This window comes from Pyrus communis, chromosome 14, assembly GCF_041283825.1.
Source record: "Pyrus communis isolate YQ-2024b chromosome 14, ASM4128382v1, whole genome shotgun sequence".
NCBI classification, from domain to species: Eukaryota; Viridiplantae; Streptophyta; class Magnoliopsida; order Rosales; family Rosaceae; genus Pyrus; species Pyrus communis.
In genome coordinates this window covers 18,011,711-18,155,889 of record NC_142578.1, presented here as the reverse complement: position 1 = coordinate 18,155,889, position 144,179 = coordinate 18,011,711, and the positions used below count along the sequence as shown (strand labels likewise).

At 36.7% G+C, this 144,179-nt stretch overlaps 6 protein-coding genes across 8 annotated transcripts; 2 read left to right on the top strand and 4 right to left on the bottom strand.

The window, feature by feature from the left end:
* Window positions 1-29,964: 29,964 nt before the first annotated feature.
* On the bottom strand, window positions 29,965-63,716 carry GLU2 (glutamate synthase 2). The gene is made up of 33 exons (XM_068452264.2): window positions 63,072-63,716; window positions 58,761-59,073; window positions 56,617-57,059; window positions 56,385-56,516; window positions 55,266-55,364; window positions 54,747-54,817; window positions 53,417-53,513; window positions 52,241-52,333; window positions 51,056-51,201; window positions 49,999-50,158; window positions 49,552-49,662; window positions 49,229-49,444; window positions 48,736-48,893; window positions 48,139-48,268; window positions 47,643-47,701; window positions 47,367-47,472; window positions 46,589-46,685; window positions 46,106-46,221; window positions 45,789-45,986; window positions 45,552-45,662; window positions 45,099-45,338; window positions 44,908-45,006; window positions 38,283-38,378; window positions 37,989-38,186; window positions 37,613-37,687; window positions 37,380-37,508; window positions 37,186-37,284; window positions 31,998-32,140; window positions 31,795-31,888; window positions 31,139-31,377; window positions 30,967-31,045; window positions 30,743-30,826; window positions 29,965-30,564 (listed from the first exon to the last, which is right to left on the bottom strand). The coding sequence occupies exons 1-33, from the start codon at window positions 63,363-63,365 to the stop codon at window positions 30,403-30,405; spliced, it is 4,887 nt and encodes a 1,628-aa protein (XP_068308365.2). The 5' UTR covers window positions 63,366-63,716; the 3' UTR covers window positions 29,965-30,402.
* LOC137738026 (uncharacterized) lies at window positions 39,558-41,545 on the top strand. The gene is made up of 2 exons (XM_068477628.2): window positions 39,558-40,909; window positions 41,230-41,545. Exons 1-2 carry the CDS (start codon window positions 39,931-39,933, stop codon window positions 41,262-41,264), a joined length of 1,014 nt encoding a protein of 337 aa, XP_068333729.1. The 5' UTR covers window positions 39,558-39,930; the 3' UTR covers window positions 41,265-41,545.
* Window positions 63,717-76,852: 13,136 nt separating the features above from the next.
* LOC137713996 (phosphatidylinositol 4-phosphate 5-kinase 5) lies at window positions 76,853-81,255 on the bottom strand. Its single transcript, XM_068453356.2, has 8 exons — window positions 79,452-81,255; window positions 79,097-79,264; window positions 78,804-78,969; window positions 78,590-78,709; window positions 78,309-78,502; window positions 77,889-78,019; window positions 77,716-77,788; window positions 76,853-77,486 (listed from the first exon to the last, which is right to left on the bottom strand). The coding sequence occupies exons 1-8, from the start codon at window positions 80,651-80,653 to the stop codon at window positions 77,195-77,197; spliced, it is 2,346 nt and encodes a 781-aa protein (XP_068309457.2). The 5' UTR covers window positions 80,654-81,255; the 3' UTR covers window positions 76,853-77,194.
* Window positions 81,256-81,986: 731 nt separating this feature from the next.
* On the bottom strand, window positions 81,987-86,538 carry LOC137713451 (coiled-coil protein). Of its 3 annotated transcripts, none has more exons than XM_068452746.2 (6): window positions 86,392-86,538; window positions 85,061-85,153; window positions 84,699-84,947; window positions 84,222-84,383; window positions 82,464-82,553; window positions 81,987-82,326 (listed from the first exon to the last, which is right to left on the bottom strand). In XM_068452746.2, the coding sequence occupies exons 2-6, from the start codon at window positions 85,146-85,148 to the stop codon at window positions 82,130-82,132; spliced, it is 786 nt and encodes a 261-aa protein (XP_068308847.2). In that variant the 5' UTR covers window positions 85,149-85,153; window positions 86,392-86,538; the 3' UTR covers window positions 81,987-82,129. The 3 variants fall into 3 exon arrangements, with proteins under 3 accessions (XP_068308847.2, XP_088540809.1, XP_088540808.1); XM_088684683.1 differs by having other exon boundaries at window positions 85,968-86,396; XM_088684682.1 differs by lacking the exon at window positions 86,392-86,538 and having other exon boundaries at window positions 85,061-85,287.
* A 30,308-nt stretch (window positions 86,539-116,846) lies between these two features.
* Window positions 116,847-118,894, bottom strand: LOC137712041 (uncharacterized). Its single transcript, XM_068451189.2, has 4 exons — window positions 118,793-118,894; window positions 118,464-118,596; window positions 117,858-117,930; window positions 116,847-117,207 (listed from the first exon to the last, which is right to left on the bottom strand). Exons 1-4 carry the CDS (start codon window positions 118,821-118,823, stop codon window positions 116,959-116,961), a joined length of 486 nt encoding a protein of 161 aa, XP_068307290.2. The 5' UTR covers window positions 118,824-118,894; the 3' UTR covers window positions 116,847-116,958.
* A 5,412-nt stretch (window positions 118,895-124,306) lies between these two features.
* LOC137713508 (Transmembrane amino acid transporter family protein) lies at window positions 124,307-129,374 on the top strand. The gene is made up of 12 exons (XM_088684811.1): window positions 124,307-124,560; window positions 125,353-125,633; window positions 126,027-126,241; window positions 126,567-126,590; window positions 126,677-126,857; window positions 126,967-127,186; window positions 127,268-127,403; window positions 127,493-127,516; window positions 127,641-127,782; window positions 128,114-128,157; window positions 128,927-128,989; window positions 129,102-129,374. The coding sequence occupies exons 1-12, from the start codon at window positions 124,379-124,381 to the stop codon at window positions 129,192-129,194; spliced, it is 1,605 nt and encodes a 534-aa protein (XP_088540937.1). The 5' UTR covers window positions 124,307-124,378; the 3' UTR covers window positions 129,195-129,374.
* The last annotated feature ends 14,805 nt before the right edge of the window (window positions 129,375-144,179 follow it).

Below are 144,179 nucleotides of genomic sequence, written 5' to 3'. Positions count from 1 at the left end.
GTAAAATTAAACAATTCACATGAACTAAACATAGCATCCAAACATTTTAAAAAAGGTAGCTCCATTAATGGTTGTTCTCAATCTTCTAGAAATATAAAATAGCCATAACAACGTTTTACATTGTGTCATCACAACTCAAATGTAAGCATTGCTCAATCACTGCCAAAAGAGAAAAACTATGTTTTATAAACATCGTACAAAAGGAAGCAGCTAACAACGAAGTCTCAAGAAATGTAGTTTAAGAAGCAAAATACCACTAAATGCAAGAAAGAAAGCAAACATAAAACAAACCACCTTCTCACTTTCGATTATAATCGAGCGTTCACGCAATCTAACAAAAGTATCTGGTAAAATCCCCAGAAATCAAATATGCAAGCTCATGTTCCTTAACAACCTTGAACAATATTTTTGAAGATCGATGGCAGAGTCCCTGAAATGGCCGACTTGGCTTTTGCATGGCAAAGTCCTTAAGAGCATCTCCAAAGGAGATGCCAAATTGTCCACATAAGTTATAACAGTAAAAAAAGACAACCACTATTATTTCCAACCGAAATGCCAAATCCTATGTGGCATGACATGGAATGGCTAACTTGGCTTTTGTGTGGAGATGACGTATCTGGTATTACTTGCTTCTAGAGCACAAAAGGTCTCTACATTTTCCTACAATATTTTTGTCATCACACTTAATGAGGTTTTCAAGTGTCTCGAGATATTAAAAGTGATACAGGGGTAAAATTGGAAATCACATTAAAAGAATTAAAAAAGATAATTTAAAATATAAAAGGAGTGCAAATTAAAATTTGAGGAGGGTTAATAACAGCTCTCAAATATAATCTTAAACCTACTTTTGGTTAACAACTTTGAATCCTATATTAAGTTGATCCAATGTATCTCGATGCATGCCACCTAATATGTACTACCAAGTTGGTAAGATTTATTAATTGATTTATATTGGCTTGGCATGGGCATGGTTTTCAAATGCTCAAAATTAACAATTGGGATTAAATAAGAAATAAAGCAAGAATTCGAATGCTAGTTTAGGCTATTGTTTTGATAACACACACACACATATATATATATAGAGAGAGAGAGAGCCTTTAAGGAAAGGGATTTTTATTTTTTTTATTTATAAAAATAGGGATTAGTTGTGGGGTCCATACCACATCAAACTTTAATGATTTGAACCGTCTATTTTTCAAGTTGTACCTCATAGATCATCCTTGCAAATTATTAGCCAAATCAGAAATATTTAAAACATCTAATTGGGTTCAAAGAAATGAACAAATACTTTGTTATATAAAAAACAATGAAATTCGATCTTAATAATTAAATAGGCAAATGGTTTCGGATTGAATTGAATTTTTGCAAGGATGATCTATGAATTGAGACTTACAAAATAGACTATTCAGATTGTTGAAATTTGATGTGAAATGAACCCCACACTTAATCTCTATTTTTTTCAAAAAATGAGGATCTCTTTGTATAAAGGGTCTGTGTATGTGTGTGTGCGCGCGCGTGTGTGTGTGAGGAACAAACAACATCAACCAACATGCGCGTTGCACTATTATTAATATAACTATATATATAGAAAACAATTAGTGTCTAATTAGCAGCCTTTGCCTATTGGTCCAATAGATTATAGGCGCCCCCACCAAATTAAGGCTGGTTTTCTGCCAAAGCATTTGAGAGTGTATTGTATATATACATATACGTACACATATACATATACACACTAACACATACACATATACGCAGCGGCGAAGCCACAACAGGGCAAGAAAGGGCGGCCACCCCTCCAGTTGTTGGAAATTCACATGCAGAGCAAGGAATCCGCCCCTTCGGTCATCGAAAAGCCACATAAAGAGCCATGGTGCCAGTGGGCTGCCTGTTGTAGAGGAGGGCAACTCCTACGTGAGGAAGAAGAACAGAAAAGTAAAGTTGTTTTAAAAATATCTTGAACTGGACGACGTAGTTTCAGCATTCCTTTTAAATGAAACGTTGCGTTTTGTTACCTTTTTTTCTATCCTTCTTTTGTTGCTTTTCTCTGTTTTTTCTTTCCCTTTTTTTTCCTTCTATCTTTTTCTCGTTTGACTTGGTTCCTTTGTTTTTGATTAAATGGTTTGGCTTGGTCTCTCTTTCTTTTGGTTTGATCTTTTGATTGGTCCCTAATTATACTTTAAAAACATAAGTGCTTTAATGAAATCTTTTAGATAAACCATGCCCACAAAAGACCGCATAAAATAAGATTTTCAATACTAAAATTACCTTAATGTTGTTAATACAATATGGAGGAGGTTATTTCAAACTCAAATTTGCATGTTTTTTTTCCTAGCCATCACTACTTTCAATGAATTTCCGATGTGACTTTGAGGACTTGTTTCATGTTTCAAATAATATGAAAACTAATGGAAAGGGTTTGAAAAATTTTGAGTTTTAACCAAAAGAACAAAAATGTGTTGTAAGTGAATAGTACCAAGAGTGACTTTTTAGAGTAAAAATGTCTTTAACATTAAAGGTGAATAGTACTAGGAGTGTTTCCTTAAGACTCCTTAATTTAAATCCATCTAGGCTCCTGCCTAGATCTCGCCTACGCACCTAGCTACTAGGTTATAGTCCACTGTTTGACTAGCGCTTAACATTTTTTAGGATAGCCAATTTAAGCTTCTTACATTAGCTTTGATATTTTTGCTATGAATATTGACTCATGAATATTGACTCAAAACTTTGCACTCTCCAATATAAAAGCAACCTTCGATTGAACCTTGCACTCTTTTGAATTTCGCCCCTGCCCTCGGCAAATCCTGGCTTCACCACTGCATATACATATACATATATCATACCTGTTTGAGAAAATAAGGATTATGTAACCTATTAGTCAAAACAGCTGTAGTTTGTCTTTCTATAGGAATATAAAGTACCTCAAGATTTCCCTTCTACACTATTTCCCTCACCAAATGATAATCTGTATCTAGGTGCTTTATTTTGGAATGAAAGATAGGACTAGAACTCAATGATATGGCAGACTTGTTGTCACAATGTATCACTAGTGGCTGAGGCAATACACAACTTCAAATCTTTGAGTATTTGTCTTACCCAAGCTATGTTTGCAGCTGTGTGAGCACGTGCTTTATATTCAACCTCTGTAGAGCTCATAGAGACAAATGATTGTTTCTTTGACTGCCATGAAATTGGATTGATTCCAAGATAAACAATGTACCCTGTAATAGATCTCCTTGTATTGAGATCTGTAGCCCAATCAAAATCTGAAAAAGTTGTGAGAATTGACTGTGATGTTGTAGAATACACATTACCACTCTGCATTATTCCTTACAAATATCTTAAAATCCTTTTGACGGCACCAAAATGTATCTCAGTTGGAGAGTTCATATATTGACACACTGCATTGACTGCAAATGCAAGGTTAGGTTTTAAAAGTCAAGTACTGCAAAGAACCTACAATGCATCTATAAGTGCTTGGACCTGGAAGTGGAGTGTCTTCTAAGACCAGTAATTGATCATGAGGTTTACAAGGAGTGGCAAGTGATTTACAAGAATCCATTCCGGATTTATGAATGAGATCCTTTATGTACTTTGCTTGATAAACAAACCCCATTTGGTTTGTATTGAATCTGTAAACCAAGGAAATATGTGAGTTTACCCAAATCCTTCAAATCAAAGACTGTAAAAAGCTCCTAAACCACATTTTGAACTTCAACTGAGCTTGATCCAGTCAAAATAATATCATCCACATATAATAAAAGGATGAATATGTTTGTGTTATCTGTTTTCTTGAACAAACTTGTATCTAAGACCGATGCAGTGAATCCCGCTGCTAGCAAGTAACTTGTGAACTTTGAATTCCATGCCATGGGTGCCTGTTTTAATAGTGACTTTAACAACTTAAAGATATGATTAGGGTGACTTGGATCCACAAAGCCTTGTGCTTACTTCATATAAACCCTCATCCTCCAAATCTCCATGCATAAATATGTTTTTAAGATCTAGTTGTTTCAAATCCCAATGATTCATAGCAGCTAATGCAATAATGATCCTCACTGTTGTATGTTTGACAACTAAACTGAAAGTATTAGAATAATCAATCCCATGTTCGTGTGAGAAACCTTGAGCTACAAACCTTGCTTTATACCTTAAAATACTATTATCAGGCGGGTTTTTTTTTTTCCACTTTGTACACCCACTGGCTACAAACTATGGATCTATTTTCAGGAGCAGGTACTAATGTCCAATTACCTTGAGCTCGAAGAGAATCATACTCTTCGTGCATTGAACTTAATTTGCCAGTGAGATATGGATGCAGCTTTTCTAAAGCATGATGGTTGAATTCGTGATCTGAGAAAGAAAAGAAAAACCCCTAACAGAAGGATCTTCATCTGTAATTTGTAAGGATTGAAATTCAGGACAAATAGCCACTAATGCTGCATAATTCTTCCTTTCTACAATACCAGTTCTCAATCTTGTTTGTATTGAGTGTTCAGGCATTGTAGATGAACCAAGTAAAGACTCAGAAGAGGAATTAGTTAATGGAGGATAGAAAATAGTACCTCAAGTTGTGAATTGTGATTGACATGCAACAAAGGAGAAATACCAGCTGATGTACCAGAGTGATGGTGATGGGGAATGCTATACTGAGATAAACTTTGATTTTCAGTGATGTGTGCCATTGAAACTTCAGAGCTTGATACTTGTGAGTCACTTTCTGGAACTGATGTATTGTCATAACCATTTTGAATCTATAAATTCTAAAATGCACATGTATTTTCACTAAAAGATGGCATCTGTATCACAATTGGGATTAAATGACACTGTGAACTGCATTTCTGTCGCTAATCTGATTTTGTATGGATAGACTCCTCATCATGAATAAACATGTCTTGATATGATTATCTTCTCATTGCTGAGATTATAACAAGCTACTCATTTATATCCCATTATATATCCAAGAAACACACACTAAGTTGATCTTGATTGCAGTTTATTTTCATTGTATGATCTTCAAAATGGGTAAACTGCAATACCAAATACTCTTAAGTGCTGGTTTTAGGTTTTTTTTTACCAAAAAGTAACTGATAAGGTGACTTCATACTTAATGTTTTGCATGGCATCCTATTTATGAGAAAAGCAGCATGTGTGCAAGTATGATAACATAATTGAGTTGGTAATTTTGCTACAAAATCAACAAACATCTTACTGAAGAACTCTCCTCCTCCATTAGACTGTAAACACTTGACTGTAGTATTGAATTGATTAAGAACAAAGGCATTGAACTTGGCAAATATTTGGAAAGCTTGTGATTTATTATTCATAGGAAAGATCCGCCTAAACCTAGAATAATAATCCACAAAGCTAATGTAGTATATGTACCCTTGTACAGACAACTTTGGATGGACGCCATACATTAGTATGTATTTTCTCAAATAGAATAGTAGCTCTAAATTGTTTTATAGGGAAAGGTTGCCTAGTCATTTTACCACTAATACAAGAAGAATATATAGACTGAGAACTATCTGTACTAATTGGAACATTTGACCCCCTTAACATTGCAGCAGGCACTTCCTCAGAAGATGTCAAATTGAAGCTTGAATCTTTTTCCCCAGAAATGTTGCACACCTTTCCAATCTTGCAGCAAATGACTTGGCAAACACATTCACTGGTATTGTAAACAGATCCCCACCATCACTCCTTCCTTGGTATGGTACTTTCCTTGTTGCCTTGTCCCATATAAAGAACACAATATCATTACAAATAAACCAGCAACCATTATTCTTACACAACTTTTTAACAGATAAGAGATTGACAGTAATCTTAGGTACATAAAGCACATTCCTCAATAATTAATGCATTATGAGGTGCCCAATTTGACTTAGAATAGCCATTACCAAAGTTTGAGTTCCCATTACTAGAGAAAGAACCACCATTTCCATAACTGTTGCCAGAAGAAAAAAAAAATATATATATATATATATATATATAATTAAAAAAAAAAGAAAAAAAAAGAAAAAAAAAAAAACCATTCTAAGGACTCTTCCCATTACCAGAGTAGTTGTTGTTGCCTCCATTTCTGTTATTGAACCCTAAAGAATAATTCTTGAAATTGTTGGTCCCATTGCCAAAACTTCTTGAAATTGTTGTTCCCATTTCTGTTATTGAACCTTGAAGATCTGTTGCCATTTCCCATAAAACTACCACCTTGAAAATTATTCCCAAATTGATCTCCAATGTATCATCCTGGCATTCCCTGTGGATTTCACCATGCTCATATCCCTGATATCTCTGTGAGTTAGACTCTTCACTTGTTAAAGACTACATCTTGGACTCAATTTCTACAACAAGAAGTTGAGCCCAGAAATCCTTTAGAGGCAAAGTTGTACCTCTTACCAAAATCATTGTTCTTATCATCTCAAACTAGCAGGTACACCAGATAGCACTGCAATCATCAAATCATTATTCGAAATCTTTTCACCTGCAGAAACTAACTGATCCCTGATATTCTTCAATCTCAGCAAGAATTTATCCATAGATTCTCCTTTTTTTGCAGTATGAAGCTCAGTTTTCAGTTGATTCACTCAAACTACTGAAATTGATGCAAATCTTTCTTGTAGGCGTGTCCATGCCTCATGAGATGTCTTGCATTTGATGACATGCTCCATGGCATCAGCAGAGAGAGTGGCAATAAGCAAACTGACAATGCCATATCCTTCTTCACCCATTCTTTGTAAGCTGCAGAGATTTCCTTTGTTACACCAATTTCTGTATGAATTATAAACTTGGGTGGACATGTAGATTCCCCAAGAAAGAAATCAAACAGATCATATCCCCTCAATACTGACTGAAATTAGTAACTCCACTTTACAAAATTGTCATCCTGTAGCTTTACAGTTAACATTCCCAATAACCCTTCAATCAGCAATTGTGTCAATATCACACAAGAAATCAATCTTAACACCAAGAAATATGAAGAAATATACCAAGAGAAGTTCCAAGAAAAACTTCAAAACACTTATGGCAATCGGCCTTACTGAAGTGAACAAATCTTAACATTACTGAATAAACTTTCAAAAAATCTGTATACACTTCTTGCTCTTGGCCTTACTGAAGTGATTAGACAAAGGGAATGGCTTTCCACCATTCTATCCCTTGACAAACTCAATCAAAAACATCATTGACCTTGAATCTTTCACAACTTTCAGCAAATATGGCTATCGACCTTTAACAATTATAATAATGAAGCAAAATTTTCACTAAAACATTCCATCGAACACTTAGAAAATTGAAATTTCGAGACTGCAAACCTGACAACTTTGCTTTTCTTGAACCCAAAATTGAGCCGAACAATCTTGATCAAAGATTTTCACCACCCTTCAGAGTACAATCAGAGGAAGTAGGCCACCAAGGATCGATCCTGGCAATGATACCATATTAACAAAGTATCAAGAATGGAGAAAGTATACTATGAACACCATGAAACTTTAGAGAGAGAGAGAGAGAGAGAGAGAGAGAGAGAGAGAGAGAGAGAGGAAATAACAAGAGAAAATTTGTATTGTATTGATATTGAATGAATTGAGTTTACAGTTATGAGATTACAACTTTATATAGCTACAAATGTTAGCTTGCAGCCTAAGCTACTGAGATAACGGCCTTAAAAACTCTAGCAACGGTACCGACTGTCTAACTAACTTTTGCTGAGCTGGAACTGATGAGCTAGACATTTGCACACTTCATAGATATAGTCAACAAAAACGATGTGTTAAGGATCATTCCCTTATATCTATATATATATATATATATATATATAGAGAGAGAGAGAGAGAGAGAGAGAGAGAGAGAGAGAGAGAGAGAGAGAAGGCAAAAATGGTGAAGCTCTTGTAATACCCACGTAGTGGGATTATGGGTGGTTACGTTTATTATTTTCAAAACATATTTTAATAAGAAATAATAAAATCTAAAATAAGTAAAATTAAAAATAAAATAAAAAAGTAAAACAATAAAAAAACGCCAATTGCCATACGCATGCGTGTGGCAAGAGACTAGTAGTATATATAAAAGAAGAAAACCAAATTGGTGAAACTTTCGTAATACTAAAAAGTACTTCTCCTTTTATATAAATGTAGGAGAAGAAAAAATAAAATTAAGAGGTAAAATAGTAAATTCAACTATTTTAATGAAATAACAAAAGAGCTAGTTGCCGCATGTATAAGTGTGTTATAAGAGGTTAGTACATATTTATATATTTTTTAAGAGAATGATACTTATTAATAGTCTTTAACATTACATTAAAAATGTACAAAACACAAATTTCAATGCAACTATAAATCAGTATTCCTAATGTGCTAAACTATAGCGGATAAAATTCGCAAACAATTACAAACTCAAAACACAAATTCTAGAATAATCTCAATTCGAGTCTGTATAGCCAAAAATGACAAAAATCCTAAACTAAACCTTAAACCATAACCCTAAATCCTAACTACTGTCGCAAGTCGAAGTCTAACTACCTCCATAGGATCCACAACATCTACTAAACATGTAGAACAAGGGCAGAGAATTTGGGGAATAATTAATCTCCAATAATTCAACTGCACATAATAGCGGATAAGAGTTGCATATTAGCGAATAAGAATCGTCATCACAAGATTAACTGAAAGCACTTGGACATAATGCAATGAATTGCTCCAATTAGGCATAGAAATAAAGTTAAGAGTAAAGGAAAAAACTTTCAGAGGAACTGTTTTAGGTTGAATGATTGGCATGAGAGAGATAAGAAGAAAAAAAAAAAAGTGATTGGGCATTACGAAATCCTCCTCCTCCCCTCTTGCGGCTATGCTTTTTCTCTAGTTTTGTTTAATCCTCATACTTGTTATGCTAAGCATCTTTAAAAAGTACAATTATTTTGTTGATGAAAAATAATGCTAAACTATTGGTGGGACGTCTTAGGCCTTTTTTGACTGAGCTAATCAGCCCCCATCAGGTCAGTTTTACTCATGGTCGTCATGTTACGGATAACATAGTCATGACTCAAGAAGTTTTTCACACTTATAGGAAAACTAAAGGAAGGAAATGTTATATGGCTTGTAAGATTGATCTTGCTAAAACTTATGATAAACTCATATAGGGTGTTATTCGTCAAACTTTACAAGAGGTAGGTGTTAAAGACACTTTTCTTGAGCTTATCATGAATTATGTGACTCATATGGATTTTCAAGTAGTATTAAATTGAGAATTATGCAGAACTTTTTTCCGCAGCGAGGAGTTCGTCAAGGAGACCCTCTTTCCCCATATTTATTTGTTCTATATGTATTGAGAAATTGTCTCATATAATTCAAGAAGCGGTTAATTGTAAATCTCGGAAACCTGTGAAAATCCCACACCAAGGGCCACCCATTACACATCTAATGTTTGCTGATGATATTATCCTATTTTTTAGGCTTCTCGAACACAGGCTCACGTTATTATTCCAAATTGTCTTGATAAATTTTGTCAAGCATCTGGTTAGCAAATCAGTTTTGAGAAGTCAAAGATTATTTTGCTGTCCCCTTAACACTTCTAATGTTTTGCCTAAGGAGGTAATTTCTTTGTGTCCTCCACTTACTAATGACCTTGAAAAATATCTTGGAGTTCCACTTATTCATTCTAGAGTAACTAAAAACACTTATAGGGTACGTTTGTTGCATCGGATTATCTCAGACTAGAGTAGTTTCAAGGGCTAAGTTGGACTGGCTTAGAATAGACTGAGCTAGACTGACTTAGAATAAACTAAACTGGACTGACCTAGTGAAGCGTTTAATGCAATATCAGACTAAGAAGTAGAATAAAGAGCAAAAGGGGGAAGAAAAAAAAAAAAAAAAAAAAACCCCTCATGTATAACGAAATATTCATGTTATTTGCTTCAACTTTAATTTCAACCAACATCAAAATTTTCAACATCCATTCCCAAATCCAACACCAAAGTAGCAAAATCCAATCAAATTTCAACCAAAATTAACTAGTATATGCACTAAATGCTAAAATTTAAAATATGCAGTTAAAAAAATCATAAAAAAATATAAAAATTAAAAAATAAAACCAATCAAATTATTGAAACTTTGCAATAAAATTTCTAAATCCAAATAATCGACTCACAAATACACACTACTTCAAAGCCCATATCGAAATCGAGCTCAAGCAACTAGTAGCTGCAATAACGCTAAAATTCAAATGCCCAGTTCAAAATTCATGACAATCAATCAAAAGATTGAATTCATAACAATGTATTAAAAGGCGGGGGTGTGGCAAGGTGTCCATTGGATAACCTAGCCTAGGCGCGAGGTGTGAGGCGTGAGGCGAAGTCTCACGGAACCTAAAATTTTAATATATATATATATATATATATAAAAGTAAATTTATAATAATATAATACTTTGTAAAAATAAATATAACTATAACTAAATCAAAGATAATATCATCTTCTTTATTACTAGGTCTAGTAGTTGTACTTGGAAACTATGTCATATAGTCTCAAAATGTTATAATTATTTATTTTATTGTAAGCAATTATAGAGAACTTCAAGGAAAATAAGAATGATCACAATTATAGGAAAATTTTAAGCAAAATAAAGATTGAATGTTGCAATTATAAGTAATTTAAAAGGAAATAAAGGTTATGTGGAGTAGTATAGGGTATTTAAAATGGTATCAAGCAATAATTATGGGAATTTAAAGGAAAATAAAGGGTTGAGTGGAGTATTTATAGGGTATTTAAAATGAAATAAATGACGAAAATAAAGGGTTGAGTGGAGTATTTATAGGGCATTTAAAATGAAATAAAGGCTGAGTGAAGCAATTATTATGGAAATTTATGAGATTTGGAGAGAGAAAGTCTCTCTTTCTTCTTCATTGAAACTAGAATGGCAGGAATGCATCGTCAAATATTCAATATGATTCCACAAGATCTAGTTTCGTTCAAGTAACAGATTCTAGCCAATTGAAAGGATCCTCTGATCAATCCATAGATCATTTCGATTTCCTAGTAGCATGGGACACATGGAATCCTGTGTGAATCAGCAAGGACCACCTTACACGGCTAAATACTCCTGGGTGACCGATAGTGAAGTGGTACCGTCAGGGAAGGGTGAAAAGAACCCCCATCGGGGAGTGAAATAGAGCTTTTTTGGAGAGAGATACTATTCAACCAATCGAGTTATAGGTGTCTAACATATTTATACCTAACGATTTTCCACAAAATGGTGACGAAAGGGATAATTTGTACAAAACTTTACATTTTCCAATTCGATCTAATCCATTCGTTCGTAGAGCTATTTACTATCTTTTAATGACAAAAATATGAATTACTTTTATAATGGCAATTGGAATGATATTAACTAACTCTGAATACTAGATATGACCTCAAAATAACAGGGATCAAGGTCGGCCAGTGAGACGATGAGGGATAAGCTTCATCATCGAGAGGGAAACAGCCCGATTCGCCTACACATCTTACTTTTATTGCTATATCATGAGTTACTCCACGTATTGCTTGACGTAAAACAGATAGTGGATTTGTTTCTGTCTTTTGTTGAATCTTATCAATAGGTCTTCAAATCGTTCATTTGAAAAAATTGAAACCCTTCTTATTGGATGATTATGATACTTCCCAAAAATCAAAATTCTTGATCAATGGAGGAACAATATCACCATTTTTGTTCAATAAAATACCAAAGTGGATCAGAAAACCTGGATTTTGAAGAAGAAAAAAAACGCCTAGATGAACGCCCTGAGAAGCGCCTCTGCCGCCCAGACGCCCTCCAACAAAGCCTTCCGCCCACTCCTTCAAAACAGAGGCGAGAACACTGACGCCCAGCCTTAGAGGCCGCCTAGGCACACCCTGAGGCGAGCCTTTTAAAACACTGATTCATAATCATACAGATGACAATATTTCTTTTGGTCATGAATTTCTTTCTCATTGGTCATGAATTCACAATCTTACTACAACTAAATCAAATTCGAGTGCATAAATTGAAACTTGTATGCTAAAAAGGGAGGAGCTATCAACAGGACAAGTTGCTTCAGGTTGGCCAACTCTGTGAAAGAACAAAAGATGATGAGGGAGCGAAGGAGAAGAAGATGATAAAAGAGCAGCTGATGATCGAGTTGACCATCTCTGCAAATCGACTTAGCCATTTCTATATATCCAAAAACCTAATTAAAAAGAAACAAATGACATAGTCTGAGATGATGAGGACGCCATAGGAGTGGTTTTTGATAAATTTGGTCAGCAATCCAAGTCAAGGATTCTGCCAACTCAGCAATTTGTCTCCTCTCCATTTGAAATCCAAGCTCCTGCCATTCCAAACTATTCCAACCCTTTGAATGTTAGTCGAAGCTTATCACAATCTCAGAAACACTAGCTTATCTTTATCTATTGTAATATGTTTTATGTTTCGTATTTTGAATATTTGTATAGATAACAAATTTGTACAAACTCTTGTATTGAAACTCTATATAAATGAAGTGAAAGCCTCACTCATATTTATTGAGTGGAGCTTATGCAATCTGATTCACAAACCCTTATTTTGGATTCTTTCATGGCATCCAAGAGCTGAAGTCATACTACAACCCTAATTTTTTCCCCTATTTCCCTCCCTCACTCAAATGGCCTCCCAATCTCCCATTCCCCTCCCCATCCTTCCCAATGCCTTTAACTTCCTGACGATCAAATTAGATCATACGAACCATCCCCTCTGGCAAGCCCAGATGTTACCCATGCTTAGAAGTAGGAATCATGTTTCCATTATGGATAGAACAAGCAAGTGCCATACCTTCGTTTTTAAAGGATGTCGATGGCAATCAAATGATGTCAACCTTCAATTTGATACATGGATACAACAAGACATAATAGTGATGTCGTGGATCAACTCTTTCATTCATCCCACAGTGCTCGCAATCTTAATTGGGAAGACTAGTTCCCATTCTACCTGGATTACACTTCATGACAGATATGCCTCCCAATCCATGGGATGTCTCCTTCAACTCCATAGTGAGTTAATGAATACTCACATAGATGATTCTACTATTTCAGAATTTTTGGATAAAATAAATTGTTTGGCTGATACTTTATCCCTCTCTAGTGCTCCTTTAGCCGATTCGAAATTAGTTGCTATTATTCTTAACAATGTTGGCCCAGCCTACGAAAATGCAGTTGCCTCTGCTTAGGCACTTGATGAAGCAATCAGCCATGGTGATGAGGAATAGAGTCATAAAGGGACTTAAACTTATTAAAGGGATATGGCTTATCACTCTACTGATAATAAGACGGTTTGAGTGAAATCCTTAATAACAGTACACGTGCTTATATATAGAAGAGGTCCCTACTTCCACACTAATTTGATTCTCGAATAAGCTAAAACCCTATTCATTTAGGAGAGAGTGTTATTGTGTGTTGGAAGTAGAAGGCCGCTTCTAATTGTTCTTCCAATTGCACCACCTTCAAGTGAATTGTTCTTCCACTGTGCTTATTGTCTTCCAGTAATATCCTGCAAGGTTAGTTGCATATAACAAATAAAATATAAACAAATATGATGATTTATGTTTTATCTTCCCACAACATGACATTAAACAGATGCGAAATTGTTGAAGGTGAAGCCCATAACATATTATTTCCTCAACTATTAAAGGTATCTGTTTCATTTTGTAGGCGTTTATAAAGTTTTTTTTTTTTTTTTACTCTCTTAATCAGTGCAAGTAATAATTTGTTTATATATTTTATCTCTTTTAATCAATGAGAATAATAATTTATCTATATAATTTTGTCTCTGTTAATCAGTGGGAGTAAGAGATTACCTTTTGTATTAAAAATTTGAAGTGTCAGTGGATGATATTTTAAGAGTAAATTTTGTTTAAGTTTTGTTCATAAGTTTTAATAAGAGGTCCTGATTTTGTAAATAGCATGTCGTATTTTACTTGTTCTCTTATCATATTCTAAATTGACAAAAAAGTTGGATTTTGTTACCAATGTTGTTGAGTTCATTTGTGAACTACTTTTGTTTTGAAGAATTAGTATAATTGAACACTATTCTTGATACCATGACTTTGTTAGTAGCATAGTGCCTTAAGTTGAATGTGCATGTAATCTTGGTGTACAAAGAATAGACCAATTTATTATGTGTTATTTGGTTCTGCATTCGACTCAAGGTGAAAAGTTACTAAGAAAGGTTGGTTGCAAACTGATGGACTCAATGATCACCATGAGCTCTTATTTATTGGGATATTATCATTAACATTCAAGTGGGAGAACGTAAAGTTTATGAATGCCAATGAATCATAGATTGGGTTACTTGGATTGCAAGTAACTCGTTAATCAAGTTACTGGTGATATAAGTAATTCAATAGTCCTAATAAAGTAATAATCGTGGAGTCATAACTCCTTACAACTAAGCTAAAGAAATCATTTATTGGCTTCAATACAAAGATATAGAATCATGGTATGACTCAATCACTGAAGTGATAGGGTTGATTTTCATAACCAATAATAGGTTGGCTATGAATAAACCCTGATTGTATATGTACTAGGTTAAGTCCCTACTTCCATACGTTCATTCCTCATACATTAAACCATGTTCATATAGTATAGGGATTTTATTGGAGTACTGGAATTAGAAGACAACCTGTGAACTCAAGCCATCATGTTTCCCATCGATGCAAATTAGTATCATTCATCTTATTTTTGTAATTATCATGATGCATGTTAACTTGTGATCATTGAACCATGTTGTATTAATCCATCTTACAACTGAAAGAATCCAAAATAGGGGTTTGTGAATCAGATTGCATAAGCTCAACTCACTGAATATGAGTGAGGCTTTGACTTCATTTATATAGAGTTTCAATACAAGAGTTTGTTACAGATTTGTTATATTCAAAATACGAAACATATAAAAGATTACAATAGATAAAGATAAGCTAGTGTTTCTGAGATTGTGATAAGCTTTGACCAATATTCAAAGGGTTGCAATAGTTTGGAATGACGGGAGCTTGGATTTCAAATGGACAGGAGACGAATTGCTAAGTTGGCAGAATCCTTGACTTGGATTACTGACTAGATTTATCACTCCCCCACAAGCTCAACGGGTGCTGACGAACAGGGAGCTTGGAGAGAAGAAATGAAACCCAAGATAGTGACAACTCTTTGGTTAATAGGTCTGTTGGTTGATCAACAATGGCAACATACCCAACTTTGATCACTTTTCGAACAAAATTTTTCCTGATATAATGATAATCAACCTCAATATGACGCATTCATGCCTAATAAACAGGGATCAGATGCAACAACCAATGCACTTATATTATCACACCATAAACATGGAGGAGCAACTGGTAAGTGAATATCACGAAATAGATGTCTAAACCATGATAATGATGCTGAGGTATATGCCTTTTGACGATATTCTGCCTCTATACTGGACTGAGAGACACCACGTTATTTCTTAGAACCCCAGAAGATGAGATTCTCACATAGAAAAATGCAATAACCACCAGTGAAACATTGATCATCTGGATCACCAACATAATCAACGCCTGCAAAAGCTGTCAAAGCCAAGGAACCAGGCTTGTAGATGAGGCTGTGATCATGAAATCCTTTTAAATAGGGAAGAATTTGCTTGACTGCTATCAAAGGAATTGTAATGGGACAGTGCATGTACTCACATACCTGATTAACTGCAAATGCGATGTCTGGATGTGTGAAAAGAAGATATTGAAGAGCACCCACCACACTTCAAAAATTTGTGCCATCCAATAGAGGTTCACCTTCATATAAACTGAGTTTGCATCCAGGAACTGCAGGTATGGTCAATGGCTTTGTATCAGCTGTGTTGGTTTTCTTAAGGAGATCAAGGATGTATTTTGATTGAGACAAATACATTGCCGAAGAGTACACTTGATTTCCTTCCCAGGAAATAATTTAAAGGTCCCAAATCCTTTATGGAGAACATTTTTCCAAGTTGAGCAATAAGAGATGATATTCGTAAGCCATTGTTTCCTGTGATGAGAATGTCATCAACATAAATTAATAAATATACAACAGTTTTACCATTCAAGAAAGTAAAAAGAGAAGAGTCAGCAATAGAAGCAACGAATCCCAGGTCTTCAAGATGATGGGAAAAACACTAGAACCAGGCATGTGGTGCTTGTTTTAACCCATATTGAGTAATTGACATACATGAGAAAGAAACTGAGGATCAACAAACCTACAAGCTGATGCATGTACACTTCCTTAGCAAATGTGCCATGAAAAAAGACGTTTTGTACATCCAGTTGTCAGATTGGCCATTGGAAATGGAGAGCAATGGATAAAATCAGGCGAATAGTTGCATGAGTCACTACCGAACTAAATGTCTCGCTATAATCAAGACCTTTTTGCTAATGAAAACCATTTGCAACAAGACGTACTTTAAATCTCTCAATGGAGCTATCATAATTTCTTTTAATTTTGTGGACCCATTTGTTTGGCAGTACATTCATTGAAGAATGAGAAGGAACTAAACTCCATGTTTCAATTCATTGTAATGCATTGAATTCATCTGCCATTGCTGCCCTCCATTCTATGAATTTATTTGCTTGAGAAAAGCATGTAGGCTCAACAATATCAGTAGACAAATTAGTATGATAAGCATACTTAGGATTTGGTTTCCTAATACCATCCATTGCTCGTGTTATCATACGATGGTCATGAGTGGTTACACTGGAAAATGAAGAATCTAGGGCTAATGAGGGATGATGTGCCGTAGGATTTCAGTTAGGTTGAGATGTAGGTTGTTGGTTATGATTTGGCGTGAGGTTGGTGGAACATAGGATTATAAAGGGTGGTGATGTGGGTGGTGATAATGGTTGGGAGGATAAGGTAAGTAAGGTTTAGGAAGTTTGTGTATGAGTAGGATACTGCGGCTAAGGTGTTGGGCGATAAACTAGCAATGGGTCCAGAATAGGAGAAGACTCCGAAAGAGTCACATGTGGAATGGAAGTGGATTCTTTAAATGGCATACATTTCTTATCAAATATTACATGATGTGAAAGAAAAGTGCAACATGTAGACATATCTAAACAGCGATACCCTTGTTGATTTAAAGAATAACCTATGAAAACATATTTTTTGGATCAAAATTAAAGTTTGCTTGTGTAATAAGGTCGAAGATATGGGAAACATGCACAGCCAAAAACCTTTAAAATTTAATCTTTATGAGGTTTTGAAAACAGTTTTTGAAAAGGACTCTCATCACCTAAAACTTTGGTGGGTAGTTTGTTAATCAAATAGTTGGTTGTTTGAAAGGCCTCATCCCATAAGGACGTTAGTATAGAGGCGTGAGCAAGGAGAGTTAATCCTGTTTCTACTACATGACGATGTTTTCTTTCAGAAATTCCATTTTACTCAGGGTGATGAGGACATGTAAGCCTATGATTAATTCCATGATGAGCAAAGAACTATTTAAAATTGTTGTTAACAAATTTACCTCTTCCATCGAATTGAAATGATTTTATGGTTGTGCTAAAGATATTTCCAACAAGTTTTTTTTTTTTAAGCCACAAATGTAGCAAACACATCAGACTTCAATTTTAAAGGAAATAACCATGAATATCTTGAATAATGATCTATAAAAATAGCATAATATTTAAATCCATTCATTGAATATGTTGGTGAAGTCCATACACCCAAGTCAATAAGTTCTAATGGAAAAGAAGAAACAAAAGTTGACAAATTGAAAGGTAACTTATGACTTTTGCCCATGGGACATGAATGGCAAAAATCATTAGTCACATTACCACTAATTGGTAATTTATTTCTAGTAATTAAAAACTTTAAAACATGAGACAATAGGAGACCTAGCCTAGAGTGCCAAATGTTGTTTGTCACTCTTATTCCAACAAAAGCATGAACGCCAGTATTATTTGATAAGATGCTCCAAAAAGGGTAGAATCCATTCCTACTCCACCCTTGGAAAAGGTTCTTCCCCGTTTAAAGGTCTTAGACACGATATGAATTAGGGTAAAGAGTAAGTGAACAATCATTGTCATTGGTGAATTGATGTATTGAAAGATATTGGTAGAGGCATTAAGGCAAAGTGAAGTGTTTGGAAGTGAGAATTTATGGTGTGGTGATGAATGCAAGAATTACCAATATATGTAATGTCCAAACCTGTTTTAGTCACAACTCCGTTAACATGATCAACACCGATGTATGGACAAGAATTAGTGACTTGAGCAGGATCATTAGTGATGTGTGCATTTCCACCTGAATCAAATAGCGAATTTTGCAATGGAGGGGTTGCAATAGAGGAAGATGGTGTAGTAGCCGCAAAAGCTTGGAGTCTAGGAGTTGGGACACGTCCCTCATAAGTCATATTCAAGCGATTAAAGCAATCAATCGTTGAATGTCCAGGATGAGAATAAATTTGACAGTGTATGCGTCCAGAGGAATTACCGTGAGATGGATGGGCATCAAGAACTCCATCATTAACAGCACAAAAGTGAGCTCCAGGATGATGATTTGGATTTGCAGGTATGTACTGGTTGCACATAGGTTGCTAAGGACCACAACCTCCACGATAAGGACTGCCACGACCACGAAAACTACTCATGCCACCACGACGACCGCATGTTGCAGCAAAGGATATGGGTCTAGTTTTAGCAACAAAGGCACAGTGCATCTTCAGCCTTCATTCAGCACCTAAAAGAAGGGCTTCAAGAGTATTCATAAGATGAGGATTTCAATTAGACAGCTGCAATATAATTAAACTCCACGACTCTTATCCTATCAAGATTCCCAGACTCCTTGTGTCTTATACAACTCGTATAACAAGTTATGTGTAACTCAAAAAAATCCAGTTGTTAACTCATTGTCATTCAACCAAAGTTTTACATTCTCCCACTTAAATGTCAATGAAATATCTTGATAAAACAAGACTCATGATAATCATTGAGCTTACAAAAGCTTGCAACTACCCTTCTTAGGAACCTGTCATTTCAAGCAAAATACATAACCATATAAAAACAAAGTGCCCTATGTTTTACACTTCGCACTCTATGGTTACATACATATTAAACTTGAAACATTATGTTGCCATTAGAGTCATAAAGTCAGGAACCAACTAAACATAACGTTAGTTCCTCAAAACAAACTAAAAAAATGCTTTCAGTACCAAAATTGTTTAAAGAAACATAAATTAGTCATATGATCAAATCATCAGAATCAATCAATTATGAATTGTAATGCAATTGACAGCAATAACACAAGAAAAATAGTTCAAGCAATTAACTGAGTGCTTACTCCCACTCATTAACTAAATCAAAAGACTCTTTTACATCTATGTTAAAGACATGCTTCTTGAAAACTCCTACAGATAAAAGCCTTTGTCATTGGGTCAGCAACCATATCACTTGTGGTTATGTACTCTACATCGATAGTGCCCTTCTTCACTTCATCCCTCACCTTTAAGTAATTTATGTCCATCAATCTACTTGCATAAAACCTTTTATTATTCTTTGAAAAGAAAATTGCAACTTTGTTGTTACAATACAACTTGAGAGACCTTTCAATGTCATCAATGACGTAAATCCTTTCATCATGTTCCTAAGCCAAATAGCCTGTTGAGTTGCAGCATAACACCCTATAAACTCAGCCTCCATGGTCGAGGATGCTATACACTTTTGCTTCAAACTTTTCCACGATATTGCACCATTTGCCCACCCCTAACTGCACCGTTTGCTAACAAAAAAATGTATCCATTTGTTGATTTTCTGTCATCTACACATCCTGCTAAATAGTATGAGAATGTAACAAACTCAAGCTTATCCACGCAATTGTAGGTTAACATGAAGTCTAGTTCTTTTGAGATACCTTTACCCAATACACTCACCGCAAAAGTTAGGTCCGGCTTATGCATACTTAGGCATACATCAAACTTCCTACAAGAGATGCGTAGGGTTTTTCTTTAATTCCTCCTCTTTCTAGTTCATTTTAGGACATTGCTTATGACTCATCTTATCTCCCGTTCCAATGGGCAATTCCCCACTTGAGCATTTTTCCATATTAAACCTTTTGGTGATCCTGTCGATATACTACCTTTGTGAAAGACCAAGGGATTTCTTGGCACAATCCGTGATGATCTCTATCCCCAAAACAAAACAAGCCTCCCCCAAAATCCTTCATGTCAAAGCTTTAAGTCAATATACTCTTAGTTGATTGTAGTAGGGACATGTCGAAGCTAGCCAATAAAATGTCATCCGCATACAATATTAAGAATATGATCTTGTTGTCACTGACCTTGATAGAGGTGGTGAGTATAAACAAATATGATGATTTACGTTTTATCTTCCCAAACAAATTAAATATAAACAAATAAAATACGATGATTTAGGTTTTATCTTCCCGCTACAAATATGATGAATAATGTTGTATCTTGGACACTCAAGTGGGAGAATGTAAGTTTTGAGTATCAAAAAATATGTGCTCGCTGTTTCTTGACATACAAGTAACTTGGTAAATCCGAGTTAATAGTTGAGGAAATCATGGAACCTTATTTGGTTAGGTTTAGGATTCCTTATTTAGTGCAATTAATCATGAAAACCTTAATTAGTGGACAAAGAATTCGTTACCATTTATGACTATTTTGACCCTAATTGATATGAAATATCCTATGTAATTAGCTAATAGGCTGGATTATAGGGATATTTATCAGTATATTAGGAGGTCCCTGCACTCACAGTAATCATCCTTATTTTGTGCTAAACCCTATTTGCTAGCAAAAGGACTTATGCGTGAGTGGAGAAGACCTTCCTTTAAACCCTAGCATCTTGTCTTCTTGTTCTACAGATAAGTTTATTTCCTTTTCATGTCGATTTGGTTTATCAAATCTATGATCCTAGTGCCTTGTTGTTATTCTTATGATTTCAAAAATATATTATATGTGGAATCAGAGTCGTACAACAAGCTTAGGGTTCAAATTAAAGGTAATATGTTTGATTATAATTTCATAGATGATCAAACATGTACGCTGCTTGTATCGTGACGTATGTTGCCTTATTGTACTTGGGGTTTTGACCTAATGAGTCTTCGTGTTGTGACTACATACGACATACATATACGCTTTTGCATTGGGTTCCTTCTTGGTTAATTTTATTATTCCTTTCAACCCTATTATGAGTAAAGAGACATAATATAGTTTGCATCCATTTGGTATGATTGTTATTAACTATAATATCAATACTGGTCTTGGTAGAGAAGATGCAAATACAATATACTGTTACAAAATTAGTCTCTTATCAAGATTTATGAGTAAAAGTTTACAATTAAACCATCACCTACTAATACTTAAATTTAGTAATACAAAAGACAATTTCAAACTCTCACCAATTAAAAGAGTAAAATATCATAAATGTGCATACCTCTTAAACGCTCCCACTAATCAAGCATTAGTCAAAGGATTTATATTTACGAAATTTAAGGATTCAACATCAACTACTAAGTTTTCTAACTTCAACTCTATGCCAGATATTGCAAGAAAGTGAGTGACTGAAAGCTATACAAAATCGTATGGTCAGTTTTATTCTTCTAACATTTGACAGAAGCATAAACTTTAACTGAATGTTTTTCTTATTGCAACAACATAAATTTCCAAAGTCATCTTTGGACAGAATCTGATTATATTAGGTTTTCACAGCTAAAACATAAAATATAAGGGCAAACGTATATAGCTTCAACACTTTTGAGCAGATGAAGTATATACAATCTTGTCAATTCCATATTTAACCATACATTGATTTATAGTTGGACTAAATAAGAAAACACTTTTTGAACAGATTAATTATCCATCAATAACATATAAATCACAAGCTCAATTTCTTGAACAACAAACAAGAATTAATGAGAAAAACACTTTTGAGCAGAATATACTCATTAACCCTTCTTGAATATGAATGCAATCGTATTGTATTAATCAGTTCAATATTGATAAATAACAATAGTGATTCAAACTAAATTTCCTACAAAGTTAGTTGCAATTAAAATATAAACAAATATGATAATTTATGTTTTATCTACTCAAAACATGATCATTAAACGGAGGCAAAATTGATGAGTGATAAGCTCATAATATATTATTTCTCCCACTTGGGCAATCACTCCTCAAAATTGCAAGGTTCGGAAATAAAAGTTCCTTAAAAAAAAACGTAATCAATGATCCAGATCTTTATTTTATTTTAGTATTCGAGAAGACATATATATATATAGACACACACACACATGCATATATTAAAAAATTAAGTCACTTTGTAGTATGTAGATGTGGCGTTCAACATGCATTAGTCAAAATATAATATGCACCAAGAAATTGTGCAATTGTGCCAGTTTCAAAAAAATACGTATATATAAATATATGCGTGTTTGAACATAATTTCCTGAAATTTAGAATAGCACCCAATCAGAGAACACAAACTTAAAATTCATGTGTTTCATTCTAAAATAAAATCAATTAAAACAAACACTTAGTTTAGATGTCTCAATAGCATCAATTATTCAACAATATTTTTAATCCAATTTAGAACTCAAAGAAAATTAAGGCAAAAAATTGGCACTTTTACCTATTTTGTTCTTGATTTGAAAAATACACCATGGATGTGTAATCGAGTTGTAGAGAATAGAACCAATTGCAAATTGCATGATTGTTACACCTTTGGGCAAAAATAAATCATGCAAGAAAAATACTTGCAAAGCCTAGCCAAAACATAAAATGCACAAAATACATATAGTTTCAACAACTTTGGTCAAATTATATTGTGTTAGAAATACCTTATGATATGCTATATATACTAATTTATAGTTGTGAGTGATTTCTTGAAATTCCCTTTGGAACAAAAGAACTTACCATGTAAATTAGAATTTTGATTTTTCAAAACAATCATTTAATAATAGTATTAAATAATTTGTTTTGTTGGATATTCAATATCACATCCCGGCTCGAGCCCCCACCACATCCCGAACTCGACTCCACCGTAGCACGATATTGTCCGCTTTGGGCCCTGACCACGCCCTCACGATTTTGTTTCTAGAAACTCATACGAGAACGTCCCAGTGGATCACCCATCCTAGGATTGCTCTGGCGTGAACTTGCTTAACTTCGGAGTTCCGATGGAAGCCGAAGACAGTGAGCTCCCAAAAGGCCTCGTGCTAGGTAGAGATGGGAATATACATATAAGGCTTACATGATCCACTCCCCTGGGCGATGTGGGATGTTACAATCCACCCCGCTTAGGGGCCCGATGTCACACTTCCAGCCAGGGATTGGCTCTGATACTAAATTGTCACATCCCGGCCCAGGCCCCCACCACATCCCAGGCTCAACTCCACCGTAGCACAATATTGTCCGCTTTGGGCCCCGACCACGCCCTCACGGTTTTGTTTCTAGGAACTCACACAAGAATTTCCTAGTGGGTCACCCATCCTAGGATTGCTCTCGCGCGAACTCGCTTAACTTCAGAGTTCCGATGGAAACCGAAGCCAGTGAGCTCCCAAAAGGCCTCGTGCTAGGTAGAGATGGGAATATACATATAAGGCTTACAAAATCCACTCCCCTGGGTGATGTGGGATGTTACATTCAATGATTTTCAAAAAATTAAATTAGACACAAAAGTATGTCTTTATTGATATTGATCGATAGAGTTCTCGAAAGAGGAAACATGCTTATTCAATTATTCTATAGGGACCAAAATGATTAATTAGTAAACTAATGACACTTTCTATTTTTGTATCAAAAGACAATGATCATCATAATCAAAATTGATGGCCAAACAAAACATTGGTTTGAGCAAAATAAACAAATAAATCATCAATCAATGTTACTCAATAAAGGTCATTAAAATAGACAATTTGCATAGAGAATAAGGGCATATTCGAGCAAATAAATATGTTAAAGGTATTAGTACATTTAGATGTGCACAAATAAGTGAAAACTATGTTTCAGAACACAACCAATTGTTTGAAGTCCCAAAAATTTAACATGGAATTTTCGTTTAGTTTGTCGGGTTTGTCTTCTCGCTGCTGCTCATTTTCCATAAATCCATTGACATTATGTTGCAAACAAGGATTGCATCATGACTTTAAGCTTATTGCATTTTGACTATATATATATTGGCTTAAGCTGGCATGATTGAATAAATCTGGTTGAAGGAACCTTTTTGAATAGGGCTTTTGTGTTTTACGTTCAACTTATACCATATACGTTTGCGTTGAACTTATACTGCAGATACTTAAAAGAATTAAAATATTTTTGAATCCCAAATCTTTCAATTCTGATAGACTAGTTATTTTGAAAAATTTGACATTCATGTAAGCGTCATTTACAAGTAAGTCTTTTGCATTATCTTGTTTGCTTTAAGTAAATGTTTGATATGACCGATTACCTATTATAAATTATGAATACTTATGACACGTTAAGATTTAAGTCGACTATGATACTAATACTATGTTGATTATTCATATGACGTCTTGCTTGTGGTTTAGTGGATTCAACCTAGATTTAATGTGTTTTGCTCCACTTAAGTTCTCTCTGTTAACATATATTTTTGAGTGAGAAATCAATAAAAGTATTTACAAGTCAGAAATATGATATGTTGACAGGCAAGAAGTTCACATGAAAAGGAAAACCATTCATGTCACTAACAAGGACCTAATAGACAGCCTATTTTTTATGGAGACTTCCCTAACTCCAAACCTTATGAAATTCTGTTTTGTTATATTTTAGAATAGATTGTATATACTGCAATTTTTTTCACGTTTTTTCGACATCAAATAAATTTATGGTAAAATATTAAAGGTGATACCACGCTGCTGGAATTCTGAATACTTCTGCAATAGTATAGTCTGTTTGTGATATTATTTTGATATACATATGCAAGTCCTAAATTTGTGAAATTTTAGTATGATATACAATGAGATGTCTATTTCAAATTTGAAAATCTTCACGAGTATTGGCTGCAAAATGAATTATTGGTGAATTTTTAAATCTCGGGACTGTACAGAATTTCTGCAGTTTCTGCAGCACATCACTTTTTGAATTCATTTTTGGGTCACTTGTAAAATTTTAAAAGTCATGAAATTTTTTGAAATAGTAGCCATATGTGTATAGTTCGTACCTAAAAAATTTCATGACGATCTAAAGAGAATTGATTTTTGAGTGAATTTGCAAACTAAAGTGGTACTGCTGATATTTTTTTAATTTTTTTGGGAATTTCGAAGACTAGTTATGTTCTGAAATACTGTTTTCAGTGATTTGTGCACATCTAATGTATCAATTATTTGGCATGCTTATTTGCTCCTATTTTTTCTTATTTTATGCAAATTCTCAATACTAATTTTTATTAAGCAACACTGATTAAGTTTTGGTTGAAAAGATGTATTGGTTTTTTTTGCTCAAAATTTTGTTTCGTCATCCATTATGATTATGATGAACATTGCCTTTTGAGACAAAAATTGGAAAGTGTAATCAGTTTACTAATTGATCATTTTGGACTCTATCGAATAACTGAATAATCATGTTTTCTCTTTCGAGAACTCTAATGTTCAATATTAATAACGACATACTCTTGTGTCTGATTTAATCTTTTGAGAATGATTGAATATCCAACAAAATGGATTATTTAATACTATTCTAAATGATTGTTTTGAAAAATCAAAATTCTAATTTATATAGTGAATACTTTCGTCCCAAATGGAATTTCAGGAAATCACTCAGCAACTATAAATTAGTATTATGGCAAATCATAAAGTACTTCTAACATGTTTTTATCTGGCCAAAGTTATTGAAACTATATGTGTTTTTGTGTATTTTATGTTTTGGCTAGCTATGCAAGTATTTCTTTGCAAGTTTTGTTAATTTATTTTGATCAAGCTCTTGGCTCTTACTGACATTTCCTGGTGCCGAACACTGCTGGAATCTCTAGACATCCGGATGTTTTGCTTTATTTTGGATAAATTAGAATTAGATGCCTCATTTCAGATTTTTCTAAATTAAACATCTGTTACTTTTCAACTTTTGATTAAAGTGCTTTTACTTTTAATTAAACTTTATATTCCAGGTATATTCTTAATTTAAGTATTTTATAAATTCTTTTAAATCCATTTCTATGTAAAAAAAAATGCACTCAATAATATTCATTAATTTATTGCTATTTTTATGGAATCTCATCCCTTCCTCAATTTAAGGATTCAATTATATCTACTAGGGTTCAAGATTAACTGGATGAAATATAGTTTTTCCAATTTTCAACTCAACATTTATATAGATTATAAAAAAAACAAGAGTCATTTATAATTAAAATTGAGATATAGACTAGACTGCCTAATTTCATCCAACTGAAAATAAATTTAAATTTTTTAACAACTACTTATGGTAGAAACATGAACTAAGAGTTTTCACATTTTCATTTTTATTTAAAATGAGTCCTTATTCCAATAATTAATTATTAAGAGTTGACAAAATATCTTTTAGTGCAATGTTTTAATGTGAAAAGTTATCTTCTTTTTTTTTGGGTTACACAACTTAAGCATAACGTACCATAAGTTTTGTACGTACCAAAATAAGGATAATACAACGTACTAATAACTTGGTACGTACTAAATAAAGAATTGCATAATGTACCAAAAGCACTATTTTATAACGTACCAAAATACTAATACGTACCCAGATTAAATTTATATAACGTACCAAATGATTGGTACGTTATATTTAATATATTTGTTTGGTACGTTATATTTAATATATGTGCATGTTATATTTCATAATTGTATGTTAATAGGATGTTTATGTGTTTTTAGAATTTAAAACAACAAATTATTTGAATAAGAAAAATTCATTTTGAACGAATTATGATAAGATATGATTGGATGTTTGTGGTGATTTTAGAATATTTGTGATATTATTTTCTGAACTAGTTGGTTAATTAAATACAATAAAAATCATAATTTTTAATTAAAAAATAGTAAAAGAATGTTTGATCAAAAGTTTAAAAGTTATAGATGTTTGATTAAAAAAATTCAAATTTGAGGCATCTATATCAAAATGCCCCCTTTATTTTCTTTGTTTGACCTTTAACCCCGTTGTTTACCAAAAAAAGTCACAAAAATGGTCCATACTAGAGATTCTAAACATTATGCCAGGCCGAATCGAGCCACCCCTTAGGATAGGAATAGCCCAGCCCACATGCATCATTTGATGAAAGCACTCCAGTCGCCTCCTCAAAGTGGCTTGTTAACCATGTTTTCCCTCCCTCAAAACAATGCTCTTCATCAAGTGCCCTTCCTTGTGTTAGAGCAACACAGCAATGAGTAGTTCACTCCGGGACCCTGCCTCCTCGAGAGCAAGATGCCGGTCGAGATGAAGCTGGGAGCCAACATATACTTTCTTGGGGCTTGCCTTGAAAATACATATAAATAAAAGACAGGCGCCAAAAAGGAACCAGCCCAGCCTCTTTAAGAAAACTTTGCTTGGTAGGTACTACCTATTCACTCGGACAATGCTCTGAACACAAAAGTGTGCAGTTCCACCCCTCTCTCCCATGCTGAGTCACAGGCAGCGCCTCGAAAAGCAAAAGCACGGACGAGCCACATGCTGGGAAACTTGCACGTGTGGTTCTGGCCGGAGACCCCGGTATACTTTACTAATATGTGTAGGTCCCCGTAATTCAAGTGAAATTGTCATGGCGCAAAAGTAGATATGGTCCGATATTCCCCTGTTCCCTGTATTGGTTATGCTATTCATTTCTCGTCTAGCAGAAACTAATCGAGCTCCGTTTGATCTCCCAGAAGCGGAAGTTGAATCAATTGCATGCTATAATGTAGAATATGCACGGGACGCGATCCTTAATAGTCCACTGTTGGTGGAAGCCAATGTCCCGGGGTCCCGGGGACTCATTCTGACTGAAACAAGGGGTGGGTCTTTACCAACTTCAAATTTTTTTAGGGAAGCCAAAAAACGCGAGCGCCCTTACGCGAGCCTTATTGAAAAGGCCCCTAACTATAAAACAAAGCAAAGGATTGAGCTGCGCGAAAGTCGTTGCGTGTTAGCGCATCTCTTGCTCGTTAACGCTTTACTAATAACATAGAAAAGGCTTTTCTTGCTTGTTTAGTAAAGTCACGCTTTTTTTTTTTTTTTTATAAGAGTAGGTGCTTTCTGGGGCAGGGTACTCTTCATTCTTCATTTGAAACTAATGAATGTCGGGTCGGGGGTTTCTACCTTGTTATCAAACAGGGAGTTGGGTAAAGCAAACTCTCTCCTTGGACGAGCACGGGGCTTAGTCAAGTAGAACCGGGTTGCGTTGCTTGATGCTCCGATCGAAAACAAATCAGTGGGGCCATGCCGGTACGACTGAATATACGTTAGAAAGGCCAATCCCTTCCCTACGACACCAAAAAAAATTGGGCCAAACTTCTGCCCACCCGCTTCCATAAAACAATATTGTGGCAACATAGACCTAAGTGGTCATATTGGATCCTTGGGAACCATCACAAGTACGGCCGGCCTAATTTAAACTAGAATGCCGTGTCATCCAGCAAAGCCTAAAAGAAGGTGACTCGCGCAAACAGCTGACTCCTTTTCAATAGAAAGGAATAGCCAAACCAACCCAGCTGGCTGGTCAATCTCAGAAATCTTATTGGCCGGCAAACCGGAGACGGATGACCACAATCCTGACCTTACCAGCACTGCAGGTATACTAATCAACGAACCCCCGAAACCTACTTTCTTTTCTAACAAAATCAACCAAGCCTAACCGATCACAACATGTTGATATTGATTGAGTTTGGGGGACTTTCACTAACTGAATCCATCCATAAACCTAGACCTCGACAACCTTCGTAACCAAAGCGTCATGACAACATCCAAAGGTGACCATTGGATGGGGGCAAAGAAGAGCGCGTAAGAATGCCAACCACTACATAAGCCATTAGTGGCTGAGAGAAAGCGAGCAGCAACTTGTATAGGTTGTGCGGAGCTTGAAGAAGCGAACCCCTTTCAGAGAAAGCCATTGCTAGTTAGCCTCGCTAGCTAGCGTTTTTCAGCTCGCTGTTATGTTAGTTGTAGCGCGCCTCCTTCTTTCATTTTGGAAAGATTTTTCAGTATTTTTTTATGATGACTTGGTCAAGAGAGTACGATACATTGGTGTAAAAGATTTAGAGGGATATGTGATCTTGATTTGGCAGCAGTTCAAAAACATTATCCATCTAAGGTTGAAAACATTATCCATCTGATTTTGCTTATTAAATCTCAAGCGATTAATCTATTGTTGTTATTCACTAAATCACTAGTCCTTATTACTCAGTTTGGATAGATTGTCGACTGAGTTTCTTGTGCGTGATTCAATTGTAGGTTTTTGTAGTTACATGCGATTACCCATGTTCTTTTCTTTTCTTTTCTTTTGTTTTTTTTCTTTTGGTCAAACGATAGATTTTTGTTCAATTAAATGTTAAATTAGCTACCGACGGGTTTCGAACTAATGTCGTCATGCAAATGCTCAACTCATTTTTCATTACTATAGTAAATAGCCACTTGCTTACCCTTGTTAATGTTAATGTTGGTAACGGTGAAACCAATTATTAGGGTTTTCAACCAGCAATAGACGCTCCTCGATTAGAACCTTGCACCCCCAACTCCGACGACTTCTCGGCTCCCCTTCTTCCAAACCCTAACCCTAGCAATGGTTAAGAGCATTTCACTTTAAATCATTACATCTCAGAGTTATAAATTTCCCTTCCCAATATCGTTTGTATTTACTTCACCCGTCCTCCACCTCTTAACGGGTAAAAACTTGAAAACCAAAAACCAGAGTCTAGACTTTGGAAACAATTTCATCGTTTAAGTGAACATGACCAAGAAAGACATGGATTCATAATTGTAAACCACTTCCGAATAAATGCAACAGGAACGGGACTGAAGGTAAATTCATTTCATTGATTACTAGAAAGCAAGGAACGGGACTGAAGTAATGCACTGTCATCGACTACAAACTCTGAACTAGATAGCAATATCAACAGCAGAAGCAGCTTTATTATCAACAGCAGAAGCAGCTTTATTATCAACACCAGAAGCAGCTTTATCAAGACTAGAACTATACGAACAAGCTGGAATTAACAATTTCTCCCATAATCACTCGCTATACAACTGCCCTAGCGGAAAGAATGTCATCATCAGGTTCTTAAAGACTCCAGGAAATGACGTTTTTCTATTTGTAGCCCTTTGCCCGCAGTGGTGCCAAGGCCCTCCAAAATCCCACTAATTAGCAGAGTTTCCTGTATAACAATCTATACAAGGTAGGTTGGAAACTTTTCGGTTTTTTATATTGGCTTCATACCAGTGTGCCAGTATTGCTCTACGCGGACTGCAAAGTCACCGCACCTGCAGCTGTTTGCTCATAATCTGCACATGCCTCTGGAGTGTCTTCTTCACTAGGTGGAACCAGCTGCCAAAAGAGTGGTAAATATTTGTCCCACTCCTTCAGGATAGCTGCGCCCTTGCCGCTTCCAGTTTTTTCCTTGAACCAAAACATCAATGAAATTAGGAAAACGTCTGTTGAGTGTTGGAATTGGGACATGAACGTTACATAGAATTACGGATACAGATGGAATAGCGGAAAAGTAGGAATTTCAATAGTCCAAACGATAACAAAGCCTGCATCTTTAGATGCATTAGTTTTTATTCATCGCACTTACAACATGGGCTTTGATAAGGCTTTTCAGCTGCATCTGCCCCACAGGAGCATTCACTCTTTGGATTTTGACTATCTCCCTATTTACCTGTTCACAGTTTTACAATAACTTGATGAAGCTAAAGTATGTAAATACATGTAAAGATGGTAAAAGTCTGAACAGTAGGAACAAGTAAGAAGGTAGAGGACAGCCGACCAAACTGAAAAGAAAAGGGCATCATTACAAACCTTGGGGATGAAAGTATCGTCCTCATCAAGGATGTATGCCAAACCTCCAGTCATTCCAGCAGCAACATTTCTACCGACCCTGCACAATTCAAATAGAAGTAGCTTGACGTTAGCTCTGTATAGTGCCTATCTTTATGTAACAATAAAAAGCTATGTAAGAGATACTACTCACTTTCCAAGTACCACCACACAACCGCCAGTCATATATTCAAGACAGTGGTCTCCAGTTCCTTCAACCACTGCTTGCGCAAGTGAGTTTCTGACAGCAAATCGTTCCCCAGCTTTCCCTCTAATGAAGATTTGACCGCCAGTGGCTCCATACAAGCAGGTATTCCCTACAATTGTTGCGTCCTCCGGGCAAAACCCAGTATTCTCAACTGGAGTCACAACCAATTCTCCGCCGGAAATACTCTTGAAGAAATAATTACCAATATCGGATTCTCATGAGTAAAACTAATTGAAGTATTCAGTAATTGCTCAAATTTAGACCAGAGAAAATAGTTTGCCAGTAGTAGGAATGAAATTATCCAAGTTCAATAGAACTAAATTTTATGATTTACTTAGTTCTATACATAATAAAACCCAAAAGAAAAAACGTGGTTCCTAGGACAAAATGCAGGTTTTGAACAAGATTTGCTTTCAGTGACAACTTTTCTTTAGTTTCACGGGCCAAGTCTATATAATGATAACCAACCGCTAAGCTAACAAATTATATTTAACATGGAAAATCCTCTACTTGACTGATTAATAGCAATGAAAAATATTCAACTAACCAACATAAATGAAGTTTACTTAAAACTTTGAGATCTTGCATTGAGAGAAATTTACCTTCCCGACATAATCATTTGCCTCTCCAACAAGTCGAATGTTCATCCCAGGAGTCAAGAAGCACCCAAATGACTGCCCAGCACTCCCTTGAAAACTGAATACAATGAAGTACACTAGTTAGCTTTGATCTAAAAACAGATGGGCCGTGCAGACCCCCGAGTCCAGACAGTATCTATATAAGTTATGACAATGGCACATCTTACGTTATGTTTAGCTGCCCAGCAAAACCAGTGTCACCATATTTTTTGGCAACCACACCTGCTATACGTCCACAAACTGCGCGGTCAACATTGTATATCTTTATGGTCTTGTGGACCACCTTTTCATTCTCAATTGCATCTGATATCTGTACACACACAAATCGTATTTCCTCAAATTTTGTGACGGGAAAAATTTTCACGTAAAATGGCAGAAGAAAGAAATCCTTTTCATATTCTGAGAGTACAGCCTTTAACACAACAAATGGTGCCGGATAGGCTGCCCTGGAGAAAGTTCTAATGATTTTTCATTGGAAGTTAGTAGAGTCATTTATCAGTGTGTTACCTCAGCTGCGGGAGTTTTAAAGGACCCACTTCAAGAATAACTTGTTTCTCTTGATTGAAAGCACAAATTAATTCTATAAGCACTCTAATTCATTTTTCTTGAATTTCAGATTACGCATGTGGTGGATTACTAGATAATACCATCTGCGTAATTACTAATTAACTACAAGAAAGGATGGCATAGAAACATTGAAAGAACTAATGCATATTTGAATAAGTTCAAACAAATGATCGGTTGCGAACTAACATAAAAGCACAAAATATCTGCTCTTGTTCCCTCATTGTGATGTACTAAAATCTAATGTTTAACAACTCATCTTTTAGTATCACTTTAATACCAAATTCCATCCTACAAAAACTGTAGGGCCTGCAGAAACAATTTCCCTACAGCATAAATTACATGTTTGAATAAGTCCATTGTGGTCTTCTTTTACAATCCTGCTTTTCATGGAATAATCAATTCTAGCTTCTAAAGCAAGTCATTTTGCCTGTAACCTATAGTGAATACACGCAGCTCCTACTAAAATATCATTAACAATGTCATCCAAAACAAACATACAATGAACTACTGAAACTGGAAAAGCTCTGGTTTTTTTTTTTTTTTTTTTTTGGTAAACTGGAAAAACTGGTTTGTTCTTAGAAATTCTACTAAAAAGGAAGTACGCAGTCAGCATCAACATATGTCATCAGATATATCTGGTGACAAAATATTGGCTGATAGCATATTGGCAGACACTTCGGAACATATTTCAACCTTGCCACCGAAATGTCGACAAGAAACAGTTTCATGGGAAAACTGAAGGTTTGTCTCTCAATTTCCTTGAAATGTCTGATATTACCACCAAAATTTTCGGTGGAACATCTTGGTTCCTGCTCAGCTGCTGCAGAAAATATGCAACAGTTTCCAACATACAAAATCATGATGCAGCATATGAAACATTTTTCACCATACAAACTTGTTATCTATAAAAAGCAAGCACCAAAGAAAAGGCTTTGGCATTAGATGGAGAAAATGGGTGCAGGGATGTCTAAATTCTGCAAATTTCTCCGTTTTGATCAATGGGAGGCCTAGGGGAAAATTTCATGCTTCAAGAGGTTTGAGACAAGGCGACCCACTGTCACCTTTTCTTTTTACCTTAGTAGTGGACGTCTTGAGCAGATTAATGGAGAAGGCTCAAGAAAATCAACTGATCAAAGGTTTAGGCATTGGGCAAGAAAGGGTGGAGATCTCTCATCTTCAATTTGCTGATGATACTATTTTTTTCTTGCCAGATGATGAGGAAGTTTGGAACAATTTATTAGAGGTGCTCAATTTATTTTGTACTGTTTCAGGGTTGAAAATCAACAAAGCAAAGTGTTCTTTGGCTGGAATAAACTCAGACTGTGAGAAATTAAAAAGGTTGGCAGATTCTTGGGGTTGTGAGGTGGGTAGTTGGCCAATAAAGTATTTGGGTCTCCCTCTTGGGGGTAGGCCAAGAGCACTTACGTTTTGGGATCCAGTGGTAGAAAAAATGGAAAAAAGACTTCAAAATTGGAAGAAGGCCTTCTTATCCAGAGGAGGCAGATTAACTTTGATTCAATCTGTTTTGGGAAGCTTGCCAATCTACTACATGTCCTTGTTCAAAATTCCTTGCGGGGTGATTGGACGCCTAGAAAAACTAATGAAAGGATTTCTTTGGGAGGGGGTGGAGGAAGGAAAGAAAAATCACCTGGTGAAATGGGAGATAGTTATTAAAAGTAAGGAGGAAGGGGGTTTAGGAGTAGGGAATTTGAGGAATCAGAATGAAGCGTTATTGGCTAAGTGGTTGTGGAGATTTCCAAAGGAATCAAATTCTCTCTGGCACAAGGTGATAAGAAGCAAGTATGGGCTGCAGGATAATGGGTGGAATGCAAATCCTCCATTGCGGGGCTCAAGTCGAAGCCCCTGGAAAGATATTTCGTGTGGTCTCCAATCATTTCTACAATGTTGCAAGTTTAAGGTGGGCAATGGGGAGAGAGTGAGGTGTTGGGAGGATGGTTGGTTGGAAGGGGGACCATTGAAAGAACAATTTCCTAGATTATTCTTGCTTTCGAGAAAGCACAACCAGAACATCGCAAGTTTTGTGGATCTTTCTATCAATTCTTTGAGCTGGAATTTTGATTTCAGGAGAAATTTGAACGAGGTGGAGATAGAAGAGGCGGCTAGATTATTACAGAAAGTGGAAAATGTTCGCTTGTATCAATCAAGAGTGGATGATAGAAGGTGGAAACTGGAATTATCAGGATTGTTCACATGCAAATCCTATCGCTCTTTCTTGAGCAACAATGGGATTGTGCAGCATTTTCCACCCTCTTCTCAGATTTGGAAATCAAAAGTTCCTCCGAAAGTCAAAGTCCTTGTGTGGCTAGTGGCTTTTGGGAGGCTCAACACTTGTGATCAAATTCAAAGGAGAAGTCCCTTTATTTGCATTTCTCCCCATTGGTGCAGTTTGTGTAAAGCAAAGGAGGAAAGTGTTGACCACATTTTTCTTCATTGTTCTTACACGATTCAACTGTGGTGGAAATTGTTTCAGGAGGTTAGAGTAAGTTGGGTCATCCCAAAGGGTTGTTTCGAGCTTCTAAGCACTAATTTTGAGGCTCTAGGAAGTGGGAGGAAAGCTAAAGCTTTGTGGGGTTGTCTGGTGTCGGCAGTTTTTTGGAACATTTGGTTGGAGCGTAACAAAAGAATTTTTGAGGATTATTCTGGTGTGGGGGTAGCAGATCTGTGGGGAAGAATAAGATATTGGGCAGCTTTCTGGGCTTCAGTTTCAAATGATTTTAAGAATTACTCTCTTTCTCACATATTGTGGGATATGTTAGCAGTCGTAAAATGATTTTGGTTGAGGTTGTCCTACTTGTAATCTGATACTCTGGAGAGATTTTCTTGTTCTGTTCTTGGTGGATTTCTTATCCACTTCTGTGTATTACTCTTTGTTTTTAATAAACTGTTATAGTTTCTTCTCAAAAAAAAATAAAAAGCACCAACCGGTGCAATTGTTTTAAAGAACACAAGTGAATAGGCAGCTTTTTACAGCTACAAGAATTTTGAACATTTAGTGCAAAATATACCCAATTTTTAATGGGTTAATTACACTAAGATCCCGAGGTTTATCGAGTTTTCACAAAACCCCCACGTTTGAGACATTACACTAACACCCCCTCAGGTTTTAAATTCGTTTCATATAACCCCATGAGTCAAAATTTTGTTTATAAATTTACCAATTTGCCCTTATTGACTACTTGAAACTAATAAAGAAAAACTTTATAATTATATATAAAAAAAAAAGATACAAAACATTAAACATTTATAATTTACAAGAAGATGACCATGTGGACAAAAAAAAATCAAGAAAAAAAAAAATTAAATATTACTTTGCAAACAACGAACCAGGAAATGATGGAATGATGATTTGAACAGGGTGTGAAAGAACAAAGAAAAAGGTATAAGCAGACGCTTGGTAAAAAAAAAAAGATGGCATATAGTTTCAAAAGGAATTGATTCCTCAGAGGGGGTAGGAGAAATATTTTATTCAAAAAAATAAAAAAAATAAAAAAACTGTTCATCTTCTTCTTCCCCTCCCACCCGAGCAACCACCCCCATCTTCTCCTTCTTCCTCCATCACCACCACCAATTCAAACTTTGAACAAACCAAAAATCAATCTCTGTAACAAAATAATAATTTGGTACCAAAATCAGGTTGGTGTGGAAATGGCGGTGGCGGTGGCAGTGGAAGATGGTGGGGATTTTGGGGACTTGGGGACTTGTGTTTTGGTGGTGGTGGTGCTGGGAATGCAATTTTCAGGAAGCGGGCTGGGGTTCTGCCATGGCTTCCAGATTTCATCTCCACCACTACTGGCCCCTTATGTTGCTGGATCAGGTATACATTTGCGGATTGTGGGGGTGAAAGGTAGCTAGGTGGCTGTGATGGGTGGGTGATGGAGGTGGTTCCAATGGGAAGAAGATGAGAATGTTAGCTAGGGTAGGAGAAAAGTGGTTGCCAAAAGTTTAAATGGATGGTGATGATGGAGAAAGGAGGAGGAGATGGAATGGAGGTGGGATGTGGGAGGGGAAGAAGAAATGAACAGCTTCTTTTTTATTAAATAAAATATATTTTTCAAAGTAATAATTAAATTTTTTTTCCCTTAATTTCTTTTTCCCTATATTTTACTTTGATATCAGTTTTTTGCATGTTTATAAATATTTTCTTATTCAATAAAATTTTTAGGTTTTTTTAATTATAAGGGTAAATTAGTAAATATATGGAGATTTTTTACTCAAGGGGTTATATGAAAGAGAATTAAAACCTAAAGGGGTGTTAGTGTAATGTCTCAAACGTGAGGGGTTTTGTGAAAACTCGATAAACCTCAGGGGGTGTTAAGTGTAATTAACACCAAAGAAGTGAACATGTTATTCAAGTGAAATGAGGGCTCTTCAAATTCTAAAATTGGTCGTTATAAAGGATGGATTATATGCAAGTAAAATGTATACCTACAAAAAGAAGACATTAACACCAGCCTCAACATTATATTTAACAGTATAACCATAACTAAAAGCAGTGGACTGGACATAAATGAAATACCAGATGCCCTGTGATCATAACTATGTCCAAATAGACCTTCCCTTTTCCTTCACTTACTTTTAACATGGAACATCTAGTACTTCAAACATTCAGATAATACCTATGTTAAATTCCCACCCACCTATCTGAATGCCCATAAAGCCGTTGGTTTAGAGAAACTAAGGAGAGTTATCAGAAAGTAAATACCATGTTCATTTAGCTAAACAAGCAAGCATCAGTCCAACTGTCACCTCAAAAAAAAAAAGTGTTACCTCTTGATCTGCTAGTAAAACATCATCCAGAACAGGTCCATTAGTGTGAACATCTTGGTTCCTGATTGTGGTACTGCTCCATTTTGGTAACCCGACATTCTGGAATAAAAAAGAAAATACCATAAGAAAAAAAAGAAATTATGCCAAGAATATGACATGCGGACAGGAAAAAAATATATTATTCAACCACATACTGAGAGAAGATAACTGAGATCAAGATGCTGAGTTTTCACTAGCGATATATCTCGTGGCCTCAGTAAATTTGTCTGCCCAATTATATCGTCTAACTTCTCATATCCCAACTGTGCTAACATACCTCTTACCTGAGAAAACAATAATTAAGAAAAAGAATAAAACTACAGACAAGAAACTTAAGCACTAAACCTGTTAATACATGAATTATAAAATTTAAAAGAGGCAAATTTACCTCCTCAGCAACATAGAGAAAAAAATTGACAAGATCACCAGGGACTCCAGGAAATCGAGCACGCAGTTCTTCTCTCTGTAAATCAATTGAAAAAAAAGGAATGAAACAATGCAACCTCATTTTCCATATAATGAAAATGACAAAACAATAGCAAAATGGAAAATGCTAAACATACTTCCCAGACAGTTTTTGAATTTTAGTTTTTCATAACATGGCTACCGAGGTTGCTTGCCATGTTTATCGCTCATACCCACCCCATGCTTGTATCACGTGTAGCACAAACCAAATGGCAAACAACATGGTGTGCCAAGCCATGGAGTAAAACAAGTGTACCATTACTGGTAACAAATTAGAAGAAAATCAGTCACTGTGATACCTGACTGGCTACACCAACTGGACAATTATTTGTATGGCAAATGCGGGCCATAACACACCCTGTAGCAATCATTGCAACAGAACCAAATCCATATTCATCAGCACCCATTGCTGCAGCCATTAAGACATCGACTCCACTTTTAAAGCCACCATCAACTCTTAAAATAACTCGTTCTCTAAGTCCATTTGAAATAAGTGTCTGTCAAAATTTTACAAAAAAAAGAAAAGCAATTAAAGCATATTCAAAGGACATCCAATAAAAGAAGTCACCCTTTTGGATCTTTCATTGAATCACCTGGTGTGTTTCTGTAAGTCCCAGTTCCCAGGGACCACCAGCATGCTTGATGGAACTTATAGGACTGGCTCCAGTTCCACCATCATGACCTGATATCTGCACAGTAAAAAAGGAGGTTTGTCTCAGAAAAAGAGAGATCAGAAGAATAGAAAATTCAATTATATAACAATGCTTTAAAAGGCGAAGGCAAAGCCACGGCGTTTCATGGATAGCCTTGAGGCATAAGGCGATAGCCTCAACGGTACCTAAAATTATTATAATACTTGATATATATAATATGATACTTTGTAAAACAATCAAGCAAGCATGCCAAACAATCAAATATTTGACTATTATTATTATTTCTCCAGTTCACATCATAAAGTCATAATAAACTAACAGAACTAAGTTAAAAACATAAAATTAGCATGAATTTTATAAAAATCCTGCCCAAAACGACATCGTTTTGGGTTTGGGCTGTGTTTAAAAAAAATAGATAAACAAATAAAACTCCCAGGTCGCCAACATGCCTGAGGTGATAGCCTAGGCGCTTGAGGCAATCGCCGAGGCGTTTAGGCTAGTCTGTAGCTCACTCCAACTGGGCAGAGGCGTTTTCTTCATAGCCCCGCCCCATAAACCGGCTAGGCGAGTCTTAAAACTAGTTTTTTAAAACACTGTTACATAATCAAATAGTTACTTGCACCATGTGCATATTCAACCTTCCTTACACAAGGACTGACTCTAGGATCAAACTGTAATTGCAACTGTTGCTTGTCACTCAAAGCTCAAACTTGTTACACTAGTGGTATAAATACAACCATTTCATAAACACCTACTCCTGCATCGATTACATGAAAACTTAGGAAAGAAAGTGATCAATAATGGCTTAAAGTATTATCTACGAAGAAGAAAACAGAATATAGAATAGGAAAGAGCCCTCTTCACATTAATCCTTTCCCCGAACCCATACGTGTTTCTGTAGGTCTTACTGTAACAGGTTTGTCTGGAAACATGCGTACCCATATTTTTCCACTACGGTGTGTATGGGTAAAAATATAAAATCTTGTTAACTGAAGCAGCCAGCCATTGTGGACTTAAGCAGCCATAGCAGCCAGCCATTGTAGACTTAAGAATTAGGAAATTAGACATGAGTTCCATTGTAATTAATAAAGTAGTTGTAAACAGTAAAGTTAGGTATAGGCAGTAGTGTTTTTATGACTTCTTGTACTGGTTTCATACCTGATCATCATTGCTTGTATTCCTATATAAATCCTCCAATTGGGAGATGAATACATCAAGAAATTAACTCTATTTTGGCATGGTATCAGAGCCATTCTGATCCAAAAGGAGTTTCTATTCTGATTAACCTACTGGCACTACTGCCATCTACCCCATAAGACCTGCAGAATAGCAGGCCTTCTACTTTCATACGAATCCGATCTCTCTTTGGCCATATCTGCCAACATCACTACCCATATTGAGCTTGTTAACCATATATATTCCGCTGCATCTCTACCTAAATACTACCCCATACCCTATAAACCATACCCGTTGGAATCACCCAACAAACCCGTGCCATTGCCTCTTCCTCCTTGCATTTTGTTCCTGCATCTCTCTCAGTGAGACTGACTCTCTATTGTTTCAATAAAGAGAATTCGTTGCAGTAGTAATGGGTGACTCCAAGACCACTGTTTCAGCCGCTGTTACACAAAATGATATGTCTCTGCATATCACCCCAGACAAGTTGGATGGGTCCAACTATTCCTCGTGGTCCCAAAGTGTCCGCATCTACATCACTGGCAGAGGCAAATGGTCTTATGTCAGTGGAAAAAAGAAGGCACCAGCAGAAGCCGATGCATCGTATGCTATATGGGAGGAAGAGAATGCCATGGTTCAATCTTGGCTTCTCAACTCCATGACTAGAGATTTGCGGGCCATTTTTCTCCGACTCTCTACTGCAAAAGATGTTTGGGATGCTGTTACCCAAACTTACTCAATTGAAAAAGATGCATCAAAATTATATGAACTTCGCCGTCAAGCACTGGCGACTCGCCAGAATGGTGAGCCTTTATCTGCATATTATGGTAAACTCCAGCAAACATGGCAAGAAATAGATTTCTTACGTCCTGGAAAATTGAAATGTGCTGATGATGTTGCTGCTCGAGAGACAGAAATTTCAGAAGAAAGATTGTATGATTTTCTGGCTGGCCTTGATCCTCATTTAGATCATGTTCGCAGTCAAGTTTTGACTCAAACACCTTTGCCATCTGTTCGTGCTGCTTATGCTCTTGTGAATGCTGAAGCAAGTAGGCAAACCATTATGTTGGTTGGCCCACAAGTGGAAGGATCAGCCATGGTAGCTGCTCCGTCTCGATTTCCCCGTGGAGTCTCGAATTCTCGATCAGGTGGATCTAAAGTTACTGATACAAGGAAGTGTACTTATTGTGACAAGGATAAGCATACTAGAGACACTTGTTTTAAGTTGCATGGATATCCTGATTGGTGGGTTCAAAAGAAGGAAAATCAAAAGAAAAGCATTGTTGGATCACAAGCACACCTGTCTACACCAACGCCTTCCGTGCCTCGAGTAGATCAATCTGCTCACTCAGTTTCTCCTACTACTGCTTCCACTTCCTTAGTCGACGCAGGTAACTTTGGTTTTGCCTTGAACACCACATTTGGTGCTCCAAATAAACCTTGGATCATTGATTCGGGGGCTTCTGACCATATGACCAATAACTCTTCATGGTTTGCTTCTCACACTACTCCACCTTTAAATACCGTTAAAGTTGCTAATGGTATTTCCACTCCAGTGCTTGGAGCAGGCTCCATCTCATTAACACCATGCCTATCTCTCTCATCTGTTTTACATGTTCCTAATCTTTCTCACAATTTGCTTTCTATTGGTAAACTCACAAATCAACTAAACTGTCTTGCCATCTTTTCTCCTACTCATTGTTGGTTTCAGGATATTCGAACGAAAGCGTTGATTGGTCATGGTAGAGAGAGGGGAGGTCTATACTACTTGGACTTACCACCAGATTGTGAGAAGACAAGTTACAGTTGTCAAGTGGAAGCTAAACAATTTGAAGCTTCTGAAAAAATTTGGTTATGGCACAAAAGATTGGGACATCCTTCCTTTCAGTACCTGCAATATCTATTCCCTTCTTTATTTTCTAAAGTCAAGGTTTCTAATTTCCATTGTGAAACTTGCATCTTTTCTAAAAATCATCGTGTCTCATTTCCTTTAAGCTCCAATAAAAGTGATGTTCCTTTCTCTCTTATTCATTCTGATGTTTGGGGACCATTTCATATTCCTACTCATACTGGTGCTAAATACTTTGTCTCTTTCATTGATGACTGCACTCGAGTTTCTTGGGTATACTTACTAAAAAATAAGAGTGAGGTTATGTCTGTTTTTCCAATATTTCATCAAATGATTCAAACCCAATTTAATGCTAAAATTCAAGTTGTTCGATCTGACAATGGGAAAGAGTATTTGAATTATGGACTTGGAACATTTTTTCAACAAGAAGGTATCATTCATCAAACATCTTGTCCACATACTCCTCAACAGAACGGTATAGCAGAACGTAAAAATCGTCACCTCTTGGATGTGGCTAGATCTTTATGTTTTGCTATGCATGTTCCTAAACGTTTTTGGGGTGATGCCATTCACACAGCTGTTTTTCTTATCAATCGCATGCCATCACGTGTTCTCCAATTTCAAACACCTATCCAAACCCTTTCCCAGTATCATTCTCTTCCTTCACTCCTTCATATTCCTCCAAAAGTGTTTGGTTGTGTCTGCTATGTTCATGTCCACATGCAAAATCGTGATAAGTTGGATCCTCGAGCCATCAAATGTATGTTTATTGGCTATTCTGCTACTCAGAAAGGGTATCGATGTTACTATCCTCCCAATGGGAAATTTTTTGTCTCTATGGATGTTACCTTTCAGGAACAAGAGGCTTATTTTTCAGACGGAGATTCGGTCACTTCTCTTCAGGGGGAGATGGGGAGTAAGGAGGAAGAGCAGTGGCCACTTGACATTGGTGGTATGCATTTTTCGGATGAACACTTGTCTGATGCCGGTGATGGTCCAAATTTGCCTAATGATGAGGCAAAGAGTGGAAAAATATTGAAGGTATATGAGAGGACAAGAAAAAGGGGAGATAAAGGAAAAGAAAAAGAAAAAGTGGCTGATGAGATAGACCACCCACATATAGATCCCCTCATTGACCAACTCTCTGACCAATCAGCTGCTACTCATACGAATTATCCTGAGGTAACCACTCATTCTCCTTCTCTTCAGCCTACTATATTTGATGAGTCCAATCATGAGATTTCATTAAGTGCTGATCCAAATGAACCACATCATGAGTCTGGTTCTCGTTATCCTATTCGAGAAAATCGAGGGATACCCCCTGTTCGTTATGGTTATTCTTCCACAAAGGGTATTCAATATCCTATATCTAATTTTGTTTCATCTCATCGCTTGTCAGACTCTTATATAGCTTTTGCAAACCAATTGTCATCAGTCTCAATTCCTAATAAGTTACAGGATGCTCTTAAAAATCCAAAATGGAAAAAAGCTATGATTGAAGAGATGGAAGCTCTTCGAAAAAACTCCACTTGGGAACTGGTTAAACTTCCTGAAGGCAAGAAATCTGTTGGGTGTAGATGGGTGTTCACAGTAAAGCATAAAGCTGATGGTTCAGTGGAGAGGTACAAGGCCAGATTGGTAGCCAAAGGTTATACTCAAACCTATGGCATTGATTATCAAGAGACATTTGCGCCAGTAGCAAAGATCAACACTATTAGGGTTCTTATGTCATTGGCAGCAAATCTGGGGTGGCCTCTACGACAGTTTGATGTGAAAAACGCATTTCTACATGGAGACTTGGATGAAGAGGTATACATGGATCTTCCTCCTGGATTCACTACCACTTGTGATATTGGCAAAGTATGCAGGTTGAGAAAGTCCTTGTATGGATTGAAGCAATCACCAAGGGCATGGTTTGGCAGGTTCACTCAATCCATGAGAAGTTATGGGTTCAAGCAAACTCAGGCTGACCATACCCTATTTCTTAAGCATGATAAAGGTAAACTTACAGCCTTAATTGTTTATGTGGATGATATGGTGGTTACAGGTAATGACGTCGAGGGAATTCAAAAACTTCAAATGTATCTAGCCAAGGAATTTGAAATGAAGGACTTGGGTACTTTGAAATATTTCTTGGGTATTGAAGTTGCAAGATCAAAGCATGGCATTTTTCTTTCTCAAAAGAAATATGTTATAGACTTATTAACTGAGACTGGGATGTTAGCTTGTAAACCTGCAGACACACCAATTGAGCAAAATCATAGATTAGGAGACTATCCTGATCAAGTTTCGGCTAACAAGGAAAGATACCAAAGATTAGTTGGGAGGTTGATTTATTTGTCTCATACACGACCTGACATAGCCTATGCTGTAAGTGTGGTGAGTCAATTTATGCATAGGCCAAGTGAAGCCCACATGGATGCTGTACAACGCATTCTCAGGTATTTGAAGTCTGCTCCTGGAAAAGGCTTGATGTTTTCCAATCATGGACATCAAGAAGTTGAAGGATACACTGATGCAGATTGGGCTGGGTCAGTAACTGATCGCAGATCGACTTCTGGATACTTTACATTTGTTGGAGGAAATCTAGTTACTTGGCGCAGTAAGAAGCAACATGTAGTGGCTAGATCCAGTGCTGAAGCTGAATTTAGAGGTATGGCACACGGCGTGCAAGAATTGTTATGGCTCAATATGTTGTTGAGAGAATTGGGTTTCAATTCTACAAAGCCATCAAATCTTTATTGTGATAACAAAGCCGCCATTAGCATTGCTCATAATCCAGTTCAACATGATCGTACTAAACATGTTGAAGTGGATAGGCACTTTATTAAGGAAAGGTTGGTTGATGGTAGCATTAACTTGCCTTATGTGAAGAGTGATGACCAGCTAGCAGATATGTTAACAAAGGCAGTGTCAAGTAGGATTTTCCATCTTGCACTCAGCAAGTTGGGCATTCGAGATATTTATGCACCAACTTGAGGGGGAGTGTTAACTGAAGCAGCCAGCCATTGTGGACTTAAGCAGCCATAGCAGCCAGCCATTGTAGACTTAAGAATTAGGAAATTAGACATGAGTTCCATTGTAATTAATAAAGTAGTTGTAAACAGTAAAGTTAGGTATAGGCAGTAGTGTTTTTATGACTTCTTGTACTGGTTTCATACCTGATCATCATTGCTTGTATTCCTATATAAATCCTCCAATTGGGAGATGAATACATCAAGAAATTAACTCTATTTTGGCAAATCTTCTATGGCTTGACAAGGCCAGTAAAAATACGGGGAATTACAATCTACCCTCCTTAAAAGAAATTCCGCCATCGAAATTTACTAAACCTTCTGTTCAACTTATCTAATTGGATCCAGTCTCCCAAGGGTGTCTAGTCCCTGGAACAGTGTCCCAATGTTTCCGAGTTATTTGTACTTAAATTTATAACATCGACAGCTACATAAAAAGCACAGAGAAGCTAGCCATCAAAATTATCATCCTGCTCAGTACACAAACATACTCATTCAGTGCCAATTCCGGATTTACGATAAGTACCTGAATGACATCAGCATTACCCTTTGCAACACCAGAAGCTACAGTGCCAATTCCAGCTTCTGCCACAAGCTTTACTGACACCTTAGCATTAGGGTTCACCTATTCATTTAATGGATATTGGTATCTTGTATCAGCAATCTTGTGATATCTCAGTAAGAAATTAAGCACACCTAATTTGCATCAAGTATAACCTGATGAAGATCATAGATCAATTGGGCAAGATCCTCTATGGAATAAATGTCATGGTGTGGAGGTGGAGATATAAGTGGAACCCCTGGTTTAGAATTTCTCAACCTCGCAATATATGCACTGACTTTTTTACCAGGCAATTGGCCACCTTCACCGGGCTTCGCACCTTGTGCAATTTTAATTTCCAGCTGATCAGCGTTGACCAAGAAGGTTGGAGTGACACCAAAACGTCCTGAAGCAACCTGAATATATCAAAGCTTTCTGTGATTTATTGCTTATTGGAAATGCATAATCAACTACCATTTCAATAAACATTTAATAGAGGACACTGAAATATATTCCTATATATTTAAACAAGGTAGTAGAAGCCGTTTGCAGCTAGTGCCATAATGGATGTTTAAAATTATGCATTAGGGAGTCCATATTAAAGGAAATAAAATGTTCAATGTAATGACCTGCTTGATAGCACTTGTAGCAGTATCTCCATTTTGAAGACCTTTAAGATGTGGAAGGGTGGGAGAGTATCCATCAACGACATCTGTAAGTGGTTTCCAACGAATAGGATCCTGATAGATGGTCACACAATTTAGATTTTAAAATTAGAATCGTCACTGAAACAATGAACCAATGACTAAAATAATACATTAAACGAAAACTGTCCATGGAAAGTGTAACAAAGGTGGACGGTTTACCTCACCACCTTCTCCAGAATTGGACTTTCCACCTATTCTATTCATTGCAACGGCAATAGCCTCGTGAGTTTCTCTTGAAATAGCTCCAAGTGACATCCCACCAGTGCAGAACCGTTGAACAATGGATACAGCAGGTTCAACTTTTCCAACAGGAATTGGAGTACGATCACTTTTGAACTCAACAAGATCACGAAGAACCTAAAGGTTGAATTAACAAGGTAAAAGTCAATATCAAATGAATTTTCTATTTTCAGTTCAAACCTCTACAATGAATAAGTGAAAATGCACAAAAACAAATAAATGACTTGGGCACTCACATTTACAGGTCGGTTAGCTAAATGCTGTTGATAAACTGAAAAAGCACTTTCATTTTTTTGGCGGACAGCTTTGTGGAGCAATTTTGACATCTCTGGGTTGTTTCCATGATACTCCCCTTATAATAAAGAAATAAACATTGATAAGCTTAAGAACACAATTATTGCATCAAGCTATTACAGCAAGTGTTAAAGTGCTTTTAAAATATAGGAACACATACTTATACCATTGGCTAAGTTTGAAATAAGTTGCCTTTACACCTTTTTCTTAAAGATGAAAATTTATGTTTAAAAAAATTGAGTAAACTACACAATGTTTCAAACTCAGCCAACATTTTACACAATTAAAGCCAGAATATAGATTCTCCACTTCCACCTGGAGTTCTTGTTACCCAAATTTTTCACTTCTTTTATTAATAGTCTAGACACTAGTGAAGTAAGGTCACCAGTCACTGTCAAAACGTCTCCTTTGATAATAACAGTTACCTCCTGGCCTGAATTGTATAAATCCAAAATTTTCAAGTCTTTTAGCTGTATCCTCAGAGAAAGCCTTCACCCAGAAGGACAAAGTCTCCCTTGCAAGCTGTTCAAGAAAACAAAAATAATCATAAATAAATAAGTGGATATGTAGTTCAGAAGAGCATAATACTTTAAACACAGTATAGTTTCAACAGTCCCCTAGCAGCCTAAGATTGGTTGCCCACTCAGATTCAACTATCGTGTTCTTTATCTCTTCCATGTGGAGCAGGTTTAGGGTTTAGGATTCAATTATTGTGTGATCTTTATCTTCCCATTAAACTATATAGTAGGAAGCTATATTCCTACCACTGTCTGTAAAATCCTTTGGAAGGCAAGAAAGTGTATCTTAATAAGTAAAACTTATATACGTAACCCCTAACTTCTGATAGCACTTTTAAAGGGTCTCCTTGTTCTCAAGTTGAAGGAAAAATGATTTGTCTTAGAAATATAGCTGTAAATGCAACCTGTGTACATAAAGATAGTAACTGAGGTTTAAGATTATATTTATGCAACATTATTGTTCTTTCTACTTTTCTTGTTGCATTAATTCTCAATTACCAGAAGTATAAACATGCGGACAAGTCAGTACAGTGTGATCTGAAAAAACAAATATATATATATATATATATATATATACCATAAAAAGTGAAATAAATTATATATAGAATATAGATATAAATATTCATATGCATGATGGTAGCAATGTCCAATCTGCAACCATTTTCAAGTTTTCCATGACTCTTACCTCATCAAAAGTTAATCCACCAATACAAGATATACTTCCACAAAATGCAAGATCAACAACCTCCTTCCCCAATCCATAGATCTCAAATATCTGTGCACCACAATAACTATATCCGAGAAAAAGGTAAAATAGATTTGTCAATTAACGAGATAAAACGAGGAATGAGATAAGTTAACTAAAGATAAAATACTTAGAGAGTGAAATTTAAATCAGAATTCATACCATAGAAAGAAAGATACAAACATAGAAAAAAAAATAATAACAATAAACCAGTACCTTGAAAGCAACGAAATGCCCATTTTGGAAAGAATTTTAAGAAGACCAGCTTTAACAGCCTGAAACAGTAAGAAACAATCCGTTTCTCAGAATAGCATCCTCAACGTGTGCAATGGAAAAGAGGTATACCTTGTCCATCATTATAAATGTATTGATAAACGCAAATTCCAGGAACAAAAATCAATCATGCCTCATTTAACTAATTACATTTTCAACCGGGTGCTCCAGAAATACAACACTTAAGTGCTCTAGATCAGTTGTTGGATAATGCTTAGCATGTATAAAAGTCACCCCAAGAAAAAACATGTAAGAGAAAAATAAGCTACTTCCAAGACTTAACCAAGTATGGGTTGCAAAATTTATTACCTAATTATCCATTAAAAGGGAATCAAATTGCCAAAAGTAAACAAATCAAACTATACAAAGAATGCTTTCACTAGAATAAAAAAGATACCCACAAACTATACTTCTTATAAAGCTACTGTATTGTACTGACCTTGCAGAAATTCTTTTGAGCCTGTTCAATTGTTACAGTAGGCATCTTCCCATTACGCATTAAATTTACAGTTTTAGCACTCAGACGCCATTGCCGACACGTCTCTAATGCCAAGTATGGACAAATAGCACTGGAAAGACCATTCAAAATTGTTAAGAACTTTGAAATAGATAAAAGGTTAAGAAGCAAGACTATACATTTAGTCAAATTCATCCAATGAACACAACAAATGAATATGGAGATCCTTAAACTGCAGACACTACCTCCTCATGTAATGTTCATAATATAGAAGAGTCGTTAACATGGTTGATCAAAACATTCCCATATTTGTAAATGATCTGCTTTAATTTTAAGGTCAAACTTCTCTTAAAAGGAAATATGTAATGTAAAGATGATTACTATGGTAAACTACCAGGGTGGTGAACCAAAGGTGAAGCAAATGTTTCTGTATTAGAGACATAACTAAAGTACATACACCTATAACTATATTTAAAATTACTATTATATATATTTTTATTGACAAAAGGCAGGAAAAAAGAAAGATGCAAAAGGACCAGATAATTCTTTCAGAAAGAATTCTCATGAAGGAGAAATGACCTTGCACCATATCCAATCAGGCAGGCAAACTGGTGAGTGCTAAAACACTGAGCAGTGTCTACTATGATAGAAGCTGACATTCGCAAGCCATTTTGAATAAGATGCTGATGAACAGCACCAACAGCAAGAAGGATGGGAATTGCAGGTCTAGTTGCCTCCTGAAGAAAAAGTAGAAAAGGCATGAGTGAATTGTTAACAATCTATCATCAACAGAGAACAAGTCCAATCTGATTACAAAAAGGAAAAAAAGTCGTAAATCTTTTAACGTTGATTACCATGTTTTAGACGATAGATTAATTCATACTACTTGGTTACATTCAAGGCAAAACTTCCCAAATTATAGTAAGGTCAGTTTAAGAAAAAAGCTTCAAGTGAAATCATGACTCAACTTATTCCCATTGTATAGGGCAACGTCACATCAAGCTCAAAACTGGTGGAACAAAGAAAAACAAATTTTGCACGAATGCAGAAATAAGCTAAATTGATTCCTTACCAGCTCATCAGCCCGATCAGAAAGCACAAGCAGTTGGCAACCATTTTGAACAGCTTCATCAGCAGCTTCACAAAGCCTATATAGAGTCTTTTCCAAGGAACCATCAACCCCTTTATGGATATCAAAAAATGTAGGTAAAACTTGGGGTTTCAACTTCGCATCCTTTAGCAACAAATCAAGTTCTCCTTCATTCAGCACAGGACTAGACAAGATAACCTGATCCAGAACATAAAACAAATTTTAATTCACAAAAAATCTCCATTTCAACAACATTATAGTTGCCATAACATATAACTGAGGCAAAGTGATACATGCTAACAAACCTGCGATGCATTTTCAGGTCCAACCTCCAAAATATTTTGTCGCTTTCCGATGTTGATTTCAAGAGACATAACTAAACCTTCTCGAAGAGGATCAATGGCTGGATTTGTAACCTGCAAGGAAGGAAATGAAAAAAGAAAGAAATATGAAATTAACATTAGGAAAAAAATAAAAAATAAAAAAAAACTATTCTTGCAAAATAAAAAAATAACTATAACATCAAATACATAATTATTCATTATCCTCGATAAATTTACAGAAAGAACATACAGACCATAACATCATGAATCATTTGTATGACGTGGTTGAGAAATGATCCCTTTACATCTTTTCAGGACTTTTACAGTTTGAACTAATGAAGTTCCTCAAGCAATAGATGACAATATGACTAAAGGACTATCTTCAGTTCGACTAGGGTAAACCATTGCTTGAAACTGTAAGTGACAGACCTGTGCAAACCGTTGCTTGAAATAGTCATAAAGCATATGAGGCCTCTGAGATAATATTGCCAATGGAATATCGTCACCCATACAAAATGTTGGCTCCTTCCCTTGTGAAGCCATAGTCTCAATAACCATTTGTACATCCTCACTGGAGTAGCCAAATGCCCTGCAACAGAAGTGTCGAATGTTTAAGTCCCATTCATGAAAGTAATTATGTACTAATGATATTCAAAGTAAAACCTTGCCCACCGAAAATACTGGAGACGTCAATGAAATAGACCCAATAAAATCAAAAGTAATCAGTGAACAAATGGACACCAATAAGATGCTTCACAAAGAATCATTTAATCCATTCCGCTGCCATAAACTCAGTACCATCACTCGGTTCCTATTCTCTACTGCTCATAAAAACTAAACCTAAACATTTGCTCTGAGGTTTTAGCACAAATATTCAATTCAACAGAATAATCAAAATTCGATGTCTACATTTGTGCACCCTTCAGTATTAGTACTTTTTAAAAGGAAATACCTACAGCTAAGTAATTGCTCTACATCTTACAATGCAAAAAGATGACAAAACAGCTCCAAACCTTGACAAAAGGTCTACTTCTTGGAAAGAAGAAAGAAACCTACTTCTTGGAAAGAAGAAAGAAACCAAAGGAACAATATATTTACTGCTACATTCATTTGTTCTTGACTATTTCACAAGCAGAACACACCACCTCCACCCCCCCCCCCCCTCTCTTCCCACCCTGGTACCATGCAAGCATATGCTTGTAAAATAATAGAAATGTCCGCAGCGGAAGAGATAATATCTAACAGTATTGGAGAATGAGAATACATTGGTATGCTACAACCACAGTACATGATATCCCATAGAACAAGAATAAAACTATAAATTATATATACTACATATCAGTTACAGTTATCAGAAAAAAAGCGTGCACATGATAGAAATTAAGTATGAACATCAATCATGTACACTATGGCAGCATAAAATCATGGCAACAATACCAATGAGATTTCTACCATATCTGAATAGCCGGTGAAACAGAAGACTCACTGTTGCCGTCTTAGTATTGTATCATTTTCTGCAACTGTGGCTGAAAGGAAGTTCACAGCCTTCAACGATCGCATGTTTTCCTGTAGCCACTTTCCATATGGATTTGACAAAGCTACACGCTTTTTAACTTCTGTGTTCTCATAAACCTGCAATTTGAAGTGCTTAAGATTTAACATAAGCTCTAAAACAACTTAAGCATAGATAATGAGTGCCACAGCTGAAAAATAAAAGAAGATTAGAATTTGATAAATGTGAAACAGGAGTCATGCACTCCTAAGGTCCTCATTTTGAGGACCTATGAGAATCAAATGGATATTAGCCACAGGATTATAATAGTTTATATCCAAAGGCTTAAATTATTTGACACCTTAATGAAGCAAAATAAGAAAATGAGTTTTCTAATGGTTCATGGATTTTAAGTTGGTATTGCTTTATTAAGTGTCAAATACTTTAAGCCATTAGATCTAAACTAATATAATCTTGTGGCTAATACGCATTTGGTCCTCACAAGTCCTCTAAATGAGAACCATAGGAGAGCAGGACTCTGCGAAACAGATGCATCATACACTTTTGTGTTCTCATGACAAAAAATACGAAATGCTTAGGCCAAACACGAAAATAAAGAAACACATTGTACACAAGCCAGTCCTAATTTCATTTTCTTACTATTTGAAAGAAAGAATTGGAGTAGTTAAACCGATAAGTTGCAACTGCACATTTAACTGGGATCCCATAATGCATAATGGAAGCCATGACGCATAAGCTTTTTGGGAATAGAAATATAATAATAACAATTCCTAAAATTGTATAATAAAGACATAACTGACTAGGGCATTACTCGTCCTGTGCATCATTTATTCTGTAGAATAGCATTCTTTGAAGAATTTGCATACTTTTTAGACAATAATGATTATATCTAGGTCAATTCCTTTATTTGCTGTAGTTCAATTGGGATATGAAAACAAAAATTCATCACAGTTACTTCCAAAATCCATCTAATTACAGCACCAAGGAAAGACAAAACCAAATGTTGTACAAACTTGACCTATCACTAAATCCACATTACTACCATTTTAGAACTAAATGTTCATCACAGTTAAATACAAAACAGAAATCCTGTAGGAAAAACAAAGCAACAGAATCGAAAAGGAAAAAAAAGAACTTAGTGCTGCACAAAGTACAAACCTGCCCACTTATTAAATCAGCAGCTATCATCATTCCAGGACCTAGACGACCTTTCATTGTAATTTTAGAATCATCCACAGGTACAACACCAACCTGAACAAGATAATAACAGCTTCAGATGTTTATCACATCACATCAAACATATTGTTCATGCAGCCTTGGAACAAAAAGTATGTATTATTGTGCAACTATGGAGAATGAAGGACACAACTAGGTCTCTAGTCAAATGTTTTTTAAGTGAAGTAAATAATTTAATAATGCACCACTAAATAGTTCCCACCAACAACAGTTATTACACTGAAAAAAGGACAGTTAAGCACCAAGCAAATAAAAGAAAAACATTAGCCAAAAAGAACACTCTATTAAAAGAGATACCGGCTTCCCAATCCATGTTTACACTGAAGAAAGAACAGCCTTTGAATCCAGAAGTGAATGATGCCCAAAGAAATCCACCGCCTCCATATCTTTTTACTCTTAAAAAATGAAACTATTTCTTGAAGACCAAGCCACCAAAAATTTCCTTCCCCCAACACTAAAATTCAACCCATGTCCAGAAGCACAAAACCTTTCAAAAAAATGAAGAATGACAAGGGCATGCTACCACCCAACTCATATAGCCGCCTAAAATAATCTTAAACCACTGGACAATAAAGGAAAATGTGATTCATACTCTTAGCTGCTCCATTGCACATAGGGACAACCATTAAGGAGAAACAAAAACTGAAGGCTCTAACAAACATTCACTCCCCCATGAGCAAACACCAAACTCTTAGGTACTGAAACTGGACTCATTTTTCATCTACTCCCTAAGCGTTACTGCTCTAAACAGAATTAATAGCATCCTTTTTTTCCCGGTTAATTGGTTAGTATTTCTACACACTACTAATACTTCCTGGAGACTTTGAATTCAAACATTAACTACTATAAGTGAGTGACTCTTAGACTATCATTAGCAACTAGACAAAATTAACTTAGGCTATCTTTGTACTGTTCTTTTTAATGAGTAGTTATGTTTTGATTCCAAATAAAGGAATAAAGGTTTATCAATTATCCCAATCATTCTCAAAACCCAATTTAATCTCAATCCCCAGCATAAAGCCAGTGGCACGAGCCAAAGTTGTCCAAGCACACTGTCAAAAATCAAGAATTTCAAGCAACAAAGGAAACAGCGCGCACCTCAGATGCAACATATACAACATTATCAGATGTCCTCCAATACCTAGCCGGGCGAAGACCATTCCGGTCAAGACAGGCCCCAACTGTTTTTCCATCACTGTACCACATGAGTTAGAATAGCAACAATCAGAAAGAAAAACTGTTCATTAAAAGAAATAAAATTGCAATGCAAATGTGATTCAACATTAACAGTAAGATATTCTTCAGTCTTTCACAGTTCTTTTAACAAAGTGCATAGTGAAACGTTTATAAACACAAAGCAATATGGTCAGCAAATATCATTGATCCAGAGACTTGCATTTGTCACATAACTATACTACTGTACAAAGAAAGTTTTTCATCAAATCAGATTCTACAAAGCAATAGGAAAACAAAGAAAAGACCTACTTTCACCCCTCATTTATGGTAGTTTACTACCCAAGGATGAAAGTATTGGTGTCCATGGAAAACTGATCCAGATTCGCATAAATATTAATAATCCAGATTTATGTAATTATCAATGAAAACGTCTGTAAAAGTAATGAAAACAGCGAAAGTTTTCATATAAGCATGGAAAACATGAACAATAGTTTGAGATATACCAGACCAATCAACAATGAAAGAGTTAAACATGTAAAAATCATATAACAGTATCATCAATTATGTCATTATAAGCATATGAGATCTTGCTGCTGCCCATGTCATAATTCAGGAATTAGCTGCAGAGTTAACTGCTTCCTTCGAACAAAGCTGTTAAAGGAATTTGAACATAAAAAATGAATAAATAAAAAGTACCACTGGAATTTCAGTAAACCCTAGGAAAATGAGGTAGAAAGCCTCAATCTCTCCACCGAGACAGAAATTTCAACAAAATGGTGGAAGGATGTCAACTCTAGTTTCAAAGTTTGGTGATCTCAAAAAATAAAAAATAAATAACCCATAAATTGTCCCATATTTTCATTCTGGTAAGAATAGAATATACTTCTCAAACAAAAACTAAGACTAAAGAACCATGTGATCTCCTAGCCAATTTCTGATACCCTAAATCTCTCATCATTCACATCAATATGAAATTGATCATTGGCCACTAGTTGCAATCTAGAGGTATGTAATAAGAATTCTTGTACGATGAAGGAAAAGAAACACCACACTAGCTAACATGGATAGTGTTAAATTATTCTTATGCCACACAATGAAATAGCTTTTAATTAAACAATACAAAATGAGACAATGCTCCAATTTATCCATGCATTCTTTAACGTCAAATTTTCATATGCTTTTAGTTATGTAGAGCCTAACAAGGCATCTACCTGTTCTTTAATATGGTGTACACTGACTTTGGAAACTTTACCTGAATAACAGTAAAGCAGGTCCATCCCAAGCCTCCATCTGACCCTTGTAATAGTCATAAAAATCAATCACCTAAAAACAAAAACAAATTAAGTATAAATATAGCATAACCAGAAGGCAGGATAACTTCAGGATCCTACCGGTTTGGTTTGGGATGCAATTTGTTTAGCTGTTTTATTTTAGAAAGAAACTAAATTATTGCAATAAACAATAAAACAACAAAGGAAAAGTAGTCAAGCAGACCACTGAAGGAAAACGGAAAAGCAGAAGAGAAACAAACCCCTCCTAAAAACCGAAAAATGGATAGTTATAACGGATTAGAGTACCTAAACCTCATGTGGAATCTAAGGTTTAGTTCCACTATGGTTTCACTGAAAAGGTCAAACAAATGAACATGAAGATGATCAAATGTAACATAAAAATTAGCCACGAACCATAAGTAAGAAAAGAAAGAAAAACAGCAACGCAACATGCATTTTTATTCCCTTTAAACCAAATGGCGAACACCAACTTAGATTACCTCAGGATATTTTATCGACAAAGTTGGGTGATTTTTGTATCCCTCTGGGACAAGAATCATTAGAGCCTCCTCAGCACTGCGGCCACTTCTTAATAAGAACTAAGCACACGCATGAAAGAAAGAATGAAAGGCAATAAGTCAACTAGATAGAAAAAATAATTATTTAGAAATAAAATAAATGCATACAAGTCTAATTGGTCAAAAGATGATGTATGTTTCAAACAACACAAACACAAAAGAAGATGAGCAATTGAGCCTGAATCAGCTGAGGAACCAAGCTATAGAATATAATAATGAGGAGCAGACAGATTACCATAAATTTATATGGATAGTTCAAAAGTGAAATCAGGTTTTTATTTTACAAAAATAATACCATAAATAAATAGAACCAACACACATCCACAAACTGTTTTACTTGCTAGTAAATTTCAGAAGACATTTTTCGTACTATAGATTCCTTGATTATCTGGCAACCTGTAAGGTCAAGATTTTTAATAGCCTAAATACAAGAAATCCATTGAGACAGTAAAGTTTACGGTATTATTAAAAAACAATCAATAGTCCATTATTAAAAACCAAAAGAAAGGGAAGGATCAGTCTGAGTTGGAAGCTTATGTCGTGTACTCAATGAACTAAACATGATCATCAAAACTCACCAGCAAAAGCAAAAAGGATTCAGGCACGGCAACCCTTTAATAATGTAGGAACAACTAGAAACTAATTACATGTTTAGGTGTTAGATAAAAAAATGAAGAAAATATAATTGGGCTATGGGATTCTGCACCCAGACATCATACTCATAACACAAAAAAGATTCTCTGAACTCAACACATTACCTAGGTTTTATCCTTAAAAGAAGTGGGGCCAATCAATAAGCCACCAAAAAGCTATAATTCAACCATGATTGGTTCTACTTCATTTCTTAAGACATGCTCGGCAATATAATAGAAATATTGAACCCACTTATAGAAAGAGAACAAATAAAAAGGAAAAAATGGCCCATGTTACAAAATCCATTCCGAGATAGGTTAGTTTTATTTCTCATTGATTTATTTCCAGTAAGTCATCAAAAGAGAAAGCTGTAATTAGAAATAAGAGCTAGATATGTCAATTCCATACTTCAGCTGCACTGTCAAGATTGGCAGAGTCAGATGCCTTCGGATTGCCAAATGGGCGAATTTCATTTTCACGACCATTCCATACAGGTGATTTCAATGAGGCTTCACGAGATTGCATCCAGTTCAAGTTTCCCTGAACATAAACGAGGTGTCAACTTAAAAGAAAAGTATACTTATATAACCAATTTAGAAATTATTATCTAGAAATCTTATGATGTTAAAGAAATGAAAACCTGTATGGTATTAATCTCTCCATTGTGACCAAGTAACCTCATTGGTTGTGCAAGGGGCCACCTGGGAGTGGTATTTGTGCTATACCTCCGATGATAGATGGCAAAAGGGGATTTATACAGGTCACTTTGGAGGTCAGAATAAAATAAACCAAGAACTTCTGACCGGAGCATTCCCTTGTAAACTATTGTTTGATTGGACAAAGAACAGAAATAAAGCTCATTTCCCCAACTTTCTGAGCTTGCTGCTCTCTCGATCAACTTTCGGCATATGTACAGTTCCCTTTCAATGTCCTCAACATTTTCCTCTTTAACAACTTTAACAAATACCTGTTGTATGCTTGGCATTGTTTCTTTCGCATAGTAACCAACTAAAGAAGCATTCACGGGAACAGGTCTCCATCCAAGCACTTCAAGACCCTCTTGTCTAAAAATATTCACAACAACTACGAAGAAAATAGAATGTACAGTCAAACAACAGATAATCTGAACAAACTGAATTTATCTCAGAAATTATGGCAAAACGTAAATAACAGAAACTGATAGATAAATAGACAGATTATAAAAGATACAGGTAGGAAAGCTAGGCCTCGATAAAGATAAGTAGGTATGCTTCAAATTAAGTTAGTAGCACCATTGTAAGTAATAAGAACTCACTCATATAAACTTGTATTTCTTTCTTCTTTTTTGAGAAGAAACAATAAAAATTTATCAAAACAACAGAAGGAATTACAAGTGGATAAGAAATCCACCAACTAGCTTAAGACATTTCAAGTAGGACTACTTTAGAAAGCTGAACCAAACTCATTTTATGGTTGAGAACGCATCCATCACTATATAAGAAAGAGAATAATCCCTGAACTCATTCGAAGCTGAAGCCCAGTGAGCTGCCCAGTATCTTACTCTAGTAGTCAACAAAGCATATTTATAAGCATCGGTACGAATATATTTTAAGAAACGATGAGGACCTATTTCTTATCTCCATTGCTAAAGTTTTCCTACATTTTATTCCTAAATCTATATTGGTCAGTTGCTCAAAGAAATTACAATGGAAAAACAAAAAAAAAATAAAAAAAAAAGAAGAAGAGTTTCATATCTAATCAAATCAATTTTTTTGAAAATTCAGGCATGTGGAAATAAAACCTCAAAGGGCCTATGGAAATCATGAGTCGTATGACAGAACCTAGAGAATGCATCTGTACTCTATAAGCCTGAAACATTTCATCAAGCAAACTTTTGATAGACATGTGACCCAACAATTGCACCTTATAGAACCTAGAGAATACATCTGTACTTTATAAGCCTGAAAAGTTTCATCAACTATCAACCATGTTTTTGATAGACGTAGTATTTGTTAAACGATCAGTACAGTGTCTTCTTTTCTTTCTCCTCTTCTAGAAGATCAGTACATCATCTTCTTTTCCTACTCCTCTTGCTCGAAGATCAGTACAAAAGTTTGTTTCAGTTCTTCTGCAACATTTAAAGCAATGTAGAAGGATCCCAGATCACCCATCATGCTTATTCAATGTGAGGGTAGAAACCAGATACAAAATCCTGACCACATGCTGGATTAGCTAGCTTTGAAGCTAATAGACTATCCAAACTCGCTAAACCAGTGTATGGTTTGCAAAAGGCTGACAATAATAATGTGGACGACTGGTAATTGAATTTAAGAGGATGGTGTAGTAGTACCCACCAAATGTACAAATCTTTACCTGGATCACACAAACCTAAATACTTAATATATGATTCAAAGCAGGGTTAATCCCCATAGTGGAGCACTTTGTGTAAAACGGAGTAAGAACATGATGTTAATGTCTTCTAGCATTGCAATTTCACAAGGCAACATTAAGCCCAGTTGTTAGTTATGTTCAGAGTGGTGTGGGTTTGTCCTTGCCAGTAGAAAGATTCATGAATTTAAACCAACAAAAAGGCAGACTCATTGCATCGTACCTAAATCATAGATAATACCTAAATCATCGTGATACCAAAAGAAAAATTATCTTGATTGGGGCGGGAGCTTGACTTGCTTAAAAATAACTCATGCAGAACCTAACCACAATTCAAGAATGATACACATTCTTGTATCAGTGAAAACAAAAAGAAATTATTGCAACCCACTTAATTCAAGGATTACAAGAAATCACCTTTTTTGGCTTCTTTCATAAGGTTGTCATCTCGTGGTAGGAAAACCATTCCAACACCGGTGTGCAACTTGTCAAAGGAAGCAATTCCTTGCTTGTTAGCCCAATTGTCAAATAGATCCCAGGGGATTGAACTCATCAATCCCGAACCATCACCAGAGTCATTATCTGCTCCACAGCCCCCACGATGTTCCATGCAGCCAAGGGCTGTTAGAGCATCTTCAACAATGCCATGGGATGCTTTGTTTTCTAAATTGGCAATAAATCCAACTCCACAAGCTCCTCTTTCTGATATTATATCTTGCAAGTCTGCAACCTGTTGAACATGGAAGTTAGATTTCCTAGAAATAAGGGCTTCCAATAACTTACTCAGAATGCATAATAAAGAACTATCACACCTAAAAAAACATATGTGAAAACGAACAGAAGCTCCAAGTTTCTGACAACTTTCATGAAAGACAATAAACTGTCATGAGATCAGTCTCTCTTTCTTACTCAGTCCTCATGACAATAGAAAAGGACATTATCCTGCACCACCAATGACATAATTGAGGCCACAGGGGTCATGCCTCCCCCCTTCCTCCCAACCCAAGATTTCACAGCACCCTTGACACCATAACTATGGGATAATTGTATTTCACACAAATGCTACTCTTACAAAACTTACAGTACATAAATGAGGATGCATATAACCTTGTGACAACTTAATTTCTGGCATTATATATTAAAAGTGTGAGGTGTGGGCGATGTGTCCAAGGGATAGCCTGGCCTAGCGTGAGGCGAAGCCTCACAGGACCTAAATTTTTTAATATATACACTGAGCGTACACATATTATATTAAAAAAATGATTATTAATCAATAATCACCCTGAGCGCACACATATGTTATAAATATATATACACACATATATATACATATATTATATTTTATATATACTAGCATATGAGCACACACAAAGTGTGTGAGAAAATTTTTTATTTTTGTTTTTGAAATAGAACAAGAGAGGAAAGAGTGATAGAGAATGTGGGAGTGGGAAGTTTTTTTTTTTTTTCTCTTTTTTAATTAGAGATATGTTAGGATTACATGTAGGTGAGGCTTTGAAAAAAAAACAGTAAAATTTGCTTGTGTGATTACATTTCTGCCCCATATTTCTTATTCATATTTTGTTTTGATTAGAGGGTTAAACTGGTAATTTCATAGGGTTTTGGTTGACAATGAGTGTTTTATTAATTAGTAGATATATATATAAATAGAGGATGAAAAGCACAATGAGCACACAGCACACACATCATTATATAAAAAATAAAAATCAGAAGAAAAAAAAAAGGCAAAGAGACGATAGTGCAAGGAAGAGGTATGAGGCAATTAAAACCCTACCCAAAATTTGGGTTTGGGAGTTCAAAAAAAAAAAAAAAAAAAAAAAAAACCCCTGAGGCGCACCTTCCACCCACTCCCTCAAAACAGAGGCGGCAACCCTCATGGCCAGCCTCACAGGGCACCTAGGCGCGCCTTGAGGCGAGCCTTTTAAAACATTGTAATATCCTGTGAACTTCATATATGGATTACTTTCGGAATAAATATTTCGTACAACAATTGTACAGCTTCAATTAAACAAATATTTTCCCATGCATTTGAATGTACACAGAAACTAAATAACCACCCACTTGTGTATTAAAAACCCTACTATTGGAGTATCAAATATCAATGCTCACTTTTGTATCTTTCAACCAAAAAGCACACAGGTAACCACATTTATGTTTCATAGAAGTACAAAAAATATTATCACGAATTAATCAAATAAAAACACCAAAACTAGCAATGAAGGTATCACCTGAATAAAATCCAAAACTCTTTTACAATCCTTATCAACTATATTAAGTAAAGAAGCTACCCGTAATGTAAAAGGCAACCTAAAAACATAAATGAAAAGAATTTCTAGCCACCCCAAAGAATTAGTAAGAACAAAAGTCTCGCTTTATTATCAAAAAGTTAGTAGATCCTCCCTTTCAAAGAATCCTCTGCCGCCTAACCTCCCAAGTGATGTAACAATGGACCAAGCGTGCTCCCCAAATCTGACATCCGAAAGAACACTCAAAAACCAAAATTCAAATATGGCATCACCCAAGTCATGTCGAAGAAAGAGGATGATGCATGCACAGTTCCAAGTCCCCAAGGCACTATATAAGCAAATGATTAACTGATTCGCCCTCTTTCTTACTAATCAGTAATCATTTGAGTTTCCCAATAAACACCACTTTCTGAGATGTATTCATGTGTCATATTTTAGCCATATGATCATGATATAACCTATAAAAGAGCCCAATAGTTCTCTTTACATCAAATTTGCATCCTTCCCACTTTTATTTTATTTTTATTTTTATGAAAAAGAGAAGACGAAATTTAATTGCACAATTAATAAAAGTATATGAACAGACAAGATGTCCAAACTCCACAGAGGAAAATAAAACCTCGAAACTCAACAACTCTACATCTTTTTGAAACGCCCTGAAATTAACTAACAGCAGCTTTCCAGCTAAGCCAGATAGAAAAAGAAAAATCACTAAATTGACCACATAATCTCCACATCTATATTCTAACCTTTCTTGGTAGCCAAGACGAGTAACCTAATTGGTGTGAGTCAGAAAGAGACCTCTTGTAAGAAGAAGCTCCGATTTCAAGTGCCACTTCCTCGAATGTAGTTGATAAGCAAGCAAAAAAAATTTAATGATCACATTTCTTATGTCACATACAACACTATAAGGAAGTCAACAAAATCTATTCATCCAAAACTCCTTTAAAAGTTGGTCTCCTATCCAAAACAATCCCCATAACTTCCAAATTGGAATAAACAAGTGTATTATTAAGACACACATATAAAATACTTTTCAAATTGGCATCACCACACCGCACAGCTTGCCCAAAAAGTAGAAGCCTTCCAATACCTATAATGAATTGAAAAACATTCCAGAATACACAAACATTCATTTTATTGTTCTATCCTTTTCGTATACCATTCCATAACTTTCTACCATGTCACTCTATGAGATTTCTCTTACACCATGCACCATAATCATCTCCACACTTGTTATCCACCACTTTTTGTAAAGGCTATCATGTTGTGTGACATATCTCTATAAAACAAAAGAAGCCTTACTAGAATTATTGCTGATTGAAGATCCTTGTTTGATATTCCAATGGATTAGACTCAATGCTGAAACTTTAAGGACAATGAGGTTTATCCTTTATTTTGGATTAAATATTATCTCATGCTAACTTCTGATGTTATGGCACAAAGGCAGAAACACAATCTCGATGACTAAATTGTTATAATTTTTTTTATCAATGAAGATCTGTTCAACAATGAGAGCAAAAATACCACTAGACTAAGAGCTAGTTGGTGATTGAACTGTTATTAATTGATCAATAGCTAACAGACATGATGATGAAACTAACAGCTATTATAGTGAGACATATGCACTTGTTATTTGTTTATAGCATATAAATCAATAGTTATCTCTCACTTTAAGTTTCAATAACTGTGTTTACGGTTTACCCATGTTGGGGCATTCGTGATGATTAAAGTGATGGCAATTCTAATAATCAGCACTTGGAGACACAGAGAGAGTGGCGTATTTTATATGACATGGGGCTCTGTGTGGTGCAGCTGAAGACTGAAGTGCTATATTCATAATCTTCTCGGCATGCATGCAGTAGAGGCAGATATATTTGCAGAATATACAGAATGACTACACTCGTAAATGTAAATCGTGGCCAGACTGAAACTTTCGTCTCTTCGAGTAGTATGTTTGATGTACTTGACGAAAATAAGCTCTAATAATCAAAACTACTGCCTTTACTCATGAGCAAAACCATTTGATAATCATATTCAACTAGAAGACACGAGTTAAATAACCCGGTGCTTGGGTAACATCGAGAGCATTTTCTTTCTCACTAAAACACTAGCTTAATTATCCGCAAAATCAAAGACTTGTGACCTGTAAGTTTGTAACTGAAATCACACATTCCGCTTTTCGGGAAAGTCAGAAAAAACATGGACGCTTGAAAGCAATGAAAAATGGATACTATACTTCCATGAATGAAGCCAAACAAACACTACCTAGAAGGACCTTGAAGAACAACCTGATTGATAGATATTATATCAGATACAACAAGGTCACGAATACCAAACAGCATACTACTGACAACTAAAACAGACACACAAAACCCGTTTACAATATTCCCCGCAACCAAACAAACACTTCCTCCTCATCCTCCTCTCAATAAAAGTGAGTGTGAAAGCAAAGCAAGCATACCTTAGGTTTTAAATCAGGAGTCATCGGAGTTGATTGATCCGAGGCAGCGGCGTCGCTGCTGCGTCCGACGTCAAGAACGGCGTTGACCGAGTGGCAGTTCCTGGAGACGAAATGAGGGAAGGTGCGATGGTCGGAGGCGGCTCCGAATTTCCTGCGAGTCCGCTTCGATTTACCGCACAAGCCGGCGAAATCGACGACGAAGAGTCCGTTCCGGGGCGGCTGGGTGGCGGGGGAGCGGCCATTGCTGGAGCAGTGAAGAAGCTGAGCAATCGGCGTCACCGACTGCAGAGCCATTGTTGGAAGCAGGCGCAGAGAGAGAAAGCGATGAGAGAAAGAGAGGAGTGTGAGGGTGAGTTTTAGAGAGAGACGGCGTGATGAGAGAGAAGGAGGAGTTTGTGGAGAGTGAGAAGTGTGGTGGTGAAGTGGATGAGGAGGGGATGGGATAAATGGGCGGGGCTCGAAGCGAAACCAACCACCCGCGTCTCACTTCACCTCACCTAGCTCGCCCTCTCTGGTTTGATTGACTAGTTCCGTCGTTTTCCTTCTTTCGATGGGATCTGCTGTGTGCCGCTCCATGACTTGTACGGTGTTCCCTCGGCTCATTTGAGTTTGACTTTCCAGTGTTCCCAAATCCCACTTTTGGTTGGGGGACAACTGGGAGGGGCGCCTCTGACTTCTAAAGGACGTATTTTCCGCTAATTTTTATAAAATAGTAGGGATTTACGATTTAGTAGTATTTTTTTTATGAGTAAATGAAAAGTTGTAGGTTCAATTCTCACTTCAAATAAGATTTTGAACCACATTATTACTAATTCATTGTAAGACTTCGTCCACCTTTCCACTTTCTTAGTTCAGATAATATTGTTTGATATGAATATTTTAGGTTACGAGATTGAAACAAATTATCAAGAGGCATGACTAGGATAAGAAGTTGTAATGAACTTCCATTTCTACCAATTATCCTATTCATCATTATTTCATACTCACTGATATCCCTCTTTATTTCGGATTTGGATCCTCGCCGGATCCCTTCCCTGGGGATCCTACAGATCAAATCGTGTGGCCACAGTTTTTTCCTTTTTTATATTTTTCATGCAAAACGAGTCTATTTTACTTTTAAAAATATATAAAGCATTTAATTGTGGCCGCACGATTTTTTATCAACAGTCCACGTGTGTTGATCCCTAGGATCCCTAGGGAGGGGATCCGGCGAGGATCCAAATCCCTTTATTTCATCCTTGACCAATAGTAGGAGGGTTTGATGATGACTCGGTATCATGAAGGCTCCATCTTTTCCGATTGTAAAATTTATTCTCACTTTATTAAGGACTTCTCCCTTTAGTTGTACACATTGGGGATCTGCATCCTGAGCTTCTCAAACTCTATCAACAAGGACGGTCTAACCTGAAAATGAGCTAGTAAAGCTCCTTGATGGTCTACATCGAGGATTGCATATGTGCTTTTCAACTTTGTCAATAGTGGAATGTAAATTGTCCAACTACCCATATGATTTTTTACTAAGAGCGTCGCCCATTACATTAGCTCTGCCAAGATGATACTCGATGGTGCAGCTGTAATCACTGATTTGCCTCACATTAGCATAACATATTGGTTTACCTACAAAGACTGGTCTGCATCACACTAGCAGAACATAACGGTTTGTCTCATATGGCATGCAGCCTCCCCTTCTAGCTGCCTACGAGGGATCTCTCCTATAAATAGCAAAGTCCAACAGGGGAATTCGTAACCACCACTTACTACTCAGAATTCACTCTATTCTAGTTTCTCTCAAATTATTCTTTGACTTAGGCATCAGAGACTCTTCGGTGGATGCCCTCCCCATTTTTCTTGGTTGTTCGTCAATTAGGCTAACAGAGTTTCTTGTTTTGTAGGTGAAGTTTTGTCATTTCAACCTTGTACAAAATTTGTACCCACAAATCCAAACCGCTCGAGCCTTAGTTCTTTTATGATATGAGAAATTATTTGACGCTTGCACAGCCATCCAATTTCTGCATGAGTGTTATGGGAGCGCACAACTATTTTTACTAATATAAAGATTTCATGAATATAAAATCTGGTGGCTGGCATATATAGTATTATTTATCACTCATCCGAACTTTGTAGCTTACCAAGTCTTGTCAGCAATGCAGTACACCATCCAAGGTGTAAGGTTTTTGTAGAATTAAGGCTGAGACTTCGAGTTTTTTAGCGATATTGGGGCAGTGTGCTAAGAGTTTAGGGTTCATACCCTTCAGGTTATTCTAGTTTAATTTGATGCCTAGTTCGCTTGTGAACTAGAATTTCTTATTAATTGTTATTTTGCTAATTATTCAATATAATTTATGTATGAGTTCCTTGTACATTGTGTTTGGTATCAAAGCGTGACAAGAATAAATAACAAGAATTTTAGGAAAAGCTGAAGCCGTTGCCGAAGTGTGAAACGACACCATCCATGTCGTTAGTTGAGAGCTCATGGTGTTATGGTTCTAGCTTCGTCGTCCATGAGTTTTGGGATCAAATTCGTCGGTCATCAACGACATTCAATATAGTTATCATCATAGCATATCTGGATTAACATATTGATATTACCATACATGCAAGTTCCACGACATCACGGTGCTACCGTAAAGGTGGCAAATGAATACATTGAATTGTTAATGGATACCCCATTAAGACCTATTTGATTTGATTTCACCTTATACCATCATCATTACTACCAATCTCACATCTATATTACGTGATATTAAATGAAACAAGTTTTAACGAGTACCCGTTAATAACTCAATGAGTTTATTTGCCATCTCTTGTGCTCCGCTACTGCACTTGTCACAAAAAAAATTTCTCTCATTCCCCAACATAATATTAGTGTAATAGAAGAATAATAATTGTGTGGTGTGAGGATCTGTATTTTAAAATTATATATTTACTTACTATAATTATTAAAAAGATTTATTGTTTTCATGTATATCTATATATAAAACCAAGAGAAAGGTGAATAGTGATTTGGGTGTCACAAAGCTTCAACAAAAATATTTGGACAAAATGTTCCCAAGACAAAAAAAACTTCAAAGGCATCCCTAAATAATGCATCCAATAAGGCATGGGCATTTTCGTCATTTTAATAGTATTTTTTTAATAATTATTATTTTTTTAATTAGTACCTCACAATATGCCAGCAATAATGTGATTCAATTTCTTTATTTTAAACATGTTCAAAACATCTTAAGAGGCATATAATGTTGGTTATAAAAAAGGTCATTCGCACGCGGATAATAATGTGATTAAATTAGTTGTCAAATGATTTTTTTTTAACAAATGATATTATCTACACTAAGGGGGAGGGGTGAGCTTCACAATGGGCTAGCAATAATGTGATTCAATCAGTTGTTTATTAAATATTATTTTCTCTATTTTAAATACATTCAACAAAAAGATTTGGACAAAAATGTCCCCAAGACAAAAAACTTCAAATGCATCCCAAAATAATGCATCAAATAAGGTAGGTGCATTTTTGTCATTTTAACCGTATTTTTTTAATAATAATAATTATTATTTAATTAGTACCTCACAATATGCTAGCAATAATGTGATTCAATTTCTTTATTTTTAAACATGTTTAAAATATCTTAAGAGCGCGTGTAATGCCGATTATAAAAAAGGTCTTTCACACGCAGATAATAATGTGATTAAATTAGTTGTCAAATGATTTTTTTTAACAAACGATATTATATATGCTAAAGGGGAGGGGGTGTGCTTAACCTGCAATGGGTTAGCAATAATGTGATTCAATCAGCTGTTTATTAAATATTATTTTCTCTATTTTAAACATGTTCAAAACATTTTAAAATGCGTGTAATGCCAATTATAAAAAAAAAATCTTTTGCATGCATCCACACTAAGGGGGATGGACTTAGTCTCACAATAGGTTAGCAATAATGTGATTTAATCAGTTGTTTATTAAATACTATTTTCTCTATTTTTAAACACGTTCAAAACATCTTAAGAGGTGTAAGATCCCATATCTCCCAGGCGTGAGAATCTTGTAAGCTTTATATGTATATTTTCATTTCTACCTAGCACGAGGCCTTTTGGGAGCTCACTGGTTTTGGGTTTCGTAGGAACTCTGAAGTTAAGCGAGTTCGTGCGAGAGCAATCCCAGGATGGGTGATCCACTGGGAAGTTCTCGTGTAAGTTCCCAGAAACAAAACCGTGATGGCATGGTCGAGGCCCAAAACGTACAATATCGTACTACAGTGGAGTCGAGCCCAGGATGTGGTGGGGGTCTGGGCCCGAATGTAACAAGAGGCGTGTAATACCGGTTATAAAAAAGGTCTTTTGCACACGAATAATAATGTGATTAAATTAGTTGTCAAATGATTATTTTTTAACAAACGATATTATCTACACTAAGGGGGAATGGGTGGGCTTAACCTCATAATAGACTAACAATAATGTCACATCCCGCCCCGGGCCCCCATCACATCCCGAGCTCTACTCCACCATAGCACAATATTGTCCGCTTTGGGCCCCAACCACGCCATCACGGTTTTGTTTCTGGGAACTCACACGAGAACTTTCCAGTGTGTCACCCATCCTCGAATTGCTCTCGCGCGAACTCGCTTAACTTCGAAGTTCCTCTGAAACCCGAAGCTAGTGAGCTCCCAAAAGGCCTCGTGCTAGGTAGAGATGGAAATATACATATAAGGCTTACAAGATTCACTCCCTTAGGTGATGTGAGATGTTATAAATAATGTGATTCAATCAATTGTTTATTAAATATTATTTTCTCTATTCTTAATGTAAATTCTATAGAAGTTGATTTTATTATGTGAATTCAGCTGTTTTAATTGGTTTATGAGGGGTTTCTTTTAGCATGATCTAAGATTATTCATTTACTTCAAATATTTGACTTTCCTTTTGTCAATTTATACATATAAATACATTTAAAACGTGTAAGTCGCACGTAGCACACCGTAATTAAAAAAATGTCTTCTACACGTACGTGAGCACGCGTATGAAAACTAATTTATTATAATTGCGACGACCTTGTATATTATATATATTTCTTACTTTTCATGTATGTATGGGCCTATTAAATGACCAAGAGAATACTTGTACTAACAGATTGCCCAGAACTTTTAGTTATGGTTATTGGTATCAAAGTTCAAAAATTAAGATTTAATATTATGAATTTGTAAGGCATTTCGAGCTAGACGAGCTAAAATTGTGCTAGATGAGGGAGATAATAGTATTATTTTTTTTTTTTTTGGCATACTTGTAAGGCATTTCGAGCTATTTCAATAAGAGATATTTGTTATTTTTTTTCAATATTTTTTTTGCACCCAGGGCGGGATTACTATTTCACTAACCCTGAGTCCGTGGCATGACATATGGTATAATGAAATAATTGTCGATGATTTCATGGTACCAAACTTGCGAACGGAGCTCAAACGCCTAAAGATGCCAAGTAAGCAAAACACCAATTAAGGACAAAAAAGTTTTTCTTTTTCTCTCCAATTTCAGCTATATGAAGTGTTTATTTACAGGACAAGAATTGTCTGCCCTCCTACTTCCGGTGTCCTCCTGTTTGTGTGGTCACAGTTAAGCCACATTAACATTTTATATTACTATTCATTTTTGTCTTATTATCTCTATAAAAAAAATATATAAAATGTTGACGTGGCTTAACCGTGACCACATAAAACAGGAGGGCACGGGAAGACACCAGAAATGGGAAGGGAGACAATCCTTGTCCTTATTTATAACTTGGTACATAATGATGGAGGTCTCACTTGCAACATTCCTGAGAAAATTGGGTAAAATTGGATATTACTCCTCACCAAAAGAGACTATATGTAAATATTAGGGAATAAATCTCGGCCCCTAAAACATTGAACTTTTTTATAAAACCAAACCTTAGTAAACATAGAGAAAAGGTCCAAACAAGCTTTATACACAGCAAAATTAAGGAAAAGCAAACACTTCAAAGAAATTTGAAACTATGACTCAAAACGTTGTAGTGTGTCGATTCATCTATAAAATACAAAGAGATTTTCTAATAAGTACAATTCAGTAAGTGACCACAAAACAATCATGATAAAAACGCCAATTACATGCCACTTGTAAAATTAATTTCCTTTTACATGCTATTTATGAAAGCATTTCATCTGAGGACAATACACAATCCATCATGCAATCAATAAAAAATAAGGAAAAATAATGAAAATGACTTGAAAACTTTGAGTTTTAATGATAAGGACAAAATAAAGGATAAAGTGAATAGTACCAGGATTGATTTTTTAGTGTAAAAATATGGTTTTTCATTAAAGTGAACAGTACCGTGAGTTTTTCGTTAAAACTTCCTAAAAAATAGTTATCACCTTGTTATGCATTCTTTCATTCCACTTTCCTTCTTCATATTAGGGGAAAATGTGTACATTATTTTAACCTCTTTTACGTACATGTGGCAAATTAACTCATTAGATTGTTAATAGGTATCCGTTAAAACTCATTTAATTTGATATCATCATAATATAGAGATGAAATTGGTAATGGTAATGATGTTGTAAGGTGAAATCAAAGTAAACGGGTTTTAATAGGTACCTATTAACAACCTAATGGATTGATTTGCCACCTCTACGTAAATATCCATTTATACTTCATTCAACACAACCATAATCCAGTTACATGCACAACGATATATACAGTATAAATATGGAAAGAACCATTTAACAAGAAGTTAGGCAAGGAACATTAAAGTGAAAGAGTGCGATCCAACAGGAAAAGTTTTTTCATGATGCTAGCATTTCTATCTCTTCTCTTATCCGACATTACGACAATTCCCTGTCAAATTTTACTTAGTATCCGATAAAAAATTGTTTTTCTTGTTGTTTTTAAAAGCGCCACTAGTGGATAGTTTCGTAGTAGTGATTATTTTATCTTAAACGGTCGCTACAAAGAAAAACAATAACTACCTCTTTCTCTTTCTTCGAAAAAGGTCCCTCACTCCTTCCTCGACCCTCGGATGGGTGGTGGTTCTAGCTTTCCTTCATGCTCACTTTTCTCACGTTTTCTAGGGTATTTTAGATGGGGGAGAATCTGAAACAAGTTTGGCCTAAAAACCCCCTTTAAAACCTTCCATCTGCTGTTCGAAACTCCCAAAAATGTCCCCCTTCCCCAAATCTCTGATTTGGCTGTTAGCCCACGATCTTATTTTTCCACTCACGTTTTAAACATAAAAGCACTCTTTTTTCACCTACCAATATTTTAAAAATGTCCTTGCATTAATTCAACTATTTTTCAGAAATTAAAATAAATTAAGCTAGTACTACGGTCTAATAGTATTCCTTTTCACTTGTAAGTGAAAGGTCATAGGTTCGATTCTCGCCAAAGGCGAATTTGAACCATATTATTACTAGCCTATTGTGAGACTAAACCTACTCCCTCCCCCTTAGTGTAGATAATATCATTTGTTAAAAAAAATAAATAAATAAATTAAAGGGTAATACTAAGGAGACTAAATTTTTAAGCCAAATTTTGCAAACTAAATTATGTGGATGTTGATGATTGCATTATTACTTAAGTGTTGATTAACGTACTTATTTCTTATTGGTAACACATCATTTGATTTGCAAATTTGGTTTAAAAATTTTTCTTTGAAATTATCCTAAATTAAAAGTTGATTATTTTTATTAGTGAACCCATACAACCAAGAAATTTTTAATTGTGACAGGAACATGAATGATACATCACCTGTTTTTATATAAGTGGTATGAAATTTTACTTTTTAAGTTATTAACTTTTTAACACACATATCTCATAATTTACATAATAACACGTGATGTACCACTTCGTATTCCGATCACACTGAAAAATCTCTCCATCCAAAGTCACCAACACACAACAACCCTTTTCCCAAAAACCTTAGGCCTAAGACCACCTCCTAGATCCCAGCCGCTCCAACCTCCACCCCACCTAGAAATCCCAGTCGCAGAACCACATCCCAAAACCACCAGATCTGGATATAGACGCACACATTCACGAGGAAAATAGAGACTGGGAAAGAGATAACACAATGAATTTTGATGCCGTCCATCTAGCCGTGAGGGAGGCGTGTAGGTTGAGTTCTCAGTGTGGGGTGGGGTTTTTGTTATTAGTTTTATCTTTTTATTTGTGACATTTTTATTTTCCTAAATAAATGTCTCACAAAAATGATTGGTTAATATATAGGTTTTAGGGGTCACTAGAATAGAACCCGTGATGCGGTGGGTTTTAAAACTTTGTTTAACATGTGTAAATATAATTAAATCTAATTATATCCATATCAAAAAAATATTTATTTACATCCTCATATTGAATAAGGAAAAAAGGTAAGTATATGCAGGATATATCACATATTAAAATCTATCTACATCAATACGGAAGTCTATTTGCATCCTTATGTGTAATAATGAACAAAAGATAGGTATTTGAAGAATACATTACATAGAAACAGTTGTGGATTAAGTTGTTCATACAAATACAATCACATAAAAATATATTTATATTCGATGTCCAAATTGTTCACACTACCATTTAGTAGTTCACTCTTCTTTCTTCTTTGTTTTTCTGGAGATGAGGATGCACATTTTTCCTCAGGTAATCTGTTCAAGATAAATACATTGGTTAGGTTTCTGATCATGGGAGCCTTTAATTGGCTTGTAAAAATGCACATTTTTCATATGAGAAGAACAACCAGTTTAGAGTTTCGAAAGATAAATAAAAATTTCAATTCTCACCAAAAATAAAGAGCCAAAGAAATACAGTGGGGTTTGAAGTAAATCATGTTGTTCAATATTTGAGCTTCCAATTTAGTATGCTTACATCTTCAATCTCCAACAAAAAAAAAAAAAAAAAAAAAAAAAACTAAACTAAAAAAGGGAAAAAATCATTTAGCATGTCGCATCCCGGTCCGGGACGGATCACTTCCTGGGCCCGCACCACCACCGTAACACGATATTGTCCGTTTTGGGCTTACCATTCCCTCACGGTTTTGTTTTTGGGAACTCACGAGCAACTTCCCAGTGGGTCACCCATCATGGGATTGCTCTAGCCCCCTTCTCGCTTAACTTCAGAGTTCCGATAGAACCCGAAGCCAGTGAGCTCCCAAAAGGTCTCGTGCTAGGTAAGGATGAGAATATACATTTCAGGATCACTCCCCTGGGCAATGTGGGATGTCACAATCCACCCCCTTAGGGGCCTGACATCCTCGTCGGCACACCACGGCCAGGGTTAGACTCTGATACCAAATGTCATATCCTGGCCTGGGGTGGATCACTTCCCGGGTCCGCTTCACCACCGTAGCACGATATTGTCCGCTTTGGGCTTACCATTCCCTCACGGTTTTGTTTTTAGGAACTCAAGAGCAACTTCCCAGTGGGTCACCCATCATGGGATTGCTCTAGCCCAAACCTATGCTCTGATACCAATTGTCGCATCCCGGCCCGAGACGGATCACTTCCCGGGCCCTCTCCACCACCGTAGCACGATATTGTCTGCTTTGGGCTTACTATTCCTTCACGGTTTTTTTTTTGGGAACTCACGAGCAACTTCCCAGTGGGTCACCTATCATGGGATTGCTCACTGGCTTCGGGTTCTATCGGAACTCCGAAGTTAAGCGAGAAGGGGGCTAGAACAATCCCATGATGGGTGACCCACTGGGAAGTTGCTCGTGAGTTCCTAAAAACAAAACCGTGAGGGAATGGTAAGCCCAAAGCGGACAATATCGTGCTACGGTGGTGGAACGAGCCCGGGAAGTGATCCGCCCCGGATCGGGATGCGACATAGTATACTTCTCCCAACATGTTTAAAATGCACGAAACCAACCAAATTGCTTCATTGCTCACCTATATCCTCAGTGCTATAGATTCGAATAAAAACCAGTAAATAAAAATGGTTAAGTAAAACCCTCATTTCTGATTACATGTTGAAAATTCTTTAACCCCTAAACCTACACCCACTATATTATTTTTGTAGTGCATACACTACAAAAACGAAAAAGAAAATGTTGCAATGGAGAAATTAGAAAATCATACCCTTATCAAAAATTGCACGGAAGGCATGTGAGGAAGCAAGCAGGCAAGTTCTGTGAGCATAGAACCATCTACCTGCAATTGATCAGTAAACAATCAAAAGGTTAAAGAGGTTCTTTATGTTAACAATACAATCACACATGCTAATTGAATGCTCTGTAATTAAGAAAAAAAAAAAGGAACTCACGCTGTGCTTCTTGAAAACTGGCGAGAGAGAACTGGAACTGGGTTGGAAGAACGTACTGGAAGCAAATGGAACAGCCCAGCTTTTTCAGTCTCGTCATGTCATAATTTTAACAATTTGGTCAAGTATAAAACCATCTGCCAGTTATAGTTTTTGTAAATTATGTAGAAGCCAAAAATCTAATAAATAGTCTAACAATAATGGAAAACCTCACGAAAGATTAAGAATCTTTTTACCTTTGTCTGTAGACAATCTTTTTTACTCCTATGCAAGGCGGTTAGGATTCAGGAGTGTATCTGCCCCTCTGAGATGCAAAATATAAGAAGATGATGTAAAAAATGTCAAAAAAATAGAAGATCACATTTTTTTTTTTTTTTTGGTATCAAATGGAAGAAAAATTAAATCACCTATATAAAAATATTCAAACTCAGTAATGTACAGAAAACTTTCAAATTGCAAAACAGTAAAATTCAATACAAAACCAAAATAAAAAAGAGGTATATTAAGTAGGCAAAAGTATTTAAATTATAGGATTTGAGAAATTTTAAGCTATATGGGAAATTCAATAATATTATTGTATCCAATTAATACTATTCAAGTTTTTATTGTGACAGCCCGTCTCGAATTATTTGTACAGTAGGTGCGAAAAGACTAAAATGCCCTTGGATGTTAATTGGTGTTGTGGGGTGTTGTTTTGTTGTTTTTGGTGGTTGACTCTACAGGACACACACACACACACCCATACCACACTCCCGTGACCTTTCTTTCTCTCTTCTCTCTCAGACTTCTTCCATTTTCTTTACAAGGTGTACGGACCATTTCCAAGACAACTATCTACACACGGATCGAAGGTTTGAAGGTGGGTTTTGGACTCTTAGCAAGCTCAGGAACTCATCCATACCAATTGTTGGACGTGAAACCCTCAAAAACCCGAGAACCAGGGAATCTCGATTCTGTGCACTATTCATGCACACGTGATCGTGGGGGTTTTAGAAGCTTCTAAGGTCATAGGAAGCTTTAGATCACTCTCACGAAGCTCGGGGAAGAAAGTTGAAGCATTTTGGACGTCGGGAAGCCCAGCATCTGTGAGTTGCAGGTTTGGCCGGAATATCGTGGGTTTTTCCGACGAGATTCTGTTGGTTTTAGGGCTTCAAAGCAGTAAGGTTTCGTTCTACTCTTCGTATGCTTCATTTTGGTACCAATTTCATGGAATTTGGTTGAGAAATGAAGAAGATATGAAGTTTTGAAAATTTTCCAGTTTCTGGCGAGAATTCGAGTTGCAGACGGCGGTGGACGGCTGCGGCCGGCGAGACTCACCGGAACAGACGACGAATATTCCGTCAACTCTGATGGAATATTCCTAACGGTAGTTAACGGCGTCAGGTTAGTTTTAACGGAATATGCTTGCTTTTGGACAGAATATTCCCTAACGCCATTAGGGATTCCGTCTGTGTGCCAGGCACGTGCCTGCATGTGGCCAGCGCGTGAGTGGTCGAAAAATTATTTTAAAAATATGAGGATGTTCGTAAGGTTGAGTAGATCACGTTGATGTATTCACACACCCCATTTGAGCATTGTATGAGAAGTTATTACCTAGTTTTGGTTATGTGCTTTAAATTGACGTTTTTATAGTTGTTTCGCATATAGGTGAGACCTATCCCGAGGACGAGTGCAGTCACTCGAGGCGGGGGGGGGGGGGGTTACGACCCTTCCACATACCAATGAGTGGGCTTTTGGGTTTTCCATATATACCTATATACTTGTGGTTTTTCCCAGAAGATGATATGAAATGTTTATATGTTTTAAATGCCATGCATAGCATTTGCCTATTTATTTATGCATTAGCAGTTGCATATATGTATGTTTGGTGCTATGGACGCACAGGTAAGTGCTTGGTAAGTTATAGTTTATAGTTGTGACGCAAGGAACCTAAGTAGGCTAGCCCTTTTCTATGATGTTTTGATGATCAGATAAAGCATGGCTACTGATGGGTTTTTATGAGAAGCCTAAGTGGGCTACAAATATGATACGATAAGCCTAGATGGACTTTTATTAGGTTTGAAAAGTCTTGGAACAAATCTCACGGTTCAGTTTGAAGGATATGCCCTGGTTTCTGATGCGGATCAACTTTAGGAATTAGAGTTGCAATTAAACTCTACAACATTATATGACCGTGCAAAGCAAATATCAACCCTATAAATACAAGGCGCTGTGCAACGTAAAAGGGACCTCCAATTCAACACACAATTGCCCTGCGCAAACCTCTCAAACACCTTGAGATTTTTTTTTATTTTCTTTTTTCCGCCGACACATCTTTAGTTTGGATAAACAACACTATGAAAGCAACCGGCGAACTCCTTCAGTTTGGATAAGCAGCACTGTTGCTGTAGAATCAACCGACCGCAAAGCACCTTCAGTTTGGATAAACAGCACTGCGTCGAGGCCGACTGGTTATCTATCCAAGTCTCGGTTGAGAAGGATTTTCGAACTTATTGGCAGAGGTCATCTCATTAGCCTTCTCGGTGAAGTGAGATGTTACCAGGTTACTTCATTCGGCACCCTGAGAGCCGAATTTGATATTGAAATTCGCAGAACTAGCAGCCTTGTCTTCAGGCTCTAGAACACGAAGGCCAAGACGTGTTCCTTCCTCGGCCGCAGTCGCAAGGTTAAGAAGTTAGCAACGCAACATCAACAAATTTTACTCCTCGGCCGACGAGTTGGCACGCCCCGCATACAATTGAAGGACGTAGTTAGCTTATTAGTTACTCTGCTTGCGCGCCACGTAGGTTTTGTAATTTTTAGGGTCAACAGGTTACGAAGCAAAGTTTCAGATGGAACAATTATTACTTTATTTATAACAATAACTAAAATTTACTTTATGTAGAACAAAAATTAAAAACTAATTTAATCGGACAAAAAATAAGGGTTCCAATCTCATTCCTCACAAGCCATGTTGGTGTGAATGTGAAATCTTCAAAGCATAACTCACGAATTAGTGTCCAAGCAAAAATAAATAGAAAAGACTCTACGTAGGATTTTAACCTCCACCTTGTCAATTTGTTTTAACGTTTAAAATAATTTATGAATATTAACTTAAAAAGAAAATTTTTAAATGACACAAAAATTAAAAATCTAAAATTTGACTTTCCCACCCCGAAACTTATTATAACACATTCATATCGTATGAAGTATTAGTTAGAACAACAGTCATCTTATTATACCCCCAATCTAAAATGTGTTTGATACAATAGTTAGAACAACAATCATATTATTGTGTTTGATACAAATATGATTGTTTTTTTGGAAGGTCCTGACTCCAACTGTTTTGTATTCCGAAACTTTGGATTTTTGTAATCTAAATTACTTTGAAGCTTTCGAAACCAATACAATGTGGCTACTTGGATAACAAGATGAACCCTATCAAGAAGTTAAAAAAAGAGGGAGAACGAAAAGAAAATAAAGGGTGAAAAAAAAAAGAGAATGGTGAGAAATTGAACAAAAAAACTAATTTAATCAGACAAAAAGAATGGTTTAGAAATAACAAACATTATCGATAAACCAAAAATTCACTTTTCCAGTATCCAATTGGATACAAATGCAAATGCTACAAGTCCCTCCCATAAACCTCTCTATCTCTCAATATCAGAGATAGAGACGAAGAAATAGATTAAAAATCATCAGAAAAATCTGGATTCTGATACAGTTTTACGAGGGTGAATCAATGGACTATATACTGCACACCAATATCTATAATTTAGTGAAATATGTACGTACTCTCGTCGTGTTTACGAAATAAAACTTTGTTGTCGAAATTTGAACAGTTTTCTTGCTAGTCAAGAAATGAAGAGAGAATTCCTTAATTTCAAGTTTCAAGTGGTTTCTTCCGCAAAAACTTTGTAAATGAAATCACGAAAGCGCCTCGAATATTGCCTCGGATCAACAGCGGATATAGAAGTTGCGTCGTACTGGATGGACTTGTATGCATGCTCAAGCTTCTTGCTTATGTCGTAGTCTTGAAGAATGTCTATGATTCCAAAGAACATTATAACATCATAATACTCCCCAGTTGGATCTACCACAAGTTGAAATTCACAATCAGTTTTTCTCTCCGTCTTTTCAACTCTTGCTGGCATGTTCAAACCCAATTTAATACTAGCCCACCTGCATCTCAAAACCAAATCGCCATAAAAAGCTTCATACTAGTTTTGCATTTCTCGCAGCTTAAATTGATTTTAAGTTTTCATAATCTCCGTTGTTCTTTTTTCCGTAGATACTGAGGTTGATATATATATATATATATATATGTATGTATGTAAGTATGTATGTATGTATGTATGTTCACTTGTTTCAAGCACCAATCATGAGTGGTTTAAGTAGAGAGAGATTTGACCTGGATGGATCTAAAAGAAGTTGATCCATGTCTGCTCGAGAAAGACGGGGAGCTCCCTCGCTCTCTTGGTCACCTGAGGGAAAGAAAACATAGCAGCCTCTTGTATGATGGGCAAATTGTTAATGAAAAATGAAGAAAATATAGGACTTCATATAAAAAAAAGTAATACCAACCAGTAGGAGTGTGTGCTCCAGAAGGAATAAGATCCCCAGCAGCTGATATATTTCTGAAATGCAGTCCAACCAACAGGCTATAATCCATTATCCTCTCCTGTTCAAGAAACTCACAATCCCTATCAATTTGCCTGCAAAAACACAAACACGTTCATTTAAGTACGTATATTTAATAGTTGTTGTCGTGATAAACATTTTAGCGTCGCATGGCCACCACCACCAACAACATTATCGATAATGTCACCAACTTAACCACCTATTACTAGGTGTGAGTTTTGTTGCAAAAGGCCTTACTGATATCATAGTGAACCTCCCACCACATATATTATTTTGTTATATTTCCGATGTGGGACTGTATTCTTCAACATGTTGTTCCAGTATGTTAGCAAAACAATGGAGCCAAAGAAGAAAACAGTTCACCTGCAAAAATCTTGAAACCATGTCTTCTGAAGTCGAAATATAAAGTTAAGATCAAGATCTTTAAGAATAGTCATTTCATCAATCTCTGTCTCAGGCTTATCTGTTGTTCGACCGAGGGAAGATCCCTTCAAGTCGAAACGTCTGTGAATTGTATATTCAGAACAGAAAAGGTTCCCCATGATGATGAACCGCACCTGGATCATAAGAAAATTGTGAATGGTATACTCAAAACTAAAAGTATAAACTAGTTGTATATAGATCTACCAATACTTGGAAAGTACCTTCTTTTGAATAGGTTGGCCCATTAGCTTTACACAATGTAGACCATAAAATTTAGTGACCAGAGTGTTTTCGTATGCTCGAACATGGTTGTAGTAGGCTGAAAGCATCCTTATAAGCACCTAATTCGCCGTTAAACGGAAATTAACCAAGTACTCAGTTAAGACTAGTGTTGATTTGAGAGAAAAATATGAGGGGAGTTCAAATAGAACTTACTTTAACTTCTGCCTTCTTCATTGTTTTAATCATGTAGCGGTCGTCATTGGTCAAGTAAAAGAAGCTGCCACTTTTACCAGGAGAGGAGAGTTCCCGAAGCGCATCATTCCCGCAAATGGATAACATGTAGTCTGCTTGATCGACCTTGAACAACTTTCTAAGGGTCCTGAACAGGAAAAAACATTTGTACATGATAAACGGTTACATCTAGCGAAATTAAGTTACATTTTCCCCGCTTTGTGGAAACCAGCAACAGCAAGATATATGTATATTTGTTATGTACAAGGTCAGACCTGAAGACTAATGGACAGTAATCCTTCCATTTAAATTCACAGGACTGGTGTGGCGGAGTGTATTTGGAGCCTTCTGGAGGAAATCTAGTCCAATATTTTTCCCTGGGGTCGAAAGCCGAAGGCTTCAGATCAAGGGATCCAGATGGACCTGGTCTGCCAACAGAATGCCTGTACATGAAATCATTCCACATACATCAAATGACTCACATTAGACTACAGGAATCAAATCCACGACATCTTTACAAGCGAAAGATCTACAATGCGTATGATATATTAGTAGTTGAATCAAAATGATAAGATAGAAACAAGAAGGTGCAATAAAATCGTTTGAAGTTAATTAATAAAGCATTAAAACCTGATTCCTAGCTGCAAATTGAGCATGAGTTCATAGTTTTTGTGGCCCCTGCTGATTGTTTCCCCCTGCCTCCTTGCAGTCTTAGGTACCTTCATTGGGAGTCCCCTTTGATTCCCATCTTCAACATGCAGACCCATCATATCTTCATCCAGTTCTCCCCCGACAGTAGAAGCCCTATGATCACCGGCATTACATGGTGATTCACCGCCTTGGGCGCTACCATCCCACATTTGCATCCTATCAAATGGTTTATCCAGCCCAACGCTTACCCTTCCATCCACCGACATTCTTCTCGGCTTGACACTCTCACCCTTTGCTGATCTCCACACTGCAAGCTTCTTCTGGGATGGCAAAACCGAAACCTTATCCCCTGGACAAATTATACAATTCTTCAAATCAACATTGTACACATCTTCAGGATTCCATTCAAGATTGGCGTCCGATGATGACTGGGATGGATAATAAGTCCCGTTCTGCTCGCTCAGATCCTTACTCCAATTCCCTACGTAAAGACTCCCATCAGGCCATCGGAAAGTTCCATTCCCTTTAGGTACACAATCTTCCCAATTTCCATCATACCTATTCCCATTACTCCAAACAAATGCCCCTTTCCCACAAATCACTCCATTTTTCCATTCCCCTGTGTAATGGTTCCCATCCTTCCATTGATACCTGCCTTGACCTTCCTGCAACCCGCGTCGCCATTCCCCCTCGTACCAATCCCCATTCGAATAATTCTTAGTACCATGTCCATGTTTTAAATTCATAACCCATTGTCCCTTAAAAGTATCGCCATTAGACCCTGTGTATGTACCATTCCCATCCATGTATCCGCTTTTAAACTCGCCCTCATATGTAGCCCCAGAAGGCCAGCTGAACCTACCTTTCCCCATGGTTTTTCCTTTAAACCACTCTCCAACATACATACAGCCATCGGTCCACAAGTACTTTCCTTGGCCATGAGGGAAATTTTCGCACCAATGACCGGTGTAGTAGTCTCCATTGGGAAGAATCCTATCTGCATTATATATCATATCTTCGGGGCCACAATCACTTTCATCGCTACTATGGTCATGATCATCATCGTCTGCATGATCCACTGAAATCCCGAAAATGCTGTTAGCACGCTTCCTTGCAGCCTGCGTCTTGCGCACCGTGGCTTCCCATGCCTTATACACACTACTACCACTTTCTTTGCTCATTTCTGCACTAACTCTTTGCAATTTCACGTCTCCATGAATATATTCACTCTTTCACAGTAAAATTTTGCAAACTAAACAAGAACGACGATCAAATAATTCTTTTATGCAGAAATCATGAAGGAATGAATCAAAATACCAATGCAGCATCATGTAATGATGATAAAACAAAAATTATGAATCTTCCATTTGAAGAAAAACAAAATTATTTCGGTTATGGTATTCTTTGTTTTTACGAGGAAAGCGAAAAGAGCGATTGAAACAAAGAAGTGCCTTTTGTTTCTGAACCAGATGAAGAAATGTGTGTCTGTTGTCGAAATTCTGACAAGTGGATGAACTTGTTTCACTGAAATCAACATCAAAACCGGGCGGGGTTGTCGCAGGAGAATTAAGTAATTAAGACAACATGGCTGCTAAATGCATGGTTATGTGTATTTATGTTTGTTAATTTGTGAAAAAAAATTGGTAATGCCGTTTTTGTATTAATAATAATAATATTATTTTTCATCAGATAATAGTGTTTCCACAAAAAATAAAATAAAATAATGTTGTTTTATCAATTTTGTCTAAGACGTAATGCAAATTACGCACTTATTTCATTTCATATATGAATTATGAAGAGAAGAAAGAGATAAACTTGATTTGGTTGTGGTTGGTGGTTGCATGGGAGTTTCATGCAACGATGGGTGAGGAGTGCAACTGTTTTCCTACGTTTGTTCTTTGTGGTTGTGAGAAAGTGTCGTTCATCTCCTACAACCTCTAACAACCATAAAACATTTAGAGAGAGGGAGAGAGAGAGAGAGTGTGTGTGTGTGTGAGATGCTTACTTTCTAGTATTCTTGGAGTTTTCATTAACAAAATGTCGGGAATATTAAGGGGATTAACCCTCAGTGTAGCCTGAGCGAGGGAGAGTAATGTATTTGATGTACATTATATCACCAATTTGAACAGATTTATTATGGTTGGAATAAGTAGTCTACTTTATACGAGCGATATTCTACATTAAACTAATTTAAACTGCAGTGAAGGAGAGTTGAACTCGAGCTCATAGGAGGGAGAATCAAAACTAATCCCTCAGGTGCGGACTATGTAAGTTTCTTGTTCGTTGTTCGGATTGTAGCAGGTATAGTTCAAGTGGTAAAAGTGTGATTCGTCCTCCCACAACCAGGGTTGGGAGTTTACAATTTGCTGCAACAAATGTACGAAAAGTTCCTTTATTTTGGCTACAAGATATGTCCTACAAAAAAAACAGTTGTAGTACAGACACACACACAAAGATCGAATAAGATGCAATTTCTTCGAGTTAAGTCAACCACGCATTCCGAAACCATATATATGCAAGCCAAGCCACTCAAGTTTTTCTAGCATTGAAATTGATTACGTGTGCTTACAAGACCAAATGCAGAGACCCTTTAAGCTACAGAGGTCATATACAGATCAAAAAGGAACGGAGCAAGTATTTGTCATGTAAGAAAAATATTAATCTTCATCTGTACCCCATGCTTCATCTTTCAACTTTTGCCTCATGACTATGCGGCTCTTTCGATCATCTTCCTGTTTCTTTAAATCCTTTGACCCAAAGGCCGTGGAAGGTAGTTTCAGCCCCATTCCATGAGCAATGAGCCTCTGAGCAGTTCTAGCTGATGTCTGTGGCCTTTGCCGAGGAGGTTCCAGATCTAGTAACGAATAGTATTAATACAATGTATGAGGCAAACAATATTTGTAGATAAGGGGACAAAAATATAGTGGTCTCCTTTGTGTTGTAAGAGAATATTATTGTGTAACGGTAAAAAGTTCATGTTGCTTTTTTTACCTTTCGGTGAAATTGAGCTCAAAAGGAAATCATTCTCTTCAAGCACTCGCACTGTCATAGAACATCGAACGCAGCTAAGAGCTTCGAGTGCTGCATAAAAATTAAAATCATGAAATGATTAAAGTAACTGCAAAGCAGAAACTTAAACGCAGACAATGAATCACAATTGTGTGCTTAATAGGCGTAAAATGTAATGCTTCGTGGAGGTCCAATTGCTAAACAAGAAAGGGAGCTCCCAGTCTACACAACCTAGTAAAAGGATTGAAACATCTATTCCTCCATAATCTTCTTCCATTTAAGCCATCATCACATTTTGAAATCAACAAAAGAATGACAGAGACATTGGAGCAAAAGAACATACATTAAGCCATCACCATAGCTAACTGTTTCAATAATGTTTCACCATCTAAGCATATTTGTCATTGAAAATGAAAAAATTAAACAGCTTGAAAAAATGAAACAGCTCTATATACAATTTTCTTTTAAATCATTTTAAGATTACAAGGCAGAATAACATTTTAATCCAAGACACGGGATGTTGTCAAAATGTGAGATTGATTTGCAACTCAACTACCACCAAGTTAGAACACAAAAAGAAGGGATGATAGAAGTCTGGTCATTGGTAGTACAAAAACTTCTTGAAAATTAAAGAGAGATAAAATTTCGTTCAAAGAGAATCTTCAGTAATATAGTTAGATAGTATTTTACAAGTCTTATACAGCTTAACGCCCAGACTACACAAATAAGCATGAATTAGTGCATAAACTGCCCTCGAACTTGAATGAAAATAAAGGCACTAGACATTACAAATACTCTTTTCCTCTATATCCCTTTTGTTCTCTCTCTACATCCCTTTTGTTCCATCTACTTTCTATATTTCAGGATTGAACAGGAGTTTATCCACTCGTTTCGTTTCTGGAAAAATTGCAATCTCTTCTTTCTCATATTGCTAAAAACCAATTTTATTTTTACTGATTCTTATAACAGGGTATTTTCTATGACCAGCATACACCAGCCATGAACATCTTCAAATACTTGAGACCACACCTTAACTTGCATAACTTTATTGTGACTGATAAGTATTGTTGGTTTACCATTGCTTCCAAAACATATGCAGATAGAATGTTGGCCAACAATTGTTAGGCTCTCTTTAGCCTCTACAACTAGAAGGCCCATATAGAATTCAACTTGCATTGAGTGTTTGTATCTATGTCCTATTTTTTTTTTTTTTTTTCGATTATAATAAATTGTTAATGATTGTACCAGTTTTGTAACTGCACTTACTGCTCTATATCCTACTGTAGCTCAAATTTCAACATTATGAAGCATCTTGATCAATGTCTGAAGGATGCTACGTTTGTTTCCTTTGTACTTTTACCATGCATGAGGAGTCCCATGACTGCAGGTAGTACCGACTAATTATCATAGTCAACCCTCATTCTGCCCAAAAATGGAATCAAATCACACACAGAGCCATGTCTGAACGTTAAACACTCATTCCTAAATCTAGGGGTTTTTGAGTTCTTAATTGGAACAAAAGTGAAATTATCCATCATCGGTTTTGTACATTAAGTACAATGTACAACTGTTTTTGGTCAGCCATTTATATCATCATCATACAACATGAGCAGCATAAATAATGAACAACACTAGCAGACCCGATAAATCCACGTCTAAGTTTGTAATGCAAGAATCTCTAAAATTTAATCATAAACTCCAAATTTATGAAGTTGAAAAACTCAGTAATTGTGTAATTACCAATTGATGGTGTTTGGAAAACTGCAAGAGCAACTGTATCATTGACCCAGCGAATAACAACTCCAGGATCTCTAATATTCACAAAAAGCTTCTCCAACTCTATTGTCGTAGTGCTTGGTGGAAAGTCAGCCAGAACAAGAATATGTTGTGTTCCATATTTTGCTGAATTCACAAGAACAAACACTCAGCTCCTGCATGCCATCTGAGATAAAATTTAAACCTACAGGCTAGAACCCCTAGATGCTATTTGACAATGATTACAAACAAAAAGTAGCCAGAATTTTATAGGATTTATTAAATAATTTACTTGTGAAGTTCTTTCATGTTCAACCAACGTGCAGACTTTCATATGGCATCAACATTTTCTTTTCTGGGTCAGAATCATTAACAGGTTGGAAGCCAAGGAACATCACTATATAAAAGAGAACATAGCATATTGGTTCCATCCAAATGAAATATGGAAAACAAATAACTTACATTTTATTAATTTTGGATCCCCCTCCAAATTATGGGACACATTTTCATCGTCTGGTGTGTCTTTATCAACAATTAACTTATCAGATACTTGATCACTGTAAAGTTCATGTTTCTTATATGAAAATGTTCCTCTTCCACGTCGCTTAGGGGTCTGAACTTTGGTATCTTCCAAAGATAGTTTTGATACTTCAGGCAAAGATTGTGACGAGAGCAATTCATCAGGTGTGCGATCCGCAATAGATTCCCAATCTGCAGTCACAAAATTAACAAGGATTTCATAATTATCCTATAACAACTTGCAAATAGGAGGAACCAATATCCACCACATCAACAATCAACACTAGCTACTGATTGAAACTTGCCTTCTTCTACTGACGTGTCTGAATGCAGCGGCAGCTTCGTCTCGACATCTTTTGTTAGACCAGTTGCTTTACTTGAGGAATCACTCATGTTTCCTGCCATTACAAAGTATACATACGTTTTTAAATAATTAAAGCATCACATAAAAACAACTTTTCCCATATCCATTTATTGCTAATAGTACGACACAAATGCAGATAGCGTTATTAGTCAAAATGGTCGATGATAAATTTCTCAACATATAACATCATATGTGTTTTGAAATATTTGTGGACTTTTGTCAGTATGACTCCGCTATCCTGATTAAAAACTATTGAAATCACTCCAACATCGAAACAAGTACAACACTATGAAATCCACAAGTGCGTATATGTAGCTGCTTCCAAGAAGTATCCGAAAATGCATAATGAGTTAGCCACACCAAAAATTGATTTTTCTGAAATTAAGGAGACGGAGAAAAATAATTAACTGTCGACATCTTCCAACGTTTGCCAAGATTAGAACTGTTTGTTTATGAAATAATAGAAAAAGTATATATCAACAATGCCCTGACAAGCTGCCCCAAGGGCCCAACCCTTAAAGATTCAAAACAACTTGTAGCTTATGCTATAGAATCCATTAAGTGGCAACAGGAGGAAAACAAAAACAGTTGTTTTCGTTGCAATATAAGTTATATAACCAATATCACTATGTACTATTCCTGCAATGCAGCCACCTCGACTAAACATTAGAAACTAGATCCAACAGATGCATCGACCCAGACATAAAAGTGCATAAACCAGCATACCTTATAACGATCAACTAAACACAAAAAAATCAATGACCCGTGTAATCAAATGTTACGATGAACCTTTTTGAATCCGATAACAAGGAAAACACGCGGTGCTAGTAATTGGGTATTTTACTTACTATCCAAAAAAACAAATACTAATCAAACCAAACGCAACCTGCGCCTTCAACCAAGGCCGGAGAGACACAGACAAACCCACACCCAATTTACCAGAGCCTAAAAACACTTAAAAGCCCTTAGATTCCAAGAAGCTTCCGTCGAAATTACGAAAAAAATTTGAATATGCTTAAATCAAAGCCACAGAAAAACGAGAACGTGAAGAAAAAACACAACAAAGTAGCGAGAGCTTTGAGCAGAAAAGGTCTCCTGAGAATCTAAGCTTTGGCTTGAAACAAGACCCAAATAAACCCTCGATTCCTAGAAACTTCAGTCGAAATTATGGAGAAATAGAACAGACAATGCAATTGGATGAAGATGTAAAGCAGTAAGCGTAAATGTTGAGGACAGTGAAGCAGCAGAGCAAATTGAAGGCAGAAAATTTACCCTTTTAATGGATGGATGGAAGGAGGAAGGAGGAAGGAGGAAGCAAGTGTAGTGGAACAAACGAAAGAGGGGATCTTGCGGGCAATGGGGGATCGGATGGATGGCTGCACACTTTCTTTTTTGATTTTGTGGTCTCTTCGGTCGTTCTGATTATCTGCTTACGTCAATTACATTTTACCCCTAGATCTGTCATAGATTTTAGGGTATATTATCAATTTCCCCCCTGAACTTGTGACCATTAGCCAATTTCCCCCCTCAACTTTAATTTTGGCCAATTTCCCCCCTGAACTCTCATGATTAGTCAATTTCCCCCCTCAACTTTAATTTAGCCAATTTCCCCCCTCAACTCTTATAATTAGTCAATTTGCACCCTACTGTTAAATTTGTAATTTGATCATAATTAACCAAGTGTGTGTAAGAAACTAAATAAGATGTATGTTAATCATGTTCCTATATCTTTATCCTATTACAAATAGATTAAAATTTAGAATTTTACAATTTATCATAGATAGTATTATTAGTCATAATAAATCAGTATGGAGTAATTTTATTTGATTTTTTACTATACAAAATTGATAACAAAAAGGATTGATGTGTAAATTTTTGTATGTGAATACAATTTTCTTTATAAAAGTGAAAGCTAAGTTCAAGTAAATTGCGGAGAATCGAGCTTTAGTAAAAAAATGGCTAGTCTATTCATAATTTTCGACTCCTTATTAAGAATAACCCATTTTATTGAAATAGGTTTGATCCATGAGTTTAGGATTATTATTTCTTTTTGTTATTATTTCTTCTTCTACATGCTTTAAACCCGATTCATAACTTTTTCTTATAATCAACCCATGTCACATACTAACTGTATTATGTTTTTGTACATTTTACCCTATATTATGCAGGTGAGTTTATGTTAATTTTAGTACTTTGTTGGAAGCTATTAGAAAGATTGAAAATTAAGAAAAGAATAGATGGAAAATTAAAAAAAAAAAAAATTAACAGTAGGGTGCAAATTGACTAATTTTGAGAGTTGAGGGGGGAAATTGGCCAAATTAAAGTTCAGGGGGGGAATTGACTAATTATGAGAGTTGAGGGGGGAAATTGGCCAAAATTAAAGTTCAGGGGGGAAATTGGCCAATGGTCACAAGTTCAGGGGGGAAATTGATAATATACCCTAGATTTTAATTTGTTACAAAATTTTTAAAGTATTTTAATTTCATATATTTATTTATCATTTTATTTCAATTTCATATATCTGTTAGAAAATCTATTAAGTAAACCGTTCAGTAATGATGTGACACATATAGAATCCACATTTTTGCTTACATGGCTCACAAATTTATGCCACGTGGTAAAAAATAAATTTTTATGCATTTAAAATATAATAATATTTATCCTATTAAAAAAAATTAAAAAAAAAACTCAGAAACTCAAAATCCCTGACCCACCTCCCTTTCCTCCACTCTTTTCACCTCCCATCCCATCCAAAAACCCACCCCATCCCATCCCACCCCACCCCCACCTCTTCCCCCGCAACCCCCCCACCCTACCTCTACCTCCCACCCCACCCCACCCCACCCCACCTCTCCCACAACACCATAAAACAATCGCAAACAATCAAAACCCAATAAAATGCAAATCTGACAAAAAAAAAGGCAATCAAAAGATTCAAAAACCTCTTGAGAAAGAGGGCCGGAGGAAGCGAGCTCTTCAAGAACGAGATCTTCGATGGCGATGTGAGGAAAAAAGAGGATATTCGAGAGCCGGCTGGCGTATGTACCTTTTCCGACTACTGGCGAACCCAGGAAGACCCACTGCACCCTGCGGTCCTGGGGATCCTTGACGGCAAGATTGGGCGTGGACCTTAAGCTTGGGATCCTTGGTGGTAGATCGCAATTGCTGGGCGGAGGGAGAAGTTGAGCGAGCGTAGGGGGAAGTCGCTAGAAATAGGTGGGTGGGGTGGGGTGGGGTGGGGTGGGGTGATTGCGGTGAAGGTGGGGGTGGGGTGGGGTTTTGGATGGGAGGGTGGTGTGAAAATTAACTTGACACACAAATTAAACCCTAATGTTGACAATTGTAGTATATATGTAAGGAGTGATTGTTCTAGACCTGGGATTGACTAGGGATGCTAATCAACACAAATAAGACTTAAAAACACTAAATTAGACTCTATAGACTCAAAACTGACTCAAAACACTCAAAACATCAACAAACAATAAAAAAAACTCAATTCTAGACCTAACAAGTGATTTTTACGAAAATAAGACTTAACTTGACTCAAGAGACTAAAAGAAAACAGATTTTGACTCAAATAACAAGACTCAATGGAAGGGGGATTGTTTTTGACGAATTTAAAACTTAAAACAGAAACTTTGCATAAAACACTTCATAAAAACGAATTTGGTGAATTGAAAAGGGTGAAAGGCTAGTTATAGGGTCTTTCTCCACACATGACATATGCATACAAACCAATTTCCAGTTATTATTCCTTTAGACTATGAATGACAATGCCCTAAATTAACCGTGAAAAGCACAAATTAACTTTCAGATTTTCCTCAACTCATTGAATTAGATGGAATACGCATCGTAACCAAATTATCCTTATCAAGTTCCCTAACTATGAAAAACATGATAGAAAAACATATCAAAGGTCATTAAGTTCTTTGAAAACCATAAGCATTGACGAGGCATTCGTAACTATGAAAAGCATGATACTCATGCCAATAATTTACTTAACACAATCATGACTAGTGACTTCCACTACTTGTGAATATAAGTTCATAATGATTAGGTAAAACTCCCTTATACTCTAGCATCAAATTCATGCATGCAAATTAAGTGTCGATCTTCAATCAACATACATAAATAAGTTTTGATAACTCAGATAAGCAAATCACATTCAAAACTCAAGAAACAATAACTGGATGTAATCAATTGATATAAAACATAATCATGGCTTCGAATTCACCTCCAACTAAAAATAAATTAGTTCATCATGTTCATTATAATTGAAAACCAAATTAAAATAAATATCAAACTAAAACTAATGATAGAAAGAACCCAGAAACACTCCACACTCGAAAGTAGGCTTGCGGCACCCTTTGGATGGCAGATTGCATGACACTCTCATTCTCCTTCCTTGCTACAGCACTAGAGAGATTTAGGTGTACGTGGTGTGAATTATGGTGTGAGATGGCTGAATGAATGAATAAATGAATGAATGAGTGAATGGATAGGTGCGGCATAAACTTAAATATATATGTATGATGCATGGCAAACCCTCAGAATTAGGTCTAGGGTTTGGTAGAAATCAAGTGGGAAAAGGACTAGGGTGCACCAAAATCTAAAGGGAAAAGGATTGCTCAATCCCTTAAGGAAAATGATTACAGGTTCTAGAGCTTCTAGAAGAGGGAGAGGTGCCACCTTTCTAGGACCATATACCTAGGTGTTCTAATGTGAAATTAAGTCCTTTCTGCAGCTGGAATTAAGGTGGAACAAGATTAAGATAGGATAAGGTTTGGATAAGATAAGGTTGTTTGGATAATGTTCCATGTTTCTTGCTCTTTCCTTATCTTCTTTGTCTTGAACTTGTTTCTCTAGATTTGTAGCATGTTCCTAGCCTCTTTTGACCCAGCCCACAATTGCACTAAAATGCACCAAAATGCACTTTCTTGCCTCTTTTACCATTTAAACCTACAAACACACGAAAATAGCTTAAATCACTATAATAAATAGAAACTAACTATGTAAATGCAAGAAAACAAGCTAACTAAGTCGCATAAATATGCTCCTATCAATTTCCTCACACTTAGCTTTTGCTAGTCCCTGAGCAAAACAAAGAAAACAAAACATAACCTAGACCTTCCAACAATTGCCTTAGGGATTTCCAATGCAACATGACATATTAAAAATCACTACTCCCACATATTTTAGCTATCCCTACCCTCGGGTATATACTTAATCGCAGTCACCACTCACTAGCTCTCATTTAATCAATTAAAACACATTTTGAATGTAGTAACATGCCTTAGAGAATCTCTCAATTCCTCACCGGATATACTCTCTATTTTCACATAGATTTTCTGACTACATTCCCTACACTAGGTATATGTGAGAAGATTGATGTAAACATGTAGAATAACACTCACATATGTTATAACAAATAAGGCACTTTCTGGAATTATTAACATGTATATGATCTCATGAATGGAATGCCACTACTTAGATGCGAGAACTAGGGATACCATATGCTCGTACCAATTTTAAACTCCACATATTGAAACACATAACAATCAAGATCAAAGTCAAAGGGTTGTAATAGGGCTAAGGTATTGGCTAACAAAGAAAGGTTAGGATAAACAAAAGTTCTTAAAGCAATAGTAAGCAAAGTAATGAAATAAGCACTTAGAATTCACTTTTGAATGCAGAAATCAACTCTAAACACCCATGGGAGATTCACACATCAAATAGGGCCAAATTCAAACTTTTGGACCCTTTCTTCAACAACCAATACTTGTGAGTTCATTCTCACTTATTTTCAACTCCTTTTTCTTTCTTTTCTTCAACTTTTTCTTCTTCTTCTTCTTCTTTTCTTTCTTTATCACCTTTTTTTTTTCCGTGCTCAATTATTTCTTTGGCACACTAAACGTACAACCTCCTAGATTTCCAACAAAAATCCTTCCCCCACACTTGTTTTTCTGCAAATGGTAGATCAAAAGGAATTCCCTCTAAGTCATGCTCCACTATCCTTTAAGAACAAGGGTATGGATAGTCTTATTCTAGGCTAGGTAAGGATAATGTGATTAATAAAGAAAATAGGCTAACTAAGGCTCAAGGGGGTTAAACCTACAATACATATGCAAAGGGTAATGTTTTTGGCTCTGGTTTAACTAAACAACTTCATCTTATTGTATGTTATGCACTCAATTTTGTGCTTTGAATGAAACTGGCATGAGTTATAATATTTGGAACTATAGTGATGAAACGCATTCTAAGTAGGACCCAAGCAAAGAAATAATGAGATCATGCAACGACTTTAGAAAACAAAAACATCACAGATTAATAATCTCTCCGAACAAAGTATAGGCTTAAGTTTCTCAGGGTTGTAGCGTTAGTTTGAGTTCTTTCCTTCAAACATGTTACAAAAACTGATTTTTTTTCTTTTTGTGATTACATGTGAATTCGTAAATGACAACTACAACTAAGCATAAACCAAAGAGCATATCAAACTTCCATCCATGTTTGTAACTTTCTTTAACAGTCATGCAATTAAAAACCAAATCCTCATTATTGTGTTGGAAGGTACCCTAAAACACAAACAAACATAAAAACAAAAACGACTCTTTTTGGGCTTTTCAAACACTTTTTTTCGATCTTTTTTTCAAATTTTCGGATTTTCTGTTTAAGACACATTAAAATACCTCAAAACACACTAAAAACACTTAAAAAGAGAGAGTAACAACTTTAGAAGGGATAGGTGATAAAATTTGATGAGATTTAAAAAGAGAGAGTAACAACTTTAGAAGTGATAGGTGATAAAATCTAACGAAATTCAATGCAAAATCATTTGTTTACCCCCCTCCACACTTGAACCAAACATTGTCCTCAATGTTTCAAACAAAGTCTCATAAACAAACAATTATGGCAAAGTAAAAGCAATAAATAGAAGGGTTTAGGAACGCAAATCTGGTTGTGGAGCCGGAGATTCCTACGTCTTCTTCATTTGAATACATGGGTTGCCTCCCAAGAAGCGTTTGCTTTAAGTCTTCCAGCCGAACGATACCTCCTTTTAAGCTTCATTGGAGCCTATGACCTAGATGGGTATATCTTCCACGACATGCTCCTCAAAGTGCTCATAGTATGGCTTCAAACGATGTCCATTCACTTTGAAATCGTTTCCGATCTTTAAACTTTGAATTTGGACTACACCATAAGGAAGACATTAGTAACAACAAACGGGCTCATCCATTTAAAACGTAACTTACCTGGAAACAATCGAAGGTGGGAATTGAAGAGTAACACTTTCTGCCCTATGACAAACGTCTTGGTACGAATCATCTTGTCATGGAATGCCTTCGACTTTTCTTTGTACATAAGAGCGTTCTCATAAGCCTCATTCCTTATCTCCTCAAGCTCATTCAATTGAAGTTTCCTATGAATTCCAACAGCATCTATGTCCATATTGAATGATTTGACTGCCCAATGTGCTTTGTGCTCAAATTCAACAGGTAGATGACATGGTTTCCTATAGATGAGCCGAAATGAGGACATTTCAATTGGTGTTTTGTAGGCTGTACGACACGCCCACAATGAATCATTCAAACGTAAGCTCCAATCTTTTCGGTTTAGCCCAACGGTCTTCTCCAAAATCTATTTGATCTCCCGATTAGAAACTTCGACTTGCCTACTTGTTTAAGGATGATAAGGTGTTACCACCTTATGTGTGACATTATACTTCTTGACCAGCGCCATAATGGTTCGATTGCGAAAATGGGAACCCCCATCGCTTATAAGAACCCTTGGCATTCTAAATCTTGCAAATATGTTAGCTTTCACAAAATCTGCAACCACTTTGGAATCATTAATACGGGTGGCTTTTGCTTCCACCCATTTCGAAACATAATTAACCGCAAGTAAAATATAAACAAAACCATGAGATGAAGGGAAATGACCCATAAAATCAATACCCCAAACATCAAAAATTTCGACAACAAAGATGGGGGCCTGTGGCATTTGATCATTTGAACCAATGTTTCCGGTTCTTTGACAACGATCACATGTTATGCAAAAAGTTCTAGCATCCTTAAAGATAGTAGGCTAATAAAAACCGCATTCAAGTACTTTACATGCAGTCCTTTGAGTGACCTCCACATACATAAGTGTGACAAAAAGTTAAAATCGAATGAAATTCAGAATCATGCACACACCTTTGAATGATTTGATCAGCACAATATTTCCACAAATAAGTATCATCCTACACATAAAAACGAGCTTCTTTCTTAAGTTTATCACGTTGGTGCTTATTTAGAGTGCTTGGAAATTGTTTAGTGACCAAATAGTTAACTAAATCGGCATACCATAGCACATTTACCTCGATGGACAGCAACTGTTCATCTGGGAATGTCTCTGGGATAGGCACGACATCCTCTTCATGCACCATATGGCTCAAGTTGTCAGCCACCACGTTTTCACTTCCTTTCTTGTCCCTGATTTCATTATCGAACTCTTGGAGAAGAAGCATCCAACAAATAAGCCTTGGTTTGGCCTTCTTCTTCGTAAGTAAGTACTTCAACGCTGCATGATCAGAGTAGATTATAACTTTAGTACCGAGTAAATAAGAACGAAACTTATCTAAAGCAAAAACAACAACAAGAAGTTCTTTTTCCGTTGTGGAGTAATTCAATTGAGCATCATTTAAGGTCCGAGATGCATAATATATAACATGTGGCTGCTTGTTCTTCCTTTGGCCTAAAACAACTCCTAATGCATAATCTAAGACATCACACATAAGCTCAAAATGAAGACTCCAATCTGGTGGAACAATGATGAGGGCCGAAGTAAGCATCTCCTTGAGGTGTTTGAAGGCCTTCTCACATTCCTCATCGAACTTGAAAGGTACATCTTTCTGAAGGAAACGACAAAGGGGGTTAGAAATCTTTGAAAAATCCTTAATGAATCGCCTATAGAATCCTGCATGTCCAAGAAAAGAACGAACCTCTCTAACCAAAGTAGGAGAGGGTAAGTAGCGTACAAGATCTATTTTCGATTTATCAACCTCAATTCGCCTTTCTGAAACGATATGACCTAAAACTATACCTTGTTTTACCATAAAGTGACATTTCTCCCAATTTAAAACAAGGTTAGTTTCAACGCATAGTTTCAAGATTAATGTGAGATTATCCAAACAATTATCAAACGAATCACCAAATACACTAAAATCATCCACGAATACCTCAACAATCTTCTCAACGAATTCTGAAAAGATGTTTATGATACATCGTTGAAATGTGGCAGGTGCATTGCATAAACTGAATGACATGCAACGATAGGCAAAAGTACCAAAGGGGCACGTGAAAGTGGTCTTTTCTTGGTCATCCAGTGCTATGACAATCTGATTATATCCCGAATAACCATTAAGAAAACAATAAAAAGAATGACCGGCTAACTTTTCAAGCATTTGATCAATGAACGGCAAGGGGAAGTGATCATTCCTTGTGGTGACGTTGAGCTTCCTATAATCAATGCAAACCCTCCAACCTATTTGGATACGAGTTGGCACAAGCTCATTCTCGGCTTTCTTCACCACTGTAACTCCTGATTTATTTGGAACAACTTGAACCGGCGAAACCCAATGGCTATCTGAGATAGGATAAATCACTTCATTATCGAGAAGCTTGATAATTTCCTTCTTCACAACTTCTATCATTGGAGGGTTGAGTTGGTGTTGAGCCTCTCGAGTTGGTTTAGCCCCCTCCTCTAGAAGTATGCGATGCATGCAAGTTGTAGGGCTAATACCCCTGATGTCGGCCAAGGTCCATCCTATGGATGTTTTGTGATCTTTCAACACCCGAATCAATTTTTCTTCCTCTAATGCCGTGAGTGTTGAAGAAACTATGACCGACAACGTTTCTTTGTCTCCCAAATAGACGTACTTCAAATGACTTGGCAATGGTTTAAGTTCAAGAATCGGGGCCTGAATCACTAAAGGTAACAACTTATTAGTAGAAACGGGAATTGAAATTGGGATTGGAGACTTACTAGGATGTTATGGAAATGCTCCTAAGGCAGCCACCATCTCGTTAATTTCATCATTAGGCACGGCCAGATTGGGTTCTAGGCCCAATCCCTCGGCAATTGTTGTTTCAAGGGGATCTTTGTCCAACGAATCAAACACATCAATAGAAAAACAAGAATGATCATCTTTAGGATATTTAATAGCTTCAGAAATATTAAAATCTATAATCTTGCCATCAAATTCCATCGTTAAAGTCCCTTTGAACACATCGATCTTGGTGCGGGCTGTTTTCATGAAAGGTTTCCCAAGGAGGATCGGCAATGGGGTAGAGTGGGCTGAATCTTCCATGTCAAGCACGTAAAAGTCCATTGGAAATATCAAATTGTTAACCTGCACCAAAACATCTTCCAAAACTCATTTCGGATATGCATTAGAATGATCGGCCAATTGAATAATCACACCATCATTTTTAAGCTCTCTTAAGTTCATAGATGCATAAATTGAGTAAGGCATGACATTAATTGAAGCTCCTAAGTCTAACATAGCATGTTGAAACTTAGTATTGCCAATAACACAAGGAATTGTAAAACTACCCGGATCTTTGCATTTAGGTGGTAGTTTCCTTTGTAACACCACATAAACATTCTTACTTACCTGGACCACTTCCTTGTTCGAAATCCTCTTCCTTGTTGTGCAAAGCTCTTTCAGGAATTTGGCATACTTAGGAACTTGCTTGATTGCATCAAGGAGCAGAATATTGACTTGAACTTTCCTAAAAGTTTCCAGAATGTCTTTCTCATTCTCTTCTTTCTTTGATTGCCTAAACCTGCTAGGAAAGGGCGTATTTAGTGGAATAGAACTAGAAAAATTCAAATTTGGACTTACCTTGGTGGTTTGGGACGGTTTTGAGGCCTTAGGGGGCTGCGGCAAGGATTGGTTTTCCCTTGACGTAGCCCTTGCTTCCTGTTCTTCTTCTTGCAACAACTTTTTATCCTCGTTAAGGTCTTTTTGGATGGTTTTGGGTGATTTCCAAGCTCCATGCCACTTCTCAACATAATGGCCTTGGCGGTTTCAAAGCCTCCATTTGGATTCACAACCGTTGAACTAGAAAGTTTGCCTTGTTCTCGAAACTACCTAAGGAACACTCATCTCCTTGTCTTGGTTCGCTATTCTATTATTTTGATTTTGTAATTCCTGCTATACAGAAGTTAGTAATTGAATAGCTTGTTGTTGAAGTTATTGAGGGTCCCTCCACTTGAAATTTGATCTCTCCATCTCGGATTGTACGTATTTGAGTATGGATCATTCCTTTGCTGATTTTGGCCTTGATAACCTATGGCATTGACGTTTTCCCATTATCCATTCTCTATCAATTGAGGACATTGATCATTGAGGGGCTTTTGCATAGAGCACACGCCACACACACTTGGTGTAATTTCTTGCACTTTGCACCCTTTGGCAACCTGAGATACAAGCATAGTGAGGTTAGCTAATTGAGATTGAATTTCAGCTACTGAACTTACCTCATGGACTTGTTGCCGTGTGATGTCTCTTTGTCTAACACCTTTGTATTGTTGTGCATTCAAGGCTAGGTTTGCAATTAAGATCTTGGCAGTCACCGGTGTTTTGTCAACCAAAGACCTTCCGCTGAAGCATCTAGCATTTGTGTCTCAATTAGAAAGAGTCCTTGTAGAAACATTGAATTAAAAGCTCTTCCTTCATTTGATGTTGAGGGCATGATGCAACTAGAGTGTTGAAACGCTCATAATACACTGGAAATGATTCTCCTTGGCTTTGTTGAATGCCACTAATTCTCTTCCTCAAGAGAATGACTCTCGAAGTTGGGAAAAACTTCTCTAAGAATGCTCGCTTCATGCTTTCCCAAAAAGTGACGGTTCCAGATGCCAATTTGTATAACCAATCTTTAGCCTTTTCCAAAAGAGAGAATGGAAAGACTTTCATTTTCATAATGTTCCCATCGACATTGATGGGTGTCATGCTCGAACATACCACTTCAAACTCCTTAAGATGCTTGTTTGGATCTTCCATAGACAACCCATGATATTTGGGAATGTGATGCAACAAGCTAGACTTCAATTCGAACTCATCGATCTTGCCTTGAGCTGCCCTAGGATATTGAATGCATGAGGGCACGACATTGTCTAATCCCGAGGTTGAAAGTTCCTTAATTGTTTGATTATCTGCAGCCATGACTTGTTCTTCCTCTTCCACTTCTTCTTCTTCAGATTCGGCTTCAGAACTAGGTGGACTAGGTTCTAGATGCCTCCTCTATCTTCTCACCGTTCGTTCAAAATCGTCGTCAAACTCCAATACATGCTCATGAACAGGTTGAAAACTACAAGTCATAAGCTAGTACCTAAAACAAGCAAACAAAACAAAACAAAAATAGACATAAACAAAACACACGACACTAACTAGGGGAAGATTAGCAATTTTGCTAATCCCCGGTAACGGTGCCAAAATTTGATGTGAAAATTAACTTGACACACAAATTAAACCCTAATGTTGACAATTGTAGTATTTATGTAAGTAGGGATGGTTCTAGACCGGGGATTAACTAGGGACGCTAATCAACACAAATAAGACTTAAAAACACTAAATTAGACTCTATAGACTCAAAACTGACTCAAAACACTCAAAATAGCAACAAACAATAAAAAAGACTCAATTCTAGACCTAACAAGTGATTTTTACGAAAATAAGACTTAACTTGACTCAAGAGACTAAAAGAAAACATATTTTGACTCAAATAACAAGACTCAATGGAAGGGGGATTGTTTTTGACGAATTTAAAACTTAAAACAGAAACTTTGCATAAAACACTTCATAAAAACGAATTTGGTGAATTGAAAAGGGTGAAATGCTAGTTATAGGGTTTTTCTCCAAACATGACATATGCATACAAACCAATTTCCAGTTATTATTCCTTTTGAACATGAATGACAATGCCCCAAATTAACTGTGAAAAGCACAAATTAACTTTCAGATTTTCCTTAACTCATTGAATTGGATGCAATACGCATCGCAACCAAATTATCCTTATCAAGTTCCCTAACTATGAAAATCATGATAGAAAAACATATCAAAGGTCATTAAGTTCTTTGAAAACCATAAGCATTGACGAGGCATTCGTAACTATGAAAAGCATGATACTCATGCTAAGAATTTACTTAACACAATCATGACTAGTGACTTCCACTACTTGTGAATATAAGTTCATAACGATTAGGTGAAACTCCCTTATACTCTAGCATCAAATTCATGCATGCAAATTAAGTGTCGACCCTCAATCAACATACATAAACAAGTTTTGATAACTCAGATAAGCAAATCACATTCAAAACTCAAGAAACAATAACTGGACGTAATCAATTCATATAAAACATATAATCATGGCTTCGACTTCACCTCCAACTAAAAAGAAATTAGTTCCTCATGTTCATCATAATTGAAAACCAAATTAAAATAAACATCAAACTAAAACTAAGGATAGAAAGAACCCAGAAACACTTCACACTCCAAAGTAGGCTTGTGGCACCCTTTGGATGGCAGATTGCACGACACTCTTCTTCCCCTTCCTTCCTTGTTGCGGCACTAGAGAGATTTAGGTGTATGTGGTGTGAATTATGGTGTGAAATGGCTAAATGAATGAATGAATGAATGAATGAGTGAATGGATGGGTGTGGCACAAACTTAAATATATATGTATGATGCATGGAAAACCCTCAGAATTAAGTCTAGGGTTTGGTAGAAATCAGGTGGGAAAAGGACTAGGGTGCACCAAAATCTGAAGGGAAAAGGATTGCTTAATCTTCTAAGGAAAATGATTGCAAGTTCTAGAGCTTCTAAAAGAGGGAGAGGCGCCACCTTTCTAGGACCATATATCTAGGTGTTCTAATGTGAAATTAAGTCTTCTTTGCAGCTGGAATTAAGGTGGAACAAGATTAGGATAAGATAAGGTTGTTTGGATAATGTTCCATGTTTCTTGCTCTTTCCTTATCTTCTTTGTCTTGAACTTGTTTTGCTAGATTTGTAGCATGTTCCTAACCTCTTTTGACTTCAAATTCGTCCATCCACCTTGCTCCATATGCAAGTTATCCATTCCAGCCCACAATTGCACTAAAATGCACCAAAATGCACTTTCTTGCCTCTTTTGCCATTTAAACCTACCAACACACGAAAATAACTTAAATCACTATAATAAATAGAAACTAACTATGTAAATGCAAGAAAACAAGCTAACTAAGTCGCATAAATATGCTCTTATCAGAAGGGAGGTGAAGAGAGTGGAAGAGAGAGAGGTGGGTTGGAGGTTTCTGGGTTTTTGTGTTTGTTTGGCTTTTTTTATTTTGGTTTAATAGGGTAAATATTATTATATTTCAAATACATAATTTTTTTTGCCACGTGGTGCAAATTTGGTAGCCACGTCAGCACAATGTGGATCCCATATTTGCCACGTCATTACTTAATGATTTACTTAACAAATTTTCTAACGAATGTATGAAATTGAAATAAAATGATAAGTAAATGTATGAAATTGAAATGTTTTAAAGATGTTGTAAGGAATTGAAATCGACCTTAAACTTGAGGGGATAAAATGTAATTCACCCTATTATTATTTACCTGTTATGGCCTATAATTAACTAAGGGAAATAGGGGGCACGTCGTGGAGATATGGAGAACATGACATAAGTTCTTGTGCCTTTATTTATAGTAAATCAAGGAGGATTTTTTTTGCTTTGCAAGTAATTGTAGACATGTAAATTTCGTTGCATGCAAATGATGCATAAGAAAGCTCCACGTGGCATATGACTCATCACAAATGGACAAGTCATTAATAACATGTGGCACAAATCAAGCAAAGGAAGCTCAAAAGCATTCCTAAAATGTCGCAAAGGGGAAGAAATCTCCTTAAAATAGGCAACGGGCCCAAATTGCTCCCAAAACCCGAAAGAAAGATAAAGCATCCTCACAAAACAAGCAATAATTGAAGATTGCTTGCAAAATATGCAAGAAAGCCCTATAGATTTCGGCCAAGCAAGGGAAAATGGCTGAAATTAAGACACAAAACATGCCTAAATTCTCCCATGGACAAATCAAGACACAAATCAAAGCCAAATCCATCCAAATGCAAGCTTTGAGAAGTTTATAAATACAAGGTCCTCATACAAGCATAAAGGTAGACACTTTCTATATTCAAAGGCCGAAATTCTCACATTGAAAATAACCTCTGCCAAATCTTTGAAGACTAATATGCTGCCAAAGCTTTATTCGAAGAACATACAACTAAAGCCGAAACTTTCTTTCTACCAAAGCCGAAGCATTCCCTTGAAGAATCAATAAGCACTTGTGTTAATTCCTTCAAGACTTTGTTACAAATTCAAAACTTGTAACAATGTTCGATTCAAGATCAAGTTGCCAAGACCCTTGAATCAACAAGGTCCTACATCAACATCACCTTTGCCACAACCCTAAACCTGAGGTGAAGACCATCCACGCATTGTTTCAAGTTCAAAACTTGAAGCAATCGTTCAATCGTTCGTCCGAGATCAAGTCATGGTGACCCTTGGATCAACAACCTATGCATTTACATCAAATTTGAAGACTGAATCAGAGAAAAATTGTAAACAGAGATTGTAGCCTTACAAATTCATCAATACAAATCTACTTTGTACATGTGTTCTCATTTAATTTGTTACAAAATTTTCATGTTTACAAATTTGGCATACTCGGTGGGACTTCTTTGCCTTTCATCTCTCTTTTCAAATCCACAAGAAACACACATGGCATCAAGAAATGATCAAGCTATTCCTGCAACCAACACGAAGAATAAAAACATGATTGCCGCAAGTGGTGGCATTTTGGGTATCACAACCCAAAGCAAGGCAAAAGCTCTCTCTACTGTGCCTTCCACCCTTACATCAACTTTGCTAAAGGAGCAAGAACACCTGAGGCACTAGCCCGTGATCACCCTGGCCTTGTTAAGGGCGCCAAGGGAAGAAAGCTCGATCAGGTACTTCGAGTCGTTGACTTCTGATGCTGACTCAAGCAGCAGCTCGTATCCCGTAGCTATGCAAGTCATGACTACCGATACGACTTTAATCGAGGAGCAGCTGGCACAAATGAGTGAAGCAATCGCAAGGCTGACAAGGACCATGGAAGAAAATGACTTGTAGATTTGTACACTCGTCAATCATCTAGAGGCGCAACACGACGAGAAAGCTGACCCAAAGGTTGATCCATCAAAGAAAGAAACCGACGAAGAAAATGAGCTTCTGGTGGAGAAAGCCGAGGAGAAGCTGGAAGTGGACTGAGCTACCACGCTCATGAGATTTCTCTCTATCCAACAGCTGCAAGTAGGGCTAGGTTCGGTTCAAAACGGTTTGGTTTTTTGCCAAAACCGAAACCGAACCGAAATTTCGGTTTGGTTTTTTTCGGGTTCGGTTTTTTCCGGTTCAGTTTTGGTTTTTTCGGTTTTTTATTTTTATTTTTAAATGATGTAAATGGAAGGAACCTACCTATCAACCTCCTAGTTCTCATATATCAGAGAATTGAGAGCCTCAAAATCCTGAATATATTCAAGTAATTCAACTACTTGTGATCAAGCAGAACGAATTCAAATTTTCAAAAGTTAAGCAAATACATAAACATATATTCTTCAAGGAAATGTACATCTCCAGGATTCAAAATTCAAAAACTTTAAAATTTACAAAATCATGAAATAACTCAAAAATTAACTAATCGATGCAAATCGAAAAAAAAAAAAGCAATTGGGTTCTTCTAAATACCATAATTGGACTTCAATAGCGCATGCCCAGTGCCCACATTCAAATTCATACTCAAGTCCACAATAGATCTAGAAAATTCCAAAACATATTCAGAGAAAAATACAAACTTTTTCACCTTAAATTATTTCAAATGGGTAACCATACAATTAAAAACCTATGAACTGACAAATAAATAAAACCACAGCCTTTGTTACAGCGATATCGCCATGATCGTCGCAAGCTCTTTCAATTCCTTTTTTCGTCAAATCTCGAAAAGGGCGAGGGAAAATCATGGTTTGGAAGAAGGAATCCGCGAGGAGGACAGGAAAAGACTGGAGAGAGAGTGATTTGGAGGAAGAGAGGAAGGAGAGGGAGAGGGACGAAGAGAGAGAGAGAGGAAGCAAAGGTAAAGAGGAAGCAGCGGACGGAATAGAGAGGTGTTTGAGATCTGAAATGAAATGGGAGTGAGATGGTTAGGGTTTGTAAAGTTAAGAAATTTTATAAAGCATTAAACATAAGAAACCTATAAATAAATTACTGGTACAATTATAACAACACAAAGCCTACAGTCAAGTTGGCTTGTAACAACCAACCCCAACCCATAGGGATAGGGTTCAAACCCTGACGGCAACATGTATTTTTTAGTATTTATATATGATTTTTTTTTGGTTCGGTTTCCAAACCTCAAAAACCGAAACCGAACCAGCCAAATTCGGTTCGGTTCAGTTTGGTAGTTTCGGTTCGGGTTTTTTCGGCCTCGGTTCGGTTTGGTTTTCGATTTTTTTCGATTTTCGGTGATAGGAGCATATTTAGGCGACTTACTTTGCTTGTTCTCGTGCATTTACGTTGTGTTTCTTTAGTTATTTTAGTCCTTTATGCTTCTTTTGTGTGTTTTCAGGATAATAAGACGTGTTTGACGAAAGGATGCATTGTGGAGTGTTTTGGAGCACTATTGGGCTAAGGATGGATAGCTTATACTTGGAGCCCAAATGTTGGATGAAATTGAAGGCCTTGTATACACTTGAAGACACAAAACAATGGCCCTAACCCAATCACATAACACCTTGCCATGGGCTTAACACAAACACCATTCCTTGCCATGCAAGGATGAGCAATTTGGGTCCATTTCATGTACTTAAACTCTAGCCCAATCCACAATCACTTCAAAGCCATGCAAAACCTTTCAACACCCTTTAATCATCCCCCTTTAAGTTATGATTTTATTTCCTAACCCTACATGCATTATTTATTAGCATCTTCACATGCATTCACACACACTTTACACATTCAAACACTAGCCAAAACCGTGAGCTCCCATTCCCTTATGCCATTTTCAGATTTCCACCCACTAACCTAGTCATCAACACATGCATTCACTTCATCATTACACCACCATTCATTCTTTAATCCACATGCACATTCAATCATTCACTCAAGCACCCTTGTGCCATGTTTCCCCCTTTGTTCCCACCCATCACATGCATCATCATCAAACAAACAAGTCTATGCCGTGACCTTCCTAGCCATTTCCAGCTTTTCCCTTTACATTTCACATGCATTCCATACTTCTCCTAGCTGTTTTCCATCATTATTTCAGCCACCATTCACTCTTTAATCCACATGCATTCACACACACTTCACACAAACAACATTCACATGCAAACACAAGCTTTAACCAACAAACAAAACAGCCAACACATGCACCAAAACACTTTGCCGTGGGCACCATTCCACATTCCAGCTTTCCCTTTCATTTCCAGCTCTAACTCTTCATCATTGCAGCCACAAACACCTTAAACAAACAACCATATACATCTCCATTCCTCCTATAAATACCCTTGCATTCCCATCACCTAGGGAGATCTCATCTCATTCACAACACAACACACCACACAAATACACATCCATTGCCGTGCATATCCTTCCAATCTGTGCAATTTTTATCCTCCATTTCAGCCACTATCCAACCACTTCCCATCCCTCCAAAACACTTCACATAATCCCCAAAGCTCACCTTAGACCTTGTGCCACAACAACGAGGAAGAGAAGAGTGCCTAAACGTTCATACAATTCAAGTTTGAGTTGTTGGAATGTTTAGGTGTTTCTTTGATTTCAATGTTTGAATTCAATTTTGTTTGTTTTGTAATGGAAGAGAAGAGTGCCTAAACGTTCATACAATTCAAGTTTGAGTTGTTGGAATGTTTAGTTGTTTCTTTGATTTCAAGGTTATGAGGAACTAAACCCTCTTTAGCTAGGGGGTGATTCGAAACTATGTTTATATTTGCAATATGAATTGATTACTTTTGGTTGGAATTTCATAAGTTGTGGATTCAATTCGTTTAACTGTTTGATTGATAACTTATTTATGTATGTTCATTGAGATTGCAAGCTTAATTTTCATGCATGAATATGACGCTAGAATATAAGTGAGTTTCACCTAATCGTTATGAACTTATATTCACAAGTAGTGGAGGTTGCTTATAAACAATTGCGTTAAACGAATTCTTGGCATAAGTTTCATGCGTATTCCATAGTAACGAATGCCTCGTCAACACTTATAATTTTCATTGAACTTAATGATCTTTGTTGAATGTCTCTATCATGCGTATTCCATAGTTAGGGACTTTGATTAAGAATAATTTGGTTGTAATGCGTATTCCATTCAATCCAACGAATTTATGGAAATCTGAAAGTTAATTTAAGCGGACCTAATTAAATTGGAGCATTGAGTTTCACAACTTATTGAAAGACCAACTGAGAATCAATATTGTATGCAAGTGTAACATGTGTGGAGAAGAACCCCTTGGCTATTCCATCATCCATATTTTCATCACATTCATATTTACATTTTGCCTTTAATTATATTCTGTCCATTTAATTTAATATCGTCCAAACACATTTCCCCCATAATCATTCGTATTTGTTTTATTTTTGTATCTTTAAGCTTTTGGAGTCATAAACAGTTTCAAATTCGTCTAAATCAAGTTCTAGTTTCTATTTGAGTCAGTTTGATTGTTTTAGGCAGTTTGAGTTTTTCAAAGCCATTCTGAGTCATAGTAGTCTTGTTAAGAGTATTTACATTTAGTTTTTGTGTTTTAAAGTCAATTCAAATTAGATTAGCAACCCTAGTTAATCCCCGGTTAGAACGATCCCTACTTACATCATTACTACAATTGTCACAAATAGGGTTTAGTTTGTGTGCGTATAAAATAACGCATCATTCGGTTTTTTGAACCCACCCCTAGCTGCAAGAGATGATCACAAACACAATCAAGGAGTAGTATGAAGGGAGTTCACATGACTCCGTGCTATACCAAAAGCCCTACTTCAAGAAGATTGACGCCTTGAGGATGCCAAGGGTTATCAGCCACCCAAATTCATGCAATTTGATAGAAAATGCAATCCTAAGTAACATATTGCCCATTTCATTGAAACTTGCAACAATGCTAGGACGGAGGAAGACTACCTCGTCAAACAGTTCGTGCGCTTACTAAAAGGTAACACATTTGACTAGTACACCAACCTCGAGCCTGAGTCCATCAATAGCTAGGATCAGCTTGAAAAACAATTTCTCAACTGCTTCTACATCATCTGTCGCACAGTAAGTATGCTAGAGTCAACAAGTACAAAGTAGTGAAATGATGAACTTGTCGTCGACTACATCAATAGATGACGTTCATTAAGTTTGGATTGCAAAGATTGGCCTTCTGAAACCTCCACCATTGAGATGTGCGTTCAAGGCATGCACTGAGGGCTACATTACATCCTCCAAGGCATAAAACCAAGAACTTTTGAAGAATTGGCAACTCGATCCCATGACATGGAGTTGAGTATTGCCAATCATGGGAAGAAAGAGCCGATCACCGACTTAAAAAAGGATAGGGTGTTAACTTCAAAAGTAGACAAGACTGGGAAAAAGCCTGCCAATGAAGCCTTTGTCATCCATACTACCCTCATCAAGACCTTCACCGCGCTCGTCAAGATTTCATCCAAAAGCAAAACAAAGGAAATGAAAGGTGAGCCTTATCGCACCTAAGATAGGTACAAAAACACCTTAAGGGAACTGGAGCAAAAGACGCACCTTTTTCCTGACTCTGACGTGGCTGCAATGCTAGACAACTTGTTGGAAAAGAAGGTAATTAAGTTACCTAAATGCAAGCACCCCGAAAAGATGAATCGTATTAACGATCCTAGGTATTGCAAGTTTCATCGTATCGTGAGTTATCCTATTAACAAGTGCTTTGTCTTCAAGGAGCTTATGATGAAGCTAGCATAACAAGGGCAAATTGAACTTGACTTAAAAGATACGGCCGCAACACACACTACCATGATTGTGTTCGGATCCTTTGATCCCGTGTCTTTCTAAGTGATGCATGACCACTCTTGTCCATGCTCAAGCCACATAACACCTTCCGTACAACCATCACTGGGGGCAAGCGACCAAAATGCACCTACCAATGATGAAGAATGATGGACATTGGTGACCTACAAAAGAACAAGGAAGCCAAGACCACAAACCACAAGGTTAAAGGTGGAACAAGGGAGAAAACATCGCCGCCACATCAGTAGGAAGCCGAAAAGAAACATAAGAGTTGTTGAGCCAATGTACATTGGGGAACTTATGGAGCAAGAGCCACGTATTCCCGTCTCTTTGCATGAGTACTTCCCGAATGACTTCTTTTAATAGTGCACTACCGTTGCCTATCACATGGTTGAAGTAGAGGTAGAAGAACCCTCAAAAGGCAGGAAGAGAAGACCCTCACACCCAAAGAAGGCCTACCAACATACTTTAGCATCAAGGAAGCACTACTATTACCCAATGAGAGGTGCAAAGCACTAGTAGTAGTCTTGGCGAGTCCTGACGACCACGAAGTGCAAGAAAGCAAGGACAAAGGCTTGAAACTTTGGGCACATGAGTATGCCACATGTTATGCCACCCATATCGTAATTAACTTCACTGACGAAGACTTGCTGCTAGGATCAAAGCCTCACAACCATCATCTTTTCGTCTTTAGGTACGTAAGGGAGCACAAAGTTAACCGCAAGCTTGTGGATGGTGGATCGGCCATAAACATCATGCCAAAGTCAACAATGACGACAATTGGCATCAAGGTGGATGAACTATCCTGAAATTGCCTCCTAATCCAAGGTTTTAACCAATGAGGACAAAGAGTGATGGGCATGATCCGAGTGGAGATGACCATTGGCGAACTCAAATCAAGCATGTTATTCCATATGATTCATGTAAGCTCTTCCTATAACTTGCTCTTAGGAAGACATTGGATTCACTAGAATGGAGTGATGTCGTCCAGCCTTCATCAATGCTTGAAGTTCTATTGAGAATGAGTAAATGTGATATAAGGTGACACCAAGCCATTCACCGAAGCTGAATCACATTTTGTGGATGCCAAGTTCTACATAGATGAAGACATGGTACTCGAAACTCTTCAAAAAAAGATCAAATCCACAGACAAAGTCACACCTAAGAAATGAGAGTGCCGAATTGTGCCCAAGAAGCAAGAAAGGGAAGCCATGCCATCTTCAAACAAAGACGATGATAAGCCTGCCAAACCCACAACAACCAAAGGGAGTGTGACGCCCTTAAAATGACTAAACACACCAATATTCTGATACATCCTAGTATCAAGAAAAAAGAATGGGTAATCCCCGTTCGAAACTAGAATAAGCAAAGCCGACACATAGCTGCACAAGGACGATGTAAAGCTGCTCAAGATAAACACACTTTTACCTCTGACACAGCTAGGTGACGCTAAGGTTTCAAAACCACCGTAAGGTTTTGTAAAACCCCTGCCATAGGGGGAGAAACTGAGCATTTTTCCAACCAAGCGAACCAAATAAGGTTTCGACCTAAACGCCTACAAACTCATGTCAAAGGCTGTGTACGATTTCGCCTCCCCTTCAAATCTTGGAAGGAAGGTTTTAAACACCGTCAATGACAAAGAACGTGACCTCACCGAGACTCAAAATAGGTTGAAGGAGCATGGTTACGGAGTTGACAACAATAAAGCTCGACTTGGCTTTACACCAAATACACCCGTGAAGATTTCAAGTAAAACAAAAAATGTTAACGCTCAACACATCAGCGTGAGTGTTAAACAAGATCAAGATGAGCTTAAACCTACCCCTCAAACGTCAGTATTTGATGGGCTAACAACACTTGATCGCATTGGCAGTTAAGACTGAACTTCCGTCTTCAAACGACTCAACACACTAACAACTCAAAGCTGTGTTTTCGAAAGGTTGTCAAAACCAACCTCCTGAAGAAGGTAATCGACCGAACAAGAGAGACTGGCATGAAAGAATAAGCGAAGCACTCTGGGCATATAGGACGACACATAGAACTCCTACCCTAGCTACACCTTATTATCTCGTATATGGCGCAAAAGTTCTTCTGCCACTCGAAAGTTAAATCCCCTCCATATGGATGGTTATACAAGAAGGCTTGATTGAGGAGGAAAATGCAAAGCTACGACTTCAAGAGTTAGAAGCACTCGATGAAAGAAGGCTTGAAGCTTAACAACACTTGGAATGTTACCAAGCACGGCTATCTAAGGCATTCAACAAGAATGTCCACCCAAGGTCTTTCAAAACTGGAAATCTTGTCTTGGCATTACGAAGGCTTATCATCATAACTCATAAGACAAAAAACAGGTTCACATCAAAGTGGGATGGACCTTACGTAATACAAAAGGTCTACAATAACAGCGCCTAATTAATCATGGCGGAAAACGGCTTAAAAATCGGCCCCATCAATGGCTAATTCTTGAAGCGTTACTACCCCTACACCAAACAAGCAATGTTCATCGCCTGGATGAGCCTAAACTGCACACGGCACAAAATTGTTGGCCTACATGAGCCTAAACTGCACACGGCACAAAGCTCATCGCCTGCACGAGGCTAAACTACACACGGCAACAATGCTCTTTATTCACACGAGCTTAAAATGCGACGCCCAATGCTCCTTGTTTACACGAGCTTAAAAGTCGACACACAATGCTCCTGGCCCGCAGAGCATAAACTGTGTACGGCAAAACAAAACGAACAAAAATATCAAAATCATCATCAAAATCACCATCAAAACCATAAAAAACAATCCATCACTCTTTTGAACTATGTCATGACTTGATCCCTCCTCAACCGAGGGTACGTATGCAACTTGAAACTTCAAAACTTCAAGTACAGTCATATCACCAACAAAAAAAAAATGCAAACACTTTGAAGAATAAGGAGAAAATTCAAATTGTCAATACTTTATTTCTTTAAAGGAAAAGGTCGGCTCCAAAGCCTTATTAAAAAAAAAAAAAGGCTTAAAGTACAAAGAACGAAAGACACTACTTGAAAGCTATGTCCCTAAAACTACAGCGACGATCTTCAAGCAAACCTTTCAAAGTCTTCAAAGTCTCTACATCAGTGGGAGACAAGGTGGGCAACTCTATAGCCGTGCCTTTTTCTTGCTCTAGGGGTGAAATCTCTTGTTGATGTTAAGAAAGTGTAGCTTCCTACTTCGAGAGAACACCTTGAAGTCGTGATGCTTCGATTTCCAACTGCTCTCGCTCTCGCGCCAATGCTTTTAGACGTACAAAGAATGGAAGGATGACTATCATAACTAAACAAAGATGTGTACATGGCATGATAAAGGCCCACGTTGGTAAACACATCTTTAGATCAGCTCAAGACATCTTCAAGCCACTCCCAATAAAACTCAGCAAAGACAGCCTCTCCAGTAGTAGACAAGATGCCATTCTAAGTTATAGCTCCGTTACGGATGCGATCGCCAAGAAGCTCAAACGAAGCCGGTGGATTGTCATGAACATGGTGTGAAGGATTTAAGATAAGAATCCTCGATGTACACTCATTCTTCTTCGTATTTGGTTGACCAAAATCTGTTTCCTCCCAAGATACTTCAAAAGACCACGACCTGGTATGCATCGAGTTGTCTTTCGCAGGAAGAACAAGCGCCTTAGGGCCAGTCAACGGCACACAAAGCTTCAACGTCATTCCTCTATTTTACGAATCGCCTTCATTCGTAAGCATGGTGATGGTATTGCTCTTAAAGCACTTGAAAAATACTATGGCTGCAATAAAATAAACAAGGCAACATAAGCATAAGAGTAGGGCGGCAAGAAGAAAAAATTGCTTCACTAAAGCAAAAGACGTGCGAGACAAACCTCGTAAGCGTTGAAAAATGACGATGACAAAGTCACAATGACGAAAAGAAATTAGTCACAAAGCTTGAGCAGCACAGCAAAAAGGGCAACTATAAGACTGTGCTTCAAAGCACGCTATAGTAGCAAAGAAAACCAAAATGCTACACAATCACACTACACAACCCTGCAGTGATTACGCAAGCAATTTCTTGCATTGCATGACAACGTCACCATTGAGGAAACTGCGACCAAAAGGCACTACACAACGTAACCTCGTTGCAGTCTTTTGCACAGCACCACGCGGTAAAAAGTGACGCACTACAACAAGCTCCAAACACCAAAACTCACGGTAGCAGCAACAAAAAAAAAAAAAAAAAAAAAATCCCACGGCAGCAAGTAGAGTCAATGTGCACGGCAAGGTTTGTTGTGCCAAAAATACACACCTAATTGTCCTATAAATAAGGATTAATTGATTTCTAATGCTAGAGGGTGAATACATACCAAATAGCAAAAGGAAAATCAAAAGAATGAAGTACATTCCAACCAAAAGAAGGGAGCAAATTCCAAGCAAAAAATGGCAAGGTGATTTCGGCCACAAAGGGAAAAAAAAATGTTGTTTTTGCAACAAAATCAACAAAGAAAAGAAAAGGAAACAATAAATAAATAAATAAGGAAAAGGCTTCAAAATTTCCAAAACATTAAAGGAAAGTACCTTTCCTTGCCAAAATACAAAAGGTAATCCCTCCAAAGCAAGGACAAGTCTTCAAGTTTCCCAAACCAAGAGGGAAAACACTTCATTGGCCGAAAAAATGGCAAGGGAAAGGGAAAAAAAATGCAAATCCTACTTACCCAAGGCCAAGCATTAAATCCTTCCAAAACCTTGAAGGATATCACCCTCATTGCCGAAATTGAAGGAGGCTCCTACTAAGGAAGGAAAAAGCATTTTTCCTTCACCCACAAGGAAAAAATCCAAGCCTCAAACTACACCAAATGTATTTTGTCAAAAAATTATGGAAAATCAATACGCACAATAAGTATGTGCCAATTTACCCATTTTCAAAATTTTCATTCAAGATCAAGCCTCTACGGCCCTAGAAGAAAATTTCCATTTCATTCAAGATCAAGCATCTACGGCCCTTGAAGAAAATTTTCATTTCATTCAAGACCAAGCCTCAACGGCCCTTGAAGAAATGTTTCGTCTAAGAAATACGCCTCAACAGCCTGTGACGAAATTCATCATTTCAATCCAAGAAATATGCCTCAACGGCCCTTGAAGAAATGTTTTGTTCAAGAAATATGCCTATACGGCCCTTGAAGGAGCAAACTAATTCAAGATCAAGTCTTGAAGACCCTTAAGTTAGAACATTCACATTGCAAGACTTCAAAACATGCTTCCTACATTTGACAAACACATGCTTACAATGCGGCTTGAAGTGGGGGCATTTGTAGACATGTAAATTTCGTTGCATGCAAATGATGCATCACAAAGCTTCACGTGGCATATGACTCATCACAAATGGATAAGTCATCAATGACATGTGGCACAAATCAAGCAAAGGAAGCTCAAAAGCATTCCTAAAATGCGGCAAAGGGGAAGAAATCTCCTTAAAATCAGCAAAGGCCCAAATTGCTCCCAAAACTGGAAAAAAAGCTAAAGCATCTTCATAAAACAAGCAAGAATTGAAGATTGCTCGCAAAATAGGCAAGAAAGTCCTATAGATTTTGGCCAAGCAAGGGAAAGTGGCTAAAATCAAGACACAAAACATGCCTAAATTCTCCCATGGACAAATTAAGACACAAATCAAAGCCAAATCCATCTAAAGGCAAGCTTTGAGAAGTCTATAAATACAAGGTCCTTAGACAAGCATAGGTCGACAATTTTTAGATTCAAAGGCCGAAATTCTTACATTGAGAAGAACCTCTACCAAATCTTTGAAGACTAATATGCTACCAAAGCTCTCTTCAAAGAACATACAACCAAAGCTGAAGCTTTCTTTCGACCAAAGCCAAAGCATTCCCTCGAAGAATCAACAAGCACTTGTGCCGATTCCTTCAAGACTTTGTTACAAGCTCAAAACTTGTAACATTGTTTGATTCAAGATCAAGTCGCCAAGACCCTTGAATCAACAAAGTGCTACATCAACATCACCTTTGCTGCAGCCCTAAACCTGAGGTGAAGACTATCCACACATTGTTTCAAGCTCAAAACTTGAAGCAATCGTTCAATCGTTCATCCGAGATCAAGTCATGGTGACTCTTGGATCAACAACCTATGCATCTACATCAAATTTGAAGACTAAATTAGAGGAAAATTGTAAAAGGAGATTGTAACCCTACAAATTCATCAATACAAATCTACTTTGTACACATGTTCTCGTTTCATTCATTACAAAATTTTCATGTTTACAATAATATAATCATAAAGGGAAAAGATCTTATAGTATCCTAAATACAAATTATTCAAGCACCAAAGCAACAATACGCCTCCTTCTCTTCAATGGAATTTCATCGTCATCTTCAAGATCTCCGAATGTTGATAACTTAACTTTATTCGGATCATCCTTTCTCTGGCTCTGGAAAATCATGGTCCCACTACTACAATAAAAATTCGAAAGAGTATCAAGATCACTGTTCTACATATTCCCGCCTAGTGCAGCTAGGCCTCGCCTAGGTGTTAGATTACTGGCCACCGCCCCGATTAATGACTAGGCGTTTGAAAATTAAGAAAGGGTATCTAGACCTGCTAAGGCACCCGCCTAGACCGCCTAGCTCACTCAGACCCGTCTAGGCACCAGCCTACGTCGACTCACCTAGAAAAAAAGTAGATAACTTTCATTTTGTATTTTATTTTTTTCAATAAATTGTAAGAGACTTGTTGCATAGTTAAATAAACACACATTATATGCTTGTTCCCCATGTTTTTATAATGTTTCAATACTCCATAATATATATGTCATTCTATTTTGTAGTTTATGATTAAATTATATATATTTTAAGTATAAATAAACACTTATTTACATGAAATATAATAGATTTACTTAAATCCGCTTAGTTCGCCTATGCGCTAGGCCCTAACCCGCTGCCCGACTAGCGCCTAGGGTCTTTTAGAACCTTGATGAAGATTATCTGGCCAAAGGCGCATCATGCTAACTAAATGTAACCCCCTCATAGTCCTTTTTTTTTAGCCCAACTCATCAGTTGCAATAATTGGTTCAAATTCAAAATTTGAAAACATTCAAAAGTATTTAGGTGCTACGTTTGACCCATTTGGTTAGAGATAATATATAAGTATGGCCTAACATTGTTCATTTAAAAATAACTTTTTGAAGGGTTATAATTCTAGATGGGATTGTATTTAGCCCTTTCAGTTGGAGATGGTCTTATTGTTTAAGTCTAGTTTAATCTACATAGCATTGTTAAATTGGGTATTATATGTCTCGTGCATATGCCACATCAATACACAAACTTAAATTTTAACAGAATTTTAATAAAATGATGATTTTGATTTGCGACACTCATATCCAAAATGACATTAACCAACTTTTAATCGACGGATCATTTTGAGAAGGTGAGTCGATTTGATAATCATGTAATACTAGCCTCTCCACACGCACTCACATGTGTGCGAGAGGCATTTTCTTATTCACGGGCGCTGCACGTCCCTAAAGATGTTTTGCGTTAATTTTTTTTTCATTATAATTTTTAAGATATATTTTTAAAAAATATGGTCCAAGTATGGAGGTGAGGTTGAAATATGCAAGATAGCTTTTAGTGAGTGCGTGCGAGGTCTTTTGTTTATAACGGAGACATAGCGCCCTAAAGATGTCTTGCAGTAGTTGTTTTTCATTGTAATTGTCAATGTATATGTTTCAAAAAGTATGATACCAAGTATGGAGGTGAGGGTTGAAATCTGGAAGATGGCTGCACATAACTGCAAGCAATAAATTTGAAGTTGTTGACGTGGATACTCTTTCACACACAGCAGTGCCGATAATGGTGTTCTCTAGCATTACCTTTGCAAGCATGAAGCATGTACAATATAACTTATTTTTCTTTTGCTTGTATTTTAAAATCAATTAACTTGGGAATTTATTACTTCGAAAAGCTCATAATGTTTTCATTGGTCACTTCACTCAGGCTCGTCTTCGGCAAAGGATCATGATGATTTGAAGACCTCAATGTATTGTTGTAGAGCACAAAGCACATACTCATGAGTTATTGTCTTTGTTTGTTGAAGGACTACGTTAATAGGGGAAAATATTGTTTACCAAAATGTAGAACAAAGGTGAAATAGGGAGAGCAGTAAAATATGATGTTTGTGGTGCTTTTTGTACTTGGGGTCGGGGGTAAATTTTATTTTATGTTTTGTTTTGGTTTTTTTTTAATGCAAATTCGGATTTAGTGGTAACTGATGTTGTAGTTAATTTTTCAGTGGAGTTGTGTTGTGCATTGTGGGAAACAAAGACCATGATCAGAGTTTGGTTTGATGGGAACCAATTGGCAGGAAACATATATGAAGCATTTGGCGTCTATCCGAATTTTCAATACATAGATCTAAGCAACATAAATTATATGGTGAAGTCTCACGCAACTGGGGAGAAAATGAAACCGATTACAAACGTAAAATGAAGTCAACCTTCTTATAATTGAGATTTATAATATGAAGATTCACAACCCAAAATACACAAAATTATAATAATCATGTAAGAACAGATATTGAATAGAGGGCAAAAATTATAATAATCATGTAAGAACAGATATTGAATAGAGGGCAAAAATATTTTCTAAAATGGAAGTCCATCTCTTCCTCCTTTGTTTTCTTTTTCTGGCCATGTGTAACTGAAACGACCCAAGCAACTCTCTAATGCGTGGAATCGTTATCAGATTAATCTTTCTCTAGAGTAGCATCGGTTCCCCCCCTAAAGTGCATGTCGTCTTCTTCCTCCTCTTGATTTCTAGAGTCACACGAATGGTTTTACATTCTGAAAATGATGAGGAGAGAGCGACATGGGAGGAAAGAGTGAAGCGTCCTGGGAGAAAAGTGAACTGACTCTTCTTATCCTTATCCTTCTCCACATTCCAATCTTTATCTGTGCCTTTGCTTCCATTCAAGTCTTTATCCTTCTGCACATTCAAAGAAACAAAGAAAATGAAAAGACTGACTTATTTACCAGATTGCACCATTTATATATGAAAGGACAGCCCTGGTCATGGTATCACTTGTGAGGATCCCATGTTTTCTTATGATCAAATGATTAAGTGTGAAGTTAATCCACCAAGTACAGCTTATGCTCCTCCTCCTTCCACGCAACACCTTCCCATATCAAAAACCAATCAATGCAACAATTAGTCAAGTAAAAATAATTAATCCAAAATAAATGAACAAATCGAGATAATTTAATTCCATATCAGATATGTGAAAGGTAGGTGAGATATGGAAAGTAAAATTAACGACCTGAGAGTGAAGATGATTAATAAAACCAAGTGGCAACTACTAATTGCATTTTCAAATTTGAACGCCACTTTTTTTTTTTTTTCAACGTGTTTAAATTATAACTCCTCAGTTTTGGAGATAATTGTCTCTCTTTTTTCGCAAATAGGAGGATAATTAGCCAACTGTTCATCTTCAAATATTGTCCAATATTTTAGATTGAATTGTAGAGATAAAATTAAGAAATTGAAGAAATGTGGCATACCTGTAAAGAAGGTGGATGGATTAAGGTGCAAAACAGGCAATCCTCGTTTAGGTTTTCCTTCTGCAAATTTGTCAAAGCCTCCTCAAGCCAAAAACAGAATGCCAGTATCAATTACAAAGAAAACAAATTTCAGACCTCGTTACTTGTTTGTTCCACGATTAGTAAATTCCAGAGACTGATTTGTAAAAGAACTTCAATTTAATAATTATGTGAAAATGCATCAGAAGATTAATATTAAGGAATAAGGAGCACTATGATAGAGAGCAAAATACAAAAGTTTAATAATTGAGAACTATGGTGGAGGAATTAAACTCAATTGACCAAAAGAAAAAAAATATATAGTATCACCTACTTTATCGAATGACCAGTTCTTGTTGGTTTTTCACCAATTTCATCTTCTCCTCCGGGCTCCAGCAAAACAATTTCAATTTGTTCTTTTTAGGTTCTTTTATTTTGTGCATTATTTACATCTCCTTCCGCAAAACTACTTCCTCTCCCACGTTTGAATTTATTTTCATGCACGTTCGCGTTTATTTCTACAAAACTACTCCATTCACACGCTTCAAGTGTTCAAGTCCTGAATAGCAGTTCTAATTCTAAACATATTAGGGTTTTTTTTATTTCTATTTTTTTTATTCCGTTAGTTTTATAATAACGTGAGTCTGTAAACTGAAGGCAGTTTGAAAACTGCAGTCTCTCCCACGTTTCTTTCCTCAATTTTTTTTCAAAATTTTCTAATTCTAAACGTATTAGGTTTTTTTTTTCATTCCATCAAATTTTACAATAATGTGAGAGTCTATAAACTGAAAACTACAGTCTCTCTCCCACTTTTCTTTCCTCAATTTCCCAACATTTTTTTATTTTCGTTTTTTTTCTTCTTTTTTTTAACGGCATCTGTCTCTTTATGTTTTGTTAGCAATTTGTCCTTGTCTTTTGAATTTTTTGGGTTTTGATTGTGAAGGAAACAAATGAGCATTTTGGAAAGCTTCACCAAACAAGGGCTCTCACTTTATACATACATACATACATATATATATATATACAAATACCAATGTATTATCATCTACAACACAAGTTGAGAACCAAAATAGTAATTACATAATTAACAGAATGTATAAAATCATTGATAATTTGACAATGATTAAATAATCAAATGTAGATTTCAATCGATGATCCAATATGATGGTTTATACTTTGTTAAGTTTAGCGAGCACGAAGGCAGTAGCAGACGTGATGGCTGGAATGAAGAAAGCATTAGGAATTGCACGAGGCATGATTCGTTGCTTGATGAGGAAAGCGGTGAGTGGAACACCAAACATGTATATGAGTGTGTCTTTGGCTCCAACGCCGGTAAATCCTGTACCCACAAGTATTTCTTGTAAAATCTTTTGAAACTCTTCCCTTTTCAGAGAGCTTCCCTTGCCTTGGTGGTGTTGCTGCAGCATTTTTTTATTTTAGTACAACGATATATTTCTACAAGAGAAGGACTTTGGCTAAACAATACAATGACCAACCTAATTTGATATCGAATTCGCCATCCACTATATTCAAACCTAAGACCTCTCACTTACAAGTAAAGATAAATACTACCAGATCATAGTACTGAGCGGCTGCAACATATTTTAAAATGAATATTATTTTATCATATCATCGTGTATATATATATGCTTGTGACGTAATGTCTAGCATATCAAACTAATAAATTATCTAAAGTTTACGGTCGGCGACCTAATAGTCATTTACACCATATAATCAGATTATACTGGTATATTATTTCACTTGTTATAATGGAAGTGAACAATATAAAATGTCCAACCACTTTTAGGATTCATATTAATAAAAATAGATGAATTCACGTGTTATCATAATGTATTTCGGGTATATTAAAAAATTGCTTCATATTTGGATCATACTTTCTTACAAAACTAACGGCGTACTTAAACTCGAACATTTTGTGTGTGTGCGCGTGTGTAAAATATGACAAGCCCAATATTTATGGTACGTACGGTAGCAAAAATTAAGAACTTCAACAAGAATTGATGTACGGTAGCAAAAATTAAGAAATTCAACAAGAATTGATGCTTACTTCGTATGCTTTCTTGAGTTTGCTTTCCTCTGGGACGCAAAATTGGGTGCTACCGAGCTGTTTGTTGATTTTTCTGGCAAAAATAATTATGGAATTAAAGATTAATTACACCAATTATTAGTATCCTCTGTATAGTCGAGATATATACTCAATGGCAAGCATATGAATGCAACATATTTTCTCTCATGTGCATGGGGTTGTGTTTGCATGGGTTGCGCATGACACGGTTCAATCTAATGACACTATAACGACACTCTAGCAACAATAGTCTATGCAACAATCCAACGACACCATAACGACACCGTTATTGGTTGTGCACAATCCAATCTTATTGTTGTTGTTGCAGTGTCATTATAGGTGCCAGATTATTGTTATGACGTTAAATTGTTGTTGTTGTTGCAGTGTCGTTATGGCGTCAGTAGACCAAACCGTTCATGCGCGCCTGATGGCGCACAAAATCCATGCCCAGGAGAGAAAATCTGATGCATGCAGATAGTTTTCCAATATAAAAAATTAATGCGTAGAAGCTAAATGCAGAGATTCTGGATCATGCATGCATGGGCTAAAATGACAGCGAGTAATTGATTATAGGATGTATATATATACTCGACAGCTTCGCATACGGCTCTGTAGAATTCAGTTGCGGTTGGTTCCCCGGTGCCACTGCCAGCTGCAAAATGAGTGTCATAGAACTTCTCGATTATGGGACTAATTTCTTTAATCTTATTTTCCTCCGTTCCTGCACAATAAAAATGGTAGTTAAGGGGCTGTTAATCTGCAAAATATACATAAACTTAATAATTTGTGTTCCTGATGCTTCTATCAAATATAGTCAAAAGCGTTTTTTAGCGTTAGAAAACCATATTATAACTAGCTTGATACATAGAAGCAATCCTAAACACAAAGAGAGAGAGAGAGAGAGAGAGAGAGAGTACTAGGAGCCAATGTCTTGAGGGTTTGGCCCATTCTTTTATGTTTTGCAATGTTTTGTGCTGCTGATTAATACAGAGAGAGGAGCTATAAGCTTTGTATGTGTGTGTTTTAACATGCAAGAAGCGCATAAAGCATCAATGTGACTTGACTTGTGGGGTGGAAATAGCATATATGCATATTATGTTATGCACTCTTGCATTGCATGTAACACCATTGTTCAAGGCCTTAAGCAACGCATATTCCAAATTTCCAGCTGCATAGTTTGGGCCTCTGACATATGGCTCATCCTCAATTTTTTTTTTTTAGTACGATCAATGTTTTACACTAAGAGAATAAGAAGAATTTGAACTCACGATGTAATTAGTTTAAGAACAAGACCTTAATTACTAAGCAATCCATGACTTGCTTGTGTACTTCTGAAATGTTGTCATGTGGTGCAATCAATCAACTTTTATAACTACAAGTGATTGATCAGAAAATGGACCATATAAATTAATTAATGGATAATATTAGGAGGCTAAAAATTTTAAACTAAATTTGCAAATCAAATGATTTGGTTGTTGATAATTGGATTATTACTGAAGCGTTGATTAACATGCTTATTTCCTATTGGTGACACACACTGTTCTAAAAATCCTCGCTTAGCGCTGCCTAAGCCCCGCCTTGGTGACACATCATTTGGTTTGCAATTTTGGTTTAAAATTTTGATCTCCCTAGCGTTAGCCTTAATTAATTAATTCCTTCATCAACAATACTAAACTATTGTTCATATGTAAAATATGAATCTTTCCTTCCACAATAATTTATTTGAGCGAGCTCTCCTTTTGCACTTATGTGACATCCCACATTGTCCAGGGAAGTGATTCTTATATGTATATTCTTATCCCTACCTAGCACGAGGCCTTTTGGGAGCTCACTGGCTTCGGGTTCCATAGGAACTCCGAAGTGTTACGCAAGAAGGGGGCTAGTGCAATCCCATGATGGGTGACCCACTGGGAAGTTGTTTGTGAGTTCCCAAAAACAAAACTGTGAGGGAATGGTAAGCCCAAAGCGAACAATATCGTGCTACGGTGGTGGAGCGGACCAGGGAAGTGATCCTCCCCGGGCAAGAATGTGACACTTTGGTATCAGAGCCTAACCCTGGTTGTGGTGTGCCAACGAGGACGTCGGACCCCTAAGGGGGGTGGATTGTGACATCCCACATCGCCCAGGGGAGTGATCCTTATATGTATATTCCCATCCCTACCTAACACGAGACCTTTTGGGACCTCACTAGCTTTGGGTTCCGTAAGAACTCCGAAGTTAAGCGAGAAGGGGGCTAGAGCAATCTCATGATGGGTGACCCACTGGGAAGTTGCTGGTGAGTTCCCAAAAATAAAACCGTGAGGGAAGGATAAGCCCAAAGCGGACAATATCGTGCTATGGTGGTGGAGCGGACCCGGGAAGTGATCCGCCCCGGACCGGGATGTGACACTTAAGTTTGAATTTCTCTTTCCACAAATTAGATTAATTTAAAGTAAACTATTGTTCATATGAAAAATAACTATTGTTCCTATAAACTTCAAAATCCTTTTCTAGGTTGCCAAAAAGTTTAGAGGAATTTAGAAAAATAATGTCATAATCTTATGAATAATATGCACACTTGCCACTCAGATTGGTCTCTGCAAGATTATTGTGGCTTTCCCAGTCCTTCAAAAAGTTCTAAAAATTGGTCTCGTTCTGCCGCTGGTCGTGGGTCCCCAAATCAGCTAACAAGGTCGCGGATTGGTTAGCATCCTTCAAAATTTGGGAATAAGTGTTTTTACGTGGATCGATAAACTTCCATCTTCGATGGTCCACATTCTGAACAAGAATGGCTTACCATGTCCCCCTTGAGTTGTTTTGGTCAGGTGTTGGGAAGAGACGCTGCTAGTTGGTTGGTAGTGTCGTCTTACTTTTATCTTCCCAGCACTCTATTTTAGTTGTTGTTTTGTTTTGTACTGTTGTGTTGGTAGGCTTCCCCTTGTACTATGTTTTAGTAATGCTATTTCCAATTAATAAAAAAAAAAGAGTATGCTTTAATAAATTTAAATTTATTAAAAAAAATAAAATTGCTAAAGCATCCAAAATAACACAGGACACGTCATTGTTACATTTTTGGATATTTTTTTTTTCCCATGTGCTTCTGGTTTTGAATCTGGCAGTATATTTAATAAGGAAAACTAATAAAAAAAAGTTTGAAAACTTTGAGTTTTAACGAAATGACAAAATAAAGGGTAAAGTGAATATTACCAATATTGACTTTTTAGTATAAAAATATTTTTTTTTGTTAAAATGAATAATACCAGAAATTTTTCGTTAAAATTCTCTATTTAATATTCTCGAATATTAAAACTGTCATCGATCTGAAGCCACCTATAAAAACTCGACCACACAAATCCCACAAATATTACCAAATCACCGACTTAACCTCCAAAACTTTTACAATGCACTGGGGTATAAGATATCCCAAGCATTTTAGTTGTTAAATTTTAATTTGTCTATTTGATTGAAAATATAAACGCTAAAAAATCTTAAACATTTGATACTCCAGATTTCCTCAACTTCACAGGGGAAGGAAACTATCTCAGTTGGATATTGCGACGCTCTGTGAGAAAATAAAATTGTTATTCTTACCATTTATTTGTAGAAGTAGGATTTTCTTCCCTCCTATTCTCCTCATCTCCTCTCATAATTTCCATTTTGTTTCCCTCTATATATATATATATATATAATTAATATAAGATGCTGACATAACTTAATCGTGATCATACAAATAAGAGGAGAGTGAAGGGGAGAAAAAGAGAGAGGAGAGAATCCTACTCCATGTTTGTACCACTATTTAGATCATCTCTCTTATAGAAATGTGACGCACATATGTTAATAGTCTCTACTTCTATTAGAAACTAGCCTCTCCGCATGCGAGAGAGCTTTTTTATAATCACGGGTGCTACGCGTCCCTAAAAGTTTGTTGCTTTAGTTGATAATTTTTACTCACAAGCGCCACGCACCTCTAAATTTTATTTTATTTTTATTTGTAATTCTTGATAATAAACTGTAATACATACTAAACTTTTTTTTTTATATATAAATTTATTTTCAAAAGAAGATAATGTAATATAAGATTCACTCTTTTCCTAGGAATACATTGAAGAGATACATAAATTTAAACATAATTTTCAATGGACTCATGATTTTGCATCTTCATACAAACTACAAAGCCTTTTTTTTTCTTCATAAAAAGATAATAAATTTTTCTGTATTGGCTTTCTCTTCTCCACGAACCAATGAAGTGAAACATTGTTCTTATCTATTTTGAAATTTATTGATCTGCAATTGCAATATATGAAGAACCAATTTTATCAAAATCATGTTATTGCATTTCTTAACAGAAAAACCAACACAAAGTAAAGGGATTCCAAGGGGAAAAAGAATGTATCAACCAAGCTAAGTTGGAACATGTCGTTACAGCCATCATCTAACTCGTTGATCAGAAAGCATACATCAGTACTCTCACATCCCAAACCCAAGTAAATAAGCCATAGAAAGCAAACCTAATACTCTCACATAAAAATTGAAATTAGAAGACAAACAAAAATGAAAAAAATAAGAGACCTTGGGACTAAACAACACACACCTTGTGCAACTGTTACAGATAAAGGACTATTCTTTGAAGAAGTATGGTTCTTTCTCAAATTGTTCTAGAGCATCATGTGATCCTTCATTGCCTTAATCCTTCTTTGTAAATATGAGAAGGAAAAAAAAGTTGCATAACCATATTAGTGAAAACTAATTGCACTGTATGGGGTTAAAATTGTGTTCTTTGCTATATTTACAAATTGAATGAACTCACGCAGGTTCTGCACCAAGAAAGGAGAGAGAAATCAAAATCTTATTATAATATTGTGGCTTTTATTGTGATGGAAGGGATCATCACAGTAGCAAATCTGGCAGGATTACACACACACACATAGATAGTATTAACATAGAAAGGAAAATGTCGCAGTTCCTACCAAATTAAAGAAAAGAAGTAAGCTAATGATAATAAAAATGGATTAAAACATAAATCGAAAACACCTTTTTTGTTCAATGTGATAGTATTGATGCAATACAAAAAGGTTGAAAATTAAGTGATTAAGGTTGTCAAAATAAATAACACAAATAATTAGACTGAAATGAAGACAATGAACAATGTTATGAAGAGGGGGCATTTTAAAGGTTGATTGGCTAATTAGGGTTGTTTTAACTCTCTTCAAGAGGTTTCAACCTGCACTTGCTTTGCGAGGGCGAGATGCATGATCCATTAATCCTCACAGAGATTCGCAAATAAATGTGGCTTTATTATTTTGTCATCATCTCCACTATCTTCTTGAGGACTGCTTTTGCTGCTTCAAATGTCAGAAACACGAAATTCTTTTAACTCCTGTCAACAAAACTAAGGCATAACTTATAGAACTATCGGGAGGAAAGTCTGAGACATACCTGTAGGAATTACCCACCCACAGAGGGATTGCAATTCGTTTAGTTTCATCTTCCCTCGCGAATTGCTCGTTTCTTTTATGATGTTGTGTTTGAGAATAGTGTAGTATGAATGGGGAGAGAAGCAGTTTTTCAGTTCTCCATTGAAAATGTGTTTCATATTTTTGTGGTCTCATACTCCCGTTAAATGCCCTTAGTTGTGTTAATTTCTTTTTCTTTTTTTCTCTATTTTTAATTGCTTTGTTTTTATTAAAGTGCTCATTTTTGTTTTTATTAAAATGTTGTATTTTAGGGCCTTAAAAGAAAATCAGGAACTGGACGCACTTTTTTCTTTGTTTTACTTTTTAACCGCAAAACTGCTAAATAATTTTATAGGATAACTATACAACAGGATCCTTTCCGGATTCTCTTTGTGAGAATCCTGAGGATTGGTGAATTGTATCCGTTCATCGTACATCGTGCGGTTAGCTTTTGTCAAGTACTATTTGTGTTTAATTTTAAATAAACAAATTTAATATGATTTCTGACCGTACGATGTATGATGAACGAACACAATTGAAGAATCCCTGGGATCTGCACAAAAAGGATTCGGATTCAATAACTATAATGCTTTTGTTTTTTTGTTTTTTTTAATTTATTCTTTTCCAATACAGCTTTTTTTGTTCGGTTATGGTTATTTTTATTTTTATTTATTTATTTTTTTACACCAATTTGTCCTAGTTTTTTGAACTTTTGAAGGTTTGATTGTGAAGAAAACAAAGGAACTTTCTTGGCATTTTGAAATACTTCACCTATTTGATCTTCTCTCTTTATATATATAGAATAAATGATATAAATAAATGGTAACTGTATCACCACTCGTGAGAAAATCAAAGCATGTGGCATTGTGTTATTTGTTCGAGATGCTACGGTTCCGGATGTAGCTAGGTCCCTTTCTAGACCTACACATGGCATCTTGTTATTTGTTTGGAGTGCCAACTCACAGTGCCTGATTTAAACAATTTATTAACAAGGGTACAATTTCATTCATCCGCTCGGCTCTCTGCGTGTGGTGTCTGTTTTGGGTGACGAGTGACATTGCAGTCCCAACAATGGCTGAGAAGGGTAAGGAGAAAGAATCGGATCCATTTCTGTACGAGAGTGAAGACGAAGAAGATGACATTGAGGAGAACAAGAGCGAGAGTGGGAGCAGCTCCACCAGCAGCCATGGCGTCCGTCATGAGGTTTCCTCTCCTGTTAGTTTTTCTTCTCACAAATGGCCTCAGAGTTACAGGTATATATTATATGTTTATATATACATCTTCCTTTCATTGTTTTTCACTCAAGCCTTCATTCACCTGATTGATCTGCCATGTTCGCATTCTTAATTGGTTCCCTTCGATATCCTAGAAAATTTTCAAGAAAAGTTATGTTGATTCATGTTCTGCATAAAATTTAATTACCAAGATGTTCTATTTTTTGTGTGATGAGAGTATGAATCCCGACATCCGGGAGAGAATGGACCTTGCATGTGCTTATACAGAGTTAGGATACTTCCCCACATTGCCTATTGATTTTAGGGTGAAACCTCAACTTTCTTAATTGTGTGTGGAAAATTAAACGCAGAAGATACAGAAAACAAAAACATGGGTCAGCAAGTGACAGATTAATTAGTTAATTATGTGTTTGAGAAGGAGACACATTATAGCCTAACACTATTACCCATCATAGAAGCAACGGATTTTGTGTGCTCATAGACTGCAGTACCAATAAAGCAGCTGCTCCTTGTATTGTTTCATGGCTAAATCGGTCCACCGTTACTGTAATGGAGTAAGTATTGAACAACTGAGGTTACTAAAGATGATATATAGCTTACTACACATACATTCTCTCCATACAGTCGTCCTAGATCATAGGTGTCATTAAGTTCTCAATGAGGCATGCTAACTAAACTAATTAGACGCATTTTTAATTTGTTTTCGAAACTAACTGTTATGTAATATTTTATTAGACGTATTTTCTTTTGAAGTTTATATGCTTGACTGCTCGTTTTTTATCGTTATGTACTTTATGTTATTTTGGGCAGGGAGACAATCGATTCTTACTCAATTGCAGCATCACCCAATATTGCGAATCTCGGATTTGTTCCAAGTAATGCAAGCTTTACAAATTACTCGAAAAGCATTTTAGACCTGATTGGAAAGTCTCCATTCGTGTCTACCAACGAAGGTTTTCCTCAAAAGGGTGATTCGGAAAGGTTCTCAGTAAACCAATCATTATTATCAGAGAGATCGACACTGCATAAGCATCTGACCGGAGAAATACCTGTTGGTCATGGGTGTAGCTTCACTCAAACTGTCTTCAATGGTATGCTATTTGATTTAAATTTAAACATCTGGCCTGAGTTGTTCACTTCCCCCAATCCTCGCAAAGCGGGGAGTGGGGTCGCCCTTTTTCTTATCTTAGTTGTTCACTTCATGTATGATATAAGTTATTGATGTTGGTGAATTGGTGTTTCCTTTGATTGATATGATACTTTTCCTCCAATATAACAAAAATGTACGTGGGAGAAACTTTTTATGTACTTATTTATTTGCTTCAATTTATATGATTCTGCTCACTAATATACTATAATTAGAAAGCAAAGGTTGTATGTAATAGTAATGCATGGATCTATTTGGTTTCTGCATTCTGTAGGTTTAAACATACGTATCGTGGCTGTATTTGCTTGAATTCATTGTGTCACATCTTTCTGGACAGGAATTAATGTAATGGCAGGAGTTGGGCTTCTTTCAACACCTTCTACAATGAAAGAAGCTGGCTGGGCAGGTATCGTGGTGCTACTTCTTTTTGCAGTTGTGTGTTGTTACACGGCCATACTCATGAGATACTGCTTTGAGAGTAAAGAAGGCATCAAAACTTACCCGGACTTAGGAGAAGCTGCCTTTGGAAGATATGGGCGTCTTTTCATATCTGTAAGTTTAAACTTTTTGGCACTATATATGGTTTGACTGATCAGAAAATGAAACCAAGCTAGTTCTGTAAGTTGCAACTTCCATATCAGTTATTTGCAGTACTTTAACAGTCTAATTAGCATGTTTGGTTGCCAATTTGATGGTTTCACTCTTCGCATTTCCTGTCAGTCAATTCCTCATACCGGATGTTATGCATCTCTGAACTTTATTGATCTACAAATTCAATGTATTTTCTGGATGATTTTATTAAATCTTCCATGTCAGTTATTTTTTTTTTTTTTATACAGTATTCTCTAATATCTTTGGTCTTTTGATATCGGTGCAGATCATTTTGTACGCAGAACTATACGTAAGTGAAATATTGATTCTAGTTTTACATTGTACTTGAACTTTAAGTGGTTTATTCTCAAAAAGATTTCTTCTCCATATATGCAGTCTTATTGTGTAGAATTCATCATTTTGGAAGGAGATAATCTCAGCAGGCTATTCCCAGGAACATCTTTGAATTGGGCTGGTTTTCAGCTGGACTCCATGCACTTATTTGGAATAGTAACTGCCCTCATTGTTCTGCCAAGTGTTTGGTTGAAAGATCTTCGTCTTATTTCATTCCTTTCAGGTGTCGCAAACTTCTTCTTTTAAATGCCATGATGCTTCCATGTTTTGAAAATATGAAAGAGTTCATATGCAATGCAATCAACTGAATCCATTGTTGGTTCCTTTTGCAGCTGGTGGGGTCATTGTCACAGTTTTGATTGTTCTATGCGTGATTTTACTTGGTACAGCTGGTGGGGTTGGGTTCCATCACACCCCACCAACAGTGCACTGGAATGGAATTCCACTTGTAATTGGTGTGTATGGGTTTTGCTTTGCCGGGCATACTGTCTTTCCAAATATATACCAATCCATGGCAGACAGACGACAATTTAGCAAGGCGCTAATAATATGGTATAAATATGAATTCTTTTCAACTTTGTGCATTCACCTTCCTTGACCTTGATTCTTATGCCTTGCATTTTTCTCATGCAGCTTTATCTTGTGCGTTCTGTTATATGGGAGTGTTGCAATCATGGGATATCTCATGTTTGGTGAACGCACTCTGTCACAGATTACTTTGAATATGCCACCACATGCTTTTCTGTCCCAAGTTGCACTCTGGACAACAGTAAGTGTGAAATTGTGGATTCTCAATTAATAATGGGATATTTGTGTGTTTTACGGTTCACTGAGCTTGTTTTTGTCGCTTTTTAACAGGTTATCAACCCGTTGAGCAAATATCCTTTGAACAAATATGTGTGTGTATGAGTGTATGCATTACTTCTGAAAATTCTGTGGATATTCTGATCATTCTGTGGTTACTTCTTATATTTGCTTCTTTGCTTCCTTGACATTGAGCAAATATGCCCTATTGATGAACCCATTAGCAAGGAGTATTGAGGAGCTGCTGCCAGTTACAATTTCTAACAGTTCCTGGTGTTTCATTCTTTTAAGAACTGCACTCGTCATTTCTACTGTTGTTTCCGCCTTTCTTATCCCGTTCTTTGGTAAGTTTACGCTTCAAGCAGTTACTTTACTCCTTTAAGCTAGGTCACTGCAGAACTTACCACTCGAGCCCTATAATGAAATGGCTATAATCTTCAAAGCTTAGTAATTAACTTCCATAACGTAATTTTATCCACTATATATTTCACCGTGTCTTACAACATTTATGAGTTCAAGGAGTTTATCAGAAAGTTTGCCCATGATAACTAATAGAAAAGGAGAATAGGGCCTGATACTATTTAATGCATTTATAATTGGTACGCGCATATTCGTTAACTTCCTGTTAATCAGAATGTAAACCTAACCACCTCAGTTGCACTTTTCTTATTTCAGGTCTTGTGATGGCTTTGATAGGCTCTCTACTCAGTATTCTTGTGGTAAGATGACACCTCTATTCAGCAATTACATGGTTGTAGTTCATAAAATGGCACAATACATATAAGTAGTTAAAGTCGACAATGGCATTACTAATCATGAATCTAACCACCGAAGTACAACCGAGCTACCATATGTGTGTTTACGAGTGATCACCATGTGCATTACTGGTGTGCACCTAGAGCACCAATTTATGTGAATTACAATTTTGGCCGTCATAGGAAGCTTATTGAACACAATGAGATCCAGGATGCTGCATATTTTAGTGTCAAAAACCGAAACCAATTAGTGCAGTTAACGGGTTACACTTGCCAAAGGCCAATGATCTTTTACCACTCTAACTACGTTCAGGAATAAACCAAATCATGTAAGTAACATAGTTGATGATTGAAAGTTTTACCAGATGGCTCTTCTGAAACCTACTTTTCTCCAAGGAAAGATAAATTTATTGAATTTGCCGTAAATTACTGAGGATGAATGCGAGGAATTGTCGGGACTTACACAACTATTCCAGGCAGAAGATCTTTAGGCAATGGAGTTTGATAAGGCCATACTTGTCCTTTTTCTGTATGTGTAAATTGCATGGTCTGTGGTAGCCTGCAAACTGTGATATAAATCACTTGTGAGCGCTCAACATATGCGAACAGCTCTTATTGTCGTCCATTCTGTTTGTTCCTGTTCTTTTCTTTTCGTTTTTCTTTTCATGTTGATATAAAATAATTGCAAAGACATCAAAATTAATCAATTTGATTTGTGTGGTCTTGGTTGCAGTCAGTGATAGTTCCATCACTATGCTTTCTGAGAATAGCTGGAAGGAAAGCTACAAGGACACAGGTTAGGGAGTTCTCTGAATACCTTATACGATCTATTAACAACATTTTTGCATACGCAGCTGTAACAAAGAGCAGTATGTGACAAGTTTTGGTTCACTCTTCTTCTTATTCAGGTTGTTTCGAGTATCACGATTTCCACTTTGGGCATCATTGCTGCAGCCCTGGGTACATATTCTGCACTGTCAAAAATTGTGAATCACTATTGAAATATTCAAGGCATTCGTTCGACGGTTCAATAATACTGGTGCATCGCTGGTCCAGCGGCTTATGCATTCTTCCGTTAATCTTAGATTCATATTGTATGTGTAGAAATATAATTGGATGATTTCATTGATGTATAATAGTACATTTATATACACAATCATGACTAGGCATTTACAACAAAACCTATGCCCACAAGACACGCAAACCTAGCCTAATACATAGGAGAATCCGGATTCCAACATCCCCCCGCAAACTCGACCGGTCCGGGAGAGATGAGTTTGGAACGCAAGAGTAGAAAGCGTTGCTTGAAGAGGCCTTTGGTAAGAACATCAGCGGGCTGATCAACGGATGGAATGAAAAGAACCTTACGACTGCCAAGTTTGACACGCTTGCTGACAAATTGGTAGTCTAACTCAATGTGTTTGGTCCACGCATGAAATACAAGATTGGTTGCCAATGTAGGTAGTGCTCAGATTATCGCAATAAACAAATATGGGTGGTGATGCAAGATGGCGAAGTTCACACGAGACAGGAGCCAAATGGACTCGGCACATGCATGAGTACTTGGATTCGACACTAGAACGGGAGACAGTTGGCTGCTTAGCTAAGCTCCAAGAGATGAGATTAGGTTCATGAAAAAGCAGGTAGCTGGAAGTGGAACGATGAGTGTCCGGACAACGAGCCCACTCAACATCAGAATAATCAGAGAGTGACAGGTCTAAAGGAACGTCGAAACACAATACCAAGGTCTAGAGAGCCTTTGTTGTAGTGCAAAATACGTTTGGCAGCAATAAGATGTGCATTGGTAGGCCTTGACATAAACTGAGCAATATGATTAACAGCAAGGCGATGTTGGAACGTGTCATGGTGAGATACTGGAGTGCGCCAATTGAGTGCCGAAATTCAGTGGAAGCAATGGGAGTCGAGCAGGGTTTACAAAAACACATTCCATGGAGTGAGATGTCAATTTGTTAGTGGTGTAAGCCCTTAAATATGGGTAACAAGGAAAATCAAATGGACAGGAATAGGGACTAGACCAACCCAAGACCGAAGAAAGGGAAGATTAATAAGAAGGGTGGCTGTTAGGGCAGCCTCCATCCAAAGGGAGAGTGGAGCATTGGAGGCAATGAGGAAGAGACGGGTTATGGTGGAGATGTGGTGATGCTTACGATCGGCCAAACCATTCTGTTGGGTCTTATGGGGACACGAGACGCGATGAATAATGCCATTAGTGGCATAAAATGTTTGAAAGAGGTACTCAGTTCTACCATCGTTTTGGAAGAATTTAATAGTCATCATAAAAATATTTTTAATCTTGAGGCAAAAGGTGCGAAAGTGATGAAAAACTTCATTCTTGTGATGCATTGGAAAAATCCATGAATAACGACTATAGTCGTTAGTAAATAACATATAATATTTGAACCGAGACATAGATTCATTATAAGTTATCCATACATTAGAGTGTACTAAGTAAGTAAAAAGGAGAATGGTGCCACAACTTTATTCGAAGGAAAAAGGTAGCTTGTGCGGCTTAGCCTACACACATGCTTACAAATAGACGAACTAGATGAAGACTCGAACTTTAAAAGGGATAAGACATCAGCGGACGGATGGCCAATGCGCAAATGCCACAAATGGTAGGTGGCAGCAGAGAGAGCTATGGGCGAGGTGGTGGTAGAGGTGACAGAAGAAAGAGCATCCCTACAGTGGCCCTGAAACAGAGGCGACACGTTAAAATAAGTGGCAACACGTTAAAATATTAGATAGCAAGAATCTAGGGATTTTTTTTATATAGTGTTATTCATACACCTATTTTTACCTCTTACATAAATTTGTTAATTTTTGGTCATTGTTCTTCTTCAATTTATTCGGTTTGACAGCTGAAAATTAAAAAATGTGTTTGAGAAATAAAAAAGGAGCTTTAATGAAAAGGGCTTGGGCCAACAAATATTTAACCAAAAATCATCCCAAAATGTTATTTAACCAAAAGGACTCAAAGTTTAATAAAAAACCATCTAAAACTATTGTCTACGAGTCAAACTTACCAGTCCAACCCACTACAAATCTACATTTTCATAAATACCCCTAAATGATTTGATATTGTCTTAACTCTTCACCAACCTCAACCCAGCACGAAATCGCCATAATAACTCTATGTCTTCCTATCAAATCGAATTCCCTCATTTCAAAAATAACCAATTCAAAGTTCAAATCAAAGTTGAAAAATGAAGCATTCATCCGAATAAAGCCGCCGAAACAAGTTCAAAGAAGTTTAATAGCAGAAACCGACGAAAGTGTCTGGAAAAAAAAAAAAAAAGATCCAAAACATAAAATTGTTTCTGGAGAACCCAAAACATAACAATGTTTCTGGAAAAAAAAAATCAAATACAGTGTTTGTTTTGATTGTGCACAAACAAACATTGTATCTAAAACGAAACGAACCAAAATCTAGAAATAATGACTTAAATTCCAGAAACAATGACTTAAATTTTAGAAACAATGGCTTAGATTCCAGAAACAATGATTTAGATTCCAGAAACAATCTATGTTTTAACCTTTGACTGTTTCTTTTCTTTCATGCATCAGTTGATTATATTTAAGAAATATGGTGCTTATTTTGCTTTGAATTCAAATACAGTGAATTTCACTATTTATTTTCTAGCTTTCATTTAAGAAACAGTGTGTCTATTTCATTTGGATCCAGAAACAATGACTTAGATTCCAGAAACAATAACTTAGATTCCAGAAACAGTGATTTAGATTCTAGAAATAATGTTACTTAAAATCCAGAAAAAACTTATTTTTACAGTCTAGAAACGGTGACCCGTCGTTATTATTGAATGACATGCAGATCTCAAATTTATTTTCTGGAGAAACAAACGATGAACTACTCTGACGAAGAAAAATTGAAAAACAGTACCTCGAATACACTATGAATAATAACGACGATGACATTTCATCGAAATAATAGAAAATATAAATTAAATAGCATAAGGATCTATATTTTTGTTTCAAAGAAAAATAAGAAGGTCTGCAAAACAACGATGAACTCCATTAACGACGAAAATCTAGAACTCAACCTAAAAAAGTTAGGGGTAAAATCAACAAATCATAATTTATTATAGTTGGACCATTTTTAGTTAGACTACTTTAATATGGGCCTTGTACTAATTATTAAACAAAACTTATAACATGGTTTTTTTTTATTAAAACTAAAACTTTTCCAGCCGTTTCATTAGTTTTCCTAAATAAAAATAGGTGCGTGGATAGCATTACTCTTTTTATTTTATTTTATTTTTGTCGATGTGGGTATTATGTTGTTTTAATTAAATCTAGTGGTAAATCTTGTAATTTTGGTATTAGAAAAGGTGTTTGGTACTGTGCACATGGCACTAAGGGTTGTATTTTTGTGAGTCAACAAAAATAAGATGCATTCAATTCATTTATTTTAAAGGGATTTAAAAAACATGATTTTGATAGATTTTGAGTAATTTTTGGTCATAACAAATCTAACCTGTTCCAAAGATTTTGGTGGATTTCATGTAAGATTACAAAGAACTAACCACGATTAACCCAAGGTGCAGTTGGAATACCGGCCAAAAACTATCCGATGATCAAGTTAGTAAGCAATAAAAAAAAACTTAAGCATTGCTTAATGGGCAAGATGATAAGCAAAGAATGCGTTATGTGTGATAATTGTGTTAGCAGGATTATGCCATATTCATACTCTCGGAGCGTTAACTTTCTCTCTACTAGAGCTCTCCCTCACTCCCTCTGGTGCACCGTGAACAACCGCCATCTCCATCACAAATCCTGAAATAATCTAGTCCCTAAATCACAAATCTAGAATCCAGGAAGTCTGGGAAACACAATGGTATCGTTGCATGCTAGAATCGCTGTCTGGAAATGGCCAATCAAAGCTCCCATTCCCGGTCACATTTTCCGGCGAGTTGGGTTCGAATTCGACGAAATCGAAGCTAATCGACCTTGAGATTTCCACTACTGGATTTCAGGTATCGATCTCATACTACTCTGTATCTTAAATTTAAGCTTGGAATCGAGGTTTTCAACCTCTGTATACCAGTGCATGCATTCTTAGTTTTTCCGGCGACCAACTCCGGAAGAAATCCGTGAGTTCGAATCTTAATGGGTTGAACTAAAAAGAGTTTCCTGAGTTTTATGATGAAAATTTGTGGTAGAAATCTCCAGAAAACCCAACGCTTTAAATTTGACTTTACGTAATTCCCTGAACCTTTTCTGGTGTTTCTGGCGGGAATTGGGATGCTGATTCGCAGAAAATGTGACTGATTCGAATCTGTGTAATTTTTTGGAAAAAAAACACAGCAATTTCAGGGGAGCTCCGGCACGGCCAACGGCGGTTGCCGTTGAAGCTAACGGCGGCTACAGCGACGTCCGTCAGATTTATAGAATCTCCACGTATATTCCGTTAACTCTATCTGAATCCAGTGACCGGCGCGCGTGGGCACTGCGACGGCGACGACAACCTGTACTCACCGGCGACGGTGACGATAGCGGTGCATCCATGAGCACGTGACGGCATGTGCGGCGCCACGTGGAGGACTCGAGACCTACTCAAGATTGTTGGAGGTCCCGAATCGCGTGGTACTGTCCGTTTAGGCTAATTCAAAGTCGTTAATCACGTTTAGGTGTTGGAATTTATGAAATGTTAGAATATGCTTAGTAAAGCAAAGTGTTACTTTATAGGTGCAATTATGAAGGTTACAACTAAGGACAAGCACCTATTAAGGGCAAGGTTCTAAAAAACGTTAGGCGCCAGTCGGGCTGCAGGCTGTCGCTTAGTACATAGGTGGCTAGGCGGGATCTAGGCGGGCGTTTAGATGGATTTAGGTAAATTTCTTGTATATCTAGTAAATAAGTGCATATTGACACTTATAAAAATTAAACTTGTATGAAATCCATGGATAAGATAATAAAAGAATATTAAAGTACAAAAAAAAGTATCCAACAAGTTCAAAATTTAAAAACACATTAAGCATATATGTCATATAACCATAGTGAGGAGTATTGTAGGATGACACATGTATAATAAGTTCACAATTTAAAACCACATAAAATGCAAAATAGGAGGAAAATAAGGAAATATAGTAATGTAGATAGGATTTTTTTTTTTTCAAAAAAAAAAGAAAAAAGAAAAAAGAAAAAAGAAAAAAACCCCTCCTAGCATGTGTCCCCAAGTGGGTAGGTTGATGGTATTTCAAAAATATTTCACATCACAATTTCCTTACTCATAACTTCGTCATTAAATTGATGGTATTTCGTCACCTTTACGGTGGGTTTTATCATGAATTTAGTGATGGCCAACACATTTTCATGACAATACCTAATATCTTAGCTAATTGTGTCGTGTCAAACTTGTTAAAATGAACGGGTAATATGAACGACTCGCTACCCATTACCCGTTAAAGTAATTATATTTTACTTCAATAAATAATCAAATGAAAACATCATACCACATTAGTATCCTACATATCACATTGTCACATGAATATTACTTCAAAAATAGCAACCAATTTATTGAAAGTATTCTAAACAGAAGATTTGAGTTTTCACTTACCTAAATTGATTACTCTAGCTCTTTGATTACTCTAGCTCTTTTCTTTGTAAGACTCGTATTTGTAATGTCTATATTTTCACTTTAAAAATCTGGTTATGTTCCCATTATAGCTTCCACAAACTCCTCATCACTAAGGTTCACAAAATTTGCACCTCGTCACTAAGGTTCACAAAATTTGCATATGTAGCATCCATTGTTTCAAAAAATAAAAAATAAATAAAAAAAATAAGAAAAATAAAAAGAAAAAAGAGACATGACTAATGTATTAGTTGGTTAGATTTTTATATTAAAGCACCTATTAGGAAACAACTAGGAAAGAAGTAAATACAAAATTTCAAAATTGACAACCGAGTTATGAAATACTAAAGCCGTACAACACAGATAGTGTCAATTGACAACCCTAAATTCTAATCTGGAATTATACAATCCAGAAATCTACAGAACTCTAATTTCTTCTTATTGAATCGAAAAATATTACAATCAAATTAAAGAAAAATTAATTTGGAAGGATTGATGGTCAAATATGAATGTTAGCTGGGAATTCTATAGTGAAAAGTTCATATTTTGGTGAAGTTGAAGTGCGGTTGGTGGCACATCTAGCGATCGAAAGGAGGAAGAAGATGAGCTCTTTAATGGCATCAACATATTTCGTTAACGGCAGGTATATCTTGTTAGTTTTAACAGCAGGCGTTGGCGAGAGTGTAACATCGTTAGCACTGAGTACACCGCCGGTCGTGGCCCTTCTTGCACCTCTGACTACGGCGGTTATGGCGGCGATTGCACTACCATTGGTGGCGCTTTGCTGCCGACGATGGCGAAAACGCTTGCATGCTTCACTAACGGCGTGTGGCGGAACGTGAGTCCAGTTTTAAGTACTTTTCAGTCCTCGTTTTGAGCAAACAAATGGAATCACAAGTCTTTTTCCTAGTATTTACTAGTTTTAGGTAGAGTAATGATTAATTTAGTGGTTTTACATCTAGGAGAGACTTATGTCAAAGAGTTCAGAGGCCAGACACGGTTACGACTCGACGACATATCAGCGAGTGAGCTTTGTTTTCAAGTGAATATTTCATATATAGATTTCGTAACTGCTTCGATGAAGAGCTTTTAGCTCATGCTATGCTTTTTCTTGTAAATATAAATGTTATTTGTTGATGATGAGTTTATGAATTTATGATGGCATGATCACACGTATTTTATGTGCTAATCATGCATGCTTGCACCGATGTTTGTAATACTTGTCTAAACCAGGACCAGCTTCACGTGACATTGCACCGTTACGCTCACATTGGATTCATTGTAGGTGCCAGCCCATCTTAGTTTCTTTTACATCCAAGACTCGAATATGACTCGCTTAACGCCAACTTTACGTTTATGTAGTACTTCAGAGTAGATTATCACATCCAACCTATTTGTGTAACTACTTTCTGCATGGACATATGTATCTGCATTTTTTATGAGCATATTGTGTTATATTTGTTGAGATATTTGTGATTTACCTGTATCCTTAGCATGATTGATTTTATACTACTCGAGTTGGTTCTTCATACTTATTTGTAGTATGGTTTTGAAACTGTACGGTTTTACATTGAGGAATACTACGTTGGGATAACGAAAAATTTTCTAAATTCTTATTTTGCCCACTCACTTTTTGTTTTGGGTCCATCCAAAACTTAGTAGTTGGATTTTGTGGTGAGCAAGGCTTCATTGGCATATTATGACATCCACTTATAATAATTGAGGATTTTATATCATAGGGTATTTATCACATATGATCCTTGAAATTGACCCACTCAATCAAGATGATCCTTAAAATTGAACACTAATCAATGCAGTCTCTTAAAATAGGCTTCACAGATCAATATGGTCTTTCTGTTACAATTCCAGCAAAAAATATATATTATGTGCTAATGAGTAGGTCCCACAAGTGTAATTAAATATTGTTATGTCGTTTAAAATATAAAATAATGAAAAAAAAATATTTTTATATAATTATAAGCTTATAAAAAAAAGGGAAAAAAAAGAAGAAGATATTTATATATAAGCTTTTAATTAACTTCTTTATAAACTCGGGTCGTGCAAGTCAATAAACTCACCGGTGGACCCTCTCATCTTCTTTCTCTTCTTAGGTATTTCAATAATTTCACCGTTGGGTCTCGCTAGTGAAGTTGTGGGTATCTTTAGAGTGTTGCTGATTGAGACGACGATAGTGGGGATGGTGCTTGAGTTGGTAGCTTGGAGAACCCAGAAAAACCCCAAATGGAAAAACACAAAATAGATGAAAAATGAGGAAATTACAAAATGTAAGAGTGGGAAATTTCAAAAACATAAAAAATTAAATATTTCCTCTCACCCTTGGGGGAAGGGGGTGTAGTGGTCAAGTAGGAAGGGAAAAAGAAGATTGTGGAGCCAAAAATAATCAAGAGGTGACATGTGGATTTTTAGGTATAAAAGGACACAATTATCCTCAAGGCACACCTGAACTCCTACGCACATGCAGTGGACAATTATCCCTCAATCAAGTCAAAAGTGCCCAAATAGGTATTTATTTACAACCTATTTCATCCATCCTCATCATATCTTCTCCACAAGGTAACCCTCAAATCCTTCCTCTTTTATTATAATAATTAGCTAATTAATTAGGGAAGTGTTATTGACACTCCAAAAATCTCATTATACACTCCTCACAAGTGTATTTTTCTTTCCTAATATAGAAAGTTTAGAGTGTAGAATGAGATTTTTGGAGTGCTAATAACAATTCCCATTAATTAAATAATTATTCCATTAATTAGCTAATTAACCACAAATCAAGAACCCAACCCTAAACACAATCCAAATGGGAAGGTCCGCAGAGAAAAGCCTTCATCACTGTCCGCAGAGAAGGCTGAAAAAAGATAGATCCCATCTGGGAAGGTCCGTACAAGATTAGCATAGTAGGCGGCAATAGTAGCTACACCTCTGCCACCATGGATGACAAGAAGATTGAAAAGCAGTGGAATGCCTACAATCTAAGGAAGTACCATACATGACCTCCTACTACATCAAAGCCTGAAAACTCAAGCAGCTCGATGGGCAGTACCTCGCAAGCTGAGGACTATCTAGTTGTTATGCAGTTTCTACCTTATAGCTAAGTTCTCGTTCGTTTCACTCGTTTTTCAATAAGGAATTCAGAAGTAATTTATAGCTTGGCTTGGCTGCATGCTTACAACAATTGATCACTCTTGCACTACAAAGGAAGATCGTGCCCTTCTTAGGGACTTATTGCAGGAATTGTGCCCCCCCCCCCCGAGGGACCAACCATGCTCTCTAGTGCGAGAAGGTAAACCAAGTTCCCGACATCCATCTGGATCTGCTCTCCAGTGCGAGAGGATAAACTAATTGCTCTCCAGTGTGAAAGGGTAAACCAATTCCCCGACACCCACATAGGTTTTCTTTCTGAGGCGTGAAGATAAACTTACACTCCGAATATCCAGACGTGGATGAGTCGGGCTGCCTTAGTATAACTAAGTGCCCGATGGCTTGCGTCGGGATTCCTAGAAGTAGCCACAATGGGTTTTTTCAAGGCTTAGGTAACTGAAGCATTTTGGGTCTCTTGGCCTAATCCGTGAGAAACCGAGTCTCTAAGACGGAGGAGGCACATTACGCAGTACGTCTTATGGACAGTTGCCCTAAAACCCTAAAGCTGCTACCGAGTGCACTAAGGTAACCTACGATTTCTGGAAGACTACCTACGGCTTGCCCTTCGAGCAGTAAAGCCGCGCTAGACTTACACAACCGCACATTCTTGTGAAAGGTTAAACAAGTTAGCATACATATACGAAGATTTATCCACTGTCGACGTGCTATGTAGTCGATAAGCTTCACCTGTGCCAAGAGCGGAACGACTTACATTAAGTCCTAAAATGTTGTGATACTTGCTACACAACCTACGGAATTGGAGAAAGCCAAGGTTAACAGCCTAGTGCACAGACTTGTCTGCTTCTGTAAGTAAGGCATCCGGCTGCCAACCCTATGGCTAACAACTTTGCAAAGTTCTACACCAACACTTACGGCTGCATAGGCTACGCGGGCCTATCTTCTTATAGAAAAGTAACATGTTTGCCACTGGGCCATAAAGTATAAAGGTTAGGGCATGAATAAAAGAAGCGAAGATGAAGAAAAGTGAAGGAAACATGTTCATAAATGACTAGCAAAGGTCGAAGAAGTTCAAGCAAAACAAGAGCTACAAGGAAAACAAAGAAAATCCTAAAGGCTACCTAGAAAACTACAGTTCAACAGCTTGGACATCCCACGACTTCTCGGTCACCACACCTTTAGTAGCCGCAACGCTATTAACAGCGACATCATCCAGCGCTTCACCCCCCGGCTGCCCTAGCCTGGCACCAACTTTTCCAACTACTTCACCAATGGAAGCCTCAAAAATAAAAGCAAGCAAGTATTCCAAAGAAATAGAAAAGGTCTTTAAACCTCTAGCCCAGCCTTCTACCCTTCAGCCGCTCGTTCTCCTCGAGCAGAGTAACACGGACGCGCTGCAGCTCATCCATTTTCTTTTTCAGACTTTCATTGATCTTCAGTGCACCTTGAAGTTCCAACACTTGGGGTTCAAGCCTATTGACAATTCTCTTGAAGTGGATCACTTGATTATAAGCAGCAATAAACTCTTCATCCTTTGCATAAACAGTGAAACGAAGCTCAGAAACTGTAAACACAAGATCTTGAATCTGAGGTATATAACATCTAATCTCCTTCTTTGCACTTTCATACTTAACTTAGATCGCTTCAAGCTTAGTCTTTAAGTCAACTATCTCTTGGTAAGCAGTATCAAGCTGCAGAGAAGTGGGGGGAAGAAATATTAGACCCCTTGAAAGCAACGAGCTCAGAATCCAACCTCTTGATCTCATCGGCCGAGGAATAAGCTTCAGCTGCCATAGTCTTCGCCACCTTTTTGGCAGCCTTGCTATATATGCGTCATAGCAAGCAGATCAGTTTTTCTATATTGGGTCATATGCTTTGCAAAGGAACTTGGGCAAACAACCTTTCTAACGTCATCGACAAACTTGGCACAAACGTTTATGTCTTCAAGCAGATCTAGTTTCAAAAGCACACAGATCTCAGCAGCTTCCCTAAAAGTAGGCTTAGTGGATTTCTCACAACTGCCCACGCGGGCAATATTCTCATTCCCATCAGAGGAATCAGTCTCAGCAGCAGAGGGAGTAGGCCTTAGCACCACTTTAGTAGCAGAGTCCACCTTATCACTCTTCACGATAGTAAGCCTCTCTAAAGGTGAACCGAACTTAGCTCCCAATGGACGTCTTGGTACATACTTCGGCATTGGGGGCATGATAGGACCTTTACACTGAGCAATCTTATCAACACTTGTACTAGCCATTCTCGACATGGTAGGCACCATAGGCTCAGATCTAGTAGCCTCATTTTTCTTCCCATTAGAAGAAGTCATGTCAATCATGGGCCCATCAGCAGCAGGCGGACCCTTACGAGCAGCAGAGGAAGTCTTAAGTTTTTTTCTCAATTGGTATCTCTTGAGTAGGCGGGGAAGATTTCTTTTTTCCACCTTCATTCATAGTAGGCTTCACGACAACGTTCAAACAAGCCAATGCATCCGCCTTGATCCTCTTTACCTTATCGCTTGGAAGCAGCCCGTATTTCTCTCGGCGAAAAGAACTAAGCAGCCAACACCATTCACAATACTCAGCATGGGAGTTCAACCCATACTGGCTTTTTCCTCATTTTTTCTTTCGGACCAGCAGGCAGGAGGCTTGCATGCCCAACATTCCAGCAGCCCATAAGGTCCGCGACCTCCTCATTTCTCTCAACGCCGACATGGCCCGCATCATGTCTAAGATCCCAAAAGACATAAGCCATGCGACTCACCTAGCACTGCGCCCCAACGCCACAATCCGCGGCCCCAACCGCACAAGCTGCCTTTGGCTCTAGCCAAGCCATGTAGCCCAAGTAGTGGTCCCTGCCACAACACCTCCTAGGCTTATGCCGAGCTGACTCCTGACCCCTGCCAGCTGACATGCCGCACCACCCTAATAACTACCCCACGACAGCACTATCTAAGAAGAAGACGAGAAAATTTTAATTTTTCTTACCTCGATGCAGCATGGAGAAGAAGAATCAAGCAACGAAAGACGATCCTTTGCACGGGCAAGATGTAGAAGATTGCTAGATGAGGGGGAACAAATATCCTCTAAACTCTCTCTTTTGTAGGGTAGAATAAATCGCTCTCCAAAGTTGATTTAATAATCCACTTAAGGTGGACTTAAATAAGCTTTAAGAGAAATTTATTTCCCTTTCCTAGAAGGATCTAATTTCCAATTAAAGGGGGAATCTACATCAAAATAGGAAACAATCTTATGTTGCCTCAAGAAAGAAGATCTCTACACATGCTGTCATTTCCTGCGAGCAGCCCAGCAGGTGTGGGGGCATTTGTGGAGCCAAAAATAATCAAGAGGCGACAAGTGGATTTTTGGGTTAAAAGGACAAAATTACCCTCGAGGCACACTGGAAGTCCTATGTGCGAGCAGTGGACAATCTCAATCAAGTCAAAAGTGCCCAAATAGGTATTTATTTACAACCTATTTCATCCATCCTCATCATATTTTCTCCACAAGGTAACCCCCAAATCCTTCATCGTTTATTATAATAATTAGCTAATTAATTAGGGAAGTGTTATTGACACTCCAAAAATCTCATTCTACACTCCTCACAAGTGTATTTTTCTTTTCTAATATAGAAAGTTTAGAGTGTAGAATGAGATTTTTGGAGTGCTAATAACAATTCCCATTAATTAAATAATTACCCCATTAATTAGCTAATTAACCACAAAACCATCCAAGTGGCCGGCCCATCTCCTCCCAAGGTGGCAGGCCACATCCCTATATAAGCCCTCTCATTCTCTCCAAAACTCAATTCCAATTCTCTTAATAAATTCTCTAAATTTCCCAAACATTTTTCTCTCAAAATTCTAACTTTGATATCGGAGGTTCTTCGGCCAAAGCACCCCCCCATTCATCATGGACGCGTGAGGCTCTTGGCCTTGACCTAAGGTGTTATTTGTTTTGTAGGTGCATTTTGTCCAAAAACAAGGAGGAAGAAATTTGCATCCACAAAGATAAATCTATTTTTCCCTTTTTTTAAGTTTTTAATTATATAAAAATAAAAATTATTTTTTATTATTTAAATATTTTTAACTCACATGACAATATTTATTTAGACTTGTGTAACTCAATTATGTGTCACATTAGAACCAACATAATTTTTGACAGAATTGTAAAGGAGGGCTATATTAATTTGAGTGATGCTAACTAATTAAGCACACAAATTAAAACCCTCTTGTGACAATTGTAGTAAAGATGCAAGTAGGGATCGTTCTAGACCGGGGATTAGGAGGGATTACTAAATCACTTGGAAACTGACTCAAAAACGTAAAACAAACGTTAAAAACACTAAACTAGACTCAAAGAATGCAAAAATAAACAATAAAACACTAAAACAAATCAAAAGACTCAAAGAATACAAAGCACTTATAAACACAAACTAAGACACTATCTAACTAAATTAGACACTAAAGTAAAGGGGGATTGAGGTTTTGACGAAATTAAACTAAATACACAGATTGTAATTTAAAGGCAGAATGTAAAAATGAATGTGACGAAAATATGGATGGAATGCTAGCTAGAAGGTTCTTCTCCACACATGTCACACTTGCATACAAGATGATTTTCGGTTGGTCTTTCGATGAATTATGAAACTCAACACCCCGGGTTAATTAGGTCCGCTTAAATTAACCGTCAAGTTTTCCTTAAGTTAATGAATTGGATGGGTTAGCGCAACGCAATTCAAAACATTCTCCAAAAGTCCTTTACGTGAAAAGCACAATAAAGATACAATCAAAGATCATTAAGCATCATGAAAACTATAAGTGTCGACGAGGCATTCGTTACTATGATGAGCATGAAACTAGTGCCAAGAATTCATTTAGCGCGATTGTTTATAAGCAACCTCCACTACTTGTGAATATAAGTTCATAACTATTAGGTGAAACTCACTTATATTCTAGCGTCATATTCATGCATGAAAATTAAGCGTGCACTCTCAATAAACATACACAAATAAGTTATCGATCAAGTAGTTAAACAAATTGAATTCACCATTCATGAAATTCCAACCAAACGTAATCAAATCATATTGCAAGCATAAACATGGTTTCGAATCACCCCCTAGCTAAATAGGGGTTTAGCCTCTCATGTTCACAACAAGAAAAATAAAATTGAATTTAAACATAAAGAACAAAGGATGGATTACACCTAGAACGCCCAACGAATCCACTTGAATTTCTGCGCGTCTAAGTCCTCTTTCCTCTTCTCCTTGCTGCGGCAGTGAGGTTAAATGGATGATTTGGATGTTATTTTGGGTTGGGGATGGATTTAGGGAAGTGTGGTTGTGTAGGAAGGTGGTGGAGTGATGGAGGAAGGTTGGTATAATGGCTGGAAGGGTGGAGAAGGTTTGCGGCTGTTCAGTTTTTGGGTGGTGGGATGCGGCAGTTTTTTGTTTTGTGTGTGAATTTGTGATGGTTGACTGCGGATTGGTGTGGTGGCAGCACGGCCAAGGGAAAAATGGAGATGTTGCACGGTTTTTGGGAATTAGGTTAGAATGGTGAAAAGTGCGGCTGCATTTAGAATTAGGGTGAATGGTGTCTTGGGAGTTTTTGCGGCTGTTGGCAGAATAAGTCAATGCATGCCGCTGGAATGAATTAGGAAGTGATGCTGCGGCTGTTTGGTGGATAATTAGGGTGCAAAATTGATGGGGGGGGCCACGGCTTAGAAGAATGGGATGGTGGCTTTTGGGGAGTGACGGCTTAGGTGGTAGAAATTAGGGTTAACTTTGATAATTAGGGGGGGGCCACGGCCTTGTAAGGCTAATGGGATTTTTGTGGCTGTTTTGTTTTATTATAAAAATGAAAATAAAATGGAAAGCTACGGATTAAAGGGGAGGATATGGAAAGGTGCGGCTAAGTATGTAAAACCTAGAGTTTTTAAATATGTTTGGTTCCTAGCTTATTTTTATTAACGAAAGTAAATTCAAAGGCTTCTAGAATTTAGGAAATAAAATCAGAAATTAAAGAGGGAAAGATTAAAGGGTGCGGCTAGGGTTAGGTTAGGAGAGGGAAATAGGGTTTAATTACATAACATTAGACAAAAATGCCCCCCCCCTTGCACGGCAAGGAAAGGGAAGAAGGGTTAAGGCACGGCAAGGTTGTGTAATTGGGCTAGGGCCTTGGTTTTATGTCCTAAAGTGCTTACAAGGCCTTCAAAGTAGCTAGAAAATACGGACGTTTAAGTTTAGGAAAGGTTACCAAAACGGG

Bases quoted from the DNA above. Each gene is read 5' to 3' on its own strand.
- LOC137712041 (XM_068451189.2), bottom strand. From the start codon at position 118,823: ATGGGCCAAACCCTCAAGACATTGGCTCCTA. The intron at 118,597-118,792 runs GTACTCTCTCTC...TTTATTGTGCAG, and splicing joins CCTCAAGACATTGGCTCCTA to GAACGGAGGAAAATAAGATT. The intron at 117,208-117,857 runs GTAAGCATCAAT...AAAATGCTGCAG, and splicing joins AACTCAAGAAAGCATACGAA to CAACACCACCAAGGCAAGGG.
- LOC137713996 (XM_068453356.2), bottom strand. From the start codon at position 80,653: ATGAGCAAAGAAAGTGGTAGTAGTGTGTATAAGGCATGGGAAGCCACG. The intron at 79,265-79,451 runs GTTTTAATGCTT...TTTCATGTACAG, and splicing joins AATTTGCAGCTAGGAATCAG to GCATTCTGTTGGCAGACCAG. The intron at 78,970-79,096 runs GTCTGACCTTGT...TTTCCTGTTCAG, and splicing joins TACTGTCCATTAGTCTTCAG to GACCCTTAGAAAGTTGTTCA.
- LOC137713508 (XM_088684811.1), top strand. From the start codon at position 124,379: ATGGCTGAGAAGGGTAAGGAGAAAGAATCGGATCCATTTCTGTACGAG. The intron at 125,634-126,026 runs GTATGCTATTTG...CTTTCTGGACAG, and splicing joins CACTCAAACTGTCTTCAATG to GAATTAATGTAATGGCAGGA. The intron at 127,783-128,113 runs GTAAGTTTACGC...TTCTTATTTCAG, and splicing joins CTTTCTTATCCCGTTCTTTG to GTCTTGTGATGGCTTTGATA.
- LOC137738026 (XM_068477628.2), top strand. From the start codon at position 39,931: ATGGGTGACTCCAAGACCACTGTTTCAGCCGCTGTTACACAAAATGAT. The intron at 40,910-41,229 runs GTAACTTTGGTT...TGTTGGTTTCAG, and splicing joins CACTTCCTTAGTCGACGCAG to GATATTCGAACGAAAGCGTT.
- LOC137713451 (XM_088684682.1), bottom strand. From the start codon at position 85,160: ATGGCAGGAAACATGAGTGATTCCTCAAGTAAAGCAACTGGTCTAACA. The intron at 84,384-84,698 runs GTAAGTTATTTG...TTGTGAATTCAG, and splicing joins GGATCCAAAATTAATAAAAT to CAAAATATGGAACACAACAT. The intron at 82,327-82,463 runs GTAAAAAAAGCA...ATTCGTTACTAG, and splicing joins GAGCTCAATTTCACCGAAAG to ATCTGGAACCTCCTCGGCAA.
- GLU2 (XM_068452264.2), bottom strand. From the start codon at position 63,365: ATGGCTCTGCAGTCGGTGACGCCGATTGCTCAGCTTCTTCACTGCTCC. The intron at 59,074-63,071 runs GTATGCTTGCTT...CATGTTCAACAG, and splicing joins CTCCTGATTTAAAACCTAAG to GTTGCAGACTTGCAAGATAT. The intron at 30,565-30,742 runs GTAAGTGCGATG...TTTTGGTTCAAG, and splicing joins GCCTTATCAAAGCCCATGTT to GAAAAAACTGGAAGCGGCAA.